This window comes from Xiphophorus couchianus, chromosome 8 (genome assembly GCF_001444195.1).
Source record: "Xiphophorus couchianus chromosome 8, X_couchianus-1.0, whole genome shotgun sequence".
Taxonomy (NCBI): domain Eukaryota; kingdom Metazoa; phylum Chordata; class Actinopteri; order Cyprinodontiformes; family Poeciliidae; genus Xiphophorus; species Xiphophorus couchianus.
In genome coordinates, this window is record NC_040235.1 from 19,933,673 (window position 1) to 20,039,334 (window position 105,662).

A 105,662-nucleotide genomic window follows, 5' to 3' on the forward strand; every position below is an offset into this window, starting at 1 on the left:
AAGGCACTGCTGGTGAGAAAACCAGATTAATTTTCTGATATTATTTCAGAGAAAATGTCTTTAAGTTTTTTATATCTTTTCCAACTTGTTTCGTCACACACCAGGGTCCAACTGCGAGGTGAACCTGGACGACTGCAAGAGTCAGCCCTGCGACTATGGGAGGTGCATTGACAAGATCAATGGCTATGAGTGTGCGTGTGAGCCGGGTTATACAGGTGAGTAGCTGGATGGAGTGTACAGGTGCAGGGGGCAGGGTCCCCTGAGCTTTGGGAGGGGCAGGTACGACAGGTGGCTGCCGGGTCTGCTGCTGTGGAACAATGGTGTCAGGTTGCTTGTGTGGGACAGACAGCCGGAGAGAAAGGGAAGACTACCCCCCCCGAACCTGATCCATACACACACAAAGCTCTAACTTTGTTTGCCCTCTGAAAAGACTGTGATGTTAAGCATGGAAACAGTCTGTAAAGTGATCCTACAAAAACAAAAGAGACTGGCTTTTAATCACATATCAGATGCTTGTTAATGTAAAAGTGCATTTCTAGTCATTTATCCATAAGGTTTTACCAAAGCAAGTAGGCGACTTGTCTTCATTCCTTTTGCTGCTCACCAGAGCTGGTTCTGGCTGGTAGCTGCTTTGTGATTATTTCACAAAAGAAGCAACAAGGAGGTAACAAGTGGGCGTGTGTGTGTGTGTGTAGGCTGCTGTGCATGCCTCCTCCCAATCCTCTCCACCATCTTTTTGTACTCATGGGGTGAGTGTGGAGGGAACAGCAGGACTGAGACACAGAGGGACAGAGGTCTATTGTGACCAAATATCAGGCAGTTGGGCCCTTCCCTCCTGATTGATGAAGAGCAAAAGAGGAGGGGTGTGTAGGCCAGGAGTGGGAGATCAGAGGTGGTGGTGGGGAAGGAGGGTGGTTAATTGTTACTTGGCCATGTTTTAAATGGGTCCGGCCTTCTGTCCTCGTAAACAACCTGGTTGAGGTTATTTCTTCATGAAAAGAGGGTTCGGGGATTTGGCGTGAGTGAGAATAGGGAGAGTGGCCTTGCCACATACACACACATGCATACTCCCACTCTCTTGGCAGCACCTCCCTCTTTCAGATCCAGCTTCTTCCTATTCAGCATGTCCCCATTTAATCAATGGGTAGAAGTAAAAAGGCCACGAGGTTGGGTACACACTGGAACTGCTGTTGCTTCTGCTTACTGAATGCCAAAAAGGAGACTTTATTTCGCTGTCGTTCAAAAGCTGTACTGACCACAGAGTATCATGGAGAGCATATTATGTAAAATTTAAAGGGTACCACACCAGACAGCACCTGCTTGCCTTCTTTAATGATCCTTGAGAGTGCTTTGCTTGGGGATTTAGATATTTTGTCAAATTACAACCAAAAATATTTAACCTATTTGAGTTGGATTTTTGAGATGGATCCATACAAATTAGTGTATAAATAAAGGTTTTTTTTGAAAGAAAGAAAAAGGAAACATGTTAAACCTCACAAAAGCCAAACTTGTCATGTTATCCTCAAATCCTGCTGTATTGTTTTTCAGGCACAATGTGCAACATCAACATAGACGACTGTGTCATCAACCCCTGCCACAATGGTGGCACGTGCATCGATGGCGTCAACAGCTTCACATGCATCTGCCCTGAAGGCTACCATGATGTTACCTGTTTGTCAGAGGTGAATGAGTGCGCCAGTAACCCTTGCATCCACGGCCGATGTCAGGATCTCATTAATGGGTGAGTGGATGAGAAGTTTTAAGAGAATAAAAATCAATAACACCAAAGAGAAAGCAACAAATCCTTACTTTTCATTTAACGTCTTGTGAAGCTATAAATGTACCTGCGACTCGGGCTGGAGTGGCCACAACTGCAATATTAATAACAACGAGTGCGAGTCCAACCCCTGCATGAATGGAGGAATATGCAAGGACATGACCAGCGGGTACCACTGCACATGCAGAGTTGGCTTCACCGGTCAGTTTTAACCTTTCTTTCCACTTGCTTTTCACTGGTGACAAGGGGTTGCTAATCTGGTGAAAATCTAACCCAAATGTCTTCTTTATAATCCTGCCACCGTAGGACCTAACTGCCAAACTAACATCAATGAGTGTGCTTCCAATCCCTGCCTCAACCAGGGAACCTGCATTGATGATGTGGCTGGATACAAGTGCAACTGTTTACTGCCTTATACTGGTATGGCATAGAGGGGCTTATCTTTCACTCTGGGGTCAGACTACTTCCTGGATTCTTAACATGAATTGCTGTCTCAGCTTTGCATGCAGGTCTGAAAGCATAAAGATAGTCTTTCAGCTTCCTCACAGAGGTTTTGTCCTATCGTATCCTGTGTTGTCTAAGAAAACACCAGCTAAAAACAGGGATGCCTGTTTTTGGCGTCTGTGCATGGAAAGATCAGCTTGTCTGTTTGGCAGGGATAACACAGGGAATGTGTTTTGGAATAACAAAGCAGCTAGTTTCAGCAGCAGACGTGCACTTCAAGCTTTGGTCTCTCTTCTGCCACGTCCTGTTTCCTGTCTAAGATCAAACAATAGCAGGAAACAGGAAGGCCCTTCCTGTTTGGCTAAGTTGTCATGGAAATGGATAAGGAAGTGGAATGGAAAAGGGAACTTAGAAACTAATGTTTTTACTCTACAGATCATGGAAGATATGTAGAAAACATGGTATTTTTTACTATTTGGAGTTAGACATTGATGTATGGTTGAAGTAATTGCTGCTTATTGTTAACTATTGCTAATGGTGATGTTTGTTTTGTCTCCAGGTGAAAACTGTGAGACTCTGCAGGCCCCTTGCAGCCCCAGGCCATGTAAAAACGGAGGAATATGTAAGGAGGCTGAAGACTATCAGAGCTTTTCTTGCATCTGCCCTGAAGGATGGCAAGGTTTGCGTCTAATAACATTTGTGTGTATAGTATGTGGCTGTTAGTTTATCTCTCAGTTCATTGTTTTACTTATGCATATCCCATTGATGTGTCTTTTAACAAAAGGTCAGACTTGTGAAATTGACATCAATGAATGCGTGAAGAGCCCTTGCCGCAACGGTGCTGTGTGTCTCAACACCATGGGTGGCTTTCAGTGCAAGTGCCAGCCGGGTTACACCGGTCAATGGTGTGAGACGGATATTGACGACTGCAAACCAAGTAAGCTACTGATCTGAAGCATAACAGGTTAACTTCTATGACTTAAAAGTAAAAACTTTGCCTAACATTCACTTTGCTGCGTTTCAGATCCATGCAGTAATGGGGGGCTTTGCCGCGATAGCGTCAACAGGTTTACTTGTACCTGCCTGCCCGGGTTTCGTGGCAGCCGGTGTGAGCATGACATAAACGAGTGTGAGAGCAACCCTTGTAAAAACGGGGCTAATTGCACTGACTGTGTTAACAGCTACACCTGCACCTGCCCACTGGGCTTCAGTGGCATCAATTGTGAGATCAACACCAATGACTGCACCGACAGGTAGTGTGCCTAATTTAGTAATTCTATCTAACTTAATCTACTGAAATGCAGTTTTACTAATAATCTGATTGGGTTTTCCTGACTTATTGTACAGCTCTTGCTTCAATGGTGGAACTTGTGTGGATGGGATTAACACCTTCACCTGTCTGTGTCTAACTGGATTCACTGGAAGCTACTGCCAATACGACATCAATGAGTGTGACTCTAAACCATGCCTCAATGGAGGCACCTGTCTTGATGGTTATGGGACTTACAAGTGCACCTGTCCTCATGGCTACACAGGAGTCAACTGTCAGGTAGGCTAAAATTGCACAAAGATGGTGTGATGCTTACTTGAAATGGCAAGTTGAGTCCTAGATCTGGACTCAAATTGCAAGTTAACACAATGAACATTAGCTCATAAGTTCTTTGCAAATTGAAGTAAATCAATTTGCAAAGAACTTGCAGATTGATAATTACAACTATTACATATTCAGGCATTAAATTAGGCTTAAGTATAAAACAATACGCAATTGAAAAACTGAAGCAATTCAGTGTTATAGAAATTAACTTCTGAATATTTCTGGTACTTGCAGTCTATATTTAAATAGTTTCTAAAATGCATTCTAAAAACATTTCATTTTTCAGAGTCTTGTGCGCTGGTGCGACTCCTCCCCTTGTAAAAATGGAGGTTCTTGCTGGCAGCAGGGCGCCTCGTATACCTGCCAGTGTCAGACTGAATTTACTGGCCTCTACTGTGATATCCCAAGTGTGTCATGTGAAGTCGCTGCCAAACGACAAGGTATGATAATTCATATCATGTGCCATTGCTTTAATCCTCTACTTGATTAAATCTAAAGCCAGGAATAATTGACAAGTTCCTCAAGTCATTTCTACTTTTCTTGGTTCCAGGTGTGGAGGTGTCTCAACTGTGTAGGAACTCGGGCCAGTGTCTGGATGCTGGAAACACACATTACTGCCGCTGCCAGGCTGGCTACACTGGGAGTTACTGCCAGGAACAGGTGGACGAATGTTCACCTAACCCTTGCCAGAATGGAGCAACCTGCAATGATTATCTTGGAGGTTACAGTTGTGAGGTAAAGGAAATACCTTTAAAGAATACAACAGTATAAACTGTTGGCAAACTTACAAGGGTTCATTGCGCTGTACTTGATGATTTAAATAACCAAATGTACTTCTGTTTTTTTATCAGTGTGTCCCTGGTTACCATGGTGTGAACTGTTCAAAAGAAATCAATGAATGTCAGTCTCAACCCTGCCAGAATGGAGGGACCTGCATCGATCTCATTAACACCTACAAATGCTCCTGTCCTAGAGGGACACAAGGTACACATCTGCAAATTAAAATCAAATACCGTTCAGATATGCAAGGGCTTAACAGGTGTAATAGATATATTTTCTAAAACAATGCATCTGTCTGCAGGTGTCCACTGTGAGATTAATTTGGATGACTGCAACCCTCCCAGCGACCCACTGACGAATGAGCCCAAATGCTTCAACAACGGAAAGTGTGTAGATCGCGTTGGAGGCTACCAGTGCTTGTGTCCGCCAGGTTACGTAGGGGAACGCTGTGAGGGGGACGTCAATGAATGCCTGTCTAACCCTTGTGACCCCCGAGGGTCGTACAACTGCATCCAGCTTCCCAACAGCTACCGCTGTGAATGTAGAACCGGATATACAGGTACGGATGAGGATCGATTTTTGTGTCCTTGGAAACTGATTGTGTAGATGTCCAAAAGAACAGCTGACAAACTTCTAATGTTTCTGATTTACAGGACAACGTTGTGACAAGGTGTTTGATGGCTGCAAGGGAAGACCCTGCAGGAATGGAGGAACATGTGCTGTTGCCAGCAACACACCTCATGGATTTATCTGTAAATGTCCACCTGTAAGTGCTGCTAGAAGTCCTAGTTACAGTTGCTTCTCATACAAATCCTAACCAGTGATAATGGTACAAATGATAAACTCTTAATATTATAATATTTTTCTTATAGGGCTTCACTGGGTCTTCTTGCGAGTATGATTCTCGCTCCTGTGGCAGTCTGAGTTGCAGGAATGGTGGTACATGTGTGTCTGGCCACCTGGGTCCACGTTGCTTGTGTCCCTCAACCTTCACCGGGCCTGAGTGTCTGACTCCCACTGACAGCCTCTGCATCTCAAATCCCTGCTACAATGGAGGCACCTGCCAGATCACCCCTGATGCTCCCTTTTTCCAGTGCAGTTGTCCCAGTAACTTTAATGGCTTACTTTGCCACATATTGGACTACTCCTTCGTCGGAGGGTTTGGCCGGGACATCACACCGCCTCCAGAAGTGGAGGTGAGCTGTGAGATTCCTCAGTGTGATGAGTGGGCTGGTAACCATATCTGCGACTCGCTGTGTAACAACCATGCCTGTGGCTGGGACGGAGGTGACTGCTCACTCAACTTTGATGATCCCTGGCAAAACTGCTCGGCTGCTCTGCAGTGTTGGCGATACTTCAACAATGGCAAGTGTGATGGCCAATGTAACAGCTCAGGGTGTCTCTATGATGGCTTTGATTGTCAAGGACAGGAAGGGCAGTGCAAGTAAGTCTGAAAATAAAAACTGTTTTTGAGAATGAGTCATAAAAAATGGCTGTGAAAAATCTAAAACTTTTCTCTGTGTTTTTCAGCCCTCTTTATGATCAGTATTGTAAGGATCACTATGCTGATGGTCATTGCGACCAAGGCTGCAACAATGCAGAATGCGAGTGGGATGGTCTGGACTGTGCTAACAACTTGCCAGAGAAGCTAGCAGATGGACATTTGGTTCTGGTCGTCCAAATTCCCCCAGAGCTGCTTAAGAACCGTTCTTCTTCCTTCCTCAGAGAGCTGAGCAACGTTCTCCACACTAATGTAGTGTTCCGCCGTGATGCAAAAGGAGAACCAATGGTCTTTCCTTACTATGGCAATGAACAAGACCTGGTGAAACACAATGTGCTAAAACGCTCTGCAGAAGGCTGGCCTGAGTGGACTTCAGTGCCATCCAATGTTTTGGGTGAGGTGAAGGAAAGTGTGTCCTCCATGGTCAATCAGCGGAAACGGAGAGAGTTGGATCCAGTGCAAGTCAAAGGGTAGGAAGACAACAGTTTTAACAAAAACTAGAATGAGTTAGGATTTTGAAAAGTAGTCAGTGCTAATTTTTCAACCCACTTCTGCTCACAGATCGATTGTATATCTGGAGATAGACAATCGGCAGTGCTACCAGCAGTCTACTGAATGCTTCCAGAGCGCAACAGATGTGGCTGCCTTTCTCGGAGCACTGGCCACCAGTGGGAACCTCAATGTTCCCTATATTGAAGCTGTAACAAGTATGTCTTAATATTTACAGATTAAAATGTTTTCTGTAATAACATATGTAATTATATACAAAATGACTACTAAATCGAAGTTCAACATGTTGAATTATTTCTATCTCTCTAGGTGTGAAACCTACTCCTAGCTCTACAGAGTTGTTCCCCATGCATTTGGTATTCCTGGTGTTGGCTATTTTGGGTTTCATATGCCTTGGTGTGATAATGGTTCAGAAGCGGCGTCGAGAGCATGGCCAGCTCTGGATGCCGGAGGGATTTAAAGTATCGGAGCCCAGCAAAAAGAAACGCAGGGAACCATTGGGAGAGGATTCTGTTGGACTGAAGTAAGTGGATTTCATATTTTGCTGCATCTCAACACAATATTGATTTACAGGTGATCTAATCTCTTTTTTTCATTTTTGAAGACCTATGAAGAATTCAGACAGCAACCTTATAGATGACAATCAAACTGAATGGGGAGATGATGATCCAGACTGCAGGCACTTCAGGGTAAGATGGACAGTTAGTTTATGTTTGCAGTTTTATATTTATTTAACAAACTTTCTTTATTTAATCACTTGCGGTAGTGATATTAATACTACGATGATCTTTACATTCCTCAGTATGAGGAGCAGGCAATGTTGGATTTAAGTGATCATACAGACCAGAGGAAATGGACCCAGCAACACCTGGATGCAGCTGACCTCCGCATAACATCCATTGCACCCACACCTCCTCAGGGAGAAATTGAGAATGACTGCATGGATGTCAATGTTAGAGGGCCAGGTATGTTTGCAAAAGTGAAAATACATAGTATGGTCAACTTGAGTAAATATACTACAATTTCAGGGTATTGCATCGTTTTACTCAAATGTCGAATCCTACATTCATTTTCAGATGGTTTCACGCCTCTGATGATCGCCTCCTGCAGCGGTGGGGGACTGGACACCGGCAACAGTGAAGAGGAAGAGGATCCATCAGCCGAAATAATCACAGACTTCATTTACCATGGAGCCAACCTCCATAACCAGACTGATCGTACGGGTGAGACTGCCCTCCACCTGGCCGCCCGTTATGCCCGCTCAGATGCCGCCAAGCGCCTCCTGGAGTCCAGCGCAGACGCCAATGTACAAGACAACATGGGCCGCACCCCGCTGCACGCTGCAGTGGCAGCAGATGCGCAGGGAGTTTTTCAGGTAGCTTGCTCATTCTTCTATAGCCCCACATAACTTTGTGCTTTCACTTAATTGACAGCCTAGCAGCTGAAATTCCTTTACTAAAGATATTTGTCTCTGTGCAGATTTTAATCCGAAATCGAGCCACCGATCTTGATGCCCGCATGCATGACGGAACAACACCTCTGATTCTGGCCGCGCGATTGGCTGTTGAGGGCATGGTTGAAGAACTTATCAACTGTCATGCTGATGCTAACGCCACCGATGATTCTGGTAGCTAAAGTTTTATCATCTTGTAATCTGCACAAATCTTTATACATGCCCCTTTGTGCTTGGGAGATAAACTATTGTAATGTAAAATCGTTGCAGGAAAATCTGCTTTGCACTGGGCTGCCGCTGTAAACAACGTGGAGGCTGCTGTGGTGCTGCTGAAAAATGGGGCCAACAAAGACATGCAGGACAACAAAGTACGGGCAAACTAGGGAAACTATTTACACCCCTTTAACTTCAGTGCAAGTAGCACATTATAGTGAAGTGGAAGGAAATTTGTACATGGTCTTCAAATTTATTTCTCACAAATAAAAACCTGAAAAGGGTTACATTGGTTTGTATTCAGCTCCCTTTACTCTGATTGCCTTAAATAAAATTAATGGAACTAACTCCCTTTATGTAACCAGATTTCAGTTGTGCGCAAGAGTCTAAAAAAAGTGATTATTGAAAGAAGAGAAAAAAGGGAAAGTGTCTGGTTTGCAGGGGAAAAGCTGAGTAGCAGAAAACCTGTGCCACACAGCCTTTGCACACTAGTCCCTCGGTGTGAAATATAGTGGCTGGTTTGTTCATCAGAGAACGGAAAGGTCGTCATAGTTGATAGCAAGATGATTGAAACTAAATAGAGGGGCAATTAGGCACTACTTATCCATCCCCTCAATATTCCAATGAAATACAAATTATTTTATTCGTACAGTACAACAAAATGTAAAAAAAAAAAAAAATAGGGCTATGAACACTTGTGAGGCCCTTTACTATCTGTTTATATTATTAATTGCTTCTAACTGAAGTTTCTGGTGTTTTGGTTGTTTTTAGGAGGAGACACCGCTGTTTCTCGCAGCCCGTGAAGGCAGTTATGAGACAGCTAAAGTTCTTCTGGAGCACTTTGCCAACCGCGAAATCACTGACCATCTCGACCAACTGCCTCGAGATATCGCCCAAGAGCGCATGCATCACGACATAGTCCGCCTGCTAGATGAGTACAATGTGGTTCGGAGTCCTGGGCTGCACAGCGCCACCTTGAGCACCTCTACCCTCTCCCCTCCTCTCTGCTCCCCCAATGACTATCTCAGCAACCTCAAGCCAACCCCCTCTGGGAAAAAAGTTCGAAAGCCGAGCTCTGGTGGGAAAGGAGGGAAGGATGGAGGGAAGGATATAAGGCTGAAGAAAAAGAAGCCAATGGATGGGAAGAGTAACTTATTAGACACAACAGCTGTTCTGTCTCCTGTTGAGTCACTTGAGTCACCCCATGGGTACCTGTCCGATGTGGCCTCTCCTCCCATGCCATCACCTTTCCAGCAGTCGCCGCCTATGTCCTTAAATCACCTACAAGGCAACGGGGACTCCCACACAGGCCAGATTAGCATAGGTAAGGATATGAGTTGCATGTCATTTGATCCCCCCCGCCTCACCCACTTGCCTGTGTCCAGCCCCAGTAGCCAGGGCACAACATCTGTGGGTGGCAGCAGAGGAGGCCAGTGCGACTGGCTGACCAGGATGCACCCGGGTGTGAGCCAGCAGGGAAGCTTCACCCAGGGGCCGCCGATTACACACAACATGATGGGTGCCCTGCATGGCATCAGTACTGCCACTTTGTCCCAGATCATGGGTTACCAGAATTTGCCAACCAGCCACCTGGGCTCAGCCGTGCACATGATGCAGCAGCCTCGATCCAGGCAGCTGCAGCATCAGAGTTCCAACTCCACCACCGTCAATCAAAGCCTGAGCCAGAGCTTCCCGAACGTTGAGCTGAATGGTGCTGACATGCAGCCAAACGGTGGCTCGGGCCGCTCGGTTCCCATCCACACTGTGTTGCCACAGGAAACGCAGATGCTCGGCACCCAGTTTCCAACTCCTCCCTCCCAACATAGCTATACAGGACCTATGGACAACACACCTAACCACCAGCTACAGGTACCTGACCACCCATTTCTAACCCCTTCCCCTGGATCCCCTGACCAGTGGTCCAGCTCGTCCCCACATTCCAACTTGTCCGACTGGTCAGAGGGCATTTCTAGCCCGCCAACAAGTATTCACTCACAAATGAACCTAATTCCAGACCAATTTAAATAGACTTTCATGCACAGCAAATAGAAAAAGAAACACAGATTCTGCCAGAAAGATGAGAAACATTTCTCAAGACTGAAAACTCTTCTTTTCATCAGTTTTTGAACTAATAGGATAAGTTTTAGTTATTTTTGTATTTATTTATGTGCTTTTTGACCTAAAAGAAAAGATTTTATATTTATGCTTTTTTTTCTAAGTATGAGAACATTAAAAACGGTCAGAAAAGAGTGTATATCAGAGAGAAAGCCTCCTTGATATGTACACCGGTTATTTATTTGTTTTATGTAGATATATTCACTGGATTTATTTTTATGCCTTTCAACAGTTTTACACAAACAAATTTTATTTGTTGGTAACGGTATGTTGTATGTTTGTACAGGCCTTTCTCACCAATTTTTATAGAATTTTGTCAAATGTTCAGTGTTAATTATATATATTTTAACCTTCTTTTGCCTTTTTTGGGTTACTTGTTTTGCTACTGAACTACATTTTGATAAGTCTTATCACTGAGTCTGTGTTAGACATCAATTTAATATATTTATATAAAGTGGCACCTTCCCTTAAAAGCTTGTTACACTGTCTTATCTGAAGCGGAAATCGAGAGGCAGAATAATAGACCTAAGAGGATTTTGAGATTTCTTTGGACCTTTTTAAGCAAAAAAACTAATATTTCTTAGTGGTTGAAAGACTCTGAGCTTACTTTTTATTCAATATTGTTCTGGGCTGGTGCTGAGTTATTGATTTGTGATCATGTATGAAGCAAACATTGCCTCTTTGTCTCATATTGCTTTATGAATCATTGATTATGGTTACCGTGTTTAACCTGTCAAGTGTTAAAATTGCAGACCTAATGTAGAATGTAAAATGTTACATTTGCCACTATTTTAAAAAGTGCCAGTGTGATTTTTTTATTCGTTTTTCTTACGAAAAGCAAAGTACTTTTTGAGATTTCTTGTAAAATTGTCTTTAAGGAGGAAAAATTGTTTGTAAAAGTAAATGGGACCTTTGTGTGTTTAATGACATCACCTGCTCTTTAGTAAGGAGTGTGTTTTATGGTGTCTACATGTCATGTTTTATAAACTAATCCAGAGGTAAAGATGTTTTTAAGATGAATAAGTGTAACTGAATCTTCATGCACAGTTGTAGTTTGATAAGAAGAAATATTTCCAGATCAAAAATGTTGTAAATTTGTCACGATTGAATAAAAAGATATGATTAAAAATAAAACGGCATATTTTTTTTCTTTTTAATATGTGTGTTATTGTATTAAAAGTAAGTAGACAGCTGCATGCCAAATGTAGAGTTACATTGTTTGGACCTTTTTTCTGATTTACCATTTAAAACCCCTTAGAGCTCTCACTCCCTGGAAAATACAGTGGAAAAATGCAACGGGCGTGTCGTTGCATGTTAATTAAATAAACAATTAGCTAAAATTCAGCAAACAGCAGTACATAACACCCAAAAGAATTGTAGATTTCACAGCGAGAATATCCCAAGCTGTGAATATACAGTATATAACACCCCAGTTCAAAGCATCTGAAGAAAAGAAAAAGAAGAAGAAGAAAAAAAAAAAGAGTATAACAAAACTGAAAAGAAATGGCTGTCCTCTTACACTTGTTCACTCTACAAATCTGGTCCTTATGTGAGAGTGGCAAGAAAAATGTAACTGGAATGAAATAGGGAAAAAAGTCTTCAGAAGTAATATTCAAAGTTTGCCACAGCCATGCAAGGGATTCCTCAGTTACATGGCGTGAAGTGCTCAATTCAGATGAATTAAAATGTAATTTATTAAATAAAATTTAGGAGTATGTGCTCCAACCACAAATATAAAGAGGGAAAAAAAACGTGCAATAATGGTTTGGTTTTTAAGAGGAATAGGCTTAGAATGTGGTTATTATGGGGGATATCTTCAGGTGATGTAGTTTTATGTATAGTGGTTTTTCAGTAGTCATGATTTTCAGAGTTAAAAAGTAATATTGCTGTCTTCCTCTTATATGTTCTTTTATTTTGACATACACTAACTGAGCATAACCAGGTGTTACTTGTTGATTCATGTGGTGCATAGACAGTAAGAGCAAGAAAGTGCTGGTAAACAATAAACAAGAGCCTTAGTTTGTTAATTACAGTCATGAAAAATAAATCCTGTGAAATTTGATTTTACTCTTTTTTGGATTATTTTCTAAATTATCATTTGAAGTTATAGCCCTCAGTCTCACTTTATGAGGAACAACACAGTTCACCTTTTTTTTTTTGAATTTCATCTAATTTTAATAAATAACACCACAGGTGTAACAGCCAGAAACACCAACTAAATTGTTGGAGACGTTTAATCCAGCTATGAAATCAAAACCCAGATTTATCTGTAAATGCAAAAATGCCGCCCCCTTCTGGTTGTCTCTCTTAAACACAAACATTTAACTTCAACACAACAATTATGTCTGTAACGCTTCCATTTCTCGCAAAAATAACTTTAGTTCCACACTAGCAATGCTGAAATTATCCAAACATATACATCTATTCCTCAACACATAAATTTATAAAGGTAATGATTGTCTTTGATTCAAAGAAACATTTTGCTTTTACGTTTCAAACTGGAATAATAAAAAAATCAAACTGGAATAAGCTGATAGCTTGTGTCACAATGTTGATGATTTAAAGCTAACAATATGTCTGCATTTGGCTCAGGTAAAGTTTTAAACAAAGCAATAAGGAAAGTCAGTTTGATAGAAGAATATTCAAACTGATCTGACAGTAATTTCATAAATCTGTTATTGTACATAATTAAACGGTGAGTGCAAAATTGACAACATTGACAATTGGCAAGTGTTTTGCCAATTGTCATGGTGCAACTGCACAAAGTTCTGTAAGAGGAAGGAAAAAGGAACCATGGTTTTTCATTTTATTAGAAGTATAAAACGTAAAACTAGTATGTGCAAATGTAATTAGTTCTTCTTTTCTCAGAAACCACTAAATAAGAAAGATAATGTATTTGTCTACAGTCTTGGGTGAAAGCCTACTGGAGTCTGAAAAAGACCTGAAAGATAAGAGCACCTATACTCAGCACAACTGGATGATTTGGACGAACGCGGAAGTATTTAATGGAATGGTTTAGTCAAAATCCGAACTAAATCCTGTTCATAATCTGTAGCCAGTCTAAAGTTGCAGAAGTGGTGGGAACATTTCCCAAACAACACCTGCAGTTAGTTGCATTGCCGCTAAATCAGGTGCGACTGTCTATTTATGAGCGGTCGCTGTATGTAAAACAACAGCGCCCCCAGCTGGTGAGTCGGCATATTGCAGGCAGCCTGACGGTAACACCCGTCCCCATAGAGACAGGCTCCTACAAACAGGGCTGCCCATGCACCGGTAGACCCGTTACTCCTCTGTCCGGAGCGACGACAGCTCCAAAAAAATGAAGCAGCCAGCGTTTACGCTTTCAATTTTCCTCGAAGACGGACGCCTGAATGGTTCCCACTCAGATTTTTTATTATTGGATTAACGACCATCCACTGCCAGCGACAGGCCCGGAGATTTGTATCGCTGAACAGGGAGGAGTCTCCCGTTATTCCACCGTTAAACTGGAGGAACCAGGCCCAGAATGACAACGTTTTAACATTACACCTGCCCGAAAAGCTGAGGCTGTCAACAGGACGCAAATGTGCTCTTAGAAGTGAGTCTTTCTTTATATAAATGCTGCTTAAAATGACTGTGATCGCAGGTTAGCCATCCGACACACCGTCAACTCGAGCTTATTATTGTTCGGATAGTCATCTGTTACTGTTTCTAGCGTTAAAACTGCTGTTTATTGTAAGGCTGTATTTTTTCAAAAGTAATCGGTTATAAACGAAAACTGTCACTCATTTGTAGACGTTCCAACCAGACACATCACCACCCGATATTCATAGAAACTGCTTTAGAGTCGGATTTAAAAAGGCTCAGGAGAATAAAGTGACTTGACAGCCAGACAAGGTGAGACAAGGTGAACCGGTGTGTTTTATTTTGTTCCATCGCCAAAAGCAGGTGAACCATGGGCCTGCTTGTTTTGTTCTTCGATGATGTAATGCTCTTTGCCTCCACTAGCAGGGATATCTTTGTGTCTCTTCCTGCAGGATGGATGTGAATGCTGGCAGGGACAGCACCTGGAGGAGAACAGTAGCAGCAGCAGCTGATGATGATGAGGATGATGGAGGCGGCGGAGGAGGAGAAGTAGGAGAGAGCATGGAGGCTCAGGTTGTACAGCTGAAGCTCTATGACTGCGCCAGGGCCAAAATAGAAGCAAATCTCCGCTGGTTGTTTGCCAAAGCCTATGGTCACGGTAAGGTTCTCTCTTCTTCTCTCCTTACTGAGAGGTGCTTATTAAATCAATCATATGTCTGTTTAAGAGAGCAGGTCATTTTTCTTTCAGAAATATATGTAAAAAGTCTGGTTTTCCAGCCTGTGGGAATACTTTTTTTCCCACACTTGGTTGGAGAGACTGGCTAAAGATTGACAGGAAGGTGGTTGGAGCTAAGTTCAGGGAAATAGTGGCTGCAAAATCTTAACCTTTCAGCAAAAAAATGACCCTTGACATCTATGTAGAACAACAAATGAATAGGTTCGATCAAAGTATGTATGCATGCTAGAATTTCCAAGTTAAAGTCAAGACTTAAATCCAATTGAGACGTTAAAAGAAATGTTTTCACAAGCTCTTTATTTGATCTGATTGAAATAAAACGTTTTTTTTGTTAAAAAAAAGGGCAAACAGGTCAGTCACCCTATGTGAAAAACTGTTAGAGAAGTATCTCAAAAGATGTGCGGCTGTAAGTGCAGCAAGAAGTGGTTGTACTAATGCATGCCACACTTTTCAGATTCATATATAAAAAAAAAGGGAAATCTTAATTTAACTTCAAATTTATAAAGTGCCTTTTGTACATTTATCAAACACAGATGTCGAATAAAGTACACTGTAATTTGTGGTTGTAAGTTACGTGACAAAATATAAAAAGATTTAAGTGAACTATTAAAAACATAAAATAACCAGCTATTATTGCTATTATTTGTAAGCCTGGCATCACATTTTTCATTGACTGTTATTAAGGTACACGACAGTTTGCAATCAACAAAAAATTATGCTTCACGCTATTTGAAAACTTTGTTCTATCTATACAGTAGTTTATTGCTTGTACTTTAAAATGAAAAGAAGCAATCATATGGGATGAAAAATTAAATACACAGAATCAACCTATAGGTGGGTATACTTCATCTGCTGCGAAGCTTTTTTATAAAAACCTTTTGCCATTTTGATGGGTTATTTATTTATTTTTTTGACAAAAATCACAAACTTGACATTGTAGAAACTTCTTAAATCAAAGACAGGCTACAATACTAATTAGTAAATAAAAACAGGAAAATAAATGACAGTTAAGCAGACTTTAAATCAGGCCATACCTAAGGATTTGTTTTATTAGCTAGTGGCTAACTTTAGCCACTACCTGAAGAGTATTACTCAACACTAACTATGTGCTGTTTCTATGTGGATTTTTAAATCTTAAAAGTATATTTTTGTTTGCCACATATGAATCTGCTGGTGAAACTTGTACTGATTTTGCAGCGTCTGTACGCCCACTGTGTGCTCAGGTTTCCTGCCACGGCTAAATCGCCTCATAGGTTAATCTGTGAATCGATGTCTTCTCTTACTGTGAATGTAGACACTCGTCTCTCTGTGTTTTTGCCCCGTGAAGGACTGCTGACTTATCCGAACTGTACCCCAGTGTCAGCTGATTCCAGGCCCCCTTTTATTTTTTTTATGATAAAGGTCTTCAAAAACAGAAAGGGTCATGTTGCAATTTTTAAGGCTTCTAAGGCTTGCTTTTTAAATAAAGTAAAGTGTTAATGCACCTATTCATAACTCATAGCTGGGTGTAATTTAATTTTGTTTTTGTTTTTCCATCAAATGAGGAGCCAGTTTTTCAAACAATAGACTTTAATACCAAGAATGCAGCTTTTATGACCTCAAATGGGGACTGAAAACTCAGACTGCATCTTTTCTGCAGAGATCATTAACATTGCTGGCTCAGATTAAGGTCTATTAAAACATTAAAAATGACCACATGGCCACACTGGTTAGTAAATGACAGGAAATGACTCCTTTAATGTGGGTTTCTGTGCCACTCGCTGTCTGCTCTCTGTGCAGTCTGAGCACAAAGTGAATGGTGCTGTTCACGGACCCCAGTGAGACAATGATGGATTTGGAAGCAGCTACTGGGGCAGACCTCAAGTTGCAGAATAGTTGTTATGACATTCAGTTTATGACTCAGCAATACTAGAAGAGGGGCTTTCCTCCTGGAGTTCTGCTTTGAACAGCTCAGCAACTTGACACAGAGACGGAGACAAAGCCCTAAATACACAGCTTGTTAGTGAGGACTAAAGCTTTATGTATTTATGTAGACTGTAAAAAGATCAAACTTTTTTTTTTTTCCATTTTGCTGAAATTAAATCAGAATACACGTTATAATTTTTAGTCCAGTTAGGATGATCAAAAACGTTAGATTTCCTTAAAAAAAGCACACAGAACAATGAGTGACATTTTTAAATTATTTTCTTTGTAGTCAAGTTTACATATGTTTCCTTGATAATTGGTAGAGCTTCCTTCCTCCCACACACACCTTCAGATCTGCTTGTAAACACTCCATGAGCCTGAGATCAGGCTAATGTGATGGCTACTCTATTTAGCATTTAGCACCTTTTAGCAACGGTTTAACTAATTTGGCAAGATGGATAGGGACGTTGTGCATTTTGAAAGCTGTGGAACAACATGATCCTGCCACGTTTTTACTTTGTTTTTCTTATGCTCTTATATTCATCACTGTCAAACACTTCGGTTGTCGTTGTACCACACTATGGGTTGAATCCCCAGGAGCTAATTATCTTGTTCCTGACTGCATCTGAAAAACGGTGTTCTGGCTTTTTTATGTTGTTTTTAGAATGACTTCTCACCAAGGGGGCATTCACAGAGGTTCATTTTTGGTATATAAGCTGTTTTCTGAATCTCATACCAGAGAAATGTTTTTGTATTTCATAACTTAACGTATCTCTTCTTGGCAAAGTAACATTGTAGTGCCAATTATATAACAAATATCAACAAAATAAACCTCAGTGACTTTGTTTAATTTGAACAGGACAGAAGACCAAAACCACTTTGATCAGCTTTAAGTGCAAACTTGCCACACACAGACACAGTGGTGCTGGGAGGACTGTGTTGTCTTTAAGCTGGTGTGAAAGTCAGAGTCAGCCAGTCACATGCTTAAGTGTTTAATGGGATTGGACCTGAAGGCTTGTGTTCTGCTCAACAAAGCCTTCTTGTTTAGACTCATAACGTGCTAATTCCTGACCATTGGAGACTTATTTTACTAGATTTTGTCCAAGAATGTAAAATAAACACCATTATTTTTTTTATCTGATTTTGATTATATATATTTTTTATTAATAGTTTTTGAATGTCCAGCAGCCAGATCGTGCTGATTTTTAGTAAGAGTGCAATGACCATATTAAATTCAGATTCATATTGATTTATTTTGAACATAATAGAAGTAGAAAATTAGACACAGTGTACCAGAGCTACTAAATTAATAATTTTGGAAATAAAAAAACACATTTGTCCTGAGCTACACTGAAAGCTTGATCCAAACTGAAAAAGCTTTAAACCTGCCACTGTTTTCTGTTAGGTCAGACTCCCGGGTGTATCCATGCGTGCCTCGTAAAGATTTTGTTTTCTCAGCTTGTGCTCTTCAGGAAGTATTTCCATTATAGTGTTCTTACTGGAATCGAAGAGGTGCATCTTTCTGCTGCATTGCCCAGAGTCTGAAAGCCCTGCATCGTCTGTCAGCAAGATTCCTGCATCCTGTCTGACAGAGCGCCTGAATAGGAACAAAGCCTTTCCCTGTATAAACCCAAACACAGACACCCCTTCTTAATTTCCCTCACACTCTCACACATGCTCACCAGGGTGGGCTGTGATGCTTAGATCAGGTGGATAATATTGACAGAGTATTAGCAGCAAAGATTACAGAGGAGCTCCTCCCTCAACCCTTACAGTTCCTCTTGCCACACACGCACGCACACGCCCTTCTTGTTTAGACTCATAACGTGTCTAAACACACACATATACCATAACATGATCAAGTGAGCAGGAGATGGGACAGCATCCCAGCCCCCACTATTAGCCATGCTGGCATTTACCGTCTCATCACCCATCACCACGGCAACCAGGAACGACAAGGAGGCATTCAAGGCAGCTGAGGGCGAGGGAGAGTCAGGACAGAGAGTGGTGCGGGTTTAGGAGGAACGGGAGCAAAACTAGACAGATTTAATCCGACCTGATGTAGTGTGCAAAGAGCAGTTTCATACATGATCTCGGATGCTCACGCACACATAATGACTTCAGCACTGAGTGAGAAGGAAATTGTGGTATAGACCATGTCAAGCATGCAGCAGGCTGTGAAACGCACAGTTGAGTCTTCACAGAGTTCTGCTGTTCAGTCCCAATCTTGCTGTTTATTTACTTTTGAAAAGGCTCTGCCCTCTTTTGGTTATTTAGTTTGTGTAGAGGCAAGTGTTGAGCATTACCAAATATTATCCATTTTCTTCATACAGAGCCAAAGGTTATTTGCCATGCTTGTTCATAGTTAGAATTTTGGTTAAACAAAACAAAAGGAATTTTACAAAAGGGTTTAAATAAAAAAAAAATAACAGAAAAAAAATGTTTCTATTTCTTTGCAATGTAAATAGATAAAAACATAAAAAAAAACCCTGCTCTTGCCACCACCTGTCTGCATCAGCACCGAATGTGCTGAAAGCTAAATGTCGAGAGTCCTGCAGGCTTTAAATCTGGATTAACGAGTCAGAGGCATATAAAAATAACTGCCACCACGTCTGTGACCACAAGCAGGAAAACAGCAGCTTAAACATCACCTCTAAGTCCGTTAACTCATTGACTTAAAGCCTCTGGTTCACAGCATGAAGAGCTGACATGTTCAGCATCTGAGTTTGTCCTAGGGTTGTGTTTTTTTTCCCCCTTCAGACAGTCTTAATACCTTTATAGTCTGTGCACTGAAAGCTTTGTGGTTATGTAACATGAGCAACTAGTAAACACCGTTAACCCTAAAGAAAAAAAAAGTTGCATGAATGATGGTGATAAAGGAGGCAATAAAAACATGAGAAATTCAAGTGTCATGTCATTGTGACTGCTTTCCAGATCACATCCCTTCAGATCTTCGAGACCCATTCTATACCGACCAGTATGAGCAGGAGCACATCAAGCCCCCCATCATCCACCTGCTGCTGTCTGGAGAGCTCTACAACCGTGTGTGCGGACTCATCCTTCCCGCTGAACAGGCCGCCTACCTCCAAAGCCACCAGTCTGTCATCCAGGCCCTGTCCAGAAAAGGGATCTATGTCCTGGAGACCAACAGCACACCAGTGTCTGACATAGACCTCAGCTCGTCTCCCATTAAAATGGTCGGTGCCTCCTTCTGAAAGCTGCAATAACAAAAAGCTGTGACAGCTACAACAAGCCTAAGAAAATGGCCTGACGTGTCTGAATTAGAAATGATTTGTTTACTATGAGCATTTTAGAATTTGTTTTATAAACTTAACTTGTCCAGACATGTTTTAATCCATGACAGAGAGAAGTTCGGCACAAAAGTAGGAGACCTGGAGAGAATCTGGATGTTAAAATTTCCCATTTGGCTTTTAGCTGCTTTCATCATATAAATACAGGCCTAGAATGTTGCAGTAAATAATTTAACATCTGATGTGACAGTTTTGTTGGATTTAGTGTCTGCACAAAAATATTTATGAGGCACAATGTGCAACATATTTATTTAATGGGAATCCTTTCCACGGAGATGTTAGTTATATCCCCCACAGTTGTGAAAACACACAGTCATCTAAGCTGGTTGAGAAACAAACACAGAGAATAATGTCTTCTTAGTAAATGGATGTGTTTCTTCTCCAATAGAGGCACTTAAGAGTCTGAGGCAGCAATTAGAAGTTGAAACAAATGAAATTATTTGTCTTTCTACTTCATATTCTGAATAATTATTAAGAAAAACAAAATCCAAATCTCTTTCTTTTCCCAGAGTGCCCACATCCACCTCATTGATGCTCTGATGATGGCCTACACAGTGGAAATGATCAGCATAGAGAAGGTGGTGTCGTGTGTCAAACGCTTTTCAAACATCAGTGCCTCCAAAGAGCTTCCTTACAACCTGGAAGAGGCTATGATCCTTTGGATTAACAAGGTTTTAATCAATCAGATCTGTTCTGTTTTTATTTTTGAATGCTTTGAATAATTTCAACTTACACAAATTTTTTTTCACATTAGATTACCATAAAAATGAGGGAGCTAACAGATAAAGAGTGTAAAATGAAGCAGCACTTACTGGAGTCACCCAGCCACCACAAGGTACACAAATCTCTGTGCCTTCATCTCACTGAAGCGATTAAAAGGCTTGGTGTGTTAAATAGTATTTTTCTTTGGAAATGTAGTTATGCTTGTTGAATATAATGGTCTTGTTGACTTTATGAACTGTCATAGCTGGTTTGTGGACACTTGTGTCAGTGTCTGATCCCCCTGTTGTGCTTTTATTCTCTGTTTTTCTTGTGTGTTCCTTTATGATAAAATCCCATATGCCACACTTAGTCATTTTCTATAAAATACTTTCAGCTACAGGCAGACACATACAAGTGAAGCTGAATTTGAGATTAGCTGCTGGTGATAATTGCCAGAAATAAACACTTGAAAGTTTTGAATTACATAAATTAATTAAGTTATGCATTTTTTCTAGATTGTTGAGAATTTCTGCAATATTTGTTGCTAACTGTGCTTAAAATGACGTTGTTTGTGATATGTTTCAGTCTAACCCTTTTCCATATCCATTCCTATCAGACCTATCTCCTGTCTAACAGGAGGTAATTCTGATTCGGTGTCCCAGTATCTGACCCTTTACTTGTCTGCTGCTCTCCCTGTTTGTGTCCCATTAACCTTCCTCCCTGTGTGCCTCTTGGAAACTAGTCTCCCTCCAAATGGTACTGGAAGCTTGTACCTGTAAGTGTAAATGTTTGCTATCCTTGTGTTTGTATGTGTGTCTGAGTTGAATGCTGTTGTGTACGTATGTTTCACACTTGGAAAGTTACATTAAAATAAACTTTGAAGAGAGTTAAGAAGAAGAAAGCATAATGACTAAAACACCTTGTCATAGAAACACTTTAGTATGCACAGGGGAAAATATCTAGTGCCACCTAGTGGCAAAACAAGAAGCAACCAATGCATGAAACTGCTTTCCCTGTTGGTTAGCTTTCATTTTGAATCTCTGTAGCTATTTATTCTACAGTCATCTGCCCCCCGTTAACATATTCTCACAGAGAGGAACTTCAGTTCACTTCAAACACATCGATACTGTCAAGCAGCATGCATAAAGCACACTTTCAGATGGCTCCACATTTCCACTCACTGCATGTTTCATTCCATTGTTAACATCCACCAAATTACTTCTGTCTTCCCTCACCAGCCTGATTTATGGCATGCTCTGGCCCATTGTTTATTGGAGCCTGTGGAGTTCTCTCGTGTGGTAACGTACTCACCACTGACCCCTTTGTTTTTCATTTTAACCTTAAACGTCTCTCCCTTTTATCTCCGTTAACCGTAAATGTTGTTTTCAGTAATTCACCATTATAACTATATACTGCTGACGTCATGTCAGTTCCTATAGGTGAAGGCAGACACTAAAATAACAGACACACAACGCACCTACCAAACTGACAAATCTCCAACTGATTTGATATAAATTAAATTACATGATAAATAAAAATCATAAATTATATGAATGCCATAAAGTAGTAAGATTCACTTTCGGACGTCTGCTGCACAGTATGCATGTTAAAATGAGGCAGAGGAGTGTTCACAAAGTGAGGTGTATTGTGTCTGTGTGTGACGAGTGTGTATGTGGTTTTCTGTTTGATCAAATAAGCTTGTGTTCATTTTGTAAACTTGGATGCTGTCCTGCTCCGTAGGTGCGGTATCGCAGAGATCATCTTTCAGGTCGCACTCTGCAGCACTTCCCCTTGGTGGAAGACATATTGAAGGATGTGAACGACGGCACAGCCCTGCTTGCTGTGATCCACTTCTATTGCCCAGAAGTTGTTAAACTCGAAGGTTAGAGGGGTTGTTTTATTTTTTTTAATAGTTTTTCTTGTCTTGATTAGAAACAAGATTGAAAATTTTCCCTTTAGAATAAAGTAGATCCATCAATCAGAGATTTGTAGCTGATGTTCTGCTGATACTGATTAGAGCTGATTACAATTTTCCTTTTAAACCTATAATATGAGACGTTTTATTTTAGTTCTTCTGCCATGAGCAGAGATAAACTTAATTTGTACATCACGCCATGTGAGATAAGAGTCGCTGTAAAACATGCCATCATTAATTTAAAATAAAAGTAAAATGATTAAGAGTTGATAGAAAATCAGACACAGAAGTGCAAAATTATCAATACAGTGAAATGACCAGGCATCCACTGAACATTAGCTTTGTGTTGTAGAAAACCTAATAAACATCCAACATGCTTGTATAGAACAGTTTCCTTATAAATAGCTTCTCTTCCTCTATTTTGATTTCATAGTTAATTTATAGCTAATATCTAACTTGGAATCCTCTTCCCTCAGTAGCAACTTCCACACCCACACACTAGCAATAATGAACACAAGGACATTAACTGAATATGCTAAGAGTTATTGAGCATAAACCATAAGAAAATGTTCAAAATCCAAACACAAAAGAAAACCCTAAAAAACCCTGGATGATGAAACCCACAGTGTATGACGTAAGAGCATCTTCCAAAATGCAAATGTCTGAAATAAAAAACAAAAACATTGTCCTAATAAATAGGCCATTTGATATTAACAATTATTGTTGTGTTGGGTGCAGATATCTGCTTAAAGGAAGTTCCCTCCATAGCAGACAGCATGTACAACATCCAGCTGCTGAAGGAGTTTTCCAGTGAGTATCTGAACAAGTGCTTCTTCCTGAACCCAGAGGATCTGTTCTACTCACCACCTGTGTTGAAGGTAACCAGACAAACAGATGTTGGCACTGTTGAGTCCTAACTGAGTCCTTCCAGTCCACAGTCTCTATGTTTTCCATGTGCATGTGAGGGCTCATTAGATTGACTGGCCACTTTACATTAGCTTTAGGTTTGTACTGTATATGTGCACATTGTTGTACGTGCTATGCATCTCTGTGTTGCACTTTGACAGATTGACAAAAAACTGGATTTTTCCCACTTTTAATTTCTTGACTTCTGGAAATAGCCGCCTCCTTCTCTATGGTCACATAGAAAATGGATGGATGCGGTCATTTTCAGCTATGTAATGTAAAAATAATGCAAATCGTAGCTGTAGTTATATAAATATTTGGTTTTCAGATATAAAATATGTCTTCTTAAAACTTTGCTGCTCTCCTTATAAGCTGTCTATCACCAGAGAACATGTTTTGCAGTTATTCTTTTGCTTATTACAATGCCCCACCTGCTTTTGGTCCACTGATCTGATGTTGAAAATCTTAAGCAATGAGCACAAGATCAGTTTGTCACTGTCTTCAACAAAATATGAACAGCTTCATTTACAGGTAGAGACTCTGAAACTCCTAGCCATGTGTATCTCTTAACACTAATCACGTTGTATGGTTTTTGTCATTCAGAACAATGTTATGGTCTTCATTGCTGAGCTTTTCTGGTGGTTTGAAAATGTGAAGCCTGACTTTGTACATCCCAGAGACCTTCAGGATGTCAAAGATGGTAAGATAGTTTTTTACATGATAGATTTGTTTTGGCTTATGTAACTAAATTAATTTATCTTAAAGCAAGACAAAGCATTATCTTTTATTTTTGTTGTCACCCTGACTCAAATAGGTGTTTTTTGTGTTTTGTTTGTGTGTGTGTTTTTTTTCCCCCTTTTGTGTTATTTTTTAGTGAGAGTGCTGCTGCAGCCCAAACATTCTCGGTCCTATGTACCTGTCTCAAATGTCACTAAACGAAGCTTCATGCCTTCATCAAACTCAGTGGACATCTTGACCACAACCTCCACAAATGACCAAAGGTATTAAGCCAAAAATGCTTAATTAACAAATATTATTTAATACCATTGTGTGGATTTTTTTGTATAGGAAATTCTACTAGAACTGGACCATTTGAATGTTTGCATGATCTTGTCTAAACTGTGACATCTTTAATTTATTGCTAAAAATAGGCTTTCAAATTTATACTTTATACGTAATATACTGTACATATTCAGTAGTTGCTTTTTATCGACACACTACATAACTAAGCAACTGTCCTACTATTCAGGACAGTAATACACCAATAAATACAACTGGACCAAAAGTCTGTTTGTAAACAGATGTTGCATTAGTAGGATTATGGCTACAGAAATTTGTTTAAGACAATTTGTATTTAAAATAACTTTAATCTAATACTGATTTACTCTGTTTTTCTTTCTCAGCGCCACATCATCCTCTAGTCCATCTCATTCATTACTGCCACTGAGACAGAGACAAAATTTGGTTGAGAAGAACACTTCAGGTAGTACAAATCATATTGGTGCACATTCTGCTCCCCCATATTTTAATAATTGTAGACTCTTGGGGACAAGAACTGTATCTTTCTTTTCTACTTTACAATTGTCCGCTACTTAGCATTGATCCTTCTCATACAATACTATTAAAGTATATTACATTTTTTGGTTGCACAGTGATAAACTCAGGAAAAAAAATCTTGTCGTCATAATATTTCATGAAGTAACTGCATCTTGGTTTTGCTCCTGAGTGAGAACATAAAGGGTCATTAGACCCTGATGGTCTTCAATGTATCTTTCTTCTGTTCCTTTGTATTTACTGCTAACTAGTTACTACTTGTGTGAATAGTGACGTGAATTTGTTTGAAGACTCCAGACTTGAAATTTAAAATGATTTGCTATCAATTTTTCAGATTTGTCAAATAGTTCCTTGAATATGATTAATATTTGCTCCTCACAGATTTGAGAAAAAGGTCAAACTCAATGGCGCGAACAGATGGACAACACCAGGACTCAATAGTGGCATGGCCAGAAAGAAGGACAAGGTGATGCTATGATTACTTCTGTTTATGTCTGATAAAAGCAGTTCTCAGTTTGTGGCAGCAGTAGAAGTGGGTGTACAAATTCAATTGTTCAACAATTGCCTTTTTTTATTCTGTAAAACTCATGGTGTCCCTTTTCCCTGTTAGACCTTTGTCCCAACCAGTGCCACATGCTGTGCATTTTGCCAAGGAGGACGACGCAGACAGCATTAGCCTCGCTCGCACCATAAGCAAGGACAGCTTGGCCTCTAACATCATAAGCATAACCCCAAAACACATGCTGGGGTCCAGTCTGCCTCAGTATCGACTCAGTGGCCAAAGTCTGCTCAGTCACATGCGCATAGAAGACGAAGAGGAGGAAATAGAGGAGGAGGAACTGGTTTCTGTTATTCACCCATCTGGTTTTTCTCGACACCGAATTGGCAGTGACATGGAGCAGGATGAGCTGGAAGCGCAGAAATTAACATCGTCCACCAGGGCTTCCGATGGCTCTCGTGTTTTCCGTCACGATGCAAGCCCCTTTGCTCTTGACTGTCAGACAGACAGCTACTATCTGGAGCCTTTGATGCCAACTATCCCTAAGCCAGCCAAGGAGAAGGGTATATCGCTGAACAAGCAGGAGGAAAGTGGGGAGAGTTGCAGCAGGGCAGTAGCTGTCAAAACAAGAACTACAAATATTCCTTTCTCTTCAAGAAAGAAACTCTGTGTGGTTGATTCAGTTCCCAGTACTTCCAGACCCCGTACAGATGGGTCAGTTGGTAGCTCAGAGTCTCCAGGCTTTTTTCTTCACCTGGCTTTCGAACCAGAGAAGACTCCACATACCACAATGATAGAGGCAGGGCATGACTCTGATTCAGATATTGCAGACCTTGAGGAAGATGATGAGGATGATCAGAGAGAGCTGGAGAAGACGCTGAGGGGGAATCGTTTATTTGAGGGCAACATGGCAGAATTCGGAGACGGAGAAGTTGAGTCAGCAAAGCTTCGAGAAGACTTGAAGGTAAGTGAGCATGAGGATAAGGAAGATGCAAGCGGACGTTCAAGTCCTTGTCCCAGCACTGTGTCGTGGGCAAGCAGCTGCAGTGCTTCGGGCAGCGCGGGAATCAAGATGACCAGCTTTGCAGAGAGAAAGCTGCTTAAACTTGGCCTTCGTGATGGATACTCAAGTACGAGCAGCTCCCAAAAGACTACGCCGGATGGTTCTGAGATTCTCCCTCAGTGGCAGGCGAAGGAGCCTAGCACCATGTTGGGGAAGAATATAATGGCTGGTCCGGTTGTGCCTTCAGAGCTGCTACAGCTTCACATGCAGCTGGAAGAGCAGAGGCGTGCAATAGAATATCAGAAGAAGAAGGTGGAAGCCCTGAATGCTAAGCAGAGACTAAAGCTTGGGAAAGCTGCATTTTTGAACATTGTTAAAAAGGGTGGAGGGAGGAGCGACACACTTCCTTTACCTATGAAACACTCCCTTGAATCTTCTGGATCAACAGCTGCAGAGAGGAGGAAAGCAAAGACCCAAGCTTGTAAAGACGATTCCTGTCTCGATTCTCTGAAAAGTCAAACAGACAGGAGGACAATAACAAGAGACGACAGCTGGAACACCCTTACCCAGAGTAATCGCTCTGAACCGGATTTCAACGAATGTTCAAACTCCATAGACCTGCTCAATCAAGCTATTAGCTCCATCCAGCAACAGATGATGCAGCTTTCCCTTCAGCAAGATCTTCTAATGAAGCAAAGTGTTGTCTCACCACCAGACCATACACAAACAGAGAAAAGCACAGATTCTGGGATAGACTCCAACACACCCCAAACAGTATCCTCTACCTCAGACTCAAGATCCTTTGCAGTTCACTTTGTAGATATTGGCAGCAGCACTTCGATGCCTTTTCGCCGTCCCCCCAAACTCAGTTCCAGCCAGCGCAGTAAAGCGGCAGAACGCAAACAAAATAAAGCAAATAACAAGTCTGCCCTAACCAAATCCACCAAGCCACTCCCAGATAGTGACATTTCTTCAAGAGAATGTAATGATGGAGAACTGGAGACAGCTGGAGTTCAGAGGGTTCAGAGGAACTCTACCTTCAGAGTCCATGACAGCAACGGAGACGGAGATGTGCACTTATCAGACAAACTGAAATCGCAAGACCCACCAGTTATTACCAAGACGTCTGAATCTGCATCACAGGATGCAGAGGAAGAAGAAGAACAAACCACCAACTACAACAAACAGAATGTCGACGTCGATGAGAGCGGCAGGATCAGGAGTCAGCTGATCGAGGTTGACCTGTCAGAGGTCAAGGATCCAGTGGAGGATGGCGGTGCAGATATCACAGACGGCACAGCAGAAGGAGAGCAGAAAGGAGTGCTGGGCTTCTTCTTTAAGGTAAATCCAAAATGTTGTTGCTTTTGTTTGTCTGGTGCAATGACATGTAAAGAGCCTCGTCTTCACAGCCATTTAGATCTCCCTTTTTACTATTCGTTCATCTGTAACTACAAACATGCATTGCATTAGGATTTTTGTGATAAACCGTCATGTAATGCATGTGATGTAGAAAGAATAGGAAACGAGGTTTTCAAAAATAAACTTTGAATGAGTTGTGTGCATTTATATTCAGTTACCGTGAGCTAATACAGGGTAGAGGTATACTTGATTAAGCATTTTGAAGCATGTCTGTACACTCTGCACATCTAGAGAGAGGAGACTTCATTTTTCTTCTTAGCATTCTTAATTTAGGCCATGGCCTTTGACTAGGCCAACAGACACAGATGATTTTATGCTGAAAATAAATTACACTAAGCAAATGCCTTATTAGCTCACATGGTTGCACTAATTTTAAGTACAGTGGATGTATAGACAGAAAGGCACTGAATACAAATGCACATCATACTTTTACAATTTTTATACTTAAACAATTGCTAGAACCGTGTCATTTTCCTTCCACTTCCAGAGCTATTTTGTATTGTTCTATTACATGAATCATTTGTCTTTGTAACATCTTAAAATGGGGAAAGGTTCAAGGGGGAAAAAAATAATTTCTCAAGGCACGCTGATCTATTTACAATTTAACAGGACGATGAGAAGGCAGAGGATGAAATGGCAAAACGCCGTGCTGCCTTCCTCCTCAAACAGCAGCGCAAAGCTGAGGAGGCGAGACACCGCAAACAGCAGCAAGAAGCAGAGAGCGAGATCAAACGTGACGAGGCACGGTACGTTCTGGCCAAGACTCCTGCACAAAAAATAACATAGCTTGTCCTTGGACTGTTTTCACGAAAAAAATAAAATAGGAAGCCTTAACTGTTATGATGTTTATTCAAGGCGTAAGACGGAGGAGGAGCGAATTCGTAAGGAGGAGGAGAAGGCCCGTCGAGAGCTTATTAAACAGGAGTATCTGCGGCGGAAGCAGGAAGCCCTTATGGAAGAGCAGGGTCTGGTCAAGCCCCGCACCAAGACCAAACCCCGTGGGAGCAGACCCAAATCAATGCACCGGGGATATTCCAGCAGCCTTCCTAAAGGATCCACCACACGTAAGACCATTGTTGGGGCTTACAAAGTGTTGTATGTTGTTTAGATTTGTTTACATGTTTGTTTAATTATGGCTTGGTTGGCTTTAGTGTCCTGTGTGCTTGCTGTGTCCTCTTGTAAATGTGTGCATGTGTGTCACACAGGTGATTCTCTGAAGGTGTCTATGTTAATGAAAAACCAAAGTTCAGGAGCAGCCAGCAGGGGAGGTGAATGTCTCTAACCTGCTCTGCATAATGTCAAACAAGCATGTACAACTTATTAAGCAAAAATGAACAAAACAAAAAAACAAACTATATAAACTATACATTCATACATGTATATATCCTATATGTGCTTATTGTTCTTTGTTCAATGGATATTTGGTGTACCTTATCGATCAAAATGACTACTTGTTCTAACTGTTCCGTAGTTTAGGAACAGAATGAGGGCAATCAAATGTGAACTGTAAAATTCACTGATGCTACCCTCTCTCACTCTTTGTAGCTGATTTAAGCTTCAGTCATCGTGGATCAACACTTTCCCTAGCAATGGATGCAGACAGCGTTATCTCTGGCGGGGCAGACTCAAACAGGTAAGAACTTGTGCTTGAAAATTCACTAATCAGATTCTAAATCTTGCGTATCCTTGTGCTTATCCGATTGACTTGTGTTTAACGTGTCAACAAGGGCTCCATCTGTGTGCTCTGTGGATTCGTTCCCCATGTTGAGCAGAGCTTCCAGCAGGAACATGGATCGGGACTGGGAGAACGGCTCCATAGCCTCATCCATCACTTCAGTGGAGTACAATGGTGAGCAGAAATGCCGAAATTCAGAAGGATTATAGTGATAAGTAAAAGAAAGATTCCTAAAGTAATTATTCATTACCAGTGATTCTACTGGCGAGAGACGGTTGCTATGAGCACCATTCAATATCCCTCTTACATTTTGATTTGACGTTAGGTGGTACATAAGGTCATAGTGAATGGAAAATTTAAATGTACTCTCACTGAAGCTTTTTGGCCCAATGATGAGTTGATGGAACAAAATGTAAAAGAAGAGCAATTTTCGGTAGGCTTCCTGCTGTAGAGGTAATATCACACTGCTGTTAGAGAGAAGTCACTGGAAAATTGGACTTATCTAATATTTTAAAACTGCAAAAATAATTACACGTGTTGTAATCTGACTTTAGGATTTTTACTTAGCAATTTGCCCAATTAGCACAGCAAGCATTACAAAAACAGCAGTCACTGTATCTCAAAAACAAAAGTTACATTTATATAAAAAGTCTGATCCAAATTATTGAGGACATTTAGAAGTACAAACTTTAAAAAAAAATTAAATAACATTTTGTTTGCTTAAAGGTCCTAAACTGTTCAAGGAGCCTAGCTCAAAATCCAACAAGCCAATCATCATCAATGCCATCGCCCACTGCTGCCTGGCTGGAAAAGTTAATGAGGTCCAGAAAAATGTCACCCTTGAGGTCAGTGAAATCTCCTGGAGTCAATCCAAACTGCGCACCTAAAACTTTTGTGATCTTCATGCATTTTGTTGCATTCCCGACAATTTCTTGTTATACGCCCAGACTGAAACTCTTGTTTGTGTTTCCCAGGAGTTGGAAAAGTGTGAATCCAACCACCTGTTCATCCTCTTCCGCGACGGCGGGTGTCAGTTCCGCGCCATTTACACGTACTCACCAGACACCGAGGTGATTATCAAGTACACAGGCATTGGGCCGCGCGCCATCACGCAAAAGATGATTGACAAACTGTACAAGTACAACTCAGACCGCAAGCAGTTCACCGTGATCCCTGCCAAGACCGTGTCCGTTAGCGTGGACGCTGTGACCATCCACAATCACCTGTGGCAGATCAGGAGACCAGGGAGCGCTCGCAGAAAATGAGCGGGACTTTCACACTTTACTGTCTGTATTTAATAAGCTACAGTTGGGCAGGACCCAAACATCTTGGAGAAGACTGACAGAATTAGAGAGAGAGCTAGATGGTCTGTGGCAGTGTGAGTACCAACTCACCAACTCACTGTACTCGCTGTTTTCATTTTATTACCCGGTTCTTATGCATGTCACATTTCGATAATTTAATTTCATCATAACCTGAAGTCACCAAGTCTTATCCCGCTGAATCTCCTCCCAGAAGCAAACACGCTACCGACACAAAGTGCAGCTTACGGCAGGCTGTGATGAACCGAGGCAAGTCATCAAAGTTTGCTGGCTCAGCTTCGCATAAAAAAAGCAAAATAAAAAAATCTACGGAGATTCCGCGAGACTGTATCTGCTTTTATAAAGAAGGAACTTTGAAGATACTTTGAGTGTATGTACGAGATAAATGGTGGTAGTATTCGTCCGGTTTAGTGTGTTTGCAGGTGTGAATGACTGGTGGGATAGGGTTCATCTTTCTGATGATTATGCTTTAAATCTTAACTACTAATTTATTTATTTTTATTTTTTCTTATAATTTTGGACCTGTTTGCTGTTGTCACACAAAAGAACAGAACCAGAAATATTGGTTCCACAGTAAGGGAAACATTCTACTATTCATCCTACACATATAGTATTTTTTGGACTGCATTAAGCTATACCATTTGTGTGTGATAATTCATAAACTAAATAATCCATTAATCTAAACAACTAAGTTATTTCGCAAAGCTGTTTGCTGCTCATGTTTTGTTATTACATGTTATTACATGGCACAGCTATTACCTGCTAATGACCAGTTGTCAGTATTGGTATACTGTTTGGGAAAAAAACCTGCATTATACTTGATATATTTGTTTGCTGCATTTTGTACATTTTTGAACAGTATTTTCTGTACATTACGTACAAGTTCTGTTTACTAAAAAAAAAGTAGGCACTATTTTAAAGTTTATTATGTTAAAGAAATGTTATGTCTGATTTTAGTTATATATTTTGTGTTTATTTATTTTGAGGATATATAATAAAGTGCAACTAGGTACATTTTTCTTGCTAAAATTGGACCAGATTGTATCAGTTCCTTATAAAACAGAAACATTATTTCTATTCTTCCGATACAGATCTCTCAGTCTGAGTCTAATAATACCTATTCAATCTTAACTACATGTAATGGTAGTAATGGTTGTGTTTGTGAGGGATATATCGCTTCGATAACATACAATCGACAAAATCAAAACAGCAGATAGAAGGGAGAAGTCAAATTAAAATAAAGAACAAAGAAGCTTTTGGTCGTTTATAAAGTGCCTTGACAAACTGTTCATAACCCTTTAAATCTGGCCCTGTGTTGTCTTAATACGTCCATTATGTAAGAACAACATGCAGTTGTGCATAAATGAGGTGGAAGGAAAATTATTAATTTTTTTCTTTTACAAATAAAAATCAGAACAAATTGTTGAGCATTTTTATTTAGCCACACTGAGTCAATACCTTTTTCTGCAATAACCTTTCTGAGTCTTATGAGCCTTACATATCGATAGACTGAAATTGCTGCTCATCCTTATTTTTTCAAACAGATAGGATGAATTTTTATTGTTGAATGTCGGTCCAAGTCTCAGGTCTTTTGCAGCCTTTGGCAGGTTGTCTAAGATTAACCTGTATTGGTATTGGCCTGATGATGGCGCCACTGTATATAATGAGGATGATTTTTCCGGGTGCATTGCTCCTTTTCCTCTACATGTAGCACTTTTGCTGAGAAATTAATTTGACCAAAGCACCTTCTGCCAAATGTTTGCTCCATGGCTTGTATCAAACCATGGCAAACAAAGCATCATGTAGTTTTATTCCAACAATTTATTTCTTCTTGCTGCTTTTTCATAAAACCATAATTTTAGAGCTTGTTTCCTCAAGCGCCCATTTTAGATAAAAGTTGAAGTGATGTTTAAGCAATTTCCATTAAATAAAGAGAATCCATCCATCCATCCATCCATTTTCTGTTCACCCTTGTCCCTAATGGGGTCGGGAGGGTTGCTGGTGCCCATCTCCAGCTACGTTCCGGGCGAGAGGCGGGGTACGCCCTGGACAGGTCGCCAGTCTGTCGCAGTAAAGAGAATCCCTGAAGGGTAAAATAACTAGTCACTAAACTTCACTATAGTTCACAGTTTATCTATGTAAATCTCAAAAGTAAATAAGTATATGTGAACCTGAAATGTAAAGAATTCAAGAATTAAGGCAGATGTTACCTTTAAAAACGATGCTTGCATGCAGACATGTCTGTGTAATAACAATTGTAATTGTAGGAAATTTTACTTTTTATATTCAAGTCACCAAACACCCTTTGCAAATCATTTATAATAGTGTTCGCGCCTTGATTGGGTCCAAAATTTACGTAGAAAGAAAGGATCACACAACTCAAAGTGATTTTATGTATTTTAAAGCACTTTAATGTGCACATAAAACTGTGATCAAGTACAAATATTGTAAACACTGAAATTGGTACAAAGTCAGACCTAAATGCAAAAAGATGGAAGAAGTACACACCTTGCTCAACAGTCAGACAATTAATAAGCGGTGCCTTCATAGAGCAACACGAAGTTCTCTAATTCCTGATGTGGTACATATAGGCATGGACCGGTATGAGATTCTCACTGTATGCTAATCTGTGTCACTGATGTGACTAAAACAACATAACATGTACCGGTAAGTTGTTATAGATATATTAATGTTGTAAGTCATATATATAATTTTGATATATGTACAAAGGCATCAGGAAAGTTTTGATAGAAACCCACTTAGGTTATGAACGTTTTTAAGTGCTAATGGTGCTGAATATTACACCTTTATTTCCCCAGTTTTGCTCAACAATTTGAAATTAAGTGGTTAATCAGTCAGCCTCGCTGCTCAAGTAGCAAGCTGCTTAACCTATTTGTAGGACTTCTAGGTGGATTTTTCTCTCTTGAAAGGTGGGGGGGGGGGGGGGGGGGGGGGAGTATGAAGCTTCATTCAGACTAGCAGACTAGCATTGCATTGCACAGAGATATATGGACAACCTGAGCGTCTTGCCACAATTGATAAACCATGCGTTCTGTTGTCTACCATCAAATCCAGAAGGATAAAATTATTAGTTTCTGACTGTTGTGGCAGAATTGAAACAATTCTGCAAAGAAGAGTGGGATGAAATTCCTCAACAGTGATGGAAAAAAACTCATTGACAGTTTCATATCACGTTTCATATCACGTGTTGTTGCCAAGTGTAACCAGTCATTAGGTTTACAGGGCAATACATTTTTTCACATAGGGCCAGGTTGACTTGGACAGCTTTTTAAAATAAATTAAATCTTAACTTAAAATAACTTTTCAACACTGCATACTCCATACATCTGGACAAATCTCTAGTCTTTCTGGCACTATAGGAACTGTAACTTTTTAAACCTTCGGCATACTTTGACACCAACAACCAGTCCATACCTAAGCATAGCCAAAAAATTTAAACAAACCTGTATGGTAGGATGCTGAATGTTAACACAGCCAGTTTATAGAGCTGTATTGAGTAATTTTTGAGTTTTTAAGTTCTTTTAGTGAAAACTTAACAAAGCAATGATCTGCTCTGACAAACATATGAATAACCGTCATTATTTGTACATGAACCATTGACTTAGGTCTTAGTGGCACTAATGAATACCTCAAGGATTTATCTATAAAATATGAGTCTGAAAGCTTTAATGCACACGTTTAGCTTAAGTCACTTGGGGCTTTTTGATTGTAGCTGCACGATTTTAGCAGAGTTGTAAACGTTCAGATGTGTAAAACCTGAAAAGTTAATCATCTGTCTGTTGTACTGCTTGTTTCTAATAATGGAAAAGAGACTTAAAAAGTGGGATAAAGCCTCTAACTTCATTTCCAAATATTTGAAAATCAGATTTAAGCTGAATTAACTTAGAAGTGTTAGGTAAAGTGAAGATACAAATCTAAGAAGTTCATTTTAAGTCTAACCAAACACAACAGCAAGTAGGAAAAGCCTCCCTGAAATCCCTGCATATTCAACGAGCTTAAAAGACAGTGATGCAGTATTCATATGTACAGCATTTGTAGCAAGATGATGAAAATGGCAAACATGATATCCAATGTGATCAGACAGGCAGTAGGCACTCACATTATACATTTGTGGGCTTCAGCACTCGGAGAGCTAAATCCCAACTGAGAGGGGGGCCGATCCAGTTAAAGGCCAGCGCTGCGTCAGAGCGGGGTGTCCTCTTTGGTGTCTATGCTGGACTCGTGTCTCTCTTTCAGGCTGCTGCTGTGGACAGGAGGCTCCTCAGGAACGTGAGCCAGAGGGTCAGAACGAATCAAATATCTGTGAGGGAACAAAGAAATCAGTGCTACAAACATTTCCCTAAGGTGCTTTAATCTCGTAATTTTTACTGAAAAACCCCAGAGAGCTGAAAATCTCAGTTGAAATCCATAAAATATTTACTTGAACTACTAAATCCAATGTTTTCTGGTATGATTAAATATGCTGTTCTGACAATGATGACCTACAGCAAATATTACAAGAATGCTTACAAGGCACAAAAAAAGTTGGTAGCTGAGAGTGGATTTATTGTTACAACTTCTGTGAACTCACTTGCATTCATAATTGCAACACATAAAGAAACAAAACCTAATTTGTTAGTCTATAAAACATTAATTCAAAGACATGCATAGGCTAAATGTTGCACAATATGCACAAGCTTTCTTCTTTGTCGCTATAATAATTACTACTGGCAGGCTTCTTGCTTCCTTAGTTCCTACATGTGGTTTTATTTTTACACATTTTACACAAGACACTAGGAGAAGCCAAAGGAACACATTTTTACTGTATATTCACTACTCTACTGTATATTTATACCAGTGCTTGCAAAAGTAATCATACCAGTTGAACCTTTTTCACATTCTGTCATGTTGCAACAACAAATCAGTGGATTTTCTTTGGATTTTGTGTGATAAATCAACACAATGTGGTGTATGATTGAGAAATGAAAAAAAGACATGATTTTCACATAAATAAAATTCAAAAAAGGTAAAGTCATAATTTATGGGGAGATGGTAAGGTAAATATGGGCCAATCTCGGAAGAAAACCTGTTATTTGAGGCTGTAGGAAACTTAAGTCTAAGGTTTAAGGTAAATCTTCCAGCAGGATAACGGGCCTAAACGTACAGGCAGAGCTACAGAGGAATAGTTTAGATCAAAGCATATTCATGTGTTAGAATTGCCCAGTCAAAGTACGGACCAACTCAACCAACTGAGAACCAGTGATTACAAACTGCTGATAACCGATGCTCTCAAGAATAATACGCAACAATTTCCATCTACTGATGAGCAAATCTGGTAGAGAAATATCCCAAAAGATGCTCAGATGTAACTGCAGTAAAAGGTAATAACGCAAGATGGTAAATAAAATCACTCACCAAAATTTACTGATTTTTTCTTGCAAAGAAAATTCAAACCATGTATAACTAACTCCATCACATAATGATGTGCTAATCTTGTGGATGCAATGTGATGAAATCTGAAAAAGTTCAATCAGGTTGAATACTTTTTTAACTTATTGTAGTGAGAACGAATCTGCATGTTGGTGCCATCAAAAATTTCACATGTTGTTCATAAAACAAAGAAAATATATCATGAAGTCGTTTTACTTACACAATGTCGTTGATCTCCAGCCTGGTATCATGTGAAGGGTTAATGAGGACATAGGACAAAGTGTTCTGGTGATCATTCTGTTCATCTGAAACAAATGAACACAATCAGTCTAAAACCTGGCCAATGCTCTTTACTGTACCTAAAAAAGTTTTAAATGTTTTACCTTGTAAGTATCCCAAATTGACTCTGTTCATGACATCACTGGCTGTCAGATTCGTCAGATCATCTTCGTTTTAGATAGGGAAGAGACATGATTCAAATCAAGTAACGCATTAAAGTTACAGCAACTTTGTCAGAGAGAGGGAATGTCCATAGTTACCGTATCCTGAGGTGGGGAGGCCCAGATGCCTCATGCGGTTCCGGACCAGCTCGGACAGCTCTTCCCTCTCGGAGCGTCTGTAGAGGTTGAGACGCTGCTGGGCTATGCGCTGGGCGTGGTCTTTACTTGAGTCCCGGCTTCCCCCCTGCCACCTCACGCTTTTCTTACTGAGACGCCGCGCCCACTGCATGCTCTTCTTCCTCAGCAGGGGGTGATCCGACTGCTCGTTGCTGCGAGGCTCGTCCCCTCTGTCTTTTGTGTCTTCGCAGTCGTCAACACTCATGGACACCTGGGACTTAATTAGGGCGGAAGTGTTTGTGTTTTACTTGTGATCCCAGACTGTGACTATGTGTTAGTATTAATGCATGAATGTTCACAATCTCACCTCTGAAGCGGTGAAAATGTGAGACTCTGTGCGATAGATGCCAATGGGAATTTCAGCACTGGAGGAGCAAAGTTTTTGGAACAGTCTCCCGTAGGTGCCGATCCATAGATCTTCCTCTTTTATCTTCATCTAAATAAGAGAAAAGGACGTCGATTTGAAAAGTGGCCTGGTCAGTTTAAACATTTTTCTGTTCCACAAAGGCATCTTCAAAATTATTCTAACTCAGTGACCTTTCACTTTTAATGGAAGTTCAATGACATGTCCCAATCACAAAATTCAGTATGTAAAAATTGTATATGTATAAATTATAAGACAATAATGCTACACAAAGTGTTGCATATGTGTGAAGTGGAAGAAAAAGGAGCAGATGAATTAAATATTATCCTAATATAAAGGAATTTATGGAAGAGGTTCAAGAAGAAAGCCACTGAGGAAAGAAAACTAAAAGTCCCATTGGTAGTTTGCCACAAGCCGGTAAGGAACACAGCAAAGACGAACGCACCGTGCAGGGCAATCGTAAAAGAAAACTTTCCAGAGAGAAAAGACTTGAAAACGGTACATCGCTTCACCTTTCAGCAGCATCAAGTTCATGTGTTCAAATCAGAGGCTGTAGTAATATTTCAAAATTGAGATCAACAAACACGTTCCACCCAATTTGATTGAGCTTGAACTATTGTGCAAAGAAAATCTGGCAACCTCTCTAGTCTGACATGACAAACTGAAAGAAAAAAATACCACTTAAATCCTGTATGTGTAATGGCAGCATAGGGTGGCTCTGCAAGTATTAACTAATGAGGACTAATTACAAATGCAAGCCACCTTTCCAGACTTTTATTTTTGTAAAAATAAAATTGTAAAAACAAACAAACAAAAAAGGCTTGCGTCATTTTCCTTCCACTTCACAATAATGCCCAACTTTGTGCACTACTTTCGGCATTGTATGTGACTCACAGCACAGAGGAATCCTGATCCAGGGGTGGTGTCCAGTCCCAAGAGCAGTCTAGCAATAAGAATCATGTAGTCCTTTACGAAAGACTGAAAAAGTAGCACATGTAAAACACTTCAAATCACTTTACAACCTTGATTACATCTAACAAAAATAAAAAGCTTAAGACAAAGAAAAGAAAGAAAGAGAACGAGCGATGCTTTAGTCACTGAGCACAAGAGGGCAGCTCTGCCTTTTGAAACCAGCGCTGTGTAAAAGGCAACAGTTTCTCTGCTGTTGTGAGACACACTCACACACCTGATGCTGAATAAAGTCACCTGAGGCTGCAGGGTTTGCTGTGGATGCCTACCAACCTGATAGAGGAGGGTGTCCAACATGCTGATGCTGAACACTCTGCCTGCAGCGAAGGGCAGGCGGAACATGAAGGCCAAGTTGGAGCCTTTGTCTCTCTCTTTCTGCGCAACATGAAATGGTCAGAAAATCATTTACCCACAGTTCAGCATGCGGTTCCCCACTCTGATCCCCGGGTATGGACTGACCTTTTCCAGCTTGGACAGAGCCAGCGAATAGCAGTCCTTCGCTCTAAACTGCATGAACCTCATGTTGGATGGATGTGTGAGCTCGGTGATAATACTGAGACTTGGAAACAACCTACGTTGTTTTTTGGAAAGGGGAGAAAATGGGCAAAAAAACGGACAAGATCAGTCATCCAAGCAGAGGATCAATTCAAAAATCCTTTATTGATCCCAAAGGGAAATTAACTGTCATAAAGTTATTAATTTAACAGAGTCAACTAAAACGTTTAATTTACCTGAACATTGTTTGTACATTGACAATAGTTTTGGCATCCGCCATGTAGTCTTCCTCTGCGCTCATCGTACTCTCTTTATCCACCACAACTAAGTTATCAGCATAGATGATACCACACTGGAGCAGGCTGTCCAGACTGCAACACACACAAAAAGATCATTTGACAACAAAACCACCGAACATATGAAAAAATAAAAGTAGGTATGTTGTTTAAATAATTTTAAACGTAAAACAATTTTAATAAAAAAAACAACGATTTTGCTATGGCCTTACTTGTCTATCGACCCACCCATGTAGTACACCATTGGGAAACAACAAATGGCCTCCAGGAAGTGATTATCAGGACTGCGGGAAGAAAAACACTAATGAAACTCAATGCTGTTTTGTTTGCTCTTGACATTTTTCAAACAAAAGACTCTGTGCCAAACGTTGAGTTTGGTATACAATCAGTGAAACATCTAGTATGTTAATAAGTCAGAAAAAGCCTCGGAGAAGACAATAAAGCAGTTTCTCACAAAAGGATCTGTTCTTTGTTTCCTCTGTTTGTCCCTGCTACTGTTCAGTGCAGTTTGTGTCTCCATCAGTCATTTGTTTTGTTTTCAGCTTTTAGAAAGAAAATCTTACCAAATCGGCTGCAGTAAAAAGCAAAACTCACCTTGTTGTTGATGATGTATTATCTATTTTGCGCATCGACTGCAAAGCTCTTTGGCTAGGACTTTGTGTACGACTGTATTTTCAAAAGAACTTTTGAAAAAAAGAGTTGTATGCTTAAATGATATTTTAACCATCAAATCAAATCAGTTTTTATTTTTGTAGTGCCAAATTACATCAATGTGAAAAGAGGTTCGATATTATTTAATTTTAAAAAGCCTTCATCAAATGCAGAGACAGCTGTCAATTAATATTTTAACAATTTCTTAATGGATTTTATCAATACATTCATACGCAAGTGGCTCTTTGAGGACATTCATGATTTCGATTTGGCCCAAAATGAAAATGAGTTTGACATTTGGGGTTTAGGGGGTTTGGGTTTGTTCCCTGAGTGAACCGCAGCCAAAATAGGCATTGAATTAAATAAATGCAATTTAAAGTTAGAGGTGAATACCCAATAGTGGCTAATACTTATAAATGCAGGTAAAACATCGGTAAAGTAATGAGCAACATTTTTCAGAAATCCTTTGGCATGATTAACTTAGATTTTTCTAATTCCAGTGGACTAACTTGCCAAAGCAAGTTATCAGAGCTTTTTTTAAGTAAATAACTCATTAATATTGATTTTTAAAAAGTACTAGGCGGATTTAATTGGCAGATTTTTAAACTAATTAAAATATGATGTAAGTGGAAAAAAACTGACATGGGAACTTGTACTTTTTATTATCACTAATTAAGGAATTATTGACGTAAAAGAAGCTGCTACATCTTGCTGAACAGTTACTGGCAAGTTAGATTGGTCTTATTTCAAGTGTCCCAATATATTTGCACAAGAAACCAGACAAAAATGCTTTTTGCAATGCATTGAAGTTCATGTAATGTAATCGGACCAAATAAGAAATGTTTCATGGATAATTTTTCAAGGCACTATACACTAAAAACACAGATTAATCAAACATTTTGGGGGCTGATATGCACCAAATGAATCTATCCTTTCAAAGCTGCTTCAAAAATGAGTCTATTTCTATTTCCAACAGCCTGCACCAGACTCTTGGGAGCCTCTGTGTAGTAGTTATCTCATTGGTCAGAGTGTCTTCAGGCAGAGGGACGAGTCCATCTGGTGCCGGACGCACTCAGAGAGAGATTCAGACACTTTATTAGTGTCTGCTTTCCTCCACCTCCTTTGACATTGCATTACTTTTTACATGTTCCCAATCCTGCTGACACGAGACCCAAGGCTGTTGTAAATGATTGAATTCCAAATGCGTGGGTGGTTGCATTTGTGTGTGCAACACTGATGGAGAGAGGGGGACGGGGAGGGTGGCACCGAAACCATCTGCACGCAGGGAGCATTTATTGTTATGTGTGTGCGCTTCTATGAGAGATCTTTCAGTCGGCATGTGGGGGCTGAAAAGGCGACACATCAGGGCTCTTGATGGAAATTAGAGCTCTCAAAAGAAATCATTTTCTCCCCTGGTGGCAATATATATCACCCAAGTTCAAGGTAGAGCAAGTTTCCATGGTTACTGTCTGAAGGTACAGGGAATTTTTATTTTACTTTGTCACTAAAAACACGGAGTAACACCAGTAATCTAGCATCAGAATTAACAATGGAGTCCCACCTCCACAGCCTTGTCCTAAGTGCTTGCTGACGTGCGCCTTTCAGCGGTCACAATCTTTCCCAGCATGACACGGAGGACGTCTGAGTGAAGCAAAAAGCGGAGGAACAATGTACTGCGGTACGCGTGTGTTAAGAACTCACGGGTTATCTAGCAGCAAGACAATGGGGTTCAGCTCTTTCCTGGGTCTGTAATAAGCTCTGAGAGGAACTATGAAGTTATAGAGGCCGTTCCCCGCAGTCTCAGCTGACACAATGATGAGCTTGTTCTTGAAGCCGTAAGCCTTTGCGTCCTCAAAGCTGTTGTGCATGCAGCCCTGCAAAAGGAGTGGAACACAGAGCGGCATTTTAGGTATGTTTTTATGATGTGAAGGACAGAGAGAGACGAGAGAGAATGATTGAGGCGGCCTGTAATTGAGTGACTAAGTTGAAGGAAAAGCGACTGCCCACCTGGTCTAGTCGTAGGCAGCAAAATGGTGCTTTTTCAGCCAACAGATGGCATAAGGTGGGCGAGCTCCCAATGTACGGCGAGTTGGGAGGATAACCTTTAACATACCTGAAAACAGATCCAGGAGGAATGAATGATGCACTTTGTCAAATAAAAGATATGCTGTAATGTACTTCATTTTCAAAAAAACTCAACCTATGACTGCAGAAGACTAAGAAAAACATATGTGATATGTAAAAAAATTGCATTTCGTTACATTTTTATATTAGCTATAACATAATGCTAAAGATGCTAGCCCTGGTTAAGTGCAGTTTGAATGTTTAAAGCTGTAAGATTGTTTTTCCTGTTCAAAAAGATCAGCATCCATTAGACTTGCATAGTCAATTATCCTAAAACAATAAACAATAATAATATAAATCAAGTATCCCACCCTGTTTATACGTTTTATTTCTTTGCAAAAAATCCAATATACATTATTTCCTTTATAATTATACCCTATAAAAGGAGAGATGGATGGTATCAGGTTATAGTAAAAAAAAAGAAGCAAATTTCCACCTGCAATTACTGGACAAATTTATGAAATCAAGTATGCCAGTATTACACCAATGTTCTCCCACCAATGCTACTAATAGTGCATGTAATAAAATATTAAGTCAGACAGAAGATACTAGGGTAGGACAATACAAGAACAGTTGTTATAGGCTGCAGGAGACAGAGTAGGGCAAAGTTTCACCTGCTACCAGAACAACAACCCTACAGCCAAAGCAGCAATTAAATGTCTTAAATCAAAACCTGTTAGTCTATGAGAATGACCCAGAAAAACTCCAGATCCAATCAATAATCTGTGTCGAGACTTGAAAATTGCAGTTCAAGCACTTTCCATCCAGTCTGTTTGAGCTATGTTGCAAAGTTAAATCATTGACTAGATGTACAAAGCTGGCAGAGGCACAACACAAATGACTTGTGGTTGTAATTAGGGCAAAAGTGATGTGATAACGTACTGACACAGAAAATCTGAAAAAAAGATCCTACCACACTTTACTGACTTTTATTTGCAAGAGGTTTTAAAACTTTATCACTTCACTTGAAAAAAGTATGTTACCTATTTTTGACCAGAAACGTACTTAAGCTGTCAGTAAAATGTAGCAAAAGGGCAACAGGAAGTTGCTTGCCTGCAACAACTTCCTATCGCAGACAAAAATCATATGGACCAAAGTGTCTTTCAGAACTTGAACTCTCTACATTTCTGCTCTAAGCTGTTGTCTCATAATGTAAATCTAAATGTTTCATAATAATTACTGTCTAAGGAAAATATTGCAAAGCAGAAAAAGTAATAATCCCAACTTTAAACAAAAACTTAAAGTACGCAGTGTATCCTAGCGTAGCATTTTTTGGTCTCAACCCTTAAATTCATCCAGTTCGCCCATTTGATACAAAAAGTATATTTGAAAATAAAAAAATGAACTAAATTTGAAGAGCTCTTTAACAATTTCTACTTTCACTTTTACATCAGATTAAAGCTTGTTTTGTAAATCTGATTTTGTTCATTATATGTAAGGTTTGGGAGTCACTGGGAAAAACGAAAACCTTACTCAGTGGACGAGCTTCCCTTTTCATCTGTAAAAACAGTGTCGTCTTCTGACTGATCGCTCAGGAGGTCACACGGCAGGATTGCGGCAGAGTCGGCAATTTCTTGGACTGGTGCGATACTGGGTCGGCGGCTGCCTGTCCCATTCACAGTGGGCGGGACCAGTTTGCCCCCTGGAATGTTGGGTGGACTTGTATTCTGAAGATCTATGGCAACAGTTCCTGCAAACACAAGCATTGTGCCTCAGACCTCACTGCATGGATTACCTTCACTTATCCAAACGTTTGTACTTTAATGCCATAAAACATGCAAGTATCTCCCACCCATGCTTGCAATGATGCTGTGCACAGGAAGCTGTGAGGGCCCGTCATAAATTCCTCCAGCAGGACGGCCCTTCCGCTCCTCCTGGTTGAAGATGAAGGCAGAGTTCTCCTCTTTGGTGATGTTGATGTAGTAGCAGGTGTCTGTGGCAGCCATGATGTGGTGTGGACCAGGGTTCAGCAGGATGCTCTTGTTCTCCTCCCTTTTTATCCCAATCAGACACACCCCATACCTGGAGACCACAAATCCACAGTTTATGAAGAAGAGAAGACATTTATTACAATAACACCTGCAAAGCATTGCAAATATATGGCAACAAGTGAGCAGATGTATGTGGAAAGCAGGATGATGATCTAGATTGGTTGCGAAATCAGCCTAAAGGAAAGTGATGCTCGGGGTGTCTGCTTGGAAATCTTGGTTCACATCACCCTGGTGAATAAAAGCTTGACTAGAGCCACCTACATAGATACAGACAAGTTTTCATGCCTACAATATTCCCTGATCTTCCTGCTGGCAGATTTAGATTTCCTATCATTCTGACAAAATTCATTTGAAGAGAAAACAATTCCTCATTTTCAGCCACAAAGTCTCAGTCTAATTAGCTGTCCCTGTCATGTTCCATGAGAGTCAAATAAAAAACAATTAACCCAAACAAAATCTATAAAACCTCAACTTGCCAGCCTGCTGAGGGGGACGTTATAGCTTACACGTCAACTCACTTCTTGTGAGCATGGAACGAGGCATACGTGAAGCTTTTGCCATTGTACTCTCCAAAGAACTTGCTGTCGCACAGTCGGATGTGGTAGACCTCGTTGCCGGAGCAACATCCATACATCCTCTGCCACTGCTCCGGAGACTGCTGTCCTTCTCTGCAATTAATTCAGAGAAAATAGGGATGGATCCATAAGCCAAACATCTTCTCCATCAAATACACTGACAGAGAAGACATGGTTTAAACCCCTGTGATAAAAAGAAACGATCAACAGCAAAAACCCATTTTTTATTTGGTTGATCTATCTTTGTCAGCTTGTTCGCCTTTTTTTTATTAACTCAACCACCACTAATAATGTAATGAGGCTAAAAGTGGTGGGTCAAAGTTAAAGTGACTTTCAAACTGAGTTACCTTCCCTGACTTCATCCATCCTATTGTAGAAAACAGAATTACATACCTAACTAAGAATACTCCGATTGATCCATCAGCCAATTATTTGAGTAGACTGTCTTTTTTTTTTTAATTGGCATCAGCCACACATGAGTGTGCACTGAAACATCTGGGAAGGACTGTGTTTTCAAACTTAAAACTATCCACTAATGTAAAATTTTAATTAGGAAATTTTATCTTTGGGTTAGGGTTAGGGGTTAGGATTAGGGTTATCTGTTTCTGCTGTACATGTGTATGTCTGTAGAGACTCACTGCATCAGCCAGCGACACTTCTGCTGTGAGTCTATATGCTGTGAAAAATCATTTGCCTCTGGAGAGCTTTTCAAACTGCCTTATAAAAAAACTCTTGGCAAATATATATAAATATATCCAACAAAGAACAGAAAAAAAAAGAAACAGCGATATAGAGTGCTGCTGTTCTCTCTTGTGCTGAATTTTTTTTCATGTCCTGCTGTGTTGCACAGTACCCAATATTTTTCTTCTGTGCTCTGGCTTTTCCTTTGCTCCTTGGAGCTTTTATCAAACATCAGTGGACGTGAACATGTGAAGAAGTTGAACTTTTCAGTCATACGGGGGAGAAATAAAATGGCTCATCGGAGATGACCTACCGTCCGCGGGAGGTGTGAACTAGGAGTGTGACCAAGGTGGAAGTGGCAGGACACACACAGTTGAGAGCCAACATGGCGTACTTGAATTCCTCCTCACACACAACTTGATCTAGAATTGGATGACATGTTGCAGGTGTGTAACAATGATAAACTAATATGGCTGTGGAGTGAAAAATGTACAATGGTATGCAAAAATATTCATGTCCTTTTAACTTTTCCACACGTTATGTCACAATTTAATTATGATCAGAGTAATGTTCACTTTTGTGAGAAAATAATTGACATAGTCTGACACATCAATTATGAGCAATTATTTCTGACTTTTAAAAATATAATTTTTTTTTTACATATCAGAAATTATCTGACAGCTTTATAGCTTATGTACTCTGGAGAGTCGAATTGTTAATGGAAGTCCTGAACTCTTCTTGCTTCCAGATGCGTTGACAGCTGTTTCTGTCAGAAATGAGGAGTAGCCGCCTTCAGCAATGACAGTTAATGCAAATGAAACTGCAGCTCTTTGAGTAATACCATTTCCTGATTTGGCATAATTCACTTTGCTTCCTTGCAAGTAACAAACCTCTATAAGATGCACAATTCTCAGTCTGATTAGTCTGTTGAGTAAGGTGAGTTTTTCTAATGGTAAGTGTAAAATTATCACACCACAAAGTTAAATTAGGAGGGTTGAATACAAACATGGACTGTACACCATGTTCCAAAGTATTATGCAAGTGATATTTTCTCAGATTTTCTAAAATGGTCAATGCAAATGATGGTCAGTATAATTTTCAAGTCATGAACCATTGCAGTATAAATCAAATTTTACTGAACAAAGTTCCCCATGAGAACAGTATTTTTTTCAAAAATAAAAAAACTCAAAATACACTCTCCCCTTTTATGCCCACAGCAGCCAATGACACAGTGGTATTCCTTGCAGCATTCATTGTCATGCATGGAGATGATTTTGCTACTTAAGGTTCAGCTCTTCTTTTTGAACCATGAAACAAAGTGATCAGTCAGAAAGTCCATCTACTTTGCTGAGGTCATTTTCACACCTTCAGTGACTCTGAAGGGGCCGACCAATGATTCTCTCTCCATGATTTCCACCAAAAACATGACTCCACCACCTCCTTGCTGACGTCACAGCCGTGTTGGGATGTGGTGGCCATCCACCACCAATTCACTTCTGCGTCTATCTGGATCATCCAGGCCAGATGTTCACTGATGACAGCAGTCATCAGTGAACAAGTCTGTTTGAAAATTAATCTTCATGTACGGCTGGGCCCACTGTGACCATTTCTGCTTCTGAGCTCTGGTTAGGGGCCAAATAGTAGGTTCATGCACTGCAACCCTCTGAAGGATCCTCCACCTTCAGGTTCCAGAGGCACCAGCAGCTTCAAATAACTGTTTGCTGCTTTGTAAGAAAAATGTAATCTTTATGACACTCAAATCCAACTTGCATAATAATTTGGAACACGGTGTAAAAACTATTTAGGTGACCTCTGAGTTCTTAGCTGAACAGAACTGTATTTAGGGTCATCAAAGAAATGGGGTTGAGTACTAATACATGCCTGTCTTTTGAGATTTTTATTTGTAAAGTGTAATTTTTCTTTGCTTCCACTTTAAGTTTACAAACTGAAAAAAGGGGCATAATAACTTTTCCAAGAGACTGTACGTTAATATGTATTTTTAAGAGTCTAATTTTTAGCTTTTTATACAAGTGATGGTCAGAAAGTTTTTAAAAAAAAGTCTCACCTGCAAATTTAACATGAAACTTATTTTCAGGTTTGAGTATCTGGACATAAAGAGGACAGTTTGGAGCAAAGTCTTTCACAGCCCAAGCTCTGAGGATGGTCTGGTGGTCCTAAAAGAAAATATTGCACATTTTTTTACTAGACTGTTTTCATGAAATATAACTTTTTAAAAAAAGGTTAGAGCAGGGTACAATAGCTACAATTTATCCTACCGCGGCCATGCGATCAACCTCGTTGCGACTGCTCAGAATGAAACAAGCCTCTGCGTCGTCCATTCTGCAGCATTTTGATAAAGACATGAAAAGAACTTTACAGAAATAAGTCAGTCGTCAAAAAAATAAGACTTTTGCCACACAATATTCACATAAAACTTTACTGATTCAATATTCCATTTTGCATTGGCTGTGTATAAGCAGACACACAAACAAGCTGACATGTGTTGTATATTGAATGTTCAGCGGCTGTAGAACTGTTTTTGCATACGATTAACACAGCCAGAGGAGTGCAGAATGCAAAACAAGTGTGGGAGGATTTGAAAAACTGCCAGATGAGGGATGTAAGCATGACACACACCCAGTCCTTTGCTTCTAATTGCTCTGGTAAAACCCTGACAAATGTATACAGTGGAGCTGTATAATACGCTCCCGTTAAAGCAGTCGTTTTGAATGATGTACCTGGTGCAGTGCTGTAAATAACTCTGTTACGATTAATCTTGACAAAGAAACGGTAACGTTACAGAGCCACATTAAGCCATATACGTCTGTAGCTACCATTACCGCAGAAAAGACCTAAACTGAGTGTAATGATCTGCAAAATCAGATCATTTATGGCCGGCTGAAGCTCTGCAAAGAAAATCCGAAAGCGGTTTACAATCTTGTGTTTACTTGAACAGGATTCCACAGATGAAGTTTGATGCTGCAGAAAGAAATTTGGCTAGATGTGCTTTTATCCCTCTTTATTCATTCTTTTCTCCAAGTGTCATTTATCAAACCTCCAGGATAAAAATATGACAAAAATAACGTTAACCTTTTTGAGGAGTCATTTTACCAGTCAAGTCATAAAGCTTTAAAGAACAATTACAGTGTTGTCATTGTATTAAGCCACACAATAGCTCTGACAAGCTTTTATCTGAGAAATGGAATGATAGAATAAGCTAGGTGATATCTAAAATGATTTGCCATGTAATAAAACAATGGTTTTTATGTGCTTTAGCCGTCCTTTTGAATAGTTCAAACACAATTAATCTTAAAACCTTTGAGATAAAAGAACCTTCTCAATTTGTTTGAACTCAACCACTGCAGCAGACCAACAGGCTTAGTAATAGATGAACTTTGACCTCCCTTTCCTCCCCTTTGCCTCTGTCCCACATGGTACGTGAGAAACTAAGACACATCAGACTCTACACCTGAAGCGAAGTGTGGAGAAGGCAAAACAGGCAGGAACCTGAACAAAAATAAAATTGCACACTAATAAATAAGAACAATGTTTAATCATTTCAACTTTTGATAATCCAGCAGACAGAGTACCAGCCCAGAGCAGAGATGTCCTGATCTTGGATCCTTGGATTGGATCGTGGTGCCACTTAAGATTTTTTTCAGAATGATCAGTATCAGAGTCACTGACAAAACTCAGCTTTTAATAGTTGCTGGTCCAATCTTTCAATATTTAAAACATCATAGCTGTTTTTCATTTTCATGGCTTGCAAAACTATTAAGGGCCATGAACGCTATTTTAGTGAACTCCACATCCCTTTTGCCTGCACTCGGGTTCTCCATTCAGATCATTTTTATCTCACATTTTATCAAAAAGGGTAGGGAATCCAAAATTTAGAAAATGTATAGTTATAGCTGGAAGGTTACCCAAATGTGAAAAATCAGCAACATATACGTGGTACAAAAAAAGAGCTGGGAGTCGTAATATCTTAAAGTTAGCACAACCAGGGAATTTATTGGCCAACCAAAATGTTCGCACACCTACATTACATATCTTTTGATATTTGTTTGTATCTGTTCTGTGTTTTCATGACAAAGCGTTATTACGTTGCAGCTGTTAGAATCCGTCCACACTTTTCAGAAGGTGCCACTTACTTTGCACGGAGCAGATCCTGGTCTTTGAGGACCGACCCTTGCAGGTAGATGACCCTCTGAGACCACAGGGGAATCTGCAGCACTCTTCGCACCTGAAGGTCCATTTCACTCGGGCACAGGATCACCACATAGTAGTCCTTAAAGATTTTCAAAGAATCGTGAGATTGCCTGCACGGCAGAGCATTAGGTACGTACACGGATGCTAGTGGGCACCTGCAGTCTGGGGTGTGCGTAGAATTCATTGAGAAAGTCCATGAGCAGGTCTATTTTAAGTGCACTGACACATAAAACTACATGCTTCTCTGTCTGAGCTCTGTGGCGGCTGTAGTTCCCTCCAGACTTCTGTCTCTCCATCCACAGGTAGATCAGCTCCTCAAACTGGCAAAACAACATGTAGATTTCTATGTAAAATAAAATAAATTTTAAAAAAGCACTTGCATACAGCATAAAAAGTTCAAAACCTGCTTACCTGGAGAGGAAGCACCACCAGAGCCACACAAATCATGATGACGACCAGCAGCTGAGAAGGCCAGATGCGTGGAGTCACGTCTCCAAAGCCGACGGTGGAGAAGGTGACAATGCAGAAGTAGAAGGAATTGAAGAGGGAGAGGTTCTGACCCGCTCGCTCCAGGTGCTGAATCCCACATGTGCTGTGACAAACAGGTGACAGCAGGTGAGAAAGTTAACTCAAATACTCAAGGAAGGATTTACGAAGTTGTATAGTGCACTCTGCACATGTTTTGCAGTCACTACTTGCTTTATTTCTGCCACAGATTCACCAGGAAGATTTTATTACTACTGCAAAAAGATAAAATCTTACCAAGTATTTTTGGTTCAATTTCAAGTGCAAGTATCTACACTTCAAATAAGACTAAGCTAACTTATAAGTAACTTTTCACCAAGATGCAAGAGCATGTCTTACGTAAATAGCTTCTTAAAATTGATGAAAAAGTATGAGTAATATTACAGATTATTTCACTTATAACATGGGAAATATCTGTTGTTTTAAGTAAAATAATCTGCCAGTGAGACTAGTACTTTCTTTATCAATTCTAAGGAATTTACTCAAACCAAGCTCCCATATTTTGCTGAAAAGTTACTTGTAAGTTAGTTTGGTCTTATTCCAAATATAGATGCTTGCCCTTAAGACAGAGAAAAAAAAAGAGTCTCTTCATAGAGAGCTCCAGGTGCTGCTCTGACAAATATCTCTCAACAAAATCAAGAACATGTGACTGGAATCACATTTAGTGTTATTTTAAATGAACAAATCAAGTGAATGTTTTCAATGCAACTGATTTTTAAAGAACATGAAATGTTTTGACTTTGATTCAATGAAAACACAGATACATCTGAGGTGAAAATAGATTACAACAACCAAAAAGAAGGGAGATTCATATGTGTGCTAACCTCAAAAACAAGTCTTCATTCCAGAGTTATTTTTTTTAAGCTAGGTTGACTAACTTCTGTTTGTGAAACTCTATCACTTGAAAAGGTTCATAGTAATAAGGTTTAGTACAGCGGGTCACTTTATCCCTTCATTAAAATAATCACAAGTTTCACCAGAAAGCCTTTTTTTTCCCCATACAAACTTCATATTACAGTAAAAAAGTAACTTTAGCTAAATAATTTTTGCTAATCCTAATTAGCCTAAACAGCAAACTCATTTAGTATTGGCTAAAAAGAAATGGTTGAGTGTCTTCTATACAGTGTACTTAAGTGATCTTTGACCTTGTAGTGGAAAAATTAAAGTAAGGTCACACCTGCTAGTTGTATTGCTATATGTTTATTCTACGTTCCAGTATATTCCCACCAAGTTAAACTATTTTGGTTACATGTACAAGGTTGGACGTTGTTTTTCAAAGCTGCATGGGAACCACTCTGTTTCCCATGCTTAGGATCCCTTATCCCTTTGTATAAAACTCATGTGTTGTCTCTGCCTGGCAGAGCTTTTCATCCAGAACTGCTTCATTACTGATTGTCCTACAAGCTCTCTGTATTGTGCACAATATATGAATAAACCTGATAGAGTGATTTTACCTGAACAGTGCTTGGAAATAGTATTTCTTCCACGACAACCTTTACATGCAAAGTTATGTTTTTAGATTTCCTGTTTGAAGTTAGACTTTGTAAGAGCAGCTCTTCACTGAAAGTGAACTTAGTTTTCTCAGACTATACAGCTAAACACCAGCATGTTAGTGAATGTAATGGATGCTGGCAGCTTTATTTAATGTTTATAGAACATCACAGTAGCTCTCTAGCTGCTCTACGCATTACACAGCTATTAAATAGCGACTTGAAAATTAATCACATCATGCTGCAAAGAGAAAACGCATTATGGGTTTAGTGGTGATTTCCTGGAAAATCTGAAGGCAAAGAGCTGCACCATGTAAACATGTTCAGTTTGTTCGGTAATAATGTAACATTAGAATATTGCTTGAGGAAACTTTCTTTCTCCCCAACTGACCCACAGTCAGTCAATAAAATGACACAAGCTCAAAAACTTGATTTTTTACCCAATTGTTTTTTTCTCTCTCTCATTTCTTTCTTTGGTATGTCATTCATTTTTGTTGTTTACTTCACATTCTGGATCCTCATTCTATATTTCCAACAGCGCGCGCTAAAAAAGCCTTACCCAGTGAAGACGAGGCACAGCAGGGTGCAGATGAGAACGATGACCTGGTTGAACATGGCCGAGTTTGTCCTCTGGATCGCTCTGTGGACATCATTCTGCAACACAATGAACAACATCAGAGGAAGAACTGGTACCGTATCTGACTATCTTATGTAAGTAATCCACGCTACAGGGAAAAATCCTCGTGTTTCATTTCTCACTATACACACAAGTCAGTAGGAGTAAGAGAAAGGATCTGTTACTTGTGAATTAGCGTGAGCATGAAGGGAAAACATTGCAGTAAAACGCCGATCCTCTTAGCTAAACAGTCATCATCTGACACATTTAAGAATATGGATTCCACTCACAATCATGTTCTCTAACGCACACTTAGCCAGCCAGCAGTTGAGAAATACAGGAATGAAGATGTCCTTTATTGAAGGCCAGAAGATCTAAAAAGATAGTTTAACAGTTTAACAAGACAGATTTCTTGTGCAATAAAAACAACACATTTGAATAATTCCCAATTTTTCTACTTTGATTACAACACTTTTCCTTTGCTGAGGCTAAAATACACAATTTTCTGACTGCAATTAGACTTCTACTTGAACAAAGATGCATATATATATATTTTTTACATGTTTCTATAAGTTATTATTGGTGATGACAATCAATCATAATTGGTGATAATCAATGATGACATCACCAATATCATCATTGATTATGGTGAAGTTGGAAGGACTCTTTGCCATCACCCTAATGTTTAATCGCTTCCTTAGATTCTCCATCAGATTCAAGTCGAGACATTAATATTTCTTCTAGTCATAGAAAAATGTTGGCCAAATTAAAATAATACAGCTAAACTTTAATCTTTCAGGAATCAGAATAAGCTTGGGCTTAATTATGACCTATTTCCATAACCAATGTTAAAATTAATGTCTTGTGTTAAAATTTAGGACAAGAAAATATTTTTTAAATGTTGAATGTCAGGGCGTTGACATAAATGATTGTCTGTAGGCAAGATGCAGTGAGCCTTGCTAATCCCAGACACTTTTCTTGCTTATTCATAGTGATAAATATCTATACAGACAATGACTCATTAAAGCAGACAACTAACAGCAGTGATACCCTCTGACAGGATAGATAATGAGTATTTTAGGAATAGCAAAACGTCTTACTGTAATAATGAAAGGAACTGTGTTGATCATCTCCAGAAGAAAGGAAACCTGAAATATCTGCTCCCAAATGTTCCCCTAGATAAAAGAAAAATAAATAATAAATAAATAAAACATGCACAAGCACTTTCAGTTTTTCATCTGCAACCACACAAAGGAGTGTGAGTCACAGCACAGATTCAAGTTTTTTTTCTCCCATCACAGTCTGTCATCCTCATCAACCACTTACTTCCTCACCTCAACCAGATCCTGTAATTAGCACAGATCCTTACTGTTGCTGTGACAAATGACTGGGGCTAATTGCACCACTTACAGATTGTCAGTCTTCTGCTGTGAAAGCGATTAATTGTACAGAATGCCTTAATCATGCAGGACCGCCGAGTGTGTTTTTATTCAGTTGCGTCTCTAGCTCACCTTGTAGCTCAGATACATAAGCAACATGGTCTCCAGGAAACTGATGATGGCCACGATCACCTGAGCAAAGCAAAGAATAAACATAACTGGTAAATTCATAACAACAGCGACAACATGTTAGATACAAGCACTGAGCAGGTAGAACGCTCTTTGCTCTTGATTTTGTTGTGACTCACTTGAATGGCCCAGACAGGAGCTTTCCTCTCCACCCAGAAGATCAAGTCCCTAACAAAGAGAGAGAGTGCAGCATCCTCCATGTTTACATTCAGAACTCAAAATAACAAGGTCTGAGTTAAATAAAAGATTAAACTTTTATTCAACCCCCAACACTCTTTGGCATCCCTTTGCAAAGATGTGCAAAAACAGCTTCAAAGTTTAGAATGTCCTCACATTTCAGCATCTAAGAAGATTCTCAATGACTTTGCATCTCTAAAGCATGATATATCCTCTACCAAGCCTACCAATAGTAATCCTTTACTACATATCAATTACACAAGAACCCACCTGGAGAGTCTATTACTTTCCACTGTGACACATCGGATCAAACCAAGCCATTTCAGTAAATGGAGTATTTAGCAAAACCTGTTTATGACAGCAGAACAGCAACTATTTTTTTCTGCAATGCCTCCCAAACTTCATCGCCATGTAGATATACTCGAATGGTTGTTATGGAGACTTTCTGACCACAAGATTCCACTTATTGCTGCAATATTCTAGCAGAAAACTTTGAAGTTATTTTTATTTTTACTTTCCATACTCTGCTGCTTTGTGTGCGTGGTGACAAAATAATTTGGGTTCTCATCCGATCTCGTTTGCTAGAGTTCTACTGTAGTTGTGTTAAACTAGAATTTTTCTGATAGGGGCAAGTTTAGGTCATTAGTTATTTCTCTCTAGTTATTTCTAGACATGAATCTTACCACACATGTTCTTTACCTGAATGTTCCTTATTCTTTCCAGTTTTAAAGAATGGCTATGAAAATCAGTGTCATATTATATGAAGTGAAAGGAAACAGAAAAGTAAAATGGGTGAAGTACTACTTCCTATGTTACAAACTTTCTTAATGTGGGATTTTGTTTTGTACTTCAAAATAAGGGCATTTACAGTTTTTACAGACCTTTGCCAGGGCTGCCAAAAAGCATAGCTGACACTTTATCAGAAAATAAAATACATTGTACCAAATTAATCAATAAAATAACTGCTAAACATTTGATAGCAGAGGTAATCTCACCAATTAATTTCTCTGTCCTGCACTGATCCATTCCACTGGCAGTCGACACTGCAACGCAACGATGACGGTCATGAAAAGAAATTAAAACAAAATGGAAGCAGAAGCTGAGGAGGGCATGTAAGATCTGTACTTTGGTACTTTAGTGAGGCAAATGCACCAGTTTCATAAATGTCACCTAAAGTCAAATTCTTCAACATTCTTTAGTTAAAATGTAATTTTTGTAAAGTTGTTGCATACAGGATTTAAGCGACTTTCAAAATTGTTTTAATAGCTTCTTGCTTATATTTTTGAAAGAGGCTTGCCTCCACATGTGCTTCCTCCGGGTAAAAAAATTACTATTATTGAAAACATCAATCGTTTAGCAAACAAAGTGAGGTAACTTAAGTTCCAGTATCAAAAAAAAAAATGCTAGTTTACAGGCTTCCCTGTGACATGAAAGTAAACTACTGTTGTTGAAATGCATTTAATCATTATTTAACAATAATGTGACCTTTCCTTTGTTATATTGACCCCCAAGCCACTTAGTTCAGTCACGTCTTTGCACTTCATTATCATTTAAATCACATTATTCTCTTTTTGCTGGCACTGAATTTCATAAAGTATGCAAATAGAGAGAAATGCGTGTGTTATTATTGCATTTAACCCAACTATGACCCATCTCTTGGTATGAACTAACCATTTGTTGCCATTTGGAGCGTTTTGTTGCACTGAGCTGTGGCTGCCGCCTGTGCCCTGACCGGGTCTGTCCGTCATCACTCTGATGATGTACAGCAGACATGTTAGCAGCTTCAGGCAGAAGTTGAACACACGAATCCTGAGGCCTGAAGACGAGAGAAAAATCAGAGCAGTTTCTCCTCGCTGCAGCTTCTACAAATGCTCGCAGTTGAACAGTTCTAGCCCAAAATGGTCAATTTTAATGCACTAAGAAACATTTCAGGCACATTAAAAGACGCCCCGCTGCACGACCCACTTACTTGATCTTTGGTTTTTGATGAAAAAAAGCTTCAGACGCTCCTTGAAGGTGTTTTCATTCACATAAAACTCCACCTGCACCCTAACAGGAAACAACAGTGACAACTGTCAGATGAGAATCGGCTAAAAACAAAAAAAAAATGCAATGCACATGGATGGTTTTACTAAACAGAGATGGGAAAACAGCTTGCATATTCATCCTGCTGCTTTTCTAATCATCTTGCCTTAGGAGAGTTAGGTTATTATCCGTGTCTTATTTTCTTCCCAATTAAAAGGCGGGGTAACTGCAGATCATGCAATTTGAAATAAGCCATCAAAGAGCAGCTGTTGCAGCTCAGAGGAAGGATATAGCCTGAAGGAAATTAAAAAGAAAAGAAAAAAAAGACTAATTGTTTTATTATGCAACCACTTACTTTGTCAAGACTTCTTGAGTCAAGAGAACATTATTCGTTTTGCTTAAATCAGAAACTATAACCAGTTTTGCTTAGATAGTCGTTCAAAACAAAATCAACATCTACAAATGTAATAAAATTGCAATTTCTTTACTCCAGTATTTAAATATATTCTTATAATATATAGTTGACAAAAACAGTGCTTCTTAAAAGTATTGGGATTTGATGTGAAAGGCAAATATAAATAAAGTGCTTATATGGACAAGAAGGAAATTACAGGTTCCTGCTATTGGCTCACAGTGGTGATGAAGTGTAATACAATAAGGTACAAATATTCATTTGCCCCTGTTAGTGTCATCTTCACTAATAATCTCACCTGATAAGCCCAAGTAGAGATGGAATTAGGTTAAATTTGCATTATTATTATGAATGTTATTTTTGTACATTTCACTTATATTTTTACATTTCTTTGCGTTTGTTATTTTCCGGCTGTAAAACAAAATTTTCCCTGTGAATGATAAAGTTTATTTTTATCTTTAAAGCATGTATGGTTTTTAAGCTGTTTTGCAAATTAATGTATGCAAATTGTAGCAAGCATTTACATAATGGATCCCTCTACCCACATCCATCCATCCATTTTCCGTTCACCCTTTGTCCCTAATGGGGTCGGGAGGGTTGCTGGTGCCCATCTCCAGCTACGTTCCGGGCGAGAGGCGGGGTACACCCTGGACAGGTCGCCAGTCTGTCGCAGGGCAACACAGAGACATACAGGACAAACAACCATGCACACACACACTCACACCTAGGGAGAATTTAGAGAAACCAATTGACCTGACAGTCATGTTTTTGGACTGTGGGAGGAAGCCGGAGTACCCGGAGAGAACCCACGCATGCACAGGGAGAACATGCAAACTCCATGCAGAAAGACCCCGGCCGGGAATCGAACCCAGGACCTTCTTGCTGCAAGGCAACAGTGCTACCAACTGCGCCACTGTGCAGCCCTACCCACATCCAGTGGCTGCAATTGCACCTGCAATTTTTTGTGCATATTTTTTTTTTTCCGGATTTTTCTTTGCAATATGGAGACAGTAACTGAAAATAAATGTTAAAGTCCTGCCACAAACTTTGAATTGGATATAGATCAGAGATATTCTGACTAGGCTAGTATAAAGAATTTATATGATTTAATATAGACCATTCCATTGTATGTATGACGGTATACTTACGGTCTAAATCTAACGCTAAATTTCCTAAAAAGTGAGATGTCAAATCCCTAAAAATTTAATTGTTGCCAAAGACATAAATACTAAATTAATGTATGCTTCTGCATCATTCTGCCTTCCTTTTCACAAGTATGTGCCACGTTGCGTTGCCCTGTCATATGTCATAAGAGCCACATGGCCGTGCATCTCAGAAACAAAAGATGAATTCTAACAGAATTAATAAATAATCTCTTAGGAGAGAATTTGTGTGAGGGGAAAAGGCAAAGTGCAAACCTAAGAGATTAAAAGTGATTTAGAAGTGTGTGGGCGTGTGTGTGTGGGCGTGTGTGTCTATGCAGATTCTGCTACTAATCTAAAGTTTGAGCTTAAAATGACTGTCATGGACAGGGAGAATAATGCTGCAGTGTTGACTTGAAGGTTAAACTCTACTTAAGAGTGCAGAAAAAGTCCAACAAAGAGTGAAGGAGTAAATGAACATGTGAAAAGAGCAAAACCACCTCGACTGAAATGAGCAGAAACCCAGGGAGACAGAGAGCTGCTGAGAGTCCTACACATTGATCTCTGTCTGTCTCATTCCTCTGCCCACACATGTGCACATGTACGGAATGCCCCTTTATTAGCTCCCATTCCAATTATGAAGCTGAACTGGCCCTGACATCAATCACGCTGTGGAGTCACTTCAGTGTTTCAGGGGAAAATCACTAAAACAGAGAAGCTTACAGACATGGCCATTAATAAACCAAGATCTACTTCATGTTTAGCTTGTCAGTTAACCAGCTAGTCAAACGAAATACAACAAATGAATAATATTAAATGATTTTATTTTTTTTTATTGACTGGATTTCAAAAGAAATACAAGGAGAGCTTGAATAAAGGTATTCTGGGATCATGCAGGAAACTGAAAATGAACAAATGAGTGAATAATAATGGGAACATATGACCAGAACAGTAAATATGGTTTAATTAAAAATCTGCCTTTTTATTTTTACATAGCCAATAGAGTACCCAGACCTGAATCCTTTACTAAACTTGTTAGGTAAGTTGAAGTGACTCTGGAAAAGGTCAGTGATCCATCTTGCGGTTTGCTCCAACCTTGTAAAATGTTGCAGGAAAAGTAACATTTTAAATGTTGTGCAGAATATTGACAGCAGGGGCATCAATAGTAATGCTATTAGTGAAAACGATGGTTTCTCAACATGAAGTTTCCCTCCTCTCAATAAAAATCTTCTAGTTAAGGCTGGATTTTTCTTAAATTGTCAAGGTGGGGATATGGTTTCGCAATAAAAGATTAATTTATTTTGAGCCTTTTTATAACATCTTTACGAGGGTTGCAAATACACTAAATGTGGCTGGCACGGTTTATTTCAGCTTATGGGATAAAGTTGATATAATTATCCTGCAGCAACAATTACACCAATACTGAGCTGCAGCGCTAATTGCAGTGGGCATGTTAACGAACAAGATAAATAGATTCACTTAAGGTTATGAGTCATAGCAACACATAAGCATCTGGAAAGTTAAGCTCATTCTAACGGATTTTGAGCACAAACTTGTTAATCATATTTTTTTGTTTTCATTATTCCTTAACGACGAAACCCACAAGCAGCTGTGTAATCTATCTCACCTGGGCAGTGAAATGCCCAGGTGGACACCCCACGGTGTCAGTCCACAGAGCTCACCTCCACTATTTTTTATGACATCAAACGTCCTACCTCTGGCCAGCGTCACTACCGAGAACGTCCGACCTCCAAATTCCCACAGACGGACTGATCCAGGTGTGGACGATGGTTTCTGAGTCCATCCCGTAGGGACACCTGCTGCTGCGTCGTGCAGAAAGTCTAAACTCCTGCTCTAAGCCTTGTTGACTAATGCACTCCCATGCAGATCTGTAGTAACATAGCTCGTCTCTGCTGGAAAATGATCACTGTTGAGCTTTTTGAGGGGAAAAAAACACACACACACACGCATTTTGCCCGCACCCCCCCCCCCCCCCCCCCCCCATACACACACACACACACACACACTGATTACAGCTACAGGGAGAGAATTTCATCTGCGCTGCATTTGATCATTTTTATTTTGCGGAATGGGAATATTTTTAGAGTTGTATACAGTCTTTTCCCGCCCAGCTTGTGTGCGAACCTGTTGCCACAGCAACACTACCATGATGGGAATAACCGTATGTGATGGTGCTGCAGCATGGACTTCTCCAACAACACTGCAGCACCTGGAGAAAACTGTAATCATTAGCAGTGAAACGCTGAAGGATAAAGAGAGACGCTTGTGTATGTTTGATCGGATTGTGTGCAAACTGCGATGGCATGTTGATTATTCCAACTTGGCCAATAAAATTCAGAAACCCATTCTTTATAATTTCATTTTATGTGTTTTTTATGCATTTGTCTTGCTAATGATAATAAAATTAAGGTCAATATCATCATCATCATCATTATTATTATTATTATTATTATTATTATATATGTTGTTGTAAATCTATATTTCCTCATTGACTTTCTTTTTGGGGTTTTGTTCTGCCAATAACAGAAAGGACGCAAAGTGCTTGGCTGCGCTGTTGATTTGTGGCTCTTCAAGCTCTAATGATGTGAATGGTTTGGCGAGAAATGACACCTGCAGAACCTGAAAAAGATCAAAGAATCAACGAACAAGACGGCTTCTGTCTAATTTCTCCCCGTATTTTTCTTTCCGTCTCCACCGAATAGGGGAGGGTGGGAAGTCTGAAACGCTAATTTATAGATGACCTCCTCCATGAGTCAGTGCTTTTGAAAACACCGGATGAGGCCACTCCACTTGAACCTCCTCTCGCCCACACAGGTACATCCATTTAACGTGGCTTTTCAGGTTACATGTGGGCACTTCGCACTGTCCTGTGACTTGTGCCGGCAAAATATGTGACATTTTCCGTAACTATATTTAGATCCGAGAGGCTTCCCCTTAGTAACAGGATAATTAAAGCATTAAAGATGCGGGAAAAAACTGAAGCGCTGCCATTAAGAATGGCGTTTTAATGTTTCTCTTTGTATGGATTGACATGTTTTTGTGCAGCATGCCTTCACCTTTAAGAAAGGAACATTTAAACGATCCCTGTTAAGATGTGACCAGTGACATTTGTTTACTGATGACCATTGCAAATATAACCTGAAGCATCATTCAGCTCCTACAACATTATCGACTGGGGGAGGGAGACAGGTTCCTTGTAAGGGCCAGAGCTGAAAAACGATAATGAGACCTTGCACTGTGGTCTTCTTTATCAAAAAGAAAATTATTCCTGCAAGGACAGCCAGGTTAAAGATCACCTTGGAATAAAAACTCAGATCAGAGGTGGTTTTCACTTAACATTGAGAGCAATCTACTCTGAAGGCTTTTTTTTTTCTATCGCCACATGCAAAATTGCATTTAGTTGTTGCTATACTCCTAAATATTTGCTGAATATTCAAGCTTTCTAAAGACACCTCAAACAGGTACATCATTTTCACTGCTGCACTTTTCATCTTTTCAGATGTAAAATATGTAATAAAGCCAGAACTGCAAGTAGTATTTTATTCATCTCTTTTTCTGTTTTTATAGCTTGGAATATTTGTTGAAGCCTATCTAAAACATTTAGTATCTCGGGTAGGTCGGCCAGCAGGATGGTGTCATGGGAAATAGCTACCAGTGAACCATCAACAATAAAAGGAAAGTAAAATACACTCATCAGTGGGACTGAGAGCTCATCAGCTGTATTGATTCAACCGATCATCCATTCATTTAGCCAGTGACTCATGTGAAGCCGATTCATAACCAGGTGACTGATGGTGGAGCTTTGTCATCGTCTCTGTCACAAATATCTGGAAAAAATACTTTTTGTTGAGCTGAAATCCATTTTCATCCCCAACAATTACTTCATCATCACCAAACCTGCTTTCAGTTGATAGAATTGCAAAAAAGGTTTTTCCAAATATCAAGTGATTATTTATTGCAGAGCATATGAACATTGACCCGCTCTGCTCCTTTTCCTGACATCCAGCCCGATGTCATTATCAATGAGGATAAACAGTGGGTTTGTTTGACCCTGAATGCTTTTCCTCAACCCCCTTATGTTGTGTTTTGGTATTAGCAATGGTTTACTAATAGTTTTTCTGTATTTGAACTACATTTCTTCTAGTGGAGTTAAGATAGAAACATCGACTCCTGTTTCTGCTATTTTTTTTAAATATCCTTTCTTGTGTGTTTTTTATTTTAAACTTAACTTGTTTTACATTTCAAACCTGATGCTATCATTGGTCCTCCAACATTATTTTCTTCCACAATGTTCCCAATTTGGTCAGTTAACTTAAAAAAAGACACATTCTTGAATGAAACTTTGTAACCCTTACTATTACAACAACTCTCTTGTTGGGGCCCAGATATCCTGTCAGACAATAAGGTGTCATAATTCTTGTTTTTTTTTTTTTTAGAAATTCAAGTAACAACGTGACGCTATAACTTTTCTCTAAAGATTAATGACATGTGTTATTCCTCCCCCTGCGACAGACTGGCGACCTGTCCGGGGTGTACCCCGCCTCCCGCCTGGAACGTAGCTGGAGATGGGCACCAGCAACCCTCCCGACCCCATTAGGGACAAGGGTGAACAGACAATGGATGGATGGATGGATGGATGTTATTCCTCCATTTTAGCTGGAAAAAGCGATCTGTCGCTGATTATTACAATGCCAATTATTTTTGCCATAAAATAACTGAATTAAAATACACAGTTTTGATTCTATCATCTTTGAAAGAATTATAGATTGCCTGGTCAGAAACAACAAGGCAGACATATGGGGGAAAATATGACAAAAAGACAACTAAATATAACGTATTGCAATATGAAATGCCATCGCTTCTAGCTTTAAATACAAGAAAAAGGAAAAAAACTTTAGTCAAATGCATTAGTTTAGGTACATTCTTCAATTTCAGCACCATGGTCAGCACATGAAGCATCACCCAAACCTCAGTTCTAGATCTAAATTACCTACAATATGGATTGAATGAAATACACAACTGTTTAAGACTGCAAGAAATAGACCGGTTGAAAGAGAACAACTAAAGTAAAGAAGTTAATGTGCGGCCTTAAATGTCACCGCCATGGACAACATCAGAGACACCACCCACACTTTAAGGCACTAACACGTGAATGCAGTACATTTCAAAATATACTTTTGATTGCTAAACGACTGAAAAGTGCTCCAACTAAAATAAACACAATTACTGTAGTAAACTGTACGTAAATCTCACAGTTTACAATGAGATTTCAGCACCATGGAGAACACAAGCACCAGTAGGATCCAGTGGGTTTGAAGGCCAATTAGTGGTTAAATAAAATGAATAAGATCAATAACCACAAAAACTGACGCTGTAAGTGAATTCAAAAGTATTGGTTTCAAACCCTACTTTAAAATACCTAAAGGAACTACTGCTGCTGCTGCTGTATTGTGAACTCTGGTAAACTATTTAATCAGGAGTTTACGTTTAATTAATGTAACAAATGGATTATTTTCAATTTATGAACAAAACTGTGAGATTTTCTAGCTATTTGCTTCAAAAACAGATTTTTCCAAAAACACTTCCAGTTGTCATCGGCAGTTGTAACAGTTGCGTTAGTAATATTTGGTCAGACTGCGGCAGGTGTGGCCCTGCTCTGGAGTCTCTGTCTCTGCCTACCTGTCGTCGTTCTGGAAGTTCTGGTCCCCCAGCAGCAGGTCTCTAAAGCGGAAGCGGGGCGGCAGCGGAGGCACTTCGCTCTCCAACTGCTCCATCTTCAGCGAGGAGATGTCTAAGATAACTCCACTGCTGCGGCTGGTGTTAGTCGGAAGTGGAGAAGAGCTAGAGGAGCGAGAGGAGACAAGTAAAGAGGCAGAAGGGAAATAAAGGGCAGGGAGGAATAAAGGGCTTTGCACAAATGGAGGGAGCTGGGATGGATGGAGAGGGAATGATGGAAGAAGCGCAGGAACAAGAAGAGAAAGCGCAGAAAGGGAGTGGAAAAGTGGAAAATGGTCAAGTTTTACAGGAATGCACACAAGTATGGTTTACAGAAGATCAGAAAACAAGCAACTAACAAATGTCTCTTCAAGCTATTATGCATACAAACTACTTGACACAAATGGGGCACATGCAATAAAAGACTGCAACTTAACACGGATCATTTAACATAAGAAGCAGAATATGAATGTGTTCTGGGAGTCCCAAAATAGGTTTTCTGCTTCATTTTAACAGATGTTAAAATAATATTTCAGACAAGTACAACATCTCTATCAATAAGCTGTTAGACACAGTTAGTGTTCAGCATTTTAGTTGATTGATTCCTAACAGGCTTTTAGGACTAAACTTTGACTGGGCCATTAAACTACAAGGTAACAGTTTAATTGACGGGTTGTGAATAAGACTGTTATGACACTGTCATAAACATCACCTAGCTTTTATAACATAAAGCTACATATTTTTTAAAGTTTAATCAGTAATACCTTTATAACAAATTTATGTCAGATCATGATTTCTTGGTTAATGTCAAGTTGTCATAATAAAGACATTTTGAATAATGTCAACTTTGTACTAAAAGTGTCATGATTTACCGAATGACACTTTATGGCAACAGTCATAAATATTCATAAAGACTTACTCATGTTCATGACAGGTGTTATGTGATGTTTATGACGGTGTAATGACAGTCTTATTCACACCCCGTCAAATAAAGTGTTACCAAATACATAAATGCGTTTTGATATAAACCCTCCCATTGTAGCCCTTTGTGGTTAGAGCCGTTGTCCTGCTGGAAAAGATTTTGAAATAAAAAAGGATGTCTATTAATTCAAGAAGCAGATTAAAGTGTATTTTTTAATTTATTTGCCTTTGCCAGCACGAATGGGAGTCTCTTACAGATGAATGGCTTACTTTTCATACTTGTTAAATAGCCAGCGGTGGCAAAAAAAAAAAAAAGAATAAAAAAAAGGCATCTTTTTTTAAAAAAAATTGGCGTAATGAGAGAAGAGCTGATGGTCGGTGTGAAGATTGGTGCTGCCTTCAGTCTCCTAGAAACGCAGACTGCATCATTCACAAAACAGACCGGATAGAGAGAAACAGAGAGAGAGAAAAACACCTTGAAACTCACATCGTGTCTCCATCGAGGGCTGTTTGCTGTAATTCTGCATTTAGCTTGTCAGAGGTGTTTCATAATTGATGAGTGGTGTGTGTTTTCGCTGCGGTTTTGTAAAATACGCTTCGCTAAACAAATCATCAGGAAACACTCTTGTCTCTTGAAGCACACTGGACTTCATAGTTGATTTAAGCATCAAAGTGAGGACTGAATTTGTATTTGTATGTGTGTAAGAATCAGAATAAGAATACTTTATTAATCTCAGAAAATAACCAGTGTTGGCTAAATAGTTTAGAATACAGAAAATATAGAATTAAAAAAAAGATAGAAAAGAAAAAAGCAATCTATTAATAAAATAAGTTAAAAGTTCTCCAAGCATATTAACAATAACACGATGTTAAACAAATGTTTCTGGAGTATTTTCTCTGAATTTATTGCTGAAATATAACAAATGCTATAAACAGGTACATCATGATGACGCTCTTCAGTTTTAAACGTGCAATTGTAAAGTGTAATAGCTGTAGCCCGAGGCATTGAGCAGCTGAACAAACAACAGCGGGGACAGGTGAGTGCATGTGTGTGGATGGATGAACAAACAAACAAACAGCGCACACATCACATAGCCACTGAAAAAAAAATGAAACATTTTTCATTTTTAAAAAAATCTTCTAAAAAACCACACGGCTTTTTAATCTGGGTGTAACTTTTAATTATTAATTGGGGGGGAAAAGTCACAGGAAGCTTGAACTTCTGTCTGTGTCTCCCTTACCGTTGCTTGTGGGCGCTCACGGTCCCATCGTCGTTCACAAATGACTGATTCACGTAGCACTCGCTGCACATTTTGGCCGGAGATCCGGCGCTTCTGTCCGACTGGAGGGCTGCGGTGGCCGGCGTGGGGTCATGCACAAACTCGTCTTCCTGGGTTAATTGCATCGGAGGGCGACCTGCCAGGTAGGAGCGTACCCACGAACTAAAGAATAAATAAATAAATAAAAGACGCTCTTGTAGAACAAAAGTTATCCCTCCTTGTACTTGCGCCTCTCACCTATGCAGGTGCATTTTGGAGGAGAGTGTTTTGTTTTCTTCACCAACGCACCTAAGAGGCTGCAAGCCAAAGTGAGGACTGTGTAATAATGAGGTTATAAAACTGACTAACTGAAGGATGTAGGTGGGACTATTGAACGGGAGGCAGAAACCGAGGCTGGCAGCGTCAGAGGGGGGACGAGACGCGCAGGAGTGACAGGTCTGCAGCGGTGAGCATGACAGGGTCCTCCTGCTTCAGCACAGGTGAAAGGGAGAGCAGCACCATCTGGTGGACTTTATGTGTATTACTACATAAAACATTCAGGTAGAATACAATAATTATGAATGAATAATTGCACATTTTCTCACGTATAAAAACTATTTAGATTATTATTGAATTTTAATCTTGAATTTGCATCACAGTTAGTAAAATGTGTTTTGATTTAAGTCTGGGTTACCTACCATGTCATTGAATCTCCACCTAAACTTACAGAGAAATTAGAGCAAATTACACATGGTAACTTGGGAGGAGCTGCAGAGATCCACTACTCAGGTGATTCGCCCAGATTTAGATCAAAGCATATTCATTAGCCAGAAGGGCACAGGCAAAATTCAGAACAAATCATAATGAGATTATGTGGCAAAATGTGAAAATGTATGTTATGTAGACAATTTTCATCCAGTCCGACTGAAGTTCAGCTATTTTGCAAAGAAGAACGATGGAAAATGTACATAAATCGATGTAATAAAAAAAAAAGCTGTTAGAGAAATAACAGCACAATTCCCTTTTTAAGTTTTTTAACTTTTTTCTCTTCACAATTATACACTACTTTTTGCTGGCTTATCACATTGAATTATAATAAAATATATAGAATACGTGCCAAAATTTGAAAGAGTTCAAAGCTTTTTGCAAGGCATTTATCTATTGCCAAAAAAGTGATCTGTTCTGCAAGTGCTCCAAAACAGACGCCACTGAAATAAATTGTAATGATGGGTACTTTGCGCAGCTGTATTACTGCAAAGTGGTTTTGAAATCACATTAGACCAAGCACTTAAGAAATGTGTGGAAATGGGTTTAGGCATCAGACAACAATAAAGTCTATAAAATGATGGTTCAAAAGCCTAATAAGAGCTGAAAAATCCAGACATTACAGCAACACAAACCTCTTGTTGAACCCGTGTGATTGACACAACCTAATTGATGACGGAGGGCTGATTCACCAATTTCACATTTCCTCCTACTTTCTGCATCTTGTCAATCTCAGATCCTCCAACCTTTAGAAAATATGAAGCCAGTATAAGAACTGTCCGTTGTAAAAAAAATCAACTGGTAGAAACATCTGCAGCAGAGTTTAACAAGACTCTCTAAAGCAAGAAAAATTCCTATGTTTTTGCTTTTACATTATGAGAACAGATTTAATTACAGGGAGGACACTGTGACCTCGGTGAAAAAGCACAAAGAAAAGCATCCTGCACGGTTTGTTCTTTTTCTTTTCGTCCCTGTTCTACCTTTTATGAAGCAAATGTCAGAAATCGAATATCAAGTAAAAAGACTGACGGGATATTTTTTTTCCGATGATCCGATGGCACACGGAGGAGAAGACGTGGGTGAACTGATGAGTCACAGGGGACACGGTGACGTGAGGGTGCTCGTGAGTTTCAAGCTTATTATGGATGCTTGAGGTTGAGTCAGAGCTCACAGGAGAAAAGTGTTTTTGTTGTTTTAATGCAGTGGCGACGGAAGGATGTGATACTCCACCTGCAGACACGTTTTAATGCGACCAGTGGATGCTGGAGCCATTTTGCACTTAGAATGACTCAATAGAATACACTAATTGCGTTTTAAAATGATCTAGAATGTGAAATGCTTAAAATATTATCTATGTCACAGAAAAGACTACACTAAAGTACCTGGAAGGCTTACATATTTAGATATACAGCTCTGGAAAAAAATAAGAGACCACTTTAAATTATCAGTTTCTCTGATTTTACTTTTCATAGGTATATTATACTATGAACTACTGACATGTCTTAGAAATTCCAAGCAAAAATGTTGTATATGTAGAAAACGAGAAATGGTCAAAAGAACTAAAAACATACCTTCAGACCTCAAATCATGCAAAGAAAACAAGTTTGTATTCATTTAGAAATGACAATACAAATGTTTTAAATTAGGAAGAGTTCAAAAATCTATATTTGGTGGAAAAACTAGGATGTTTTCAATGGGGTTCAGTGCAGAAGGCTCTTAACTTTTTCCAGACCTGTAAGCAAGCTATACATTTTTTAATATGCTTTGTTTAGGACTGATTCACTACAAACAGACGAGGTATTTAATGCAAAATGAAAAGTAATGTTAAACAACTTTTAGACATTACTTTTAAAATTCCACCATTTTGCTGATTATGATGCACAGTTTAAGATTTTGTTTGAACTGCTTAACATAATTTTCAGAACTTAGAACATTACAATAACTTCTAAACCTATATATTTTATACCAGATATATTAATAATTGCACCGAAAAGGATTCAACCCCATCAAATCACTGTAGGCCAACCTGGAAGATGTTCAACCATCAGTTATTTACCATAAATAACATTTAGTATCAATATTTAGTAGCAAACACTTTGGCTGTTATAGTGAAGGAATGCTCCACTATTGCAGCCATGATTAATGGCCAGACTGCAGCTTCTGGGAGGCCTCCAGAAGCTGCAATTAATTAAAGTAGGACTTAGTGCTGAACTTTAATCAAGTCCTTTTATCTAACCTTTTAAATTGTTCCACTGTAATTAGTTCTTTTTTATTTTGAATAAAAGGACGAAGATTTTGCCCTTAGTCTTTTTCCGCAACCTGGGAATCATTTTACTGCATACCAAATATTTAATCAATTGATTTGTGTTGATGGTACATAAAGAATATTTCATGTACTTGACTCTTAAAGTGTCTTAGCCTAACATTTGAAGAGAATATATAAAATGCCTCAAGACATTTGCATATCATTGCACATTTATGCAAATAATGTGCCATAGATACACAAACGAAGACCGTCGATTTGAGCAGCTTTACGCAACTATGTATTTTCTCCATTTTATTATCTCCATCTCATCTAAAATATTAAAGTGCCATTTTTTTAAAATCTAATATTAAGTCACTGAAAACTCAACAGGAAAATACATCTTGATAGTGGGATTGCTAGAAGTTGCAGCATTTCTGAAACATGAGATAATTTAATTTTGAACAGACAAAGGTTTAAAATAGAACAGACTGCTACTGTACTATATCCTTCCATTTGGTAAGGATTCTCATTTTAATTTAGAAGTACAAATATAAATAATTTAGCTTTAAATCATTTCAATTCTGTAATTTCCCCCCCATGGGGGATTAATAAAGTTATGTCTTATCTTAAAATTGAATTTCAAAGAATGTTATTTTGAATCTCCCAAACCAAATTTATTTGTTCTTGGTTTGTTTTTCTATACAGGAAAGGTAAAGAAATATATATTTGTAAACATTTATAAAAAAAAAAAATCACTGACACAAAAAGAAACATACCTTTGGAGAGCAGTGATGTTGTCATAAGTTCAAAGTTTAAAGTGTAGGAAAAAAACTGAACAATGTGTCTGGATGAAAAACTTGTAATATCTGACATATTGTAGGCTTTATTGCTTAACTAAGTGGTTAAAAACATGAAAACTTGCTTTTTGCTTCCCTGCTATTACCATTTTAAATTTATAAAGTAATTCAAGTGCTTTTATTCCAATTATTTTTCTAAAAGTATCTAAACAGCTTCAATGGCTAATAGTCTTTTATTTGTAATATGTTATTTTCTCTGGATTCATGGTATGTCTGCCAATTTAAGCCAAAAAAATCTGTTATTTTTAAACCAAATAGGTATCAAAATGAAGTGTTTTGTTAACAATGAATTCAGCAATATTTAAACAATAAAGCCTAGTATGTATGCCGAGGAATTAGTCTGCTCCTTCTGTGCTGACGGAGGCCACAGCCGATACGTAGTAGGGTCCTTCACTCAGATATGTCTTCAGGCGGATGTAGTTTTGACTGCCCAGTATTTCTGATGCTGTAGATGAGCCCAGAAGAGATCCCACCAGTTTAAATTTGGCATCTTTTGCCTCCTTTGATTGGCCAGTTGAGCGATCCAAAATGAACTCCATGAAACCGGGACTGTTAACCATCATCTTCTGACCCCACGGCTGGCTTGCAATGGCCTAAGAAATACACACACAAACATGGTTTTAATTATCACCATGTGCTCTTGTTAAATAATGGTATAGTTCTTCAGTTTTTAAGGTAATGAATGGGTCAACAAGTAATGATGGTGGCTATTTACAGAGAAGATCCTCAAAGCCCCGCAGTGCAGCTCTGGAAAAGGCTGAGTGCTGATGTTGCGAATCATATCCATTGGCTGCTTAGACAGAAGGTGGAACCAGGACTCCGTCAGGGACAAAAGGTCTTCTGTTTGATGCTCCGGCTGTAAAAAAAAAAAAAAAAGGTAGAAACTCATAAAAATGTCAACGTTTAGTTGATTAATTTTGTGTATTCAACAGCATCACAGTAACGTTTGACCAGCTTTCTTTAAATACCTGAAGGGTGAGCAGCTGTGATATGGCGTCCAAGCTTCGAACTCTGAGCTCAGTAGCTCCAGAACCAGCAAGTTGGCTGATTCTCAAAAACACAGACTTGAAGTTTTCTCCTGATTACAAAAAAAACCCAATAGTAATAATTAAGAACTTTGTAGACGACATAAGATGCTTATGACTCCTCTGCTTGACTGAATAATTGATTTAGATGTGATCTCAGATGACCAGAAAACCTCCCAAAAAATCACTAATTGTAAATAACAGAAAATTATAAAAATGTATGTAAACATTACAGTAACTGGTCCTTTTATTTCAGGCTTTACAATTCTTTTAATACCAAACATTTATTGTAAAGCCTTTTTTTTTCTCTGCAGGGTGGTGTATTTACATTTAGTTTTGTCCTGCTAATAAGAGTTATTATTCAAACAAGAATTTACTGAATTCCCTTGGCCCACTCCCATGAGTGATTTTGGAACACATTTGATCAGTGAAATTATGGAGAAGGACACAAAAATCCAGACCTACAGACATCACACCTACCCATCTTCTGGAGAACCTGTTTCCCCTCAACTGTAGAACCAAGTAATCCCAAAGTGTCCAGGGCCACTCCGATCATGACGGGGTCCGAATCCATGGCCATGTCGAACACCTTGTTTAAGAAGATCGGGTAGGATTCACAAACCTGCTGGGGGCTGTCTGTAATGGCCAGGTTCCCAAAGAATTTCACCAAACCTAAATCAGCAGCATATATATATAGTAAGGGTCACAGTTCTGATTAACATTTCCTGAAAAGTAAAAACAAGTTTCAAACTGCCCCTATTAAGTCAACTAATTAAGTTTTTTTCAGATAAGAACAACAAGGACAAAAAAAAAGCAAAACCATCATTTTAATTGCTGGTACTGAATTGTGAAAGTAGTTTTGAAAACATGTTCACCTGGAAGGTAGAGGGAGGAAAACGGGTCCATATCGGCTCCTCTGATCATGTTGGAAATCTTATCCATTATACCCTGCTGGGCCAAATACTGGCGACCATGCTGACTGTGAGCCAGAGTGGTCACCATCTCAATCGATGTGGCCCTGATGGGAAAGACATGAATAAAAATAGTCTCTACGAAAAGCATGGGAACCCAGTCAGAAAGAAGATAAACAAACATGATATGTATTTGTTTTTACTGACACAAAACTGTCGCTACCTGATTAGGACATCGTCTCCAGTCAGCTCGCTGAGCAGCTGGGAAATGAGGCCGCTGTTGGCACAGTAACCGAGAGAAATTGGAGAAAAAGATGAGATTTCAACCACCAGCTGCAAGCAGAAAGAAGAACGAGAGGAACTGGTCTTATGACAGGTTTTTGAAAAAATAAAAAATTAAACAAAGTGGAGAACACTTATTTTGCAGCAATCATGTTATTTCACTTGGTAAGCAAACTATTTTCATGCGAACAAGTAAAAGTAGATGTCAATGAAAAAGGAAACATTCATACAGTCATCTAGTATTTTAAGGAAAAAATGAGGGAATTTAAATCACCTCATATATTCTGTATCTGATTATGTCATTTTTGTCCATCACTTCCTTCATGACTTCAAGGAGATCACTCTGAAATAACTTGTCTAATCCAGGCTTAGAGTGACTTATTTTAGAAAGGGACTGAATTGCCTGGAGGAAGAAGAAGAAGAGAAAACACGACAACAGTTATTGCACACCATGTAGGTTGGACGAACTGGAACAAAATCCTTTCGATGTCTAAAATTTTCACCTGTTTTGCTACAGCAATTTTCTCCTCACCGATGCAAAGGATCACCGCCCGTAAAATGTTATGATTGTTGAGGATTTGTGCGACGGCATCTGGGTGCCCCACCACCCTGCCAATCTGAAAGGAAAACAAAGGCTAATGTAATATTTGTTTTACTGGCTGCTGTACGTGTCCAAACTCCCTACCTGTGTCAAGGCCAATATCTTCACTGTGTCGTTAGGATGGCTCAAGCCCTCTTGCAGCTTTTCTCTGTAGTTCTGCACCAAATGCAAAGGACTGAGGGCTAGTAGGATGCGTTCAAGAATGTCCACACACAGATCAACCTGCTCCCTGTGAACACAGAACATATTAATAACTCCAAACCTCTGTAACAAATGGTTTACATCAGCAACTAACCGTCTGTTATTAAATCCACTTTATCTTTTCAAAGTCATCATAACGTATTGGTGTATCCAATGGCCATTTACCCATTATATTTCTTAATGGATGCTTCAATTATGACACAAATGTTAACTGCTTCTTCAACTCTGGATATTTCTTCCAACAAACATTTAGTTCGTATAGTAAATGTTTGTGCAATTAGATCTAATGCTGAGAGACAGACTCGCATTAAGTCTGAAGTTGCAAGATTAACACCTATAATGGGCATCACTGAATTACGTTTAAAAGTAAATTAAATATCCACCCCCACCTCACTACTATATGTGATCTTTAGCAAATTGATCACGGTATTATTCTAATTTATCTCTAACTGGAAAATTAGACCAAACTATCAAGGTTTCATTTTAATAGAAAAATTATTTGTATTCTTGCAGTTGCTCAATTTAAGGTACAGCTGGAAAATGTTGGAATAGAAATTCAAATGAATCTGTTAAAAAAAAAATTCTTATGCATATTACTTAAAAATATGTCTATGAGTAAAACAGGGCTGGTACTGCTAAAAAAACAACAACAACATTTTAGTTTCAGAGAACACGACTGAAAATAAACTGACGTAGTGCAGCATTGTGGCCACTTAGCATGCTGACAACAAGCCTTAGTTGCTCCTGTCGTTATCCTTACGGTTATGCTAACCCATTAGTTGTTCAAGCAGCTACAGAGCTGAGTAGCACGCTCTCTGACTCAGCAATAAATGGGCAGTCGTTGAGTTTAACAGAGTGCAAACAAGACTGAGACACAAAAACAAACCTTTCATTAGTGTTCAGCAGAGAGAAAATCACATCGAAACGCTGTCCGCTCAGGACGTCTCTCAGGGCGCTGACTGGAATAGACAACAAAGCAGTTTTTAAGCTCTGCAACTCTTCAATTGGGTCTTCGACTCCGGATATTTCTTCCAGCAAACTTTGAATGGTGGCCGCCATGATTGTGTCTGTTTGGAATCCACGACTTCCGCTTCTTCTTCATGTCACATTAGCCTCACACGACAAGGAGCGCATTACCATCACCTAGTGGACTAAGTGGGAATAAAACACCCTTGATTACTTTATTTACCTTGCTCGACTGCCTTCCTTTCTAACTTATTTACTATTGAGAGACATTATTGCACCATATAAGACCAGCCACAATTTTATGCTTTAAAGATTGTTCTTTAAACAAAATAACTCAAATAAAGCAAACAAAGTTACTGAAAATACATTTTCACTCACTCCTGCATTAATCACTTTGTTTGTTTATTTGTTTCTTACCTTATTTCAAAAACTTTACTTTCAAGCATAAATAGGGATTAAAAAGTACATATAAATTTATATTTTCTGTACAATACATTTATCCTATTGAGGGCTTGTACAGCTTTTACCATTGAAGAGAGTGAGAGACTATCATGGTCACAGATTTTGTAATTTAAAACTCACAGCAATCAATGTTTTTCCATAGTGGGAGGAAGTCATGTATTTGGAAAAGCTGTTGCAAGTAAACACTCAGCTCTAAGATTTAGTTAGGAGATGTTCCATGAATCAACAGTGCTAACAACCACACCAACACAGTTGACTCTTAAACTACACTCTTAAAATACTCAAGACATCATGGCCTGTGTAAGTATTGCTGTATCAGCATTAGACTGAGTGCAGAATTTGCGCTGGTCACAACTTTCATATGGATTCTCAATAAATGGCTTTAAAGATCCATCAACTGTGTTTTGCATTGGGCCAGAAAAAACATTCAACTAGAACTTGATTATGTCCCACCGTACCTGTAAATCTTTTCATCTCTTCACATCCCTCCAAAGTTTCAATAATAAAGTTTTATAAGTTACAGCTTTTCTAATAATTGAATTCTTTTCCAGGGCCTATATTTTTATTTTAACATCTGCAACATATGCTTGGAAAATTAATAAGAGTCCAGAGAGGAAATATTATTAAAATAATGTTACCTACATATTACCTAATATGTCAAGCTGGTCGATAAAATTTTAAGAAAGGTTCACCTTTTGGAGCTACTGTTTAAACAGTCAGTAAATTAGATACACTCTTCTAAATAAGGACGTGACCACAGGGTGCAGAGTTACATGTTTCTTAAAACCATTCTACAGCCTGTTTTGTAGGCCAAAATATTCGATTTTGGTCTCATTTGATCAGTGTATCTTCTTTTACAAGTTTTTCTTATGCATGTGTATGTAGCAGCTCCTCCAGGTACAATAGCTCATTTGGCTGCTTCTTTGATTAGTGATGCCTTTGCACAATGTAGCAGTCCTGCTGGGTTTGCAGTTGAGCCTTACACTTTTCATCTTCAATGCTTTTGATATATTTTAAACTCCCATGGTCACATGAATTAAAACCCAACTTGGTAGAGACACAAACTTTAAGGTTATTACGAGTAAACTCTTTCCACATGTCACTGAATTAGTATGCATAATGTAAGATGGACTCCTCGAAATCAAGATCTCAGTTGGGAACAGGGTGCACAGTTACATGCGCCTTGGGTTTCATGAAAGTGGAAACCCTGTGTGATCAGCTGTTATTGTTGTAGAGCCTTCTGCCGTGGCGGGTCCAATCATCACTTACAGCTTATAAACAGATGAGCAACGAGGCTTTTGCAGCAGCTGTCATGCAGGTACAAACTATGTTTTTTGACCTAATAAATTTATCATTTTATAAAGTTTCATATACTGCATTTAGAATAATTCATACTTTTTTTGACACCGCAGTGCTATTTGTGTAAGCTGCGTACCCATCAATGGTGTTTCCTCCTGTTCAACATCTTGCTGTTCCATGCTTTGCTGTTCGGGGCAGATTTTGTTGAGGAGTACCTCCTGCAGCCGTCCCCTGTGGTTTACACTGATGGTATGGTTGCAGACGTGAGGGAGAGAGCAAGAAAACTGGACTTGAGCACCATAAAACAGAAGGTATCCAGGGATTATATAATTTCTAATCCCGATGCCTGCAGAAAACCTGACCTCTTCCTCCTCGCTCTGGTCTTCAGCTCTCCGGCAAATATCACCCAAAGAAATGCAGTGAGGAGAACGTGGGCAAACCAAACACAAATTCAAGAATCTCCCATTAAGGTACTCTTCTTCACAGCATCAACTGAATCTTCTACCATCCAACAGGATCTCATCAAAGAGTCTGAACTTCATGGTGATTTGATCCAAAGCCGTGTCGTAGATGTGTCATCCCTCCATGGAGCAAAGGAGAACACACTGCTGGCTCTTCGTTGGATAATCACGTTCTGTCCTCAAGCACATTTGGTTCTGTTGACTGAGGACTCTGTGTTCATAAACCTACCTGCCATTGGAAGCTACCTGCGGGGGCTTCACAGGAATTCAGAAGACCTGTATCTAGGCAGAGTGATCCAGAAAGAGTCCCCTCACAGGAACCCCAACAGTCCGCGCTACCTGTCCCGCATTCTCTACCCTGGCAAGTATATACCAGAATACTGTGAAGGAACTGCTTACATTTTGTCGCAGGATGTGGTCCGTAAAGTCTACGTTGCGTCGTCGACAGTCCTTGCCCCCATCCCGGTTGATGTTTTTGTAGGTTTCTGTGCTCAGAAAGCCGGTGTCACACCAACTCACAGTGCCAGGTTCTCAGGAGAGAGACACATCCACTACAATGCCTGCTGCTACCGACATCTGTTCAGCTCAGCAGGAATGGGGAGCCAAGAGCTAGAAAGAGTGTGGCAAGACCTTGAACAGAAAGGTGGAAAATGTTCCCTGCTTAAGACATACTCTGGCCTTGTGGCCTGCAAAGTCCGCACATATTTGGATAAAATGTTATTACAAAACTCAAAAGAGCAGACTTGATTGTATAAATTAAAATGGCATAACACTATGTTCAGATTATTTCTGTTAGTTTCCTTTTGTCCACTCTAAAGTGTTACAACAAAAATCTAAATAAGCTGAAGTGTAGACTTGACATCTGAAAAGATTAGCCTCTGAGTATTCAATGGATGGATTAGATGGAAACCGATTATTTTAAATCTTTTCTCTTGATTACTTTGTGCTTGGTGAGAACCTAGTTTGGCCCAGTGAATTTCGTACTTTTTCTTCTTTTCACCTATTACTAATTGTTAGGTTGACTTGGCTGAAACCTCCACTAAACAAATGTAAAACTTTAAACATAATGTGTCTAAAAGCTGATGGTGCTATTTGTGGTATGTTTGATCATTCAAATACAGTAGATGTCTACAAAATTAAAGTAAAATAAAAAAATCCCAATTCTGCTCATAGACACTCTTGGAGTACATTTATTGTAAAATATAGTATATCTAATCTGGAAAGTATTTAGCCATACATAATGGATTGCAGCAACAAGCTTTATTTTGTAAACATGCTATGTGACATAGCAGGATGAAGCTGTGCACAATTGTAAAGTGGAAAGAAAAGTATGGTTTTTATTTTTTATTTTTTTAAGTCTGAAAAGTTTGTAGGACAAAATGTATAAATCTTTGCTAGTGTATTTTTACCACTAGACTCTAGAGACTAAAAATGTTGCCTATTGATCAATGCAATTTAATTTAAGCTCAGTCAGAGAAACAGTTGGACAGAGACTGCACAGTCTCTCTGCAGACTCCCAACCAGTTTAAGCTCTAGGCATTCATTGGGCTATTCCAGGACATGAATATGGCTTCATCTAGTTCTGGCTGTAATTAGCTCCATCCATTCCCACTGAAGCTGTCACCATAGTTCATGGTGGAGATGTGATGCTCAGGGTGATGCACGACATTTCACCCCTAAGAAAGCTTGTTACTTTCAGGCTAAAATGTTCAATTTTGATCTCATCCAATTTATAGATGAACTTCTTCCACATGCTTGCTTGTTGGATTCCAGTCAGGACTTCTGGCTATCTGCTCAGACCCAGATTTATGGAGTACTAGTTGTCCTGTTGGCAGATTCTCCTTTGTGAGCTACAAATCCCTGCAGGTTCTCCAGAATTACATTAATATTGTGGCTGCTTCTCTGATCAATGCTCCCCATACCATGAATGCCAGTTTGAATGGATTTCTTGATTATTCTACATTGTAAACTTATTTTCAGATGTTAAAAGCTTATTTTTACATTTTGATGATGCATTCGGCACTGTTCTGTAAGATGTTCAGAACTTGGGATAGTTTTCCTCAGTTTAATTTTATTTTAAACTTCTTCATAACTTTATCCCTTCCAGCATGATGCTGCCACCACCATGCTGGTTGTTCAGTAGCTTTCTTTGAGTTCTTCACAGAACACTTGCATTCATATCGAGAATAAAATGCAAACAGGTGGGCTGTCTTTAAAGGTAGTTGGCTATATTGTTTTTTTGTTTGTTTTTTGTACATAGTGTGAAGAATGGAAATATATAGAAAATAATGTATATTTTATTCCTCTTACATAGATGTGCTTTGTGTTGATCTATCATCTTACAATTGTGTGCTACTCTGTGTTGATCTAAAGTTCAAACTCCATATAAAATGCTCTGAAGTTATATTGTTGTAAAATGTGATAAACTTCAAGGTGCATAAAAACCTTTTCAAGGCATCGTGCAGTTTTTCAGCTTTGATGATTTTCCTCTAGCTCTTCCAGAGGACACAGGTTTTTTGTGTTAATAAGGACATCTGGTGGTTAGTTTGAGTCATAGCCAAATAACGCTGGAGTTGCTGAGTATATTATGTCCTTTATTCTGACAGAAAAATGGACAGAACAGTTTTAATAATCTGAGTGGGAGATTTATTTGATTTGAAATAACATTCGAGTCAGCTTAGCCATTACATCTGTAGCCTATCACCTGTTCTCCTGTCTTTCTTTTTAAAGACAGCCTGAATTAAATTTTCGCCATCAGTCAGTTTATAACCAGCTCAACATGTAAATCAAGAAGAACAAATCTTGTCCCGTAAATGTTGTTTTTAAACTTCATTTTAAATTCCACCACGGAAACGTTTGGCTCCTGTGCTGGTTCCATGAACTACCCAAACAAAATGCTTGGCTGTACTGCCAGCAGTTCACACTGCAACACTCCATTCCACTTTGGCACAGTTCCACTGTGTCTGCTAAGCTTTCTGTCTCAAAGCCAAAACACTTCAAAGAATAGCACCTCAGCATGTCAAAAGTTGCTCTGGCAGATGATTAGTCATGTGAACGGCTGGATTTGGATGGGATCACAGTGAAATGATGGACAAATTTCTCCAGATGTAATTCACCTCAGCAGGTTACTATCCAAGCATTTATTTTTCCTTTTATGCAGTACATAAAAATTACCTTTATTTTATTTATTTATTTATTTATTTATTTATTTATTTGTTTAGCTGTTTTCAGTTCAAAAATCACTTCCAAAAGTAAAATATAATGTTATATTTCCAGGGTATTTTCAGACCAAAAATGAGCTGACAAAAATCTTCTAAAAACAAACTACATTAGATGGTATTTCTCGTTTAAGACACACAACTAAGGATATCAACAAACTTTATGAGCCATATTGCTGCAAGCAGACATTTGTAAATTGTGCATTTTACACACATAAATTCAAGCATAACTACCTTCACTTTCTGATCCTTTTGACTATCAATAAGTGTCACTATGACAAAAAATTTAACGTTAGCTACCAGTTACCTTTGTACAGACGAACATGTGGTAGTTACTGTGGATCACAGCTTCATTCAACTGGACATGAGGTCGGCTGCAGGCCTTGATCCATTTCTTGCATTATTCCAGTCTCCTTTTGGGCTTTGGAAATGCAATAAATTATATTCCGCCCAAACAAAATAGAGCTCTCATGACTCATTTGGTCAAGAGAGATCTTTTTACAAAAGAGAGACTGTCAAAGATCTGTCCCTCTACTCCAAGATCATGACATTGTTGTACAGAGAATTACGAGGGCTCCAATATTGTTTTATGTGCAAAACACATAAAAATGTAAATCCTGAAACTTCTTAAATATTTGGTCATAATTGTATTCGAGACATTACCAAATGTGAGTTGTTCTATAGTCAAAGTCAGCAATACAAACTACTAGCTCCGGACATTGTTGAGGTTTGGTCGAATTTTCCAAGAGAAAGTGGAAACAGGGAAAGGGAAATGGGGAGAAAAAAAAACTAACCACCTCTTCAAACCATATGCAGACCTGATTGTAGACATGAACACACAGTTACACACATCCACTCATGAGACAGCCTGCAAAGATTGTTCATGTGAGGTTGAAGGAAATGGCACACTGCATGTGGGTGGTGTGCTCTAATGAATAGCTCTCCTCAGAGAGAACGCTCTCTGATGGGAGGGACTCATCAAACCAGAAAAGACTGTTTTATTTAGAATGTTTACACTGAAGAAAGACATCTGAGACTCCATAGCATGGCCAACTACAGTATTTGAGGGAATGGTTAGAGGGAATTAATGCAAGAGCTGAAGAAAGAAATATTTGTCAACTTTATACATGTGTCCTATTCGAGAGAACATACAGTGTGCAGTTTTATTTTATGCGTACAAACCTGATTGTGAGATTTATGTCGGGAGTTGAGGGTCAGTGTTCGTGTGGCCCTCTAGCCCAAGACCATTTATGCAGAAGCTGTAACCTCAAGTATAAACCCTCGTCTTGACGACATCTGTGGTTTCTGGTGCTTTCCCTTTTTACAAACTCCATAATCCATGCTTTGAGGTTTTGGTAGCTTTCCCATGCCAGAAGCTGGTGCCTTTCTGTGCAGCTGCTTTTGACCTCTTGAGTTTTAATTATGGATTCTATAGGTTTTGACTTGCTTTCTCCTCAAAAACCACTCCATCTGGAGAAAATTGTATGCATTAATCATAAAAGACTACTCTGTGCTTCTGTTTATAACAGCTCAACAAGTGAGTATAAACAAAGCTGAAAACGTTTGCATTATATAACAATGCATTGCTGCAAACTATCTTGCTTCTCACTTTGTCACATAAAATGTAGTGCATCTCATTCATTTCTGTGCATTGTGTCCCATTAAAATTAAAGGGTGTGTCAACTTTGAAAAGGTGTAGAAGGAACCACACATTCCAAAATGTAATGGTTTGTCATTTTCCAAACCATCAACAAAATGTTTTGACAAATGCTTTTAAGAATTTTGAAGATGCTTTTTTTTCCAAATGTGATATATGGCTTTGAATTTCAGTCTGGTTTTTTTTTGGGGGGGGGGGGGCTTTGGGGGTTATCCTGGACCTCTTTCAGGAATGCCATTTTGTCCAAACTCTTTCTTGCTGCTGGATTGTGAACAGTGGCGTTATTGTGGACAAGTGAGGCCTGCAGTTCTCTATGGATGAGTCACTGATGTGCTTTTGAGTATCTTTGGCCGGCCACTTGTAGTAAGGTTTTTGGCCGGCCACTTGTAGTAAGGTTTACCACTGCTCCACGTTTTCTTCTTTTGTTGGCTGTCACTCTTTTCCGCTGGAGTCCCAAAGCCTCTGAAGTAACTTTGCAACCGTTTCCAGTGCGACAAATGTCAGGGACTTTGTCTCTTTCCTCTTCTTGAACCTCTTTAGATCTGGATTGGTGTTTGATGCCTTTTAGAATACTTCATGCTACATAAAAATGTAACATTAAGTATCCTTTACATAGAAATCATTCTATGTAAATTATTTCTTGATTTGATCTGGTAAATAGGTCTGGCTTATGTTTAACCACTGAAAGCAATGTATTGACAGCTCTTTTTCTTTACTGATTTATAATTAGTATAAGTAGAAAACTTCATCTTTGTCATATATCACACAATCTGCAATCCAAAGCATTTTTGTGTAAGAAAAAGGAAAAAACAGAAACTATTCTCAGTACCGCATAAGACAAGTTCCCTTTCGTGATTGAAGTATATCAGTTCGAAGAGAACACATGGCTGGTTTACTGGCTATAATTGGGAAGGCCTGTCAAAGCACTGAGGCACTGGAGGATTCATCAAAGAGCTCCTCACTCACGTCTGTCAGAGGCAGCACTGGGTGGAGACTCAGTCTGTAATGGAACAGATCACATCACATATTATTACAGGCCTTTTTGAATTTGTTGATGGTTTCTGGATTGCAGTGCAGAATCAGTTTCCCCAACTTTGCTTCAACTACAAAGTACTTTTACCTAATGTCAACATCATTATATCAGCAGCACAGACTGGCACTCCATGACCTTAATATGTATTTATGGTTAAGTAAAAGAGCCCAAGGCTGTGGGCTTTTTATATTGCTGCATTGGAATCATGTCTAGGGTGTGGCATGAAAAGTCTTTGTTGTGAATCAGTTGGATGGTTTGTGCTTTTTTTTTCTTTTAAGATCTATTTTTCGAAATGTATAAAGTCTTTTTTTTTATTGCATTGTAGAAAAAAATCTATGTTTGCGATGATTTAATGGCAATAAATAAATCTAGTTTTGGGCAGCAAAAGGTGAAATTTTGAACACTCGTAGTACATAAATTAGAACAAGTTACTTAGATTGACAAATAACCATCCTATTTTTGCTGCACCTGGTTGTTGCTTTCACAAGAATCAAAATTCCTTTTATTGTCATTGTGCAAGAAAGAAAACACAACAAAATTTAAAAGACTGAGGTCTTGCAACGGTTGAAAAAAATTTAAACTGAGAATTTCAGCTGTATTTTTCTCCTTTTATTTTCTAATATATTGATCCCTATTAAACCTTTATCTTAGTGTTTGGAGTTCTGGTTGTTATATAAGAAAGTATTCCAGATTAGTCAGTCATGGTGTTTTTTTTTTTTACTGTACTGGGTTTTGTGTGACATGTCTAATGGGACATCCTCGCCACTTCCTCCTTGTAGCTTGTTGACCACAGTAAAGGAGCTGAGGTTTAGTGGTCAAGCTGGACAGGAAATAATGACGGTGTTTTAAAGAGAGACCTGTTTTCTAATAATAGTCATTACAAACAGTGGCTTTCCAAGAAATGCAACTCAACTCATTACAGCATCTGCCTGAAAAGCTTATACTGACTATGAGTTATGAGACTGTAAGCATTTGTGTATTTCATGTATCTAAGTAAACCAAACTATTGTGGTTGAGGTTTAGGAATCCAGCACAACAATGACCACAGATTTAAAACGTTTTTTTCTGCTCAGAGCTAAATATGTCCATTTTAATTCCCTCAGGACAAACTGTTGATCTTGCTCAGCCTGAGCCTGACACAAATCACTGTGTCAGGCTCAGTCTCAGATTTTAAAAAATAAGTTATCACCTTAAATTACTGGTCTGCTGGTAACATTTAATTCACTGTAGTTATTTAGTTCAATTCACAACAAATGTTTTCTGTGGGCCCTTTTTTAAGAAAACTTCTTTCCTGTCCAAGTGGAAAGTTACCACCACGTTTAAAAATACATATTTTCCTCCAGCTTGCTTTGGTACATTTCCAACCATGTTCTGGTCTGGTATCACCATGTTGTTTCTGCTCTGAAGTTATTTGAGTCTGGTTAACCAAATTACGTCAAATAATTAAAGGATTTTGGAGAACATTTGGAACTGAAGTTATAATCTTTATAAGCTGTATGAAGCCCCCAATGTTAAGGAACAGAAAGATTCTAGTCACCGTTTTTCCACTGTGCTGCAGCTAACATTTTATCTCTCTTTTAAACACAAGTTATAGCAATTAAATTTCATTTAGAGAGCACTTTTCATACAGTCATTTGTAAAACAATGATTTTTAGAAATTAAAAACAGAGTTCCACCATGCAGAGTTATTTAGGTTTTGATTTTCTTCTGTTTGAAATTTGACCATTTTTAATTTGTTCTTTTAGTTCCCTTTAAGTCTTGCCCTATTCTGTTCAGTTCCCTGAATGTATAATTGTTTAAAAGGTTTTCTCCACATATTTTAATTTCTTTAAGCTTAGTTTCTTAGTTTATTCTTGTGTTTCGTTATTTGTGATTTTGGCTTTAAAGTGAGAAAAAAATAATTGCAACATAACCTTACTCACAAAACACAGAATACAGAGACCCATTTCTATTATCAATTTAACAAAAGTTTAAGTAAAAACCAAAAAACAAAAACAAAAACAATATCAATAAGTCAGTTGTGTTGGGTGTAGATTTTTATTGAAAAGTAAATGTGCAAGTGTTGCATGGTGTAAGGCAAAACCCAAACAAAGCACAGCATAACCAAACTAAAACTGCTGTGAGTAGAGCAACATCGGGCCCAGGTAGTCCGATTCAGCAAATACTATGGCAGGCAAAGACAGAATTTGTCACTATTATTTAGCATGAGGAACTGTGGAAACATAACTGTGCAGATTAGTGAGAAAACATAGTAGATAGATTTATTTATCATATGTAGAATGGTGAAATTCTTAAATAAATTTGTAAGGAGACAACGGTTAGGACCGTACCTAGTAAGGATCAAGTACAAACAATAAAAACCGAAATAGTCAAGAATATTACTAAAATGCATAGATGTACTTTCAGTTATTATTCATAATTTAAACAGCAATTAAATTAAAATAGTGGCTCTGGTGGAAGGGGCGATATGCAGCGATATCCATTGTCAATGCAATTTTGCACTTCTCTTCAACTCAATCTTTCAGCTGTCTAGTACGTTCCTATAACACACACGTGAACTTTAATTACAATTCAGTTCTGAAGGTGACTGTCAGAACTGTTACACCGGACTTTTCTGTGGGGCATTAGCGTAAAAGGGCAATTCATAAGAATGTAAAATACAACTTTTTAGATAGTTACTCATTGAAATTTTTAAATGTGTATGCCTTTCTTCCACTTCCCGGTGATATTTTGTGGTGGTCTGTCACATATAAAGCTTGATTTTATGTATTTATTTTACATTAGCTTTTGCTTTAAGATAATGCAAAGTTGGAGTACAGAGATCTCCATTTTCTTAGATGGAAAATTTCTGCTTTAATGTACTGTAAAAGGTTTTTATAAAAATCTGTAGGGCTCCAGATTAACTCGTACCCCGAAAAGTATTATTAAAGTGATCTAATGATTATTCTTCAATTATCTTGTAAATGTAACAGTTGGTGGTAGGCAGGCTATCTGATGGTAAAGACAACATTGCAGACTTCTCTATTACCACTAAACTCGAATCAGAGGCCCCATTGTGCTCCTTCAGAAAGTGATCTTAATCTGAACTGAATAGGGTTTTGTTTTACAGCGACTTTCTACCAGTCATACACAAGACGCAGTGCAGTAAGCAGCTTTTGGTGTGAAGGAGAGATTTTATTGCAGTATTTGTAGGTTCAGCTCCTCAGCAGGTTGAGTTTTAAGATGCAGCCTGCATCTGCAATATATCACAGTGAATTTCATGGCATTTTTTAGTTGTTTTAGGCTTGGAGCCTAAACTAAATCTGTGTTGGTAATTTATTTATTTACTTTTAAATCTGTAATCTTAATTTCATATTTTAGGAACCTTCTTCTGTTATAATCAATGCCTCTACTGTTTCCTACTGAGAAGAATAACTATTCTGAAAAGATGCCTGTGGAATAAACAACATGATTTCTGCCTCTGTATAAAACAATCCTGTTTTATCGACTTGACGTTTCTGATATTGCTCATCTACAACCCAAACCATTAATTCTTAAAGGTGCTTTTTTATTTTGTTTCTGTCTTGTCTACCTGTTCTCCTACAGTCAAGTTGAGTACAGTCAATGGATCCCTAACAAATGGATCCATTAGGGATCCATCCCTAATGGATCAGAGGAGAACCCCAAGTGTGGCAATCAGAAGAGGAACAAAGAAAGAACAAAGAGAAATAATACATAATCTTACATGGAAAGTAATTAATAATAATATATATATATTTATATTTGCCAGATTATAACTCATACTGGCCTTACCTGCCCAAAGATTCTTTTTGATAAAGTATGTAAAGTATGTAAAGAACTCAATGATCTAGATTTCATCATCTTCCCAAGGATGGGGTGGAAAACTCAGACATCTTCATCATTGGAAAGATGATGTGGTAATGGATTCACTTTACCAGCTTATGAGAATGAACCACCCAGTTGGTCCCAACAAGATAATCACTTGTCTTAAAAGAAATCCATTCAATCCCAGAAAAGTTCATCTCCCTGACAATTTTCTGCAAACTGGAAACGCACCGATGCTTTATGTTCCGTCATAAAGTTCATTCAAACCCAAAAATCCCAGAGTATTAACGAGCCAATGCTGAAAGCCATCAGGATGCTACTGCATCCAACTCCATAAAGACGTCAGGTCACTGAAGATGAAACTTTCGCAATGTTACAGTAAAACTTCCCACATCCAAAGCAGACATTCATTACACCTTTGAAGTGTGTAAAACAAACATCTGTCAATCGTAAAGCTGCTGTCTTCCCAGACTTCTTCCAGACTTCTTGACTCTTCATTGCAATTTTCATAATGACAATTGAATGGCAATGCAATTGTCTAGACCTCTTCAATTCTAGACCTTTGCTACAGCGTTATTCCCTTAGTCCCATAGTCTATCATTACCACAATAACGTCCAATAAAAACATAGAATTAAAGAGGGAAAAAAGTATTGTCTGTTCAGACTATGATCATCCATGCATCTTTTCCAGAACCTTCATTCATTGAAGAGCTTTGTGCATGGCTCAATCCTCTTGTTCCCTCTCCTGTTTTGTTTTTGACTTAAAACTGTCTTTTTTTTGCAGTGTATGCGTTTATAATCAGTACTGTACGTCTTTTGCCGCAGCACTGCACTTTCCTTTCATATGCTACATGTTTGCAATATGTGTTGTACAGTACATACTTCTTTGAACACACCCAGAGCCACTCCTTGAAATCCTGTGGCAGCCTCAGTGTCGTCTTTTAACTAGTGGGAGGGACACATCGCTTTACGAAGATGTTACAAGCTATGTTTGCTTTACTGCATGTCATGGAGTTTCTTTGTAACAGTAACTTGATGAATGAGCAGAACATACAAATTTTTTCTCCTGTCCAATGCTCTTGTTCTAGCAAAATTGTTGGGTGGAGCAGGTTTTAAAAAAATACACTATTTATTGCTGTTGTTTAAAAGTTTAGGTCTTTATTTGATGGCAATCATGTTCAGAAAATAGAAAATAAAAAATAGATTGGTTAAATCCTAAATAGCAGACTTGACTTATAGCTGATGACAGTTGTGACATCTCTGCAAAATCATAATTATTAAATATTTATCACAGAATGTAGACCTTGCAAAAGATTGTAGTTAGAGCAGACTTCATTAAAGGAATTCTATACATCTTTTTTTAGTAATAATTTCTGTGTCATTATAATATCAAAAACATACAATTTCACTATGAACTGATTTGTATTTACAATAATACACTGCCTGGCCAAAAAGAAGTTGCCACCTGGATTTAACTAAGCAAATAGGTACAAGCCTCCTATTGGATAAGTACTGCATAGGCGATTATCTTTCAGCTGGCAACAAGTTATTTAACCCCAGCTGATGCAATGAGTAACTCCTCATTTCTTAAACAACCATGGCAAAAGACACATCCTGTTAGTCTGTTTAAGAAGGGTCAAATCATTGGCATGCATCAAGCAGAGAAAACATCTAAGGAGATTGCAGAAACTACTAGAATTGGGTTAAGAACTGTCCAACGCATCATTAAAAACTGGAAGGATGGTGGGGAACCATCGTCTTCCAGGAAGAAATGTGGTCGGAAAAAAATCCTGAATGATCGTGATCGGCAATTACTTAAACGTTTGGTCAAATCAAATCGAAGAAAAACAACAGCAGAACTCAGGAGTATGTTTAATTGTGAACGCAAAAGCATTTCCACACGCACAATGCGAAGGGAACTCAAGGGGTTGGGATTGAACAGCTGTGTAGCCGTAAGAAAACCTCTAATCAGTAAGGCTAACCAGAAAAAAAGGCTTCAGTTTGCTAGGGAGCATAAAGATTGGACTCTGGAGGAATGGAAGAGGGTCATGTGGTCTGATGAGTCCAGATTTACCCTGTTCCAGAGTGATGGGCGCATCAGGGTAAGAAGAGAGGCAGGTGAAGTGATGCACCCATCATGCCTAGTGCCTACTGTACAAGCCTGTGGGGGCAGTGCTATGATCTGGGGTTGCTGCAGTTGGTCAGGTCTAGGTTCAACAACATTATGTGCCCAAAGAATGAGGTCAGCTGACTACCTGAATATACTGAATGACCAGGTTATTCCATCAATGGATTTTGTCTTCCCAAATGGAACGGGCATATTCCAAGATGACAATGCCAGGATTCATCGGGCTCACATTGTGAAAGAGTGGTTCAGGGAGCATGAGACATCTTTTTCACACATGGATTGGCCACCACAGAGTCCAGACCTTAACCCCATTGAGAATCATTGGGATGTGCTGGAGAAGGCTTTGCGCAGTGGTCAGACTCTCCCATCATCAATACAAGATCTTGGGGAAAGATTAATGCAACACTGGATGGAAATAAATCTTGTGGCACTGCAGAAGCTTATTGAAACAATGCCACAGCGAATGCGGGCTGTAATCAAAATTATCGCAAGCCACACTCAGAACGTTCTAAGATTGACGTAAGGAAAAAATCGGGGCAAAAAAATTAAAATGGTGCCATGTGAACTAAACTTTAGCGGGCACATGCAGAAGCCTGTCTGACGGTTCACCCTCCCCGCACCCATCCCACCGGGCGGCAGTAAAAATGCCAAGCCTTGACCAGTCCGCGGTGATAAAAAGGTTGGGGACCACTGTTATAGAAGATTTGCAGCATCTTGCTGCAAAACTTGAAGGATCTTAGCTCCGTCCAGAAGCCCAGTCTGTTCTGTCCCTTCTCATAGACGCTTCACTGTTGCGTCTCCTGTCCAGTCTGTTGTCCAGTTGAACACCGAAGTGTTTATATTCCTCAAACACCTAAACTTCTTCTCCCATGATGGAAACAGGGTTTGATCTGATCCTGTTCATTCTGATATCAACAATCATCTTCTTTGTTGGAAGAACATTTGAACTTGTTCATAATAATAATAACAACAATACAAATTTGAAGTAGCAATAATAATAATGAACAACAACATTAGTATTGATATACTAATAATAATACAAATGTTTTAATATTAGTATATTAATACTAATATTTAAAATAATTGTTATTACTACTACAAATTTTTATTGTTATTGTTATTAATAATATTAATAGTAAATTAATGCTAATATTAGTATTAGTATGCTATCATATATATATATTAGATTTTTATAATTATATAAAAATATATGTAATTATATATGTATATATATATATATATATATATATATATATATATATATATATATATATATATATAAATTATATATTTTGTTATTTAAAAAAATTATAAAATTTGTTTTTTTATAAATATTTTATGGAATTTTTTATTAAAAAAATATATAATTTTATATACATATATATATATATAATTATATAAAAACATATATATATATATATATATATATATACAGTATGTATATATATAAATAAAAATAAAAAAATTCCCTTCTCACCCACCGCGGGTGGTTCTTATCCTCTGAGCTCAGGTCCTCTACCAGAGGCCTGGGAGCTTGAGGGTTCTGCGCAGTATCTTGGCTGTGCCAAGGACTGCACATTTCTGGACTGAGATGTCTGATGTTGTTCCTGGGATCTGTTGTAGCCTTTGGTCCAGTTTGGGGGTGACTGCCCCGAGGGCCCCAATGACCACAGGCACCACTGTGGTCTTCACCTTCCAGGCCCTCTCCAGTTCCTCCCTGAGGCCCTGGTATTTCTCTAGTTTCTCGTGCTCCTTTTTCCTGATGTTGCAGTCGCTTGGTATTGCTACATCTACCACAACGGCTTTCCTCTGTTGTTTATCCACTACGACAATGTCTGGTTGGTTCGCCATTACCATTTTGTCTGTCTGGATCTGGAAGTCCCACAGGATCTTAGCTCTGGCGTTCTCCGCCACCTTTGGGGGTGTTTCCCACTTTGATCTCGGGGTTTCCAGTCCATATTCTGCACAGATGTTTCTGTACACTATGCCTGCAACTTGATTATGTCGTTCCATGTATGCTTTCCCTGCCAGTATCTTGCACCCTGCTGTTATGTGCTGGACTGTCTCAGGGGCCTCCTTGCACAACCTACACCTTGGGTCTTGTCTGGTGTGGTAGATCTGGGCCTCTATTGCTCTGGTGTTTAGGGCCTGTTCCTGGGCGGCCAGGATGAGGGCCTCTGTGCTGTCCTTGAGTCCAGCTTTTTCCAGCCATTGGTAGGATTTACTGATATCAGCCACTTGGGTTATTTGCTGGTGGTACATCCCATGTAGGGGCTTGTCCTCCCATGATGGTATCTCTGGCACCTCAACCTCCGTTCCCTGTTGTCTGAGACATTCACTGAGCACATTGTCTGTTGAGGCTTTGTCCAGACAATGTGCTCAGTGAATGTTATAGTGAATATTTCACAGCCAACTCTCATTGTTATAATGAAGTGGCTGTGATTGGCATTGACAGCAACTCAGTGACTTAGTGACAGGCCACGTAAAATCACAGCGCAGTCAGCACATACTGAGGTGAATACCATGTGCTGTGCACCAAACTTTATGTGGCCTTCAAATTAACTCAACCACAGAGAATATGGTTTTCCATGGACAGACATCTGTATTTAAGCCTCACTTTACCCTGTGCAATGCAAAGCTTGGATATAGTGGTGTAAGGTGCTCTGCCACTGGACTGCAGAGCTGTGGACGTACTCTGTGGAGTGATGAATCATCTCTCTCTTTCTGCCAGTGACGAGTCTGTGTTGGCATTTGCCTAACTGAACTGTGTCAAGTGTGGAGTTGCTGCAGAGTGGATTATGATGTACTTAAGTCTTGGATGGGTGAGTTTGATGTAGAAAAAACTTGACTGATCTGCAGAGAGCTTGGACCAGGACCAGAGAGAACACTGTTGGGAGAAATCAGAGTCAAGAAGACAAACCAGACAGTTTTGTCTAACATAGTCATAAATGAACGTCTAGAACAATAGTCAGAGATTCCTATAAGACTCACTTCTACAACTATTTGGAAAGCCTTTCCAGAAGCATTAAAACTATTATAGCTGCAAAGGGGAAGTCAACATCATATTAATAATAAAATATTCAAGTTTAATTTTGTGCTGAAGCAATATTTCTGGTAATATAGTGTATCTATGTCGCTATTCTTATGCAAGGTGGTGCAAAAGCAAAGGATTTGGTTCTAGAATGATTGTAGTGGGGTTTTTTGTATTGTAGAAAATATGGCAACTTGCAGCCTAACACTAATGAAGGAAGGAGCCGCAGAGGTGCTTTCCTCTCGGAACATAAAAAGATGACAGACCAGGCCAGGCTTCAGGTAGAGGAAGGAGTTAAAAGGCTCACCTTTCAGATCTAGTTAAATGAAGCCCTTTGATGGATGATTTCTGTGAAATGAGTCACAGTGATGCCTTACTGAGCGCCCTTCATAGAGCAAGGCACTGGCTCTGCACAGGAGGCAAACATGAGAAATTCTCAAGTCAATCTGCCTCCTTCTTCCCCTCATACCCTGTTTGGATTTCTGCAGGAAGTTCAACAAGCCAATATAGGTGTGACTGCTATGATATTAATGAGTTTTGTTGAAGGACTCCATTCAAAGTAGAAAGAAAGATGAAAAAACAGAACTTCCCAGTGATTTCATTTGAACTGGCATCCTGTGTGCTCCTGCAAAAAAACATGGAAGGAAAGAATTCAAATTGTATCAGTTTCACGTTTGTCTTTTACTCCAGTTGCAGGAGGCAGTAGATTTGCAAGACTGTACTAGTACCATTTTTTTTTTCTCAATTCAAACCTGAAATAACATTTTCTTTCATAGTCAGAGGCATAAACCACACATATAAAAGAAAAGTACACTTAAACTCAAAACACTAGATATAGGAAATAGACAAAGACAAATTGAAGTACCCAGAGACATTTTTATAGTCTCCAAGTTTAGACAATCCTGTCATTAAGGTTTGGTTTACTGAGACAAGCGTGGTGGTTTAAAGCCAGTAGGCTTCATATGAGACGAGACGGCATAAGACTGAATCCTTGTTGGGAAATGACAGTGGCCTCAGCCTGGTCGCTGGCACCAAAAATACACAGCTGGGGATGGCTAAGGACCGGGTCTGGGAACATATATATAAAGTTAATTATTGTATATGCTCAAAGAAAAATATAGTTGGCTGGAGCTAGCTACTAATTTTCTTTCTCTCTCTTGACTATTAGATTTTAAGTAACAAGCCCTCTCCTTGTAAAGTCAGATTATGGGATTGGAATTGTTTAGTCAGTTCTTGTTGCAGATATGTTGCCAACTTTTCCTTGTTCTGTCTTGCATCTCTTTTACAATAAACAATACGCCATGAAAATACACTAATATAAGACTGCAACATTTTAAATTGGTCCCAATATTGAGTAAGTCATTAGCCATTGAAAGAGTCCAGTTCCAGTAGACCTGCAGGTCTGCTATGATGCACATAACAACCAGAAGCTGATGTATTGGCTCTTTTAAGGGGACATAGCCCACATAGCCCCTTTGGATTAGATTAGATATATTCATACAGCACAGTATTATCAAATATGAACTATATTTACATATGATTTCAAGTAAAAAAAGAATAAAATCCTTGTTTCGTGTGTTCCTTTTTCATCTTACTATGTAAGTTGGTATTTCTAAAACTTGCCATTAAACATCAAATAAGAAATACAATTTGTGCTGCATATACTGCATCTCTAAATTGCAATAATTATGCTGAGAAATTTTCCAACATGTCCAAAAGCATTATAATTTAAAAAAAAAAAATGTGTCTGTAAAAAAAGAGAGAGAGAAAAAAAGTGTCATGCATTTTTGCTTAGACTTTCTGAGCCAATACTGCATGGAACTAACTTTTACTGAAGTTCTAGTGGGTGTGTCTCCACCAGCTTTACATGTAGAGACTGGAGTTACTCTTAATCTGCTCGAGCTCATCCAGAGTGAATAAAAAGTGTATGTGGAGTTAATTTTCAAGTCTTGCCACAGATTCACCATTTGACTTACGTCTCAGTGCTGTAACACATCAAAATGCCTTGATCTAAGCCAGCGGTGCCTAAATTCATTCCTCCAATGCTGTTATTCTGCATATTTCAGTTCTTTCTCTGGTCCAACACACCTGAATCAAATGACAGTTCATTAGCAGAAGTTTGAGCCGCTTCATCATGTGTAGCAAGTGATGAAAGGAATGAATTTAAATTTGATCATTTTTACTGTTTAATTCTTTTTTTATTATTTTTTATTGATTTTCCATCATTTATACTGCCCTTATTTAAATTACGTCTATGGATCATTAAAGTCTATCAATTTTATTAAACTGATTCTGTCCAGTTTTTCAAATTCAGAGACCTAGTAGGACCAACAGGACTATTTTCTGCAGCATGCATTATGCACAAACAACCACCAGAGGTAGCATTGCTCCCAGATCACTCTGTGGCTTCACAATAACACTTACTGTAGTGATTTAAACTTGAAAAGCATTTGCTTTTATGTATTAAAGCAAAGACTGGGGTATTTTTCTATTTCATATTCCCAATATCTTAATTTTAATTATTTTTTTTTTTCACAGTTGAGACACATGTCGGAAACAAAATTGTAGAAACTTATTTGCCTCTGGCTGACACATCCAGTTTCTCGCCTGAGAAAAGAGTTTGAGCATTTGTGTCAAGTTGAGCCAGTGGCTATAATCACCTCACGCCCTCTCAAGAACATTCATTTACCTTAATCCTAGAAACACTGAAGAAACAATAGTGAAAGGGTAGCGCAACGTTTTAAATGAAGATGGAAAAAGGAGGAGTGAGGGAGTTCATGTAGAATTAGGTTGAATTATAGACACCATGAATATAAAATGAAAGAAAAGGTGAGTAATTAGAGAGAGTAGGAGATTACAGGAACGTAGCTAATGGTAAGGTTAAGTAAGAAGACAAAAGAGTTAGCGTCTCCTCGACGCATGAATACAGCTTTTGTGATGCAACAGTGTGTTGACCCTTGGAGGGGCCCTTGTCCAAAAGCAAGTGTTTACTTGTACACACAAGGAGCTGTGAGCCGTTCAAAGCCTGCTTAGCTCCGAGAGGACAAGCGTTTGTTGACTGCTGCTGGAAATGCCACTGGAATGGCCTGTCCCTCTCCTCAGCTCCCTCCCATTGGAATAACAGAGGCACATAGAGCCGGTATTCAACATAAGTACAAGTCACTCCCGCTATACTCACTCACGTGTGGTTGAGCAGCAGATTAGCATGGTTCTGTATACAGAGGGGGTCCAGTTCAGCACAAAGTGAGTTGTGAGTGTTGAGCGATTGTTTGTTTGAGAGAAAATCAGCCATCTGTCATCATGGCAAAATGGCAACGATACGGGAAAATGACGCTCAGTTGATTTTGAAGTTTTTAATATCAAATTAGAGGAAAGGGAGTGGACATGGATTCAGATTGCTGTAGGCCAACAGAGGACTGCTGCTCCTGCAGTGTATATATTAATATTTTTAGAGGAGATACGTCTAGATATGTCTTCTTACATAAAACATATTTTACAGCTAAACTGCCGATAGCGTTGTATCACCGCATAGAGTAGACGTTTCAAGAAAGTACTGGCAAGCTCAAACTTCTGAAATGTCTTTTGAAATATTCCAGAAGTTAGATGAACTTTCCAGAGGTCAGATGATTAAACATCCCCACAGATCACCCAGATGCATGAGTCACAAAATGTAGAAATAAAATGTCTTTTCTTTTTTAATATTACAAAAACCATTTCATTTCAGTTCTTTAGATTTTTTCTTTTTTAACTATTTGCATTTTAAAAGGTTAGGGATGCAGTGTTTGTAGGATGCTGATATCTGGAATGAACGAACCCAATAAAATCTTGATTGATAGACTTTGAAAAAAAAAATCACAATGTTCTATCATGCAACTATGATGATGACATCAGACCTATACAACACTTTCAAAGCAATGATATATTTTAAGGAAAGAACACTGAGGTGATTTGCTGATTCTTCTGGATTATAATCCAAATCCCACAGAGAAGCCTAAAGTTAAAATTTCTGTCATTAGTTGCACAAAGAAAGGCCAAGAGTCTCAGAACCTGGCACCTGCTGCTGAAAGAATGGGCAAAAGCTTCCCCAAAAACAAATAAAGAATCCCCTGAACAGCCAGGAAAACATAATTTACAAGTTATTTTTTGCCAAAGGAAATGTTGCAGACTGACCGTACCGTGTCCAACTATTTTATAGCAAAGAATAATGAATAAATGTTCCATATAAAATTTATTTTGGAGTTGCAGATTTTGACTGCATGCCCGTGTATGTCATTCTTCACTCTAAAAAGACACAGTATAGAAATAAAATCAAATCCAAATCATTCATTATGTGCTACATACCGCATGTGACAAATAAAATTATGGTTGTTTTCAAGGGACAGTACTATGTGTTTTCAAGGCATATAGTGCCATTTTATAGCATAATCAAGTAACTATGTTACCCTCATTTGTTAAACAAATGCTATATGGCTTGAAAGAAATTTTACTTCCTGATTTAATAACTTGAAATTGGGCCTCTGTCTCTTTAAAAGCTCTTGCTTTTTCTGAAACCCTGCCTTCAGGAAGTCATCAAAACATCGCTCTTCTATTAGCTCTTTAACAACGTTATTGCCAGCGATTTAGTGAGAAGCAGCTCATATAATGAGCTCAGCAGATGCACAATTTCACCCGATGTTTGCTAATATCTGCTGACTAGTCTGAAGGAACTGAGCAGGTTTGCTGTGGGAGAGGGGTGATCTGTGAGGCAGAAGCTTGGAAGTCTGGAAACTGCACCTCGAAAGCGATGCTAGGTCCAAACAAACATTTTGCACAGCTAGATAGTTGCCACAGGAGATTACAAGATTTCTCTTCCATGCATGAAAGAATCAAGGTAAAATTCCAGATATGTTTTTAATGAGGGAATAAGATTATGACATGACATAAAGCTCCAAAAAGACACGACACTCCCCTTTTAACAGTATGAACTGAAAATTGACTGGTGAGTTACAACAGACAGAAATCATCAGTTCGATGTTGGTTAATCTGGTTTAGATCTGAATTCATGGTTTCGTGCATCAGCTTTTATAATTATCTTTCCATTTTACAGTTTTTTATTTAAATGCATTTCTGTTGTTTTAAATGTAAACCAAGGGGAGTTATTTTTTTACATATTAAACATCTGATTAGGGATTCAAAAATATGTATCTGGTAAAGCAATTTTTAAAGAGGCAATAGTATGTAAAATTAACGCTTTTGAGCTTTATCAATCATCCATCCATCCATCCATCTTCTTCCGCTTATCCGAGGTCGGGTCGCGGGGGTAGCAGCTTCAGAAGGGAGGCCCAGACTTCCCTCTCCCCAGCCACTTCTTCTAGCTCCTCCGGGGGAATCCCGAGGCGTTCCCAGGCCAGCCGAGAGACATAGTCCCTCCAGCGTGTCCTGGGTCTTCCCCGGGGCCTCCTCCCGGTGGGACGTGCCCGGAACACCTCACCAGGGAGGCGTCCAGGAGGCATCCTGACCAGATGCCCAAGCCACCTCAACTGGCTCCTCTCGATGTGAAGGAGCAGCGGCTCTACTCTGAGTCCCTCCCGGATGACTGAGCTTCTCACCCTATCTCTAAGGGAGAGCCCAGCCACCCTACGGAGAAAACCCATTTCGGCCGCTTGTATCCGCGATCTCGTTCTTTCGGTCATGACCCAAAGCTCATGACCATAGATGAGGGTGGGAACGTAGATCGACCGGTAAATCGAGAGCTTCGCTTTTTGGCTCAGCTCTCTCTTCACCACGACGGACCGGTACAGCGCCCGCTTGACAGCAGACGCTGCGCCAATCCGCCTGTCAATCTCCCGCTCCCTTCTTCCCCCATTCGTGAACAAGATCCCAAGATACTTAAACTCCTCCACTTGGGGCAGGACACCCCCCCTGACCCGGAGAAGGCACTCTACCCTTTTCCGGCTCAAGACCATGGCCTCGGATTTGGAGGCACTGATCCCCATCCCGGCCGCTTCACACTCGGCTGCGAACCGATCCAGCGAGAGCTGCAGATCACGATCTGATGAAGCCAAAAGGACCACATCGTCTGCGAAAAGCAGAGATGAGATCCTAAGGCCACCAAATCGGATCCCCTCAACACCTTGGCTGCGCCTAGAAATTCTGTCCATGAAAGTGATGAACAGAATCGGTGACAAAGGGCAGCCCTGGCGGAGTCCAACTCTCACCGGAAACGAGCCCGACTTACTGCCGGCAATGCGGACCAGACTCTGACACCGGTCATACAGGGACCTGACAGCCCGTATCAAAGGGCCCGGTACCCCATACTCCCGGAGAACCCCCCACAGGGCTCCCCGAGGGACACGATCGAACGCCTTCTCCAAGTCCACAAAACACATGTAGACTGGTTGGGCGAACTCCCATCCAGGACCCTGCTGAGGGTGTAGAGCTGGTCCAGTGTTCCACGACCAGGACGAAAACCACACTGCTCTTCCTGAATCCGAGGTTCGACTATCCGACGGACCCTCCTCTCCAGGACCCCTGAATAGACCTTGCCAGGGAGGCTTAAGAGTGTGACCCCTCTATAATTGGAGCACACCCTCCGGTCCCCCTTTTTGAACAGGGGGACCACCACCCCAGTCTGCCAATCCAGGGGAACTGCCCCCGATGTCCATGCGATATTGCAGAGTCGCGTCAACCAACACAACCCTACAACATCCAGAGCCTTAAGGAACTCCGGGCGGATCTCATCCACCCCCGGGGCCTTGCCACCGAGGAGCTTTTTAACCACCTCGGCGACCTCGCCCCCAGAGATTGGAGAGCCCAACCCAGAGTCCCCAGGCTCTGCTTCCTCAGTGGAAGGCATGTTGGTGGGATTGAGGAGGTCTTCGAAGTACTCTGCCCACCGGCCCACAACGTCCCGAGTAGAGGTCAGCAGCACACCATCCCCACTATAAACAGTGTTGGTGCTGCACCGCTTCCCCCCCCTGAGACGCCGGATGGCGGACCAGAATCGCCTCGAAGCCGTGCGGAAGTCTTTCTCCATGGCCTCTCCAAACTCCTCCCACGCCCGAGTTTTTGCCTCAGCAACCGCCCGAGCCGCATGCCGCTTCGCCCGCCGGTACCCATCAGCTGCTTCCGGAGTCCCACAGGCCAAAAAGGCTCGATAGGACTCCTTCTTCAGCCTGACGGCATCCCTCACCGGAGGTGTCCACCAACGGGTTCGAGGGTTGCCGCCGCGACAGGCACCGACAACCTTGCGGCCACAGCTCCGATCGGCCGCCTCGACAATGGAGGCACGGAACACGGTCCACTCAGACTCCATGTCCCCCACCTCCCCCGGGACGTGTTCGAAGTTTTGCCGGAGATGGGAGTTAAAGCTCCGTCTCACAGGGGATTCCGCCAGACGTTCCCAGCAGACCCTCACAACACGTTTGGGCCTGCCAGGTCTGACCGGCTTTCGCCCCCACCACCGGAGCCAACTCACCACCAGGTAGTGGTCAGTGGACAGCTCCGCACCTCTCTTCACCCGAGTGTCCAAGACATACGGCCGCAGATCCGATGAAACGATGACAAAGTCGATCATCAAACTGCGGCCTAGGGTGTCCTGGTGCCAAGTGCACATATGGACACCCTTATGCTTGAACATGGTGTTCGTTATGGACAATCCATGGCGAGCACAGAAGTCCAGCAACAGAACACCGCTCGAGTTCAGGTCGGGTGGGCCGTTCCTCCCAACCACGCCCCTCCAGGTCTCACTGTCGTTGCCCACGTGAGCGTTGAAGTCCCCCAGCAGAACAAGGGAGTCCCCAGGAGGAGCACTCTCCAGTACCCCCTCTAAGGACTCCAAAAAGGGTGGGTAATCTGAACTGTCGTTCGGCCCGTAAGCACAAACGACAGTCAGAACCCGTCCCCCCACCCGTAGGCGGAGGGATGCTACCCTCTCGTTCACCGGGGTAAACCCCAACGTACAGGCGCCGAGATGGGGAGCAACAAGTATGCCCACTCCTGCCCGACGTCTCTCTCCCTGGGCAACTCCAGAGTGGAAGTATGTCCAGCCCCTCTCAAGGAGGCTGGTTCCAGAACCAGAGCCATGCGTCGAGGTGAGACCGACTATTTCTAGCCGGAACCTCTCGACCTCACGCACTAGCTCCGGCTCCTTCCCCACCAGAAAGGTGACATTCCACGTCCCAAGAGCCAGTTTCTGCAACCGAGGATCGGACCGCCAGGGTCCCCTCCCTTGGCCGCCACCCATCACACAGTGCACCCGACCCCTTTGGCCCCTCCCACGGGTGGTGGGCCCATGGGAGGGGGGGCCCATGTTTCCTCTTCGGGCTGAGCCTGGCCGGGCTCCATGGGTAAAAGCCCGGCCACCAGACGCTCGCCATCGTGCCCCCCCTCCAGGCCTGGCTCCAGAGTGGGGCCCCGGTGACCCGCGTCCGGGCGAGGGAACACCAAGTCCAAGGTTTTCCTTCATCATTGGGGTCTTCGGGCTGCACTTTGTCTGGTCCCTCACCTAGGACCTGTCTGCCTTGGGTGACCCTACCAGGGGCATGAAGCCCCAGACAGCATAGCTCCTAGGATCATCGGGGCACTCAAACCCCTCCACCACGATAAGGTGGCAGCCCATGGAGGGCTCAATCAATCAAATTTTATTTGTATAGCACATTTCAGCAGCAAGGCGTTTCAAAGTGCTTTACATCATATCAAACAGAAACACAATGCAACATAGAATCAACAATCAAAACACGACATTAATTCAGGTTCCATCAATAAATTTGTAATTGATTACGTTTCAAATACAATCCTAAACAGGTGGGTTTTTAGTCGAGTTTGCATCCATAGAAGGTTTACCTGTTACACTCCTACTATGTTATATGGAACAAAATACCTATTGCTATTGCTTTACATCAAGTTATAATGTTATTCCCTCACATCAAAAACATACCTAGAGTTTTAATTTTGATAAATCCTTTAATCTCCCACTGCAACCATTCTGCTGTGTAAAACGCTGGGTCAGACATAGCGCCACCTTCTGGGTTTGCCAAGAAATGATCAGAAATTGCGAATTTAAAAGAAAAAAGGCAAATATAGGCCTAATAGTGGCAATCCAATAGCATATTTAGCTGCCTCTTCCATACATTCACATGACACATTTCAAATTATGTTTATGAATTACATTTTAAAAATGCAATGTGCTTTTGTTAAGATTCTAGTCTGCAAAATGTTATTTATCAAAACTAAAGTCACCAAAACATTGGCTTAGTTTTTTTTTAAAAAGTAAAAATCCCCCAATTTTCCATTCGAAAAAGATAATGCTAAACAGGAGGTGTTATCAAGAAAAAGTATTAGTAACTATAATATCTTTTGCTGAAAGTTAAGAAACGTCTGGGTTTTCTCACACAGGAAGCTGACTCACTTTGAGGATGTGTCTGACATTAGGCACTTTTCTTTTTTTTGATCCCTCAAGTTATCCACTCCTCTGGCATGCCCTAAGCTGAAGTTCAGAAAACGCTTAACACAATAAAAAACTTGATTTTTCTTAACAAGATGGACGACTTTAGAATTTGTGAAAATAAAGGATTTTGTTTCTATATAAAAATAATGAATGTGGCGGTTACCATTCCGAAAACTAGCAATTTAACATCAATGACTTGTTACAAAACACAAACTAGTGAACTTCCTCTGAGGCGCATTATCTCTGATCGACATTTATTCATAGTCCCTGAATCATTTCCTACTGTCTTGTTTTGCTTTTTTTCACAGCAAAACAGAGGACTTTGCAACCATTCATTTCGAAGTGTCCTTTTAACAGCTGAAATACAAATAGGAGCAATGTACTCGTTTCACAAGCCTATGTCAGAAACAACAATATAGAGTCATAATCTCAAATGTAAAATCTCAAATAAACTTGCCCTATGGTGGGGAGCTATTATTCAAGAATACCATGTGATTGATTGTGCACATTTTAAACCATAAGAGGCAATGGCAACATAGCAAAGTGGTTAAACTTTTACCCCTCAAGATTTTTTCGAATAAATATTCAGGTTATTAAAGAAATGCAGAAAGCTGAGAAGACTTGGTTTCACACTATTGGCATTGTGAAATAAAATTTGGGTTTCTTTCATTCTAAGCAATTTATCTTTTGCACTGCTAAATAATAGCCAGGTAAGTTTGTTGAAGTAAAAGGTGGAGACACGTTGCTGAATCGCACTTCTCCAACCTACCACCAAGAACTGCCTTAAAACTGTAAACCAACACACTGTGAAGTGTGTTGATTTTCTAAGAATAGGCGCCGACACTGCAGCAACATTCAAGCTCGCATAAGGATGTTTTTCAGGGTTTGGGAGAAAGCCAGCTCATCTCCTCCAGGACACTATTACAGGAAAGCCTGCTCCAAGTCAGCAGATTTGACTTCTTGCCCCCTTTCTGCATTTTAATGCTGTTTGTCTCTTTGATAAAGGATTTGTTATGTTATGACATTAGTTCAACATATGGGCAAGGGATGATTATTTAAAACCTGGAGACTTTTATTATTGACTCCAACTTCTTCCAGAGTCGTATTAAAATACAGGTAAGGAAATCCATAAATCTGGCTTGGTGGGTTGAAGGTGTGTCTCCACTGCCGGTGTGAACTTACCTACGAACAGACCGAGGCGTCTGATCTCAAAGCTATGCCGGCTTCGTGACTGAAACATAGTGTGTAAACCAAAACACAAGGCTTCAGACATGGAGGCGACTTAAGTCAGCAATCAAACTCTGAACGTGGATTAGAAAGCAAGTGCAAAGAGTTTTGATTAGAATGAACAAAGGGGTGTGAACAGGAACGGGTGCCCATTTCTTCAGAAAAATAAACATACAGTTAGATTATCCCATTTTCCTCCTTTCATCCTGCAACTGTTCACCGAAATGGATGACAATTTAAGAGCGACATGGAAGATTAGTGTGTTTCGTACATGAATAGACTACATCCTCCTGCAGAAAACCTACTTCAGCCGTATTTATTTTTGGCTCCAATATGTTAGCATATGTTGGATGTAACAGTCTGTTAGAGTAATTGGCAGTCTGGCACTGAGAGAGGCTCTGTGCTTGTCTAGCCAGAGAAAAAGAACACCGTCAATTAATGACCTGCTTTATTAAAGCGTTATTGATGATAATGGGTTTATGCCTCTGGCGAGCCTATGTATATTGCATGCTTTGATTTGATTTCCTGTGTCCTTGAAGTATAAATATGACATGACACAGAAGCCAGTTTTTTAAGCCTTTCTGAAACTGGAAAAGACAAAAAAAAATAACACATGCTGATATAAAAGTCAAAAGTGTGTTCATTTTCAAACATCAAGAACCAACTACATGGTGAGGAGCTATTTAATTAAGCCGACCCATTTCTACGCCCAAAATATAAAAGAACTGAAACTGAACAGACGATCCTGGAAAGGTTTATCTTTTCTCCATGCACGACAAGCTTCATCACAACCATTAGACATCTACATCCCAATCCCAATTGGTTGGAAGGTATGTTATCACATCTGCTTTGTTCCATTGTTTTTCTAAACACATCTGTTTGAACTGACTGTGCATTTATTCATAAAATATAAACATGTCCCAAAGCAAGAGTGTTGGTCTGGATTCAGCCAGAAATATTCCTTATTTCCTCCAAAGTTACTCTTTGTTGACTCCTTCTTTGAATAAAACATTCTTTCTTTGCATGATCTATTCACAATAAAGCATTTATATCCTTTTTGCAATATGAATCAAATCTTCACTAATAGATTTAGGCTTTAAGGTCCAAGAAAGACTCTTGCCTCCCCCCCAAAAATGAATGACAAGGATTTTGCATTGGCCATTTCTGCATTTTTACATCATGTAAGCCTATCCAGAGGAAATACTTGCCAGAGGAAATTAAATGTTTATTGTGTAACCCTGGGGCTTTAGCAGAGAGAATTTTGGTTGCCTTAAAGAAAGGACAGGTTTTCCACTCCTCGCCTCTAAATTTGGCTTCCTCCTGTGGAACCTAAGAGACGTGAGGTAGAGGCAGGGTCACAGAAATTACAATGAAAGAGCAGCAAGACGGGATGAAAATTGATCCTGCTGATTTGCTGATCCTAAATTCACTCAGTAGAAATTTAGATTCCCAAAACTCGTTGGTGAATCAAGGCAGCGATAACAATTACATAACAGTAATGAATTAGAGTTTTGTTATAATACATTTCCTAAATGTGAACCTTTGTAGAATGAGTAGAACAGAAAATGTACCTGAAATAAAACAATTATAAAAAATGTCATAATAGGGTTAGGGGTAGGGTTAGGGTTAACCCTACAGAAGCATCCAATTCTAAAGTCAATTTTTTTATAGTCATGTTTGTAACAACTGAATTTAATATAGTTGCTTTATTGTGCTATAAAATGGCATTATGTGCCTAAAAAATATGTAATATTGCCCTTTTTAACGGTAGTTTTCTTAAACCATGTTTCTTGACTCCAAGCTATTAGTACACATGTAAGGGCTGAAAGGGATGTAAAAACACTTAAATACAAATAAGCTACTACAAGTAACTATTAAATTATATTGTAGAACTAAAGTTAAATTAGAGGTTATGAAGTTAAGCAATGTTACAAGTTTAACGGGATGTTTAGTACTGGCAGAGGACGTGTTACATGTAAACTCTCTTGAGAAACACTGCATTTTCTTGCCCCAAAAATTGTCGGCCTTCCCCACAACCAACATCTCCCTTAGCATCACTTTGGTGGTTCAATTGCTGAGTACACTCGAGCTATCTGTCAACGTTGTGGCATGGACTCTGTTGTGGGCTCGTCCTTCTGTTTAGACTTGTTTTTCTTCTCTTAGAGAAGCAATTTCAGTCTTGTCATAATCTAAACTGTGAATGAAATTAGTCACAAACAGGTTGAATGTTTAGTGTTGGGCACCAATCCATTTGGCGTATTTCCATCAGAAAGGCTGTTTTGGGAAAGAGAAGGTTTTGTGGTTGTAGGAACCCGTGTTCTGCTTTTAAATACGCTACATGTTCATCCATGTATGCACTTTTTTGTTTTAGAGAGGCCGGGCTCCAAAGAACAAAAAGGTATAATTTTCTAACTCAGCAGAATGCTTTGTCATGAAAAACTTGCTGTGTGGATGCACAAGTAGTTCTTGGCAAACAAACTGTTTGCTATTGTTCTTTATAGTATTACAACCCTGACCACTACCGGGTCATTTTTATTTATGGTGTTTACTGTGATTTGAGCTTAACTCCATATCAGTCATGCTTGGGTAGCATTCATCCAATAGCAATGCTGTAGTGGATTAGAGCGCAGTAGTAGATCAGTCATGTCCATGCCCCAAATTTTACCTTTTCAAACAATATAAGCTAAAACTGTCACATTAGCCTTAAAAAATGTCCTTTTAGGAGCATTATGGCTGGCATACATAATTAGGTATATAGAGAGTTTTACAGATTTATATTTATAAACCTTTGCGTCTTTTTCCAGTTACACAACCCAATGCAGTTGTGTAAGAAGGAAAATTTGTCTTTTACAAATCATCCTATCAAAGGATGATTAACACAGAACTGAACTGTTCTTCATTATAGTCTGCTGACTTTTTTTAAATACCCTTGTTTCGCACAAATGCTGCACATCTTACAGACTCTATTTTGATCTACTGCTCTTCATAATTCTAAAATTATGTTCATTTCAGTCTGATTTTGTCTAGGTCATAGCTGCATTTGATCATCAAAATTCCAATCTTTAGGTCAACCTTTGCAGTGCCTTACATGGTGGGATAAATGTTGCATTGTCAGTCTTTTTACAAAAGCACTGGTGGAGGTGGATGGCATGAAAGTGTTTAAAATAAGCTCTTAGACCAAGCCAGTTGATACGCCTCCGATAACTTTGCTGCAAATAAAACTTAACCAGCTCTTTGCCTGGAGGCTTTCATTCAGATGGATAAATTCTAAACATGTTCAAAGCTTTATTTCCTTTTAGCTCCCTACTCCATATTAATGATTTATAAATAAATACAGAGGAATTGAAAATAGCTAAGTTAAGCCACATTTCTGCCAAATAAAAAAAAGTAGATTTATGCATGTAGCTTTATTATAATAATATGAGATTTTGTAAGCCCAGCCCTTCAGAGCTAAGTGAGCCTCAGTAAGCCACATTTTGCTGAGTAAGAATGTAAGGCTCCAAAAAAGTCTCTTAAATAAGAAGCATAACCCACTTGAGTCTTGCTCATAGTTATGACTAATGTCAAAAGAAAAAAAAAATAATTTCAGTGACAGGACACTAGGTCAAAAAACCCATCACTTGGCCTATAGCAAAGTCTCACAATTTCCTGCAGTCTCCACGGCTCAGTAAGTCAGATAATAACTCCACGGCTCCTCAGCTGAAAGTAATACTGTCACAGCGAAGATTCATTCAGAAGACAAGGTGCTTCCAGATTAAGATCAGTTCTTCTGAATGTTCACACAAAATGACAACATGACATGGATCTGTTCAGTAAAAAGAACCCAATACATTAGGACACAGAAATAAAAACAAACTATTAGAACCATATTGACATTTAAAATGTGCTCATATTTTTGGAAGGTGAAAAACAATGTATTTTGCACATTACAAATAAAAGAGTGATAACTCAGATCTCTGTAGAAAACCTTTGGCTATACATCTTTGGGTATATTCAATTTACAAAGTCTCCAGGTTTGATGGTATTTGAAGAAACCCATCCATTGGCAGGAGATCCCTTGATCTCCTGCCATATCATTAGACATCATAACTGTTTTGATGGCAAAGGACAGACCTGCTTAACGTTAGGCAGCTGCACGTGGAAAAAATATATAATTTGCAAAAATACAAGATACAGTGTCCTGTGAAGCTATGAAAATAAAAATATTTGCTTGCACAGACAGGAAGGAGAGAGCACATTGTCATAAAATTTTTACTCAGAAATAATAAAGATAGATTTAAATCCTCAAACAAAACCTACTTTATTGTAGTTGATTTTGCTGTAACAAATAATAAATTGTTGTCTTTCTTTTGTTTTGTTTTTCTCATTTGACTCATGAGAACGTAATGGAGGCATTTTGTGGCGGTTTCTGCGATGCAGAAACACTGGACCTGGTGTAGGACCTAGAGAACCATGGGGGTGTGGACAGAGCATCATAATGACCAAGCCAAATATTTGTGTAGTTCATATTCTGAGAGCATAATGAAGTCCTTTTACAGAAGGCATCACTGGAATCTGGACACTGATTTTATGCCAGGGGGAGCAGGTTTCACTGGGCTCTGCTGTTTCAACTACCCTGGTCCCCAGTGGCCCAGAGCAAATTGAATATAGAGCCTTAAGTTCAGAATAAGAATGAATTCTGGCTCTGTTTGACATATGATGAGTGCATTAGAAAAACTGTAAAATAAATGTACATTTTGTCAGCAGATGAAGTGAAAATTATACAATATACTCCACAGAAGGTTACCTACGAACTAAAACAGAGCCTTGTTTTGTTGAACACAGTCATAGTGTGTCCTGTTAATAGAGGGAGGAGCAGCTTCAGGAGTTA

General features: G+C 39.5%; 5 protein-coding genes across 13 annotated transcripts in view; 3 read left to right on the top strand and 2 right to left on the bottom strand.

Moving 5' to 3' along the window:
* Window positions 1–11,521, top strand: part of notch1a (notch receptor 1a) — a 25,675-nt gene extending 14,154 nt beyond the window's left edge. The window contains exons 11-34 of one of the 2 annotated variants that reach the window (XM_028025553.1): window positions 1–12; window positions 105–215; window positions 1,549–1,741; window positions 1,833–1,978; window positions 2,084–2,197; window positions 2,781–2,900; window positions 3,006–3,158; window positions 3,246–3,474; window positions 3,569–3,770; window positions 4,102–4,255; window positions 4,366–4,550; window positions 4,667–4,799; window positions 4,897–5,154; window positions 5,249–5,361; window positions 5,468–6,039; window positions 6,126–6,566; window positions 6,658–6,803; window positions 6,916–7,129; window positions 7,211–7,295; window positions 7,409–7,571; window positions 7,683–7,981; window positions 8,086–8,233; window positions 8,330–8,427; window positions 9,044–11,521. The exon at window positions 1–12 is cut by the window's left edge and continues 222 nt beyond it. In XM_028025553.1, coding sequence (XP_027881354.1) covers window positions 1–12; window positions 105–215; window positions 1,549–1,741; window positions 1,833–1,978; window positions 2,084–2,197; window positions 2,781–2,900; window positions 3,006–3,158; window positions 3,246–3,474; window positions 3,569–3,770; window positions 4,102–4,255; window positions 4,366–4,550; window positions 4,667–4,799; window positions 4,897–5,154; window positions 5,249–5,361; window positions 5,468–6,039; window positions 6,126–6,566; window positions 6,658–6,803; window positions 6,916–7,129; window positions 7,211–7,295; window positions 7,409–7,571; window positions 7,683–7,981; window positions 8,086–8,233; window positions 8,330–8,427; window positions 9,044–10,300 — 5,546 coding nt within the window. In that variant the 3' untranslated portion in view covers window positions 10,301–11,521. The remainder of the gene's footprint in view (window positions 13–104; window positions 216–1,548; window positions 1,742–1,832; window positions 1,979–2,083; window positions 2,198–2,780; window positions 2,901–3,005; window positions 3,159–3,245; window positions 3,475–3,568; window positions 3,771–4,101; window positions 4,256–4,365; window positions 4,551–4,666; window positions 4,800–4,896; window positions 5,155–5,248; window positions 5,362–5,467; window positions 6,040–6,125; window positions 6,567–6,657; window positions 6,804–6,915; window positions 7,130–7,210; window positions 7,296–7,408; window positions 7,572–7,682; window positions 7,982–8,085; window positions 8,234–8,329; window positions 8,428–9,043) is intronic. The other variant, XM_028025554.1, reaches the window with a different exon arrangement.
* A 2,080-nt stretch (window positions 11,522–13,601) lies between these two features.
* camsap1a (calmodulin regulated spectrin-associated protein 1a) lies at window positions 13,602–31,912 on the top strand. 5 transcript variants are annotated; one of them, XM_028026536.1, is made up of 21 exons: window positions 13,602–13,964; window positions 14,162–14,263; window positions 14,404–14,609; window positions 19,527–19,789; window positions 20,413–20,574; window positions 20,658–20,738; window positions 21,348–21,380; window positions 22,346–22,487; window positions 23,259–23,398; window positions 24,030–24,126; window positions 24,301–24,427; window positions 24,830–24,909; window positions 25,362–25,446; window positions 25,591–27,823; window positions 28,511–28,647; window positions 28,757–28,965; window positions 29,107–29,169; window positions 29,447–29,534; window positions 29,629–29,750; window positions 30,303–30,421; window positions 30,551–31,912. In XM_028026536.1, exons 3-21 carry the CDS (start codon window positions 14,405–14,407, stop codon window positions 30,839–30,841), a joined length of 4,677 nt encoding a protein of 1,558 aa, XP_027882337.1. In that variant the 5' UTR covers window positions 13,602–13,964; window positions 14,162–14,263; window position 14,404; the 3' UTR covers window positions 30,842–31,912. The 5 variants fall into 5 exon arrangements, with proteins under 5 accessions (XP_027882337.1, XP_027882336.1, XP_027882339.1 ...); XM_028026535.1 differs by lacking the exon at window positions 14,162–14,263; XM_028026538.1 differs by lacking the exons at window positions 14,162–14,263; window positions 29,107–29,169.
* A 1,371-nt stretch (window positions 31,913–33,283) lies between these two features.
* kcnt1a (potassium sodium-activated channel subfamily T member 1a) lies at window positions 33,284–65,538 on the bottom strand. Of its 4 annotated transcripts, XM_028026540.1 has the most exons (32): window positions 65,154–65,533; window positions 64,273–64,280; window positions 62,956–63,115; window positions 55,646–55,725; window positions 55,348–55,492; window positions 54,672–54,719; window positions 53,619–53,667; window positions 53,443–53,502; window positions 53,032–53,106; window positions 52,222–52,305; window positions 51,875–51,969; window positions 49,712–49,892; window positions 49,456–49,620; window positions 49,243–49,379; window positions 47,368–47,431; window positions 47,157–47,265; window positions 45,405–45,513; window positions 44,354–44,503; window positions 43,637–43,866; window positions 43,318–43,534; window positions 41,728–41,833; window positions 41,422–41,594; window positions 39,282–39,353; window positions 39,010–39,144; window positions 38,738–38,849; window positions 38,552–38,653; window positions 38,204–38,287; window positions 37,253–37,381; window positions 36,868–37,162; window positions 36,712–36,774; window positions 36,549–36,633; window positions 33,284–35,219 (listed from the first exon to the last, which is right to left on the bottom strand). In XM_028026540.1, exons 1-32 carry the CDS (start codon window positions 65,315–65,317, stop codon window positions 35,102–35,104), a joined length of 3,804 nt encoding a protein of 1,267 aa, XP_027882341.1. In that variant the 5' UTR covers window positions 65,318–65,533; the 3' UTR covers window positions 33,284–35,101. The 4 variants fall into 4 exon arrangements, 3 of the variants coding, with proteins under 3 accessions (XP_027882341.1, XP_027882342.1, XP_027882343.1); XM_028026541.1 differs by lacking the exon at window positions 64,273–64,280 and having other exon boundaries at window positions 62,956–63,117; window positions 65,154–65,425; XM_028026542.1 differs by lacking the exons at window positions 62,956–63,115; window positions 64,273–64,280; window positions 65,154–65,533 and adding an exon at window positions 58,971–59,257.
* A 2,851-nt stretch (window positions 65,539–68,389) lies between these two features.
* Window positions 68,390–73,178, bottom strand: psmd5 (proteasome 26S subunit, non-ATPase 5). The gene is made up of 10 exons (XM_028026556.1): window positions 72,945–73,178; window positions 71,942–72,086; window positions 71,760–71,873; window positions 71,531–71,659; window positions 71,198–71,307; window positions 70,939–71,081; window positions 70,544–70,735; window positions 70,007–70,116; window positions 69,754–69,894; window positions 68,390–69,631 (listed from the first exon to the last, which is right to left on the bottom strand). Exons 1-10 carry the CDS (start codon window positions 73,115–73,117, stop codon window positions 69,374–69,376), a joined length of 1,515 nt encoding a protein of 504 aa, XP_027882357.1. The 5' UTR covers window positions 73,118–73,178; the 3' UTR covers window positions 68,390–69,373.
* Window positions 73,179–74,768: 1,590 nt separating this feature from the next.
* On the top strand, window positions 74,769–76,422 carry b3galt9 (beta-1,3-galactosyltransferase 9). The gene is made up of 2 exons (XM_028026051.1): window positions 74,769–74,804; window positions 74,899–76,422. Exons 1-2 carry the CDS (start codon window positions 74,769–74,771, stop codon window positions 75,991–75,993), a joined length of 1,131 nt encoding a protein of 376 aa, XP_027881852.1. The 3' UTR covers window positions 75,994–76,422.
* Window positions 76,423–105,662: the final 29,240 nt, after the last annotated feature.

Coding starts and splice junctions, on each gene's coding strand:
- camsap1a (XM_028026536.1), top strand. CDS start 14,405: ATGGATGTGAATGCTGGCAGGGACAGCACCTGGAGGAGAACAGTAGCA. Junction 23,399..24,029: donor ACTCACCACCTGTGTTGAAG/GTAACCAGACAA, acceptor TTTGTCATTCAG/AACAATGTTATGGTCTTCAT. Junction 29,751..30,302: donor CACTTCAGTGGAGTACAATG/GTGAGCAGAAAT, acceptor GTTTGCTTAAAG/GTCCTAAACTGTTCAAGGAG.
- kcnt1a (XM_028026540.1), bottom strand. CDS start 65,317: ATGCAATTAACCCAGGAAGACGAGTTTGTGCATGACCCCACGCCGGCC. Junction 53,503..53,618: donor CTCCTGTCTGGGCCATTCAA/GTGAGTCACAAC, acceptor TGCTTTGCTCAG/GTGATCGTGGCCATCATCAG. Junction 51,970..52,221: donor GTGCGTTAGAGAACATGATT/GTGAGTGGAATC, acceptor ATTGTGTTGCAG/AATGATGTCCACAGAGCGAT.
- psmd5 (XM_028026556.1), bottom strand. CDS start 73,117: ATGGCGGCCACCATTCAAAGTTTGCTGGAAGAAATATCCGGAGTCGAA. Junction 71,082..71,197: donor GGAGACGATGTCCTAATCAG/GTAGCGACAGTT, acceptor CTTTCCCATCAG/GGCCACATCGATTGAGATGG. Junction 70,117..70,543: donor ACAGGTTCTCCAGAAGATGG/GTAGGTGTGATG, acceptor TTTTGTAATCAG/GAGAAAACTTCAAGTCTGTG.
- b3galt9 (XM_028026051.1), top strand. CDS start 74,769: ATGAGCAACGAGGCTTTTGCAGCAGCTGTCATGCAG. Junction 74,805..74,898: donor TTGCAGCAGCTGTCATGCAG/GTACAAACTATG, acceptor TTGACACCGCAG/TGCTATTTGTGTAAGCTGCG.